The sequence below is a fragment of the Homarus americanus genome, unplaced genomic scaffold, assembly GCF_018991925.1.
Source record: "Homarus americanus isolate GMGI-L3 unplaced genomic scaffold, GMGI_Hamer_2.0 scaffold48713, whole genome shotgun sequence".
In the NCBI taxonomy this organism is placed as follows: domain Eukaryota; kingdom Metazoa; phylum Arthropoda; class Malacostraca; order Decapoda; family Nephropidae; genus Homarus; species Homarus americanus.
This window is the reverse complement of record NW_024756092.1, coordinates 17,232-154,565: the sequence shown is the minus strand read 5'-3', so window position 1 is coordinate 154,565 and position 137,334 is coordinate 17,232. Positions and strand designations below refer to the sequence as shown.

General features: G+C 43.0%; 2 protein-coding genes across 2 annotated transcripts; both read right to left on the bottom strand.

Annotated features, from left to right (window-relative positions):
• Positions 1 to 16,127: 16,127 nt before the first annotated feature.
• On the bottom strand, positions 16,128 to 78,778 carry LOC121856727 (xaa-Pro dipeptidase-like). The gene is made up of 8 exons (XM_042352414.1): positions 78,685 to 78,778; positions 30,076 to 30,137; positions 29,478 to 29,522; positions 24,598 to 24,847; positions 24,024 to 24,293; positions 19,230 to 19,424; positions 17,054 to 17,211; positions 16,128 to 16,573 (listed from the first exon to the last, which is right to left on the bottom strand). The coding sequence occupies exons 1-8, from the start codon at positions 78,736 to 78,738 to the stop codon at positions 16,483 to 16,485; spliced, it is 1,125 nt and encodes a 374-aa protein (XP_042208348.1). The 5' UTR covers positions 78,739 to 78,778; the 3' UTR covers positions 16,128 to 16,482.
• Positions 26,599 to 29,459, bottom strand: LOC121856726 (FAST kinase domain-containing protein 3, mitochondrial-like). The gene has a single exon (XM_042352413.1). It carries the CDS (start codon positions 28,890 to 28,892, stop codon positions 26,895 to 26,897), a length of 1,998 nt encoding a protein of 665 aa, XP_042208347.1. The 5' UTR covers positions 28,893 to 29,459; the 3' UTR covers positions 26,599 to 26,894.
• Positions 78,779 to 137,334: the final 58,556 nt, after the last annotated feature.

Below are 137,334 nucleotides of genomic sequence, written 5' to 3'. Positions count from 1 at the left end.
TAAGGAGTTGTCTTGTATTGTAGGGAGGTTGTGTTGTGTTGTATTGTAGGAGGAGGTTGTGTTGCATTGGTTGTAGGGAGAGTTGTATTGTATTGTAGGAGGTTGTGTTGTGTTGTATTGTAGGGAGGTTGTGTTGTGTTGTGTTATGTTGTATTGTAGGGAGGTTGTGTTGTGTTGTGTATTGTAGGGAGAGTTCTGTTGTACTGTATTGTAGGGAGAGTTGTTTTGTGTTGTTTTGTAGGGAGAGTTGTGTTTTGTATTATGTGTAGGGAGAGTTCTTTTGTACTGTATTGGGGAGAGTTATGTTGTATTTATTGTAGGAGGAGGTTGTGTTGTGTTGTATTGTAGGGAGAGTTGTGTGGTGTTATGTGTAGGGAGAGTTGTGTTGTATTGTATTGTAGGGAGAGTTGTATGGTGTTGTATTGTAGGGAGAGTTGTGTTTATGTGTATTGTATTGTAGGGAGGTTGTGTTGTGTTGTATTGTAAAGTTGTGTTGCATTGGATTGGAGGAGGATTGTATTATTGTAGGGAGGTTGTGTTGTGTTGTATTGTAGTAAGAGTTGTATTGTATTGTATCGTAGGGAGAGTTGTGTGTTGTATTGTAGGGAGGATTGTGTTGTATTGCATTGTGAGGAAGAGTTGTGTGTTGTATTGTAGGAGAGTTGTGTTGTATTGTATTGTAGGGAGAGTTGTATTTGTATTGTATGTATTGTAGGAGGGTGTGTTGTATTCTATTGTAGGAGGGTTGTGTTGTATTGTAGGGAGAGTTGTGTTGCATTGAAATGTAGGGAGAGTTTTGTTGTTTACTGTATTGTAGGGGAGACTTTTGTTGTGTTGTGTATTGTAGGGAGAGTTGTGTTGTGTTGTATTGTAGGGAGAGTTGTGTGGTGCTGTATTGTAGGTAGAGTTGTGTTGTATTTGTGTAAGGGAAGTTGTGTGGTGTTGTATTGTACGGATTGTGTTTATGTGTATTTTATTGTGGGAGAGTTGTGTTGTGTTGTATTGTAGGGAGAGTTGTGTTGTATTGTGTAGGGAGAGTTTGTTGTACTGTATTGTAGGGAGGTTATGTTGTGTTGTATTGTAGGGAGGTGTGTTGTGTTGTATTGTAGGGAGGAGTTGTGTGGTGTTGTATTGTAGGTAGAGTTGTGTTGTATTGTATTGTAGGAGTTGTGTTGTGTTGTATTGTAGGGAGGTTGTGTTGTGTTGTATTGGGAGGTTGTGTTGTGTTTTTGTAGGGAGGTTGTGTTGTGTTGTGTTATATTGTATTGTAGGAAGAGTTGCGTTTGTGTTGTATTGTAGGCAGGATTCTGTTGTACTGTATTATGAATTGTTTTGTGTTGTTTTGTAGGGAGAGTTGTGTTGTATTGTATTGTTGGGAGAGTTCTGTTTGTACTGTATTGTAGGGAGAGTTATGTTGTGTTGTATTGTGGGAGAGTTGTATGGTGTTGTTGTATTGTAGGGAGAGTTGTGTGGTGTTGTATTGTAGGAGAGTTGTGTTGTATTGTATAGTAGGGAGAGTTGTAGTGTTATGTGTAGGGAGAGTTGTCTTGTATTGGAAAGGGAGAGTTGTGTTGTATTGTATTGTATGTGGGAGAGTTGTGTTGTGTTGTGTAGGAGAGTTGTGTTGTGCTGTACTGTAGGGAGAGTTGTGTTATTGTATTGTAGGGAGAGTTGTGTTATGTATTGTATCGTAGGGAGGATTGTGTGCTATTGTAGGGAGAGTTGTGTTGTATTGCATTGTAGGAAGAGTTGTGTTGTATTGTAGGGAGAGTTGTGTGTTGTATTGTATTGTAGGGGAGTTGTGTTGTATTGTAATGTAGGGAGGTTGTGTTGTATTCTATTGTAGGGAGAGTTGTGTTTGTATTGTAGGGAGAGTTGTGTTGCATTAAATTGTAGGGAGAGTTTGTTGTTGTATTGTATGGAGTTGTGTTGTGTTTATTGTGGGGTTGTGTTGTGTTGTATTGTAGGGAGAGTTGTGTTGTGTTGTTATTGTAGGGAGAGTTGTGTGGTGTTGTATTGTAGGTAGTGTGTTGTTGTAGGGAGAGTTGTGTTGCATTAGTTGTGGGAGAGTTTTGTTGTACTGTATTGTAGGGAGTTGTGTTGTATTGTATTGTAGGGAGGTTGTGTTGTATTCTATTGTGGGAGAGTTGTGTTATTGTAGGGAGAGTTGTGTTTGCATTGAATTGTAGGGAGAGTTTGTTGTACTGTATTGTAGGGAGAGTTGTGGTGTGTGTTGTATTGTAGGGAGAGTTATGTTGTGTTGTATTGTGGGAGAGTTGTGTTGTGTTGTATTGTAGGGAGAGTTGTGTGGTGTTGTGTAGGTGAGGTTGTGTTGTATTGTATTGTGAGGAGAGTTGTGTGGTGTTGTCTTGTATGGAGAGTTGTGTTGTATTGTGTTGTATTGTAGGGAGAGTTGTGTTGTGTTGTATTGTAGGGAGAGAGCTGTGTTGTGTTGTATTGTAGGGAGAGTTGTGTTGTATTGTATTGTAGGGGTTTGTTGTACTGTATTGTAGGGAGAGTTATGTTGTGTTGTATTGTAGGGAGAGTTGTGTTGTGTTGTATTGTAGGGAGAGTTGTGTGGTGTTGTATTGTAGGTAGAGTCGTGTTGTATTGTATTATGGGAGAGTTGTATGGTGTTGTATTGTAGGGAGAGTTGTGTTGTATTGTATTGTATGGAGAGTTGTGTTGTGTTGTGTGTAGGGAGAGTTGTGTTTGTGTTGTACTGAAGGGAGAGTTGTGTTATGTTGTATTGTAGGGAGAGTTGTGTTGTATTGTTTCATGGAGGAGTTATGTTGTGTTGTATTGTAGGAGAGTTGTGTTGTATTGTATTGTAGGAGGTTGTGTTGTGTTATGTGTAGGTTGAGTTGTGTTGTATTGTATTGTAGGGGTGTTGTGTTGTGTTGTTTGTAGGAGGTTGTGTGTTGTATTGTAGGGAGGTTGTGTTGCTTTGTGGGAGGTAGTATTTGTGTGTTGCATTGTAGGGAGAGTTGTGTTATGTTGTATTGTAGGGAGAGTTGTGTTGTATTGTGTGTAGGGAAGATTCTGTTGTACTGTATTGTAGGGAGAGTTGTGTTGAAGTGTAGTTAGAGTTGTGTGGTGTTGTATTGTAGGAGAGTTGTGTGTTGTATTGGGAGGAGGTTGTGTTGTGTGTGTATTGTAGGAGGAGTTGTGTGTTGTATTGTAGGAGAGTGTGTTGTGTATTGTATTGTAGGGAGGATTGTGGTGTATGTAGGGAGAGTTGTCTTGGTTGTATTGTGGGGTGTGTTGTGTTGTATTGTAGGGAGAGTTGTGTTGTGTTGTGTGTAGGAGAGTTGTGTTGTATTGCAGGGAGGGTTGTGTTGTATTGTCTTGTAGGGAGATGTCTGTTGTGTTGTATTGTAGGGAGAATGAGTGTTGCACTGTATTGTAGGGGGAGTTGTATTGTATTATAGGGACAGTTGTGTTGTATTGTAGGGAGAGTTGTGTTATGTGTAGGGAGGGTTGTGTTACATTGTATTGTAGGGAGGTTGTATTGTATTGTAGGAGTGGGTTGTCTTGTGTTGTATTATTAGGGTGTGTTGTTTTGTGTTGTGTTGTAGGGAGTGTTGTATGGTGTTATGTGTAGGGAGAGTTGTGTTGTGTTGTAGGGTGAGTTATCTTGTGTTGTATTATAGGGTGTGTTGTTTGTGTTGTGTTGTAGGGAGTGTTGTATGGTGTTGTATTGTAGGGAGAGTTGTGTTGTGTTGTGTTATGTTGTATTGTAGGGAGAGTTATTTTATGTTGTATTGTAGGGAAGGTTGTGTTGTGTTGTATTGTAGGTAGAGTTTTGTGTATGTGTAGGGAGGGTTGTGTATGTTGTATTGTAGGGGGTGTTTGTGTTGTGTTGTAGGTGTTATATGTTGTTGTATTGTATGGAGAGTTGTGTTGTGTTGTGTTATGTTGTATTGTAGGGAGAGTTATGTTGTGTTATGTTGTATTGTAGGAGGTTGTGTTTATTGTATCGTAGGTAGAGTTGTGTCGTATTGTAGGAAGAGTTGTGTTGTATTGCATTGTAGGAAGAGTTGTGTTGTGTTGTGAGGAGACTTGTGTTGTATTGTATTGTAGGAGGTTAGTGTTTGTATTGTATTATAGGGAGAGTTGTGTTGTATTCTATTGTAGGGAGAGTTGTGTTGTATTGTAGGGGAGAGTTCTGTTGTACTGTATTTTAGGGAGAGTTGTGTTATGTTGTATTGTAGGGAGAGTTGTGTTGCATTGTATTGTAGGGAGAGTTGTGTTGTGTTGTATTGTAGGAAGAGTTGTATTGTATTGTATTGTAGGGAGTGTTGTGTTGTATTGCAGGGAGAGTTTTGTTGTGTTGTATTGTAGGGAGAGTTGTGTTGTGTTGTATTGTAGGAGGTTGTGTTGTGTTATGTTGTATTGTAGGGAGAGTTGTGTTGTGTTGTATTGTAGGGAGAGTTCTGTTGTACTGTATTGTAGGGAGAGTTGTTTTGTTGTTTTGTAGGGAGAGTTCTGTTGTACTGTATTGTAGGGAAGTTATGATGTGTGTTGTATTGTAGGGCGAGTTGTGTTGTGTTGTATTGTAGGGAAAGTTATGTGGTGTTGTATTGCAGGGAGTTGTGTTGTATTGTATTGTAGGTAGAGTTGTGTTGTATTGTAGGGAGAGTTGTGTTGTATTGTAGGAAGAGTTGTGTGTTGTATTGTAGGAGAGTTGTGTTGTATTGTATTGTAGGGAGAGTTGTGTTGTATTGTATTGTAGGGGAGAGTTGTGTTGTATTGTATTGGGAGAGTTGTGTGTTGTATTGTAGGGAGGAGTTGTGTTGTATTGTATTTTAGGGAGGTTGTGTTATGTGTTGTATTGTAGGGAGGGTTGTGTTTGCATTGTATTGTAGGGAGGTTGTGTTGTGTGTGTGTGTAGGGAGTTGTGTTGTGTTGTGTGGGAGTTGTGTTGTGTTTGTTGTAGGGAGGTTGTGTTGTGTTGTATGTGGGGAGGGTTGTGTTGTGTAGTGTGTAGGGAGAGTTGTGTTGTGTGTGTGTAGGGAGAGTTTGTTGTGTTGTGTTGTACTGTGATGGGGTTGTGTTGTGTTGTGTTGTGGGAGAGTTGTGTTGTGTTGTATGTGTGTGGGAGGATTGTGTTGTGTTGTGTGGGAGGTTGTGTTGTGTTGTGTGTAGGGAGAGTTGTGTTGTGTTGTATTGTAGGGAAAGTTGTGTTGTGTTGTATAGGGAGGTTGTGTTGTATTGTGTTGTAGGGAGAGTTGTGTTGAGTTGTATTGTGTGAGAGTTGTGTTGTGTGTGTGTTGTAGAGAGTTGTGTGTGGGAGAGTTGTGTTGTGTTGTGTGTGTGGAGAAGTTGTGTTGTGTTGTATTGTGGGTGTGTTGTGTTGTGTGTGGGAGTTGTGTTTAGTGTAGGAGAGTTGTGTTGTGTTGTATTGTAGGGAGTGTGTTGTGTATTGTGTGTGGGAGGGGTTGTGTTTATGTGTAGGGAGTTGTGTTGTGTTTTGTGTGGGGAGTTGTGTTGTGTGTGTGATTGTGTTGTGTTGTATTGTAGGGAGAGTTGTGTTGTGTTGTATTGTGGGAGGTGTGTGTTTGTGTGGTGTGTAGGGAAGAGTTGTGTTGTGTGGTATTTTAGGGAGAGTTTGTGTTGTGTTGTGTTGTATTGTAGGGATGATTGTGTTGTGATTGTGTGTAGTGAGTTGTGTTGTGTGTGTGTGAAATTGTGTTGTGTTGTGGGAAGAGTTGTGTTGTGTGTTTTGTGGGGAGAAGTTGTGTTGTGTTGTATTGTGGGAGGATTGTGTTGTGTTGTATGTAGGGAGAGTTGTGTTGTGTATTGTGGGAGAGTTGTGTTGTGTTGTATTGTGGGAGTTGTGTTGTGTTGTGTTGTGTGTAGGAGGTTGTGTGTGTGTAGTGGAGGATTGTGTTGTGTGTTTGTGTGGGAGTTGTGTTGTGTAGTGTGTGGGAGTTGTGTTGTGTTCTATTGTAGGGAGGTTGTGTTGTGTTGTATTGTAGGGAGGTGTGTTGTGTCAGGTATGTAGGGATTGTGTTGTGTTGTATGTAGGGAGAGTTGTGTTGTGCATTGTGTAGGATTGTGTTGTGTAGTATTGTAGGTAGAGTTTGTTGTGTTGTGTTTTGCTGTAGGAGGTGTGTTGTGTTGTATTGTAGGGAGGATTGTGTTGTGTTGTATTGTAGGGAGGTGTTGTGTTGTGTGTGGGAGGTGTGTGTGTTGTGTTGTGTTTGGGGGTGTGTTGTTGTGTGTAGGGAGGAGTTGTGTTGTGTAGTGTGTGGGGGAGTTGTGTTGTGTTGTGTTGTGGGGATTGTGTTGTGTTGTGTGTAGAGGGAGTTGTGTTGCGTGGTGTGTGGGGAGTTGTGTTGTGTTGTGTTGTAGGAGGTTGTGTTGTGTGTGTGTGAGGGTTGGTATGTAGTATTGTAGGAGAGTTGTGTTGTGTTTGTTGTAGGGAGGTTGTGTTGTGTTGTGTGTATGGAGTTGTGTGTTGTGTTGTGTTGTTAGAGTTGTGTTGTGTTGTATTGTAGGGAGTTGTGTGTGGTGTGTAGGAGGTTGTGTTGTGTTGTGTTGCAGGGAGGTTGTGTTGTGTTGTGTGTAGGGGTTGTGTTGTGTGTGTGTAGGGAGTTGTGTTGTGTTGTGTGGGAGGATTGTGTTATGTAGTGTGTAGGGAGGTTGTGTTGTGTTTGTGTTGTAGGGGAGTTGTGTTGTGTTGTATTGTAGGAGTTGTGTTGTGTTGTATTGTAGGGAGAGTTATGTTGTGTTGTATTGGGGAAGAGTTGTGTTGTGTTGTATTTTAGGGAGTTTGAGTTGTGTTGTGTTGTACTGTAGGGATAGTTGTGTTGGTGTATTGTAGTGAGTTGTGTTGTGTTGTATTGTGGGATAGTTGTGTTAAGTTGTGTAGTGAGGATTGTCTTGTGTGGTGTGTAAGTGTATGTGTAGGAAGAGTTCTGTTGTGTTGTATTGTAGGGAGGGTTGTGTGTGTTGTGTTGTAGGAGGATTGTGTTGTGTTGTGTGTAGGAGGTTGTGTTGTGTAATATTGTAGGAGAGTTTTGTTTGTGTTGTATTGTATTGTGTGGTTGTGTTGTGTTGTATGTAGGGAGAGTTGTGTGTTGTGTAGGGGGGATTGTGTTGTGTTGTGTGTGGGGAGGGTTGTGTTTTGTAGTGTGTGGGGAGGAGAGTTGTGTTGTGTGTGTGTGGGAGAGTTTGTTGTTGTGTTTGACTGTAGGAGGTTGTGTGTGTTGTGTGGAGAGTTGTGTTGTGTTGTATTGTAGGGAGGTGTGTGTGTATGTGGAGGGTTGTGTGTGTGTTGTGTTGTGTAGGGGAAGGATTGTGTTGTGTGTGTGTGTAGGGGGTGTGTGGTGTGTTGTGTTGTGTGTGGGGAGGTTGTGTTGTGATGTGTTGTGTGTGGGGAGGGTTGTGTGTGCTGTGTGGAATAGAGTTGTGTGTGTGTGTGTAGGGAGGGTTGTGTTGTGTGTTGTGGGGAGGTTGTGTTGTGTTGACTGTGAGGGATTGTGTTGTGTTGTATTGTAGGGAGTTGTGTTGTGTTTGTGTGTAGGAGAGTTGTGTTGTGTTGTATTGTAGTGAGGAGTTGTGTTGTGTTGTATTGGTGAGGAGTTGTGTTGTGTTGTGTGTAGGGAGTTGGAGGTTTGTGTTGTTTGTAGGGGAGAGTTGTGTTGTGTTTGTGTGTATGGAGGAGTTGTGTTGTGCAGTGTGTAGGGGATTGTGTTGTTGTATGTGTGTAGGTAGAGTTTGTTGTGTTGTGTTTGACTGTGGGAGGAGTTGTGTTGTGTAGGGAGGTTGTGTTGTGTTGTGTTGTAGGGAGAGTTGTGTGTGTTGTGTGTGGAGAGTTATGTTGTGTGAGTATTGTGGGATTGTGTTGTGTTGTGTTGTGTGGGGATTGTGTTGTGTGGTATTGTAGAGGTTGTGTTGATGGAGTTGTGTTTTGTTTGTGGGAGTTGTGTTGTGTGTGTTGGGGAGAGTTGTGTTGTGTGGTGGGGAGGTTGTGTTGTGTAGTGTGTAGGGAGAGTTTGTTGTGTTGTTGTATTGTAGGAGGGGTTGTGTTGTGTTGTGTTGTAGGGAGGGGTTGTGTTGTGTTGTATTGTAGGGAGTTGTGTTGTGTTGTATTGTAGGGAGGTGTGTTATGTAGTGTGTAGGAGAGTTGTGTTGTGTTGTGTTGTAGGGGGAGTTGTGTTGTGTATGTGTGGGGAGAGTTGTGTTGTGTGTGTGTGTGGGAGGAGTTTGTTGGTTGTGTTTGATATCGGGAGAGTTGTGTTGTGTGTGATGTGGGAGGGTTGTGTGTTGTAATGTGGGGAGAGTTGTGTTGTGTTGTGTGTAGGAGAAGTTGTGTGTTGTGTGGGAAGTTGTGTGTGTGTATTTTAGGAGGTTGTTGTGTTGTGTTGTACTGTAGGGATAGTTGTTGAGTTGTGTGTAGTGAGGTTGTGTTGTGTGTAGTATTGTACAGAAGGAAATTGCGTTGTATTGTAGGAGGGTGTGTTGTGTTGTGTGTAGGATTGTGTTGTGTGTTGTGTTGTAGGGAGGATTGGTGTGTGTAGGGAGGAGTGTGTTGTGTATATTGTAGGGATTGTGTTGTGTGTTGTAGGGAGGTTGTGTTGTGTTGTGTGTTGTATGTGGGAGAGGAGTTGTGTTGTATTATGAGTGAGGAGTTGTGTTGTGTTGTGTGTAGGAAGGTTGTGTTGTGTTGTGTGTGGGGAGGTTGTTGTGTTGTATGTAGTGAGTTGTGTTGTGTTTTATTGTGGGAGGATTGTGCTGTGTGTGTGTAGGGAGTTGTGTTGTGTTCTATTGTAGGAGAGTTGTGTTGTGCTGTGTGTAGGAGGTGTGTTTGTGTAGTATTGTGGGAGGAGTTATTGTAGGAGGGTTGTGTTGTGCATGTGTGTGGGGGTGTGTTGTAGTATTGTAGGAGTTTGTTGTGTTGTGTTTGACTGTGGGGAGAGTGTGTGTGTGTGTGTAGGAGAGGTGTGTTGTGTTGTGTTGTGTTGTAGAGTTGTGTTGTGTTGTGTGTGGGGAGGTTGTGTTGTGTGTGTAGGGAGTTGTGTTGTGTTGTGTTGTAGGGAGTTGTGTTGTGTTGTGTGTGGGGGTTGTGTTGTAGTGTGTAGGGAGGATTGTGTTGTGTTGTGTTGTAGGGAGGTTGTTGTGCTGATGTGGGAGAGTTGTGTGTGTAGTGTGTAGGAGGAGTTTTGTTGTGTTGTGTTTGACTGTAGGGAGGTTGTGTTGTGTGTTGTATTGTAGGGAGAGTTGTTGTGTTGTGTTGTAGGAGGTGTTGTGTTGTGTGTATGTGGGGAGAGTTGTGTTGTGTTGTAGGTTGTGTGTTGTGTTGTGTGTAGGAGGGGTGTGTTGTGTTGTGTGTAGGGAGGTTGTGTTGTGTTGTGTTGTGGGGAGGTTGTGTTGTGCTGTGTGTAGGGGTGTGTTGTGTAGTATGGGGAGAGTTGTGTTGTGTTGTGTTGTAGGGAGAGTTGTGTTGTGTTGTGTGTAGGGAGAGTTGTGTTGTGTTGTATTGTGGGAGGTGTGTTGTGTAGTGTGTGGAGTTGTGTTGTGTTGTGTTGTAGGAAGGATTGTGTGTGTGTTGTATTGTAGGGAGTTATGTTGTGTAGTATTGAAGGAGGTGTGTTGTGTTGTGTTGTAGGGAGAGTTGTGTTGTGTGTATTATAGAGAGTTGTGTTGTGTTGTATTGTGGGAGAGTTGTGTTGTGTGTTGTTTGTAGGAGTTGTGTTGTGTTTGTGTGGGGAGGTGTGTTGTGTGTATGTGTGGGAGTTGTGTTGTGTTGTGTGTGGGGGATTGTGTTGTGTGTATGTGTAGGAGGATTGTGTGTGTGTGTAGGAGTTTGTTGAGTTGTGTTTGCTATCAGGAGGGTGTGTTGTGTTGTGTAGGGAGGGATTGTGTTGTGTTGGACTGTAGGGAGGTGTTGTGTTGTGTATGTGTAGGAGGTGTGTTGTGTTGTTGTGTTGTAGAGGTTGTGTTGTGTTGTTGTGTGTAGGGAGTTGTGTGTGTGTGTATGAGGAGGAGTTGTGTTGTGTGTTGTGTTGTAGGGAGGTTGTGTTGTGTTGTATTGTAGAGAGTTGTGTTGTGTGTATTGTAGGAGAGTTGTGTTGTGTTGTGTTGTAGGGAGAGTTGTGTTGTGCAGTGTGTGGGGAGGGTTGTGTTGTGTTGTATCTGTGGGAGAGTTTTGTTGTGTTGTGTTGTGTGTTTGACTGTAGGGAGGATTGTGTTGTGTTGTATTGTGGGGGAGAGTTGTGTTGTGTTGTACTGTAGGGTGTTGTGTTGTGTGTATGTGTGTAGGGAGAGTGTGTTGTGTTGTGTTGTGTTGTAGAGGTTGTGTTGTGTTGTATTGTGGGAGGAGTGTGTTGTGTGTGTGTGTAGGGAGTTGTGTTGTGTTGTGTGTGGGAGGGTTGTGTTGTGTAGTATTGTGGGAGGAGTTGTGTTGTGTTGTGTGGGAGGTTGTGTTGTGTTGTGTGTGGGAGAGTTGTGTTGTGTGAGTGTGTAGGGAGGTTGTGTTGTGTTGTGTTGTAGGAGGTTGTGTGTGTGTGTGTGTGTAGGGAGGATTGTGTTGTGTTTGTTGTAGGGAGTTGTGTGTTGTGTGTAGGGAGAGTTGTGTTGTGTTGGTATTGTAGGGAGAGTTGTGTTGTGTGTGTAGGGAGAGTTCTTGTGTTGTGTTGTATTGTTGGGATTGTGTTGTGTTGTGTTGTAGGAGAGTTGTGTGTGTGTGTAGGGAGAGTTGTGTTGTGTGTGTGTATTGTGGGAGAGTTTTCTTGTGTTGTGTTGTGGTATGTGAGTTGTGTTGTGTTGTGTTGTGGGGAGGTTGTGTTGTGTTGTGTTGGGAGGAGTTGTGTTGTGTTGTGTGTGGGAGGATTGTGTTGTGTTGTGTTGTGGGAGGAGTTGTGTGTGTTGTGTGTAGGGAAAGTTGTGTTGTGTGAGTATTTTAGGGAATTTGTGTTGTGTTGTGTTGTACTGTAGGGATAGTTGTGTTGAGTTGTGTGTAGTGAGTTGTGTTGTGTAGTATTGTGCAGAGTTTTTTGGTGTGGGGAAGAGGTTGTGTTGTGTTGTATGTAGGGAGAGTTGTGTTTGTGTTGTTGTAGGAGGATTGTGTTGTGTTGTATTGTGGGAGAGTTGTGTTGTGTGGGGAGGATTGTGTTGTGTTGTGTTGGGGAGTTGTGTTGTGTTGTGTTGTGTGTGTAGGAGAAGGAGTTGTGTTGTGTTGTATTGTGAGTGAGTTGTGTTGTGTTGTGTAGGCAGAGTTGTGTGTGTTGTGTGTGGGAGGATGTTGTGTTGTATTGTAGTGGGGAGTTGTGTTGTGTTTATTGTAGGGAGGTTGTGTTGTGTGTGTTTAGGGAGTTGTGTTGTGTTCTATTGTGGGAGAGGTTGTGTTGTGCTGTGTGTGGGGAGTTGTGTTGTGTTGTGTGTGTGGGGAGTGTTGTGTGCTGTGGGAGGTGTGGGTAGTGTTTGTTGTGTGTGTTTGTCTTGTTCAGGGAGTTGTGTTGTGTTGTATGTGGGGAGTTGTGTTGTGTTGTACTGTGAGGAGGGTGTTGTGTTGTGTTGTGTGTGGAGGGTGTGTTGTGTGTTGTGTTTAGAGAGTTGTGTTGTGTGTGTGTAGGGAGGTTGTGATGTGTTGTGTTGTGGGGTTGTGTTGTGTGTGTGTAGGGGATTGTGTTGTGTGATGTAGGGAGGTTGTTGTGTTTGTTGTAGGAGTTGTGTGTTGTGTTGTGTGTAGGGGAGGAGTTGTGTTGTGTGGTATTGTGGGAGGTTGTGTTGTGTGTGTATTAGTGAGTTTGTTGTGTTGTGTTGTACTGTGGGATTGTGTTGTGTTGTGTGTTGTAGGGAGGATTGTGTGTGTTGTGTGTAGGAGTTGTGTGTGTTGTGTGTAGGGAGAGATGTGTTATGTGTGGGAGTTGTGTGTGTTGTGTTGTAGGGAGGTTGTGTTGTGTTATGTGTAGGGAGGAGTTGTGTTGTGTGTGTGTAGGAGTTTGTTGAGTTGTGTTTGTCTGTGGGAGGATTGTGTTGTGTTGGGAGGTTGTGTTGTGTTGTACTGTGGGGAGTTGTGTTGTGTTGTATTGTGGGGAGAGTTGTGTGTTGTATTGGGAAGGATTGTGTGTGATATTTTAGGAGAGTTTGTGTTGTGTTGTGTTGTACTGTAGGGATAGTTGTGTTGAGTTGTATTGTAGTGAGGAGTTGTGTTGTGTTGTGTTGTAGGGGGATTGTGTTGTGTGTGTGGGAGAATTTGTGTTGTATGTGTAGGGAGAATGTGTTATGTAGTATTGTGGGAGGAGTTGTGTTGTGTTGTGTTGTAGGGAGGGTTGTGTTGTGTAATATGTGGGAGTTGTGTTGTGTGAGTATTGGAGTTTTGTTGGGTGTGTTTGACTGTAGGGAGTTGTGTGTTGTATTGTAGGGAGGTGTGTTGTGTTGTACTGTAGGGAGGTTGTGTTGTGTTGTGGGAGAGAGTTGTATGTGTTGTGTGTAGGGAAAGTTGTGTTTGTATAGATATGTACATACAAGATATGTGAACACGCCTGACACAAGGACTCTTGTTACCATTCATTGTACCATTTATTCATCTCTGTATTACTACATATTATTATAGCATGTCTGATGTCCATGTATGTCTAATACTTATTTTATTTTGTATAGATATGTACATACCAAGATATGTGAACACGCCTGACACCAGGACTCTTGTTACCATTCATTGTACCATTTATTCACATGTCTGTATTACTACATATTATTATAGCATGTCTGATGTAGATTATCATAGAAACGGAAATTTGTATCATAAAAAATGGGAAATATCTACTTTCCGGGAAAGTTGGTTATTTAATTTCCCGAAAAGTAGATAAATTTTCTACTTCTCGGGAAATTAGATTAACGATTTTTCGGTGAAGTAGATTATCGAATTTTGGGGGAAATATTACCTTATTTTGCGAAGTAGAAGATCATAGAAAACGGGAAACTTGTATCATAAAAATGGGAAATATCTACGCTCCGGGAAAGTTGGTTATCTAATTTCCCGAAAAGTAGATAATTTTATTTCTTTTGCAGGAAAACACTCACTTTTAGATGAAAAACAGTGTATTTAGTTAGTTTTACTTCTTTTTTTGATAAACATACTTTTTGATGAAAATGCATTTATTCAGTTTTACTTTTGAAAACGCAATTTTCAAAACACTGTTTTGTAATCAATTATACTTCTTTTCAACGACAAGGCGTGTTTTATGTTTAAAACGTAGTTTTGAAGTTAGTTTTACTTCTTTTCTGAAAACAATTTAGATGAAAAACAGTGTATCTTAGTTAGTTTTACCCCTTTCACGGAAACTTACTTTTAATTAAAACACAGTGTATTTCTGTTAGGTTTACTACTTTGCAAAATTAGGTAATATTTCCCCCAAAATTCGAAAATCTACTTCCCGAAAGTCGATAATCTACTTTCCCGAAAAGTAGAAAATCCATCTACTTTTCGGGAAAGTAGATAACCAACTTTCCCGGAAAGTAGATATTTCCCATTTTTTATGATAAAAATTTCCCGTTTTATATGATAATCTACTTCGCAAAATTAGGTAATATTTCCCCCAAAATTCGAAAATCTACTTCCCCGAAACGTCGATAATCTACTTTCCCGAAAAGTAAAAAATCTATCTACTTTTCGGGAAAGTAGAAAACCAACTTTCCCGGAAAGTAGATATTTCCCATTTTTTATGATACAAATTTCCCGTTTTCTATGATAATCTGCTTCCCAAAATTAGGTAATATTTCCCCGTAAATACGAAAATCTACTTTCCGAAAAAGTCGATAATCTACTTTCCCGAAAATTAGAAAATCTATCTACTTTTCGGGGAAGTAGATAACCAACTTTCCCGGAAAATAGATATTTCCCATTTTTATGATACAAATTTCCGCTTATGATAATCAACTTCAAAATTAGGTAATATTTCAAAATTCGAAAAATCTACTCCCCTGAAACGTCGATAATCTACTTTCCTGAAAGTAAAATCTATCTACTTTTCGAAAGTAGAAACCAACTTTCCCGGAAATTTTTCATGATACAAATTTCCCGTTTTCTATGATAATCTACTTCGCAAAATTAGGTAATATTTCCCCTAAAATTCGAAAATCTACTCCCCCGAAAAGTCGATAATCTACTTTCCCGAAAAGTAGAAAATATATCTACTTTTCGGAAAGTAGATAACCAACTTTCCCGGAAAGTAGATATTTCCCATTTTTTATGATACAAATTTTCCGTTTTCTATGATAATCAACTTCGCAAAATTAGGTAATATTTCCCCCAAAATACGAAATTTTACTTCCCTGAAAAGTCGATAATCTACTTTCCTGAAAAGTAGAAAATCTATCTACTTTTCGGGAAAGTAGATAACCAACTTTCCCGGAAAGTAGATATTTCCCATTTTTTATGATACAAATTTCCCGTTTACTATGATAATCTACTTCGTAAATTAGGTAATATTTCCCCGAAAATTCGAAAATCTACTCCCCGAAAAGGCGAAAATCTACTTTCCCGAAAACTAGAAAATCTATCCAATTTCGGGAAAGTAGATAACCAACTTTCTCGGAAAGTAGATATTTCCCATTTTTTATGATACAAATTTTCCGTTTTCTATGATAATCAACTTCGCAAAATTAGGTAATATTTCCCCCAAAATACGAAATTTTACTTCCCTGAAAAGTCGATAATCTACTTTCCCGAAAAGTAGAAAATCTATCTACTTTTCGGGAAAGTAGATAACCAACTTTCCCGGAAAGTAGATATTTCCCAAATTGTATGATACAAATTTCCCGTTGTCTATGATAATCTACTTTGCAAAATTAGGTAATATTTCCCCCCAAATTCGAAAATCTACTCCCCCGAAAAGTCGATAATCTAATTTTCCGAAAAGTAGAAAATCTATCTACTTTTCGGGAAAGTAGATTACCAACTTTCCCGGAAAGTAGATATTTCCCATTTTTTATTATACAAATTTCCCGATTTCTATGATAATCTACTTCGCAAAATTAGGTAATATTTCCCCGAAAATTCGAAAATCTACTCCCGAAATAGTCGATAATCTACCGAAAAGTGAAAATATCTACTTTTCGGAAAGTAGATAACCAACTTTCCGGAAAGTAGATATTTCCCATTTTTATATTACAAATTTCCGTTTTCTATGATAATCTACTTCGTAAATTGAAATTAATATTTCCCGAAAATTCGAAATCTACTCCCGAAAAGGCGATAATCTACTTTCCAAAACTAGAAAATCTATCTAATTTCGGGAAAGTAGATAACCAACTTTCTCCGGAAAGTAGATATTTCCATTTTTATGATAAAATTTCCGTTTTTCTATGTTAATCTACTTCGCAAAATTAGGTAATATTTCCCCAAAATTCGAAAATCTACTTCGAAAGTCGATAATCTACTTTCCCGAAAGTAGAAATCTATCTACTTTTCGGGAAAGTAAATACAACTTTCCGGACGTAGATATTTCCAAGTTTTATGATACAAATTTCCCGTTTTCTATGATAATCTACTTCGCAAAATTAGGTAATATTTCCCCAAATTCGAAAATCTACTTCCCCGACTTTCGGAAAGTAGATATTTCCCATTTTTATGATACAAATTTCCCGTTTTCTATGATAATCTACTTCTAAAAAAAGTAGGTATATTTCCCCAAAATTCAAAATCTACTTCCCCGAAAAGTCGATAATCTACTTTCTCAGTAGAAAATCTATATACTTTTCGGGAAAGTAGATAACCAACTTTCCCGGAAAGTAGATATTTCCCATTTTTTATGATACAAATTTCCCGTTTTCTATGATAATCTACTTCGCAAAATTAGGTAATATTTCCCCCAAAATTCGAAAATCTACTTCCCCGAAAAGTCGATAATCTACTTTGCCTTAAAGTAGATAATCTACTTTTCGGGAAAGTAGATAACCAACTTTCGTGTTAAGTAGATATTTTCCCATTTTCTATGATACAAATTTCCCGTTTTCTATGATAAGTAGCCAACCAACTTTCCCAGAAAGTAGATATTTACCATTCTCTGTGATACACATTTCCCATTTTCTATATATATGTATATATATATACTGTAGTTTCATATTACCAACAAATTTGGGTCTATAATTATGGGGGTAAAGAAAGAAGGGAACAACCAGTGCAATTTATTTATTAAAGTTCCAGGGAATTTGCAAATCATATATGATCCCTTTTTTACAAAGTACAGAACCTGTATACTGTATATATAGTTGTCCAATATATATATATATATGAAAATCTTTTCAGGCACATATCTCCATTAATATAGTTAATGTCTAGTTCCAAGTTTAAACAATTAAACTTTTGGCATTCTAATAATTTGAAACATTTACTTTGTTATACAGTAATAATCTAACCTAAAGCGTGGCTGAAATAACTATACATTTTATGTAAGGATAAAAAGTCTTCTTGTGTCCATCCTATTCCTCATCTTCTTTACTCAATGGTGTAAGTTAAAGCACCATTAATTACTGACCAAGCTTCTCCTGAGCATGAAGCTGAGGGACAAACACATCCGCCTGTTGACCTTCTGCCATAAGTTCTTCAATCTCCTCCACACTGTACAGGGGAAAAATTTAAATTAGCTGCTTATATAGTATACCTCAACATCAATCCAATCTTTCCCATGACATGAAGGTGCAGGGTTGGAAGTGGAGGGTGTTGACATGTAGAGGGATGGGTGTGGAGGTGGAGGGGTGTGGATGTTGTGGGGTGTGTAGGGCAAGGAACATAGACCAAGGTGATAAAGGTGGCAGCAAACAAGATTTGCACTCCACTACTGATCAGCCTAACAACATTCCATATATGCAAACTCAATGCTGAGGGATGCCATCATCCAACATATACAGAAAGTTGCCTCCATATCTCAATATGTGATAAACAGAATATGATATAAATTATAACTCAATTACAAATTAGGACTTAGGAACCAATGAAGTAAACTATCCTGAAATGAGTGGTAAAGCCTCCACTTGCAAAGTCAATCATATATTCAATTATTATTAAATTTATAGTGCAAATGAAACAGCTGTAACTTACGTTCGTGGAATAGTACCCTGTGCAAGGTCTTCCATGCCATCGGCAGTCACAACAATATCATCCTCAATCCTGATTCCACCAAATCCACGGAAGCGGGCTATTGCCTCGGGAACCAGAAACTGTGCCTGAGCTGGATTAGCCAATGCTTGATCCAAAAGCTGTTGATTAAAAAATAAATAAAGAAAAATATCGATGAACTCTACATTGATGAGAAAATATAAGAAAATTACACTAAATGTAACCCAGTACAGTATTTTGATTAAATGTACAGCCTGGCTACTCCGTTAATCTAGCTGTTTGTAATGTTTTTCTCTAAGATTTTAATTAACAATTCCTTTCAGGTTTTCATGTCCTTGAGATCAAATACCAAACCTCAACTTTTCTGAAAATAATTGTGTAATAAGCCCTCATTATATCACTGCCATGAGAATCATGATTTGCCATTTTTCTTTCATGGTAATTATGGACCTTAACTTTATCTCATGGGAGATCTTTTACATTATCTTGCCTTGTGGTAAGACAATACAGCCTTGAATGCCCTCTTACTAAGTTCTGGATGTGGCTAACTCTGGACCTTATTTTGAATGTTAATTATACAGTATTTATAATTTGCTAATGAATTTTAAAACCGATTTTCAATTTAATAGAAATAATAGAAATTCCTGTACCAGAATAAATAATTGCTTCCTACTATAAGTGCACACCAAGCCAACTTAATATCGTAATTGATATTTATCTTTCGATGTTTTACTTACAGTGAAACAAAGTTTATTATGTGTTCCTGCCACAATTGTGTATTATTGTCCATTTTAATTTGGACTTAGGTTTGCTGGGGAAAATTTTAACATGTCCAGGGCCGATTCACTAGCAGCTTAAAGTGGCCACCGAGTGCCAGTAAGTTTTCGCAAGGTGGAAATAGCCCCCGTTGTCTCTACTATATACCCTGTCATGAAACACAGAACTGCCAGACATGCAGCACTTCAAGCATCACAAGTGAGAGTGAAGCTGTGAAGATGTAACTAACAATTACTTTTGTTCGTGACTGTGCACACCGGAGAGAAATGATGTTTAGGGTTCCTTTGGACCCTCTACAAATTGATGACCACTTACAGTTACATTGGCATATACTCTGGCTAAATACATCTGTTTTCAGTTTTTTTGCAAGTGGTAGTTTCCAGAGTGTAGCTGATGACGTTACTAGTCAAGGCAATGAACTGTGTCAAGAAATATAAAGTGCATTTGCTCCAAAATACTGCAATAGTAATATTAATTAATAATTTTATAATTATTACAGTATTATTATTATTATTATTAAAAAAAATCTCATTGGAGAAATTCAGTCTCTGACATGGGTAACTTGTGACTGGCTAATATTCTTTCAAAGTGTTTGTTCCAGGCAATAGTGATTGGTCTAGCAAGGAAACAAAAAAATACACTAACTCCATCTAGTGGTAGCTTACTGAGCTACACTTACCTGCAGTCGCCATATGAACCTTTAATGAATTGCCTATAACCAATATCATACGATCACCATAGCTTCTCAATATATGAGGAGAGATACGATCAAAGTTACGGGCAGTTTAGTGAATCTGGGCCCCAAGTTTTGTCGATACATATGACAAATAGTTACAACACATTTAGAAAGTCTACGTATATACCAATTACCTCAATGACTAGTTTGAAATATATTTTTTTTTTTACCAAGAATATAGACTGGTTCTATCATTTAAATATTTTAAGAGAATTTTTCACTCTCCAAATAAAAAGTGTGGTATGCTATAACGAATGGATTCTACTACGAATATTCCTATAACAAACGGTTTTACCTATAAAATTGAAAATGTTATAACGAACGAAATTCCTACAACGAATTTTTTTTTTTTTTTTATTACAAGTATTAATGATATTCTTTATTTCAGGGGTTTAGATGCATATTTATGCACTTTTTTACAATTTTATATTATATTTTTCAGTGTTAAGTGGTTGCATTTGGGGGCCTGGAACGGATTAATCCTATAACGAACGAATGCTATAACGAACAAGGTTCTAGAACCAATTAGATTCGTTATAGCATACCCCACAAAGGTATTCCTTGAAATACTTATTAAGGAGCTGGGTTCAGAATTTTTTAAATTTAGTGTTAATATTGAAATAATTACAAGTTCAGATTTCTTACATGATCAATAAAGTAGCATCCAGGTTCAATTGTGAGGACCATGTTCTCCTCTAACACCCTGGCTGTGCGAAGAGACCGGAAACCAGCTTCCTGAGGTCGAGGAGGGTTGTCTTCAAGATAGCCTCCAACATCATGCACATCCAATCCAAGGAGGTGACCCAAACCATGAGGCTGAAACACTGCTCCAAGATTTACCTGTATGGATGGTATAGATACATTTACAAATTAATTATGACATTTCTGATCAGAGGAAATGTATCTTCCTAATTTACAACTCTATCACTATAGCTGTCAATGAAGATTGTTTAACTCTAAATATATATTAATATTGAAGGACAAGACAGTTGTAGTAAACTGAGCAGAAAGTTGCTGTTGGCAGTAGATACAGATTGCTACAGCACGAGCATCAAGTACCGTACAAGTCACAATGAATCCTTGTATATTTATTATTTTATATGTATTTGATTTAGTGGGATTAATTAATTATGAACCAGTGAGCAAAATTTTTGAGCTTATTAAAATTTCCCACAGCTGGATACCAATTTAGTGATCCTAATTTTAACACTTACTGTAAAACTAAGATGGAAAACCTAATGGGTGACACCATCCAACAGTGACTGGTGGCTGCATGCAGGTGAAAATCTATAGTAACATACAACATTCCATGAGAAAATTGACTTAACCTTTCATGAAGCTTAAGAAAGTTTTAGAGGAAACTACAGCATAATTTTAAAGGGGTGCAATCAAATACGATGTGTTATAAATGATGCTGAAAATCAACAGCAGTTTACAAAATGTCAAAATACAGTACACTACATTTTATAAATGAAGCATATTGTAGTTCACAGCAGACCAATGAGGAAAATTTTGACACAGGACAAATGGAAGATGAAACAAAATACAATACCTGTACAGCAATTCTAAATTACACCTCACATTTATATGAGAGCATAATAGAACTTTTGGGAATGACAGGCTGCTCACTGACAATTTTTCTTGGTTCAAAAGTATAGCAATTATGAGGGACACCTCCCAAAGGAAAAACTAACAAAACAAAGGTACTTTTCCATTATCTGCGCCAATAAATATTTAAACGTTTCTAAGTACTATACCAGATTTGAGGTTATCAGACTCAATTACTGAAACAATGGTCAGTGATTGAAAAACAATTACCCTATAAAAAGTTTGCACGGTAGACCCTGACCTAATGTTTACACTGAGGCAGGTGGTTGCATCCCATGGAGACATGTCTCTTATGATTCAAAATTTTACCAAATACAGTATTTCGAAAATTGTGATGTGATGCATCTATTAGTTTCTTTAGTAATACTGCACCTGCAACACTACTGTTATCTACCCACAAAATTGAGTGTAAGTATGAATGAGCAATGTTGTATCCCTTCAACATTATGTTACATAACATTTTAAAATATGGTGTGAGAAAGCAGAAAGGTGCGGGTCATTATAGAGATGAGGTGTTACCAAGCGCTACTCAACTGCTGATCTTTAACCCTCCGCCACGCAGTCGCACACTTGTGCATCAGTTAACCACACAGAAGTTTGAGTCATACAATAACACCTACTTAATATATTATAATAAAACAAAGCACTAAACCAGCAACACATCACAACAGCAGTCGTCACCCTCACTTGAGATGCATTTTTTTGTTAATTTCCAATGTGTGCGTGTGTACCTCTGGGGCCCACTGCTACTCCGAGATCCCCTGCTGGTGCTGGCGCCTACCAACCATTGCCCTGCTGCCTGGCTGATTAACCTTGGTAGGTGTAAGGCTAGGGGCGTAAACCCCGAACGAAAAATCTGCGGTGGAGCCCCGCATCAGGCAGACATTCTTACAGAGCTCCAAGAACCCAACAGCAGTATAGGCAGAAGAGGTGACCACCATGGGAACCCAACGACTACACCGGCGGACGAAGGCAATGCATAATGGACAGGCTACTAAGGTGAAGCCCATCAACCTGTGCTATCAGCAGTCCATTGCAATTCTCCCTCTCCCCAGTCATTACAACACTTGCACCACTGGATCAGGAAAAGGGAGAGCCAATATGTGGTTGCAGCCTGCACTCTTGCCTCACCATATAAATCAATTCATGAGCAGCCAACATCCAGGTCATCACAACTCTGCACATGGTCGTTTATGTACTAGGATCTAGGTAGTAGTGCAATCCGATCCTGTCTGTGCGACTGAGCAGCCCTTTAGAGGAGCCACTCTGCTCACACCACATGGATAGGGGGCTATAAAAGGTGCCCTACACAGAGCCCACCTAAAAAAAAAACCTAACTGGACAACTGCATCCAGTAAGGTCATCTTTATGCAGTCGAAAACACAATCATAATCACAGATCCAAACACATGGAATATCAAGACCCTTCTGGATACTGGCACAAATGAGGGTCCTGAAAGAAGAACTGCTCTTGTGGCAAAAGAGCTGGCCAGGTATAACACCGACATAGAGGCCATTAGCGAGTCCCAGCTCCCAGACAAGGGTCAACTCACAGAACGGGGGTCTGGCTATACCTTCTTCTGGAAGGATAAGCCTGGTGCGAGAGAAACCGCATTTATAGTTGGCTTTGCCACTTGCCAAGTCATCCTACACAGGCTAACTGAAATGCCAATTGAGATCAACAAGCGTCTCATGATGCCTCGAGTCCCACTGAATGTCTCACGTCATGCCTTTTTCATTAGGGCATACGCCCCAACACTGGATGCAGAGGAAGACACCAAGGAGTCCTTTTACGCCAACCTCCACAGTGTTAACCTCTATCCCCAGAAAAAATAAAGTTGTGCTCCTTGGTGACTTCAAGAGTTGGCAGAGAAGCTGACATTTGGCAGGGAATCATAGGGAGAAATGGACTAGGTAAATGTAATCTCAACGGCCTTCTCCTCCTCAGCAAGTGTTGCACACAACCTCACTATCACCAATACAGTACCTTGTTTAAGCAGGCCGACAAGTTCAAGGGTTCATGGCAACACCCACGATCCAAACACTGGCATCTCAATGTCAGAAAAAGAGATCACCGAGATGTCCTCATCACCCGAGCCATCCGTAGTTCAGACCACTGCGACACTGATCATCAGCTCGTCAGAGCCAAGCTCACATTTCACGTCGACCAAAAAACGGCAAAGGTAGCAAGCTTTAACACTAGGCATCTGCAGGATCCAGCAGTAGCACATGCTTTCAGAGAGCAGCTCGAACATGGGCTGATAAACAACCCAAATCCCAGTGCCCAATGGGATATTCTCGACACTGTCAAGACAAAAACCTGCAGAGACCCTCAGCCAGATCAAAAGAAAACACCAGCACTGGCTTGATGAAAATGACCTTGCATTTAATGTACTCGTTAATGATAAAAGTGCTGCTTTAACTGACTGGCAGAACAACCCTCGGTCTCGGACCAAAGCCAATACCTTCAGCAAGGAGAAAGCGGCAGCCCAGCGAGAACTCCGCAATCCAAAGAACGACTGGTTCAGAAATAAAACATGTCTTAAGACAAACCTGAAAAAGTGCCAATCAACCCCCTCACCTGGGAGACGATTTCTCCACACTATAACGCTTAGAGGAGCACCACAACAAGAAGGTGTCAATACTTACAGTTAGCTTAACTGCATAACGAGGCAGACAAGCGCTACCGCTGGAAAGACGCTGCCGCACTAGATTTGGCCACCCACGTGTGCAACATTTGTAAATGATGCTGCCGGTCCCGTATTGGCCTCAGAACTCACCAACGTAAATGAAATCCTTGGTAACTCATACCATTGTATCATAGCTGAATGATCGTCATACTCGATTCCAAATGACAGCAAATACAGTAATATCCCCGTTAGCCGGAACAACTAGTGCAGAGCACTTCCGGGAATGAGAGACTTCCGGGTAAAGAGACAACTCTCTCAAAGCCGGAAAAAAATCCCTCATCCCCAGAAAGTTTCAGAAATTGTCCATTACAACATCTCTCGAACCCGGAATTTTCCGGGTATCGGGAAAATTTGATCTGATTTTTTTTCCCAAAGCCGGAATTTTCCAGAAAATTGCGGCTTTGGGGATGATTTTCCGAGGAAATTTTAATTCCGGCTATTGGAGAGTTCCGGGGGTCTGAGATCCGGCTAACGGAGATATTACCGTAGTACTTTATGAACTCTCACTTCTTGCAAATGTCTCCACACACACACACACACACACACAGATGCTGCTGGTATACATTGTTATTTATGGAGGTCAATCTTGGCAACAACTCTTAATTTTCAAAAAGATTACAGTGTAATTAATGCTTTTTCTTTACTTAATGTACTGTATGCATACAATGATTTGTTCTTTATTTTATTTAAGAATTAAAGCAACATTAAACTGCATGTGTGGAAGCAAAACTCGATGTAGCCTGGGATAAACACACACACACACACACACACGAGTTGCTGCACCACGTGAACACCACACCACACCACAAGGTGTTCCCATGACCATGTGAGGTCCTTCATATCAACACTCGAGGACGAGTTACTACACCACGTGAACACCACACCATCTGGTGTCTCCAAGACCAGCCCAGGCCCGGGCCATCAACTGCAAACTATAATAATTTGGATGTTCAATTCATGTCCCTTCTTCTTTCAGTAATGAAAGCTTTTGTTATACGACCCACCCACCCCATGTCTTTGTATGTAATAAGTCATTTTTGCTCAATGTATATTTTCAGCCTTTGGGCTGCAGAACTTTTTTTAATAAACCGTTAATTATTATTATTATTACACACAAAAACTGAACAATGAAATGTTCTTACCTTCATCATGTCCTCAAGATCACCTTGCACAATCCCAGCTTCCTTCAGTTTGGCCAGCATGGTTCGGTATGAGAGTCTGTGCATCTCTACCCATGATACTCCTGGCTTTACTGCTTCCATTACAGCATGTGAAGCACTCAAGACAGCATTGTAGATTGCCTTTTGATCTTCAGTAAACTTTCCATTAGCCGGGAAAGAACAGGTAATATCACTGGTGTAACAGTAGTATTCTGCTCCCATGTCAAAAAGACATATCTCTCCATCAGAAACCTAAAAAAAAAATGTAAATTGTGAAAATATCAGAATCACATGGTTTCTTATGTCTAATATTTTATAAATGACAGACAATCATATGAACCCAGCAAAGGCAATAAACTGGAGACTAACAAACTACACTGAAAAAAAAATTCCCCCAAATTATACATTGTCTTGTCCCTTAGTAAAATAATTACACCAAAATTTCCCATCCTTCCTATGGCATTCATTACTACACCATTATACAACAAATGCTCCTAATAAAGGCTTGCTACATCTGAAAAATTAATTAAATAGAAGCTTAAATTATGTGTCTCACTGTTCGAGCATTGGGTGCACCAGCATGACCATAATGCAGCACAGCAGCATTACAACCAGAACCACAGATGTTGGTATAAGCCTGGTGCCGGCATCCTCCATGATAGTAGGAATGGTGTTGAAATATGGCCTCCAGTTGGTATTCCTTCATGCCAGGTCGAATCTTGCGCATCACAGCTCGATGAGCAGCTGCCGAGACAGTGGCTGCAAACCTCAGAACTTCGAGTTCTGCCTTTGTCTTTGTTACACGACTGAAGAAACAAATTAGTTTATGCATCTTTTTCTTTATTAAATGATAACACATTTCAATATAATTTATATACTGTACTGTACACTCTTATGCTGTATGTACAGTTCATTACTAGTTTGAGCACAAGAGGCCAAAATTTAGGTTTACCCAACACTGTAGTTAAAACTGAGCACAAAGGATCTCCTTTATATACTGTACTGTACAGGTTAAGGATCCACATCTAAAACTTTTAAATTCAAATATTTAATGTCAATAATGATTCATGACATAATTGCTGTACCTGTATTATAGTTACAACAAATTTACCATTCTTAAAAGTGCAAATTACTTTATGCCTGTAAGTTTAAATCACAATTTTAAACTTGTTACCACGTGTAAAGACTGGTTTACAATTGTAATGTGTTAATTTTTAATTTTCCAGAGATAAATTTGTCAGGCCCAAAAAATGCCAGACCTTAAACCTTCAGTCTCACATCTAGCAGCCAAAATATAGATCTTATTCGGATTTATTACAAAGGTACTCCTCAATATGCTGGGTATACAAAATTTTAATTCCAATAATTAGTGTTAATGATCCTTGAAATAATTACAACTACAGAGTTTAGAATATTTATAGAGTCATTCACCATCAGACATCTACAAATACTCTGGTAAATGATGCTGATGAAACACACTAGGTTGCAGATCACAAGTCTATCTGCAATTTAAACGTCAAATCTGCTACATTAAATGGGAAAGAGATACAGTACAGTACGTATATACATCCAGATATACAATACAGTATTCCATTTTTTCTCTCCTTCTGTGACTAACCCAAATATGTCGTCCAAGGACAAAATTTCAGGATTCCAGTGTGTATGTTGATGATAATAAGGTAAGATGATTTCTATTATTAAAATATTCAGCATTCATCAGATTATTCTGGAAATACAAATACTGTACTTTGTCATCGTACATTACAGTGTACCCCCAACTGGGCCCCCACATTACTAACTCGGCCCACATTGCACACTTCAAACAAGTAGTTGGCTAGGGGTTCAGAAATGACATCTAGATCCCATCTGCTTGGAGTGTATTTAAAAGAAGTTTCCGTACAAATAATGACTGTTAAGGGCGGCATCATCGCCTTAACTTGAAAGTAAGAAAAGGACAACTTAACTACTATCTGTTAATCAAGCTACTCCATAATGAAGCAAAACTGGTGACACTCCAGGTGCGGCTCTTGTCCAACGGTAAAGTGCTACGAAAACAATGGGTCAAGTGCAGCTCTTCAAACTGTGGGACGAATTTAGTAGTGGACGAAGATCTGCTAAAAATTTGATACGAGCCGTTTCACATCATGTGACTGTTTATCAGTAATGTTTGTACTTTTGTACAGTATTTTTATCATTCATGCAAAAATAAATGTGTAAAATGTGTTGATTAACTTAGTGGTCTGAGTTGGTTATCCGAAATGATCTGAGTCGGTATTCGATGGTCCGAGTAGGACTGTATTCATACATTACAGTACATGTAATAGGTACAGTACTCTTCAACAAAATAATTTCATCAAATTACTATCTAACAGCACAACTAGAGTAAAGTACAGTACTGTATACATTATCACCGTACCTACTGTTGACCTTCCCATCCTAGATTGTTTCCAACACCCAGTTTTTCTAGCAAATATCACAACCTAGCACTTAGGGTACTAGAATCAAAATAAGTTAACAATTAAATTAATGAAAATTTTCAAAACAAGTGAAAACCCACCATATAAGTGTATGTAGATGTTTTGAATGGCCTGGCCTGGAGTCACAAGATGATTGCTGATGAATTCTCTGGACTGTTCTATGTTACTAATATCACAGACTTGAAGATGCACTTTCACTGGTTTTGGCATACCATAAATAAAACAGGACTAGACTAGACATAATTTTTCTCAAGCAAAGTTTATCACCAGTATGTCTAATATAAATTAAATGACAGCACACACTACACAGCAGATTTGATTGTCCAATTTTCACTAAGTTTCCACACAGTATTGTAATTGTACAGTGTCACTTATGTTACAGTGTAGCTTCTTTCATCTCCTTTTCTATGTAATTTTTGAGCAAATCTGGATACATGCGATTTTTAAGAAGTGTTTCATAGCGAAGACTCACAACCTTAAAACCACACAAGGCTAGATGACGTTTGCGCATAGCCTGTGGCCCAACCAGTATGTCTTCATTCAAAATATAGTGCTCTGGAGGATGAATAAGAAGTGCATACTTGTTGTTGCTCCACTTGAAAGATTGGAAAGATAATTTTCCAGCCATATCAATAATACAATCTATAATGTACAGCTCTGTACCAGGAAAATTTGGCAAAACAGCAGATGGTGTTATACGTTCTTCTGTTCCAACTATCTCGACCAACAAAGCCCGAATCATGTTCACACACCTCATAATTCTTGCATCACGCCAGAAGCTTTTGGCCGAATGATCCCTGGGAAGCATTGGTCCATTATAACTTGGTGCCTCTAAACAAAGAGCTTTGTCAAGAACCTTCAATTTTGTGCGTGTTAGCCTGACATCAGAAGACTCCAATGTGTGCACTTTGTCAAAAAAATATGGGTTAAAAACTTTTTTCACAAAATTAAGGGGATATCTCCCTAGGTATACACATGAAAGAAGTAAATCAATCATGATATCTGGTGGAAACTGCACAAATTTTGCATCAAGATGCATTTCAAAAGCAAGGAAAAATGTCGCTGCATTAGGAGGATCATAGTTCAGTAATCCATATGACCGACAAATGCTATTAATCTGTGGCACTGTTAATATCTGTGAATTCTTTATAAAGTATTCCCCAGCATTGTTCAGAATATCTTGGGATCTTATGCGCATTTTAACACAATAATCCATGATCACAGCCACAAGACTTGGATCATTGATATTGACCTTTTTTGCCTTCATAAAGCGAGAGAGTGCTTTCTGCATATCAGCATTTGAGTAATTTAAGCTCATGAATGAATAAACAATCCAGCGGAGATTACCTTCAGTAAGGGCATGGATATTTAAGTTAGTCCATCTTGAAAGCATGGGTAGCATGCGACTGTTCGTCATCTTGAGCTGTACAAGGATGTGCAAAACCCTCAGAACATCTTCACAATTAAGCTTATACCAAAGACCTCCCATCTTCCGTTCGGCAATGTTGTATAGATGTTTACGACTCTTCTTGACCAGCGGAAGAACACTCATTATGTTGCACACTTCCTTTTCCTTGATCTCTTCGGCTTTTTCCGTAATACCGATCCAGACTTGTTCCACGTACCTGGACCCGACATTACCCAGATTATAGAAAGCTTTTGCAGCATCACACACCTGGTTAACTCTCATTTTACCCTCCGTTATCATGACAATGCATTCTGTACAGAGTGTTTCCAGGTATTTGAGTTTGTCACCTTGGTAATTATCCCTGCCCATGGCTCGTAAAGCATCGATTAAATTCTGGGGATCTGAGGTACCACACACGATTTCAACCAATCTCTTTATCACGGCTCCTCGGGTAAAAGTCAACGGAGATTCGTCTGGGTATTGGTTCAGTCCTTGATTCCGATACTCTATGTTGTTTTCTAATTCAAATATTCTTTTGATTACGGCCAATGCAACCGAAGGAGTCACCTCAGCTTCAGGACATATTTCAAGTAATTTAAATATATCTCCTACTTTTACACATCTCATAAAACCAAGGATCATCTCTTGTTCTTCTTCAAAATTTATATTTTTGAAGAGATTTGGGGAAACCTGAGGAATTTCTAACCCAAGTCCCTCAAACCTTCTGCCAACCTGACTCTTTCCATTACTGAATAATTGGAATTCGCCGCTGATTATTTGAACAACGGCTGGCAACTCCTCAATGCTGGTACCATCTTGGACAAAAACTGTTGTATTTCTTATGGTTTTTTCATCATCATTCCGACATCTTGAGGACCACTGAAAATCCCTCGTTAAACAAGGATGACTGTAGATCCTCAATTGCCGTCCAAAGGAAATTGGAAAACGTCCACTGACAATAGCCATTATTCTCTATATTATGCTACCAGGACAACTCAGAACATTCACTCATTGCGTAATTAAATGGCTGCACAACTTTTTGAAGTGCCATTAATTTTCTCTTTCTCAATATATTATCAGATCTTCATTTACGTTTCTCTCTTTTCTATAATACTGTTCCGTTTATCACATATAACACTTAATGCGAAATAACTTCCACTTCACTGTTTCCTCACGTATTACAAGTGACACTAGACGGAGTAGTTCCACCCAGAGTTCGGTACATTACATAAATATTTATCAGTTGGGGGATAATTACCTTAATATTTGACCAAACGTGTATTCATATAATAGATTATATATCGGTAGTATATTATCGTAGTTAAATTATAGCTGAAGAGAGCCATGTTCAAAAAGTGTGTTATAGAAATTGTACTTGGCCTACCGGGGAAGTAATCGTGTCTAGTTCTTATCTCCGCCACCAGGTATCACGTGTTGTCAATGTTTGGTTATTTAACTGTCATTGTGCTTAATTATAATTATTTGTAACATAACAAACACAAATTCAAGTAAATATAATATTAACAAGTAATAAATATTCAGGTTACTCACCATTCTGCAATTTCATCGTGAAGAACGCTGTTGTCAATCCGGAACCTGAAAATAGTTTAAGAGTAATTACGGAAACTACTTGTTAATAATAACACCATTTCACAAATTTCATGCTTCGTTTCTGTCCGACAAGAAATAAAAGAAATTGAATAGTTGAACATGCATAACAGTACTAATGGTATAACAACACAATAATACTGTAATCGGAGTATTTCACACATAATTGATTAAAGCAATGACACCATCAGTGTCCAAAGTAGGTAGGTTAATCCTTCCTGGTGCGCCAAGGTTAAGTATTTTTGTAGTTTGATCGTGATTTAGTTATTCACTGTAGTGTTTCTGACAGCGAGAAGAGACATGTTTTCTACGTTGCATTTTTGGGAATGTTGGAATTATGGGTGTGGGCTTGACTACAGTTAACTGCATCCCCCCTCCCCTCTAACCCTGCTGACTACAGTTTATACCTTCGTCATCCAAGGGCAGCTGTCGAAGCCACCATGGCCCAATTTCGAAAATAAATACCACAGGAGAAGAGAAGAATAAAAGTCGGAGAAACAAATTATAACAATAGGAAAATATCACCCTGTAGTATACTTACTGACTGATGCCCTCGAAGGCGGCCTCCAGAGTGGTTTTGCCGCTGTCAGTGTTCACGCCTCGCTGTTAAATACACAAGAAATATGAGTTTGTCACACAATACTGTCTATACGATTTGAGTTTAACAATGATTACAGTGATATTGGTGTAGTTTAACTGGGATGAAAGAGCATTTGTCCCAGAGGAGTGTACAATATTCGGAAGTTTCCTTGTTGTATAAGAATCTCACACCCATGCATAAAGCACCATTAGTTTTCACGGCACAGAACATAAGAGCAACAGCATACTCAAATCCTTCCATCTTGATGATATTTTGCATTACTTACGGGACCTGTAATATGGGAGGCCTGTTGTACTCATTGCACCTACGTCAAACAATTCTCCGTTTTGACTTCCCATTATTGACGGTTCGTATTCTATAATCCTGTATAATAATACAGTAAACTCAACAATGTGTCGTCATGAACTCTGAGTCTTAGTCTGTCTTCAAAGTACACTGGAATTATCACTCACGATTCTACATTAAAATACTAATATTTGTCTCAATAGTTGTAACACTATGGGTACAATTATATCGACTCGATGAAAGCTGCAAATACCAGTCCAACACCCTAAAAATAATAATGTATTTCAGGTAATTCATACACGAATTTGATTAAAGGTATTTGTATAACCCAAGAGAGTTTTAAAAAGAAACAAGTGTTATAGAAAGAAATATGCACAACGTTATTGAATTTCACGAAAAATATATCTAAATTAGCATTGGATCTTTATACGCTCGTCTACCCTGAAAGATTTAAACCTAATTTCGTCACAGAAAATGGCTACTGAGGTAAGGAATACTCAATTAGGAGTGGCATTTCTTTACTCGATGGATATTATGAGAACTAAGCACTGGAATGATACACTGCTAAGTACTGTAGTTCTTGTAAAGTATAATAAGATAAATAAATTATACTAAATCTCAGAAGCAGTAAAGTATAACAGGCAAGTAAGCTAACAAATGGCGAAGGGACCAAAGACAGAAATAGTACTTGATGTACAGTATTACACAAGCATCCCCACATACCGTCCAGCAGTATGAGAGAAAACGAATACAAGATAGGGGAAACTATAATAATAATAATCGAATACTGGTTCTTAGTGAATCACAGACAAGATTACTTATATTGTGACAAGTACAACGCAATCATTTAATCTTAACAGTGTATCTAAATTCTATTAAAACATATTATCTATCAGTTCACCACTCGCCAGTTAAAACATCTCATCTATCTTATCTATATTTTCAATTTCAGCTTCGTGGTAGAGGACATTGTTGTCTTTGTCGCTTTCAGTATTAAGTTGGTTGTCATTTAGCTAAGGATGACTTTTCACTATTTCTCACTTTTTAAAACAACTGGCTCCTCTCGCCAAACTTCTTCAGCGACATCACATAAACATCAGATCAAAATAAGATTACGGACCATTCACAACCTGTCATCACTAGGGACAGATTTGGTCAGGAAGGTCAGCGTTGAGCACGTATATAATGACTGACGAGAGGAAAGTAGTTTTACATTTCGTCAAAAGGTTAGGTGATCTTAGGGAAAATTAAAATTGGTTAAATTGAGCACCGAAGATCCAAAGCAAGGCAAAAGTGGTTAGTAACAGTCAATACACCAGAAAATTTGTCACCTTCACCTTTTATTAATACTATATAAGTTTGAAACCGAAGCAGTTCTAATAAGATTATTTGGTTACTAAGCAGCACGCTAGAAGTAGGAAAGTTGACGGACTGGTTTTTTTGCCTAATAATTGAATCAACACTGACAAACTTTTTTATTATAAGGTACATACATAAATATATTCACAGTATATATTAACACTTTAGGTTCTGTATTCCTACGCGTAATATTCCGTTCGATTCATCCCGAAGTCTTTTGAATTAGTTACCTTCAAGTTTGATTTGCTATTTACAAATTTATTCTTATTTTAAGTGTTTGTAACTATTATCACACTTATTATATACTTGTTATTTATCCCGATTCAATCTTTACTTAGACGGTTTGTGCACACGTTAAAAGAAGTTAGTATTCACATTTTTTGTTACTTAATAAATGTTGGCCTTGGAACCACACCAGAGTTAGACGTATTCCTTAAGACTTGGACATTCACTCGATAAACCAAGAAAATAACAAATTATTTGAAGCTACTATTCAAATCAGCATCTCCTTTCATCCGCCCGCCAGCTGCTCCCCCGGAATTTTAGAACCAACCGTCATTAAACTTAGCAAATGTGGTAACAATGTTTTAATGTTTTCTCTGGCGTGATGATAATAATGGGATGTGTCTAAGGAGGATTAAAATACGTCATGAGCCCTTTAGTGTTGATCACCTCTGGTCTGTCTGCTGGGAGGAAAGACCACTGAAGTTAAGGAGTAGCACAGTCAACAAAGTCATTCCCCTCCCAAGCTCGATTCTTGGGACTGACAATACTATTTGCACGTTACGAAATTTATAGTGTCGTGTTTGTATGACGGGTAAAGAATACTACTACTACTACTACTACTACTACTACTACTACTACTACTACTAATAATAATAATAATAATAATATTAATAATAGCAACACTAATAATAATAATAACAATAATAATATAAAAGTAAACACACACACACACACCAACTACTGCCGCAATACAACACTGGGGTCGAGCATAAGCATGAGGAGGTGCCCTGGAGGACTTGTGACCGTGAGGTAAAACGCGTTGCCTGACACGTGAGTTCTGTTCACGTGGTGGCCTCTGTCTCCTTCATTGCAAAACACACACAGGGAGGGAGTTTATCTCAGCACAAACCCTTGTTGTCCGGCATAGATCTTTGACATTGACCAACAACCTGACAGTCTGCTGAAGTTCATGAAAATTAATCTACGTTTTTTCTTAGTCTCTCTCTCTCTCTCTCTCTCTCTCTCTCTCTCTCTCTCTCTCTCTCAACTAGGTTGTAGGTGCGCAGGGTTTAATACTGTGTAGTTTCACAAGAGGGTAGCGTGACGCACGTCTTTATAAATATAGCCGAGTTAGGATGAAGGAGAGGGAGAGTCGGTGAAAACCTCAAACATTACTGTATATATGAACCAACCAGACTCATCATTACAACATAGATACACCCAATATTTATAAACTACACTGCACTTGTCGAATAAAGAAATATATAACAGACACACAAGATATTAGTCATCACTCCTATCAATGTATCCGAGAGTTTAGAAATGCTACAGTACCAAGGTGTTTGGGAATCATTTTGGTAGCCATATAAAACAAAATCAGCCGAGGCCTCTTACCTTTATCACTAACCAGTGGCCTCCACAAGTTATACAGCTTTACCGTTGTCTTAAGATTTATTTAAGTTATATAGGGCGCCTGACCTTCCAAACTATATCCCCCCCCCCCAAAGGAAACACTTGAAGATTAACCACCTAATGCTGACATAACCTAACCTCACCCCCTCCCATCTCCTCCAGGCAGTTAGGGTGATTAATCTTCAGGTGAAATAAGGTAGTATGTCTAATCTTCAGGTGAAATAAGGTAGTGTGTCTAATCTTCAGGTGAAATAAGGTAGTGTGCCTAATCTTCAGGTGAAATAAGGTAGTATGTCTAATCTTCAGGTGAAATAAGGTAGTATGTCTAATCTTCAGGTGAAATAAGGTAGTATGTCTAATCTTCAGGTGAAATAAGGTAGTATGTCTAATCTTCAGGTGAAATAAGGTAGTATGTCTAATCTTCAGGTGAAATAAGGTAGTCTAATCTTCAGGTGAAATAAGGTAGTATGTCTAATCTTCAGGTGAAATAAGGTAGTATGTCTAATCTTCAGGTGAAATAAGGTAGTATGTCTAATCTTCAGGTGAAATAAGGTAGTATGTATAATCAGGTGAAATAAGGTAGTATGTCTAATCTTCAGGTGAAATAAGGTAGTATGTATAATCTTCAGGTGGTCCAATATTCTCAGCAATACTCCTGATGTGAGTTGTGACACATGTACCCCTCCCAGTCGACCAATCATCAATAGAATGTTAAAGTGTCCGAGAATGTCCTGTGTCTTGTGTATTTGAGTGAGGTCAGTGAGAATTTTCAGGTATCTGTAACCTTTGACCTTTCTAATTACTCTCCAAAAAATGAATCAGATCTAGAACTTCAAGGAACGAAAATAAAAGGTGGATGGAGTGACTGACAGACAAGCAAACACAAGTGACTGCAATGTTTACCCTTTACTCCGTAGTGGGGTATAATAGCTTATTTAAGTCTCCTAACCAAGAACTTTCACTACCAACAATGCGTAAAATAAACTAAACTGTCGAAACTACACAAGCAGTTTTCAGAACACCAAGTACGGTAAACTAGGGGGAATCAAGAAAAAGTTACCACCTTAACACAACCTATGGGGTAAAGTTTGGTTAGGTTAGGTTAAGTTAGGTTAGGTTAGGGTGTTTAGTCTTCAGGTTAAATAAGCTTGGGGGCTATTCATGTAAACAATTTCAGTCCCTTAAAAGCCCCTGTTCTAATGTGTAAAGTCAAGTTACATTATCACGTAAATCATTCCGCTTGTGAACTAGTCTGCCTCTATGTTTGGTGGATAATCACCGTAGACTAGAATATATGCGATTGATGTTGTGATTAAATGTTATTGGTTTTCAAACAGTTTATATAGCCAGAGAAATAATACAATGTCAAATGAATGTTGGTGTGGAAGGTAGATGGTGAAAGAGAGAAACGTCAAAACTGTCTGGTATTGATATATCATCAGACCATACAACTCACAGTAACACAATGGCGGATACTGACAGTCCACTCATTGTGATCACAGGTGTTTGTACTGGGTATATGGGGACGTGTCAATAAAGTAACAAGAATTATCAAGAAAAAAAATCTCACTCATCGATGTAACAATTGCCTGGAGATACCCTTGGAATATCTCAGTACCGAGCGAGATTTTGACATCTTTTAGTAGTCATTAAATTTACAGCATCTTCCACAATTATATTTCCAATGCGGTAAACATCATCAGTGTCGTCTGTGTCATTAACCTTTGACACAAGGAAAATTTTACCCATGCATACATCAATAGAAGCTGATTATGCATATTTACACCCCAATGAATATCACTAATATACAAAGCTCAACCGTAAGTATCGTAAGTGACGCACAAGGCTCTGACATGGTGTTCGATGTTTTATAAATAGCGAAAGACAAAAGACTAACAAATATTAAGTTACAGAAGCAATAATTATCATGGCTCCACTAACAATATAATCATCTCAACTAGGGTTAAGTATTAATTGACGACGGCTGTGGTATGTTTTGGAAGCGTCGAAGCCTCCAAACCCCAATAGAATCGTGTGAAATGTCCCAGGAGTGAAGCGACGCGTTGAAATCAGTGTTTCGTGGCCTACCTCGGTTCCCGGCAGACAGCTACTACCTCGTTACTTTTCTTCCGTGGTCAGTCTATGGACACTTAAGAAGACGTCCCGAGCCGTTTTTACCAGTTACCACAGACACCTCACAGCACCCACCCCATAAGCTCTCAACTAACCCTTGTCTTTCCTCACACAAAATTTTGGTTTTCAACTCCACCCTCTACATGTTGTTTCACTGTAGGATTACTGTATAATACCGGATTCCTCGCTAACAACCAAGTCTACAGCTAGCCCCGGCAAATCTCATCTCGTTAGTGGCTCGCGTCTAGTCAGAGTCTTCCGTGGGCAGGGTTAGAAAGTTTGTCTGCCTTATGTGTCTGTGTCCTATGAAAACACCATTACTTGTTATCAATATGCTGTACTTCTCATAGCTCAGAATAAGCATTAATTCCATCCCTACAGTTTTCTCTATCTTTCATCTTCTTCAGGTGAAACATACAGGCACTTAACATTCACACACGTACAAAAACATTCCGTATAATAAGAAAACAAACGTCTCATTTTTCTAACAATAATAATAATAATAATACAATTGAAGCGAAATATCTCATTAGTTTACTAACAAGTCGACGAGCTTGTCTATATTATCAACCATCAGAATATACACAGGCTGATGACCATTTTCTTCACTATCAATAATTAATATCTGGCTGACGGCGGCACATCATGGACAAGTCAATAGCGTTATCAGATTATATATATTCACGAGCTATCAACGAAACAGCAGTTCTAATCAACACAACCAGAACAGTGCGCTCGTTGTAATTACTGCAGTAACCAATGATTAACTGTATCTTACTTTACTGTCAAAAGATTTAGGTGTTACTTAATGCTACAAAACCAATCCACAATCATAAACAATTGAATATCATGTAGGAATATTATACGATCCCATTGCCTTTGAAAATAGTTCTAATTCTCTTTATACAACAGGATATGTAAGTCATACTACCTATGTATAGTTTACATGTTATATAAAGAATGTTTGTTCATCAGAGAGTATTTTGGCAGGTTCTATTTTGTGAAACTCCCACGGTAAGCCTTATAAGACTTGGCGGCTAAAAGTATAAGCCCTTCAACGATCTTGTGTACAGTCGCTTAATTTCTACAATGATTCTGCTGGTCTGTGTAAAAGATATGGTGTTCAGGGGGCAAGTATGTGAGCGCAGCAAGGCACCCAAACAAACCACAATGAAGGAAAAACGAGAAATATCGAGGAAAAACAACCAAGCCGGCAAGACGTCAAGTTGTAAAAACAAACCTTGACCATCCCCGATCCAGCCCGCTATGTGAGAGCTGCTGTAACGCCATACCTAAAACGATTTCTAATACCCACCATCCACCATCTCTTATTGTTTCGTTCACACATAAACATCTGACGCACTGTTACCCATTAATATCTCGGGTTACAGAGACTATTACAACGAAAATATTGGTTCTTTTATTATAATGGCAAAATTTTAGTTATCAAATCAACACACACACACACACACGAAGAGAAGCCCAGACATTGATCGAAAACCAGATGAAGATTGAGACGCGGACAAGGGTCAAGCATGTGATATCTGCTTCTATTTATACTAGTTGGCCAGGCCGGTCAGGAGGCCCTGGGACCGGTACAGCAAACCGGTACACAACACCCCAACCTCACTACGATTTATAACTTCGGATCCGCTTCATGCATATACATTCATCACGAGACAGATGGATCAGATCCTCGACATTTCTTCCGACTAAACATAATACAGTATCTAATGTTTCCATAAAAAAAAAAACATAATTCAGTGTGACATTTCTATTATTTATATAACCGAGGCTCCTAAATCTAATTCTGCCGAGTAAATCTAAATATATTTTATAAAGTATCATAAGACCGTAAATTATAGAACGAACAATAATATCTGTAAACAATCCTCCCAGCAGCCATATTTTAGGGCAGCGTTCCTGATAGTACCACACTTGGTTTTCACATTAGCTGGGACACTCACAAAATGCATTGCCTCAATATTTGGTTTAAACTGCCGCGTTTTGGGAAATGATATTCTTTGAACGAGCATGCAAATTTGAACAGGAATTGTCCATGACAGAAATGTGAACGAATACGATAAGTTAAAGGAGAAGAAATACTGTATACAAATCAGTGTGGCGTGCAATAAATGTAGTTAGAATGACTATAACAGAAAAGTTCGCCGTTAAATCTGGGTTACATTATTCTAAAGATGTTATAATGTATTGAATCTAAAGCAATCACTAATATAAAGTTAACTTTTTAAGAAAAACCTGTAAAATCCATCAGACATCTCCAATACAAGTGAAAAAATAATAATTTATCCATAAAACAAGACTATGAAAAAAGTCAGAATATATGAAAAAATGTATTCGGGACAACTATTGTATCAGTAATCTGCGAAAAAAGTAGTAATTTAAGTAATGACTGAACGGTTGAGAGATGGGGAAGGTATTAACGTGTAATAATGCCCATATAGTTATTAACATTGCTCGCGTAATTCAATAATAATCGATTTCGTATTAATAACGTGAGTGTACTTATAAATACCATGGTCAATAATGCCAGCCACATTTTTTTTCATTATAATTACACCAATATCCTTACACCTATCAAAACCAGTGAAAAAATAAATGCACATACCATTAACTTGACCGACTGCCAGCAACACAAATACCCGTTATCTAATTGCCAACACAAGTCTACTTCAGCTACCAGGAATGTACGTTTTCATCGTTGTCTCATAAACCAGTTTTTAATGACAGTGTAATTATATACATACAAAGACAGATCACGTACGCATTGGATTCTGAAGAGATGGAAGTAAGGGAGGGAGGGAGGGAGGGACGCGGCGACTGATCACTGAGCTTGGCTGGCTGGGACGGTTGTGACGATGGCGCCAAGGTGACGTCTCCTGCACCTACACGCATTCCACACAAACCTATAAATTTTAATATACTCACTAAATCCTACTTCCTTGTATGCCAACACCCTTATATACTCCCGAATCATACCAGCTTACGCATATATACTGACATACGAGATTAACTTACAGGTGGGCTTTTATACAAGGGAATTTTAATGCTATCAGAAATCAAATGTATGGCTGATCAAGGTGTGTGGTGATGGAGCAGGTAGTGGAAAAGTTCGTCATCTGTCACCCTAGCCACCAGACAGCTCGTTCACTACCGTGCCACGTAAAGCAAGGAAGAATCTCTCTCTCTCTCTCTCTCTCTCTCTCTCTCTAACAGTCCATATAACTTAAATAAAGAAATTTGTCACCTAACTAAACCAATTAATAAGCAAAGATCGTTAGGTCACGTTAGGTAAAGTGTATAGTTTTTAAGTGAAGAAAAAAGGAAAATACCGTCAACAAATGGAGCAAAAAAGTATATCGTATGTTTTGACCGTTTTAAGTACACGAGAGAAAGAGAGTTATTCCAGGACTTATGATTACTGCAGGCATCCAGGCATCACCTTATCAAAACTGACTTACTCATATCCGGTTCAAATGGCCGTGACAACAATATCATCTTTTGAGTTCCTTATTACTGTGACTTCTTGCCTTATCGGATGCAAGGAATGGTGATAATAATAACAATGTAAACAATATTCATATATATACTAAGAAGAATGGTTCATCCAACAGCAACCTTGGCGTGTGTGTTAGTCGTGTCCCATTAACACGAGAGATGTCTGTTGAGTCAAATGTCCAGTCTTCAGGAAGTGTCTGGTGACTCAGCTGGCGTGAAGGCGAGGCAGACACACTGGTAGTTCGTTCCCTTAGTAGCATTGACCGTGATCTTTGGGAGAAGCTAAACCCGGCGCCAAGGACAACAGGACAGCCTAGCCCGCCCCTCCAACACCTCACTGTGAAACCACTTTATACAATTCTTGTTTTGATAGTTACTGTTACGTTAATAGTTAGATATTTTTTGTTTTTATCATGTTAAAGTCAAGTATATAGAACATTAGATATGATCGTTCATGAAGTCGTTCTTTACGGTGTACAGTCTTACCTTATTCGTCACTCATCTGTGAAGAACTTGTGATCATTTTGGCACCTGCACGCTACCCATCTCCCCGTCCCTACACTCTCACAATTTATATAACGCGGGGTGAAATTCCGTTGAAAACTGGTTGGTGTATCGATTATATAACTTATGTTGTGAAACCAACGGGAAAACAATACAGTTTAAGGCAGTGGTTTCGTAGATAGCGACACCAGAATAAAAATATATAAATTTTAAGTACAGTTTTTATCAGATAAGCTAATCAAACCTACCGAAGCCTAACTTAGATAAGATAAGTTAGGTTAGAATAAATGTTTATCCCTTAAAATTCTGACGTTCGTCACCCACACCGCTGCAGGCTATTTGAGTCACTCGCTAACCCAGTTCAACTCACGGTTATTTTGCTAAACGTTCACTAAACCAGACTCCACACGTAGTTCAACCACCTAACTTGGCCAAACACACGACCACAATGGTTAGCCGCCTCAAACGATCGAATGGTTAACCTAACTGGAGTAAAAAAGTATCCAGACAAGTTTTCTTATGAGAGTATTTCAAAACTTAATAAAATATAAAAAGTACAAATAAAATGTAAACAGTGTAGTGAATTCCAAATCATCAATATGAACATAATAACTAAAATAATAAATAACAGAAAGGCATGGAGAGCATAAATTGGTAAAATATGAACAATATAGTGTGATGATAAACGTAACAAGTAATATTCTAACGCACAAGATCTCTCTGTGTTGTGGGCGACGACTGCTTTGAATAACGGCCGTCCTCTTAAGATCTCTTAAGATCTACGAGTACATCACCAGAAAGCGACTGCCTCCGTTCTTCCTGTATTTGTTCCATAAATAATGAAGGTATGATACAGCTATTTATCAAAATATAATGTCCGTTTAATTATTTTCTGGGATGAATGTCAGTCAGGTCTGGTAAACGAGTGGATTTTGACATAAAATTTCTTTGGTAGTGTAAAAAAAATAATCTAAAAACCATAATACGACATTTTACGGTTAGTCTCAGGCTCACACACACATCTTTCTATGAGAATAAAATTGTAAACAAATCAAAGTATTTAAGCCTTTATGAACACGTTCTTCTACCAGTGAAATGTTCCACGTAAAAACAGAATCCGGTTCCTTATACAGACAATCCCGTCGACGAGCTGATTAAGAAAATCCCGACTCATAAAACACGGTAATAAACAATAACACTTTCGTCAAGGTTAATATTCCACTTGTGAGGCTTAAATGGCTTGTGATAAGAGAGTGGTATATATTACAATTATGTTCTGCGTTAAGGGGTACGGTTATGGTAATATGTCATGAACTTTGGTGAGGCGAAAAAGTGGAAGGTGTAACGTAACGGTAGGGAAAAAAAAGAGGCTTCGATAAGACCATAAACCGTATGTGCTTATTGATTTGTTAATGTTAGCGAATAGTAGAGATTCTAAATTGAATTTCATGACAACAGATTGCGTTTCATCGTTCAGTGTTGTGAATATTTTTTATATATTTGTTTGTTCTGTATTCAGACTGTCAGTGTTGTATTGACGTCAAATAATAGAACTATTTTAGTGTAACAGGGTACAATGTTTTCGGCATTTATCTCTACGTCATACAAGGTACAAAGATAAATTATACTCTCAGAGGAATATATATTACTGATATAATATAAAATCATTGCAGGATGGAGGGGAAAGGTGGAGGGTGGGGGAAGGAGAGGAAAAAGACGGGCGTGATGAACCTATTTTACTCCCTCAAAATCACACCTAAACAAGCCATCACACTTTTACCTATCTCCTACATCCTCATTAACTGAAGCAAAGGGAGACCTAGGACACCTAATACGGTTTTTAAGGTTCTACAGTACATATTGGGAGAGTTCGGTACCTTAACTTGATGCGTCACCTTTAAGAGACACGACTACTGGTAACCGTCGACCCGCTATGTATGACTTACCGCAGAAATCGTTAAAATGTTTAACTTGTCGCCGTTAAAAGTTGTTCAGTGCATCTATAAGACATTCTGGGACCACCTATTCATCAGTGGATATTAATATTCACAAGATAGGGGCACAATTAAGTTAAATTTGTCGTCCATGTGAAATTAAATGAAAAGTGGTGAAAAATAGCCATGAAGCATCTCTCCCAGCATGGTGTCGATGTTCCCCAGCCACTCGGGGATGTGTGCGCCTAGCCTCGTTGTCAGTCTTGATTCCCCCAATCAGAACATTTCCTCACTTTTACGTAAATATGAATGACTAAAACAACTCGTAATAATTAACACATTTTCAAGTATCATTAGAGGAGTTTTCTTCATTGTACATAGGATATTCACGTAACGTTTTCCATAAAAAAATAAACAAATTCCATCGTCCGGCAGCCTGGCGCCCCCTACTGTCAAACGCAAAACCAAACATGATAACAGAAAGCAGTGGCGGTCCTGCTTACGTAACTCTGCCAAGATGTAACTGTGTGTCCTCCCTGGACCACTGTGGCCCCAACGAAAATACAAAATAACAGAATTAACATATTAACCAACGTTTCGTGTAATGAATATCAAACTTAAATAGCATTGTTTGAAATATTCTACTGCTTCCACGAAATATAATGAAAATACTCGAAAGATATCAGTTCTGGAAAACCTTAAGCTGACACTGATTGATAAAGACGGATTCAAAACACGTCAGTAGATACGCACTTACGATGAACGATGAAGCACCGTATCAACACAAACTAGACTAACAATACTGTGGCACCAAAGTTTCGTTCCCTACTTGACACTACTATGGGCGCTCTTGCAACTTCCTATACAGTATACAGTACACCTACTCTGGATACATCAGGAAAATCCTGGGTGCAAGTGTTATGATATTATACCGTGTGTGTGTGTGTGTATTCATTTGTATTTACCTACATTTTACAATTCAGATTTTTTTTCTACATGGAGGCTGCCAGGGTGTCGTTAGCACCGATTCCAACCACACAACAGATCCTCAATTGAGCTCTTGAGGTTAATTTCTTTGGTTGAGACAGTATTAAACATTATGGCAAATGTCTACGAGTACCAAAGACTAACTGAATTTCTAAGTAACTGCTCACTACTTGGTATCTAACTATAGCTTAACGTTGTCGCCTCATCTATACTCTGACGCTCATTAATGAAGTGGCGCATACTTCTCTCCCAGACAAACCTGTACCACCACAATATCTGGCCAAGGTAAACAACGTCCTTGCTTGGCGTAAACACCCGTGTTGTGAGTAACACACTTCACCACCTGACTGATTAAGTAATGGGGGGCCGGCCCATGACTGCGCAATGGTTGGTCCCCCTCCTCCTCCCCAGTTCAACAGAGAAAACAAAACTAAATAATTTGGCAGTTAACCGTTCAGCAGCTGCCGACAAGAGGCCTTGAAGGGAGGAGAGACAGACACCGAGAGGAGGAAGAGGACTGCACAAGGACTCAGCTAGTCTCCACATACTATGCGGTTTTAGATACAATGTCTATGGTGGTGTGGTAGTAGTGAACATGGGGAAGTAACCTGCTAACCAATACTCCATACAGTAAATGACAAAGAAAAAAAGTAAACTGAAAACCTTGATATAATTAACTTAGGATGAATGGCGGTCAAGGCAAAAAGCAAAACAAACGTCAACTGCCATACAAACAACAATCATATCACTAACTGTGTCGCGGACTTGAACTAGTTCATTATTGAGATGAATCACTGGTTCTGATAAGCGAGGGGAGGGAAGAAGGGGTGGAGAGTTGATTAGCGGGGAAAATGGAGAGTGGGAGGAGGAGGGGTGAAACACGCGGCTTGGGCTCACCCCCCCATCATCCCGCTAACCTTGAAGAGTCCGAGGTCTGTGAAAAGCGTGTGTGTGTGTGTGTGTGTGTGGGGGTATTAAGTCTGTCTAGCAGGGTGTGTTGTTTACATTCTTCGGACTTCAGCACACCTTGTGAGACAGCCAGGCGTGTTTGTTAAGAGTTATATCAGCACACACGATTAAACTAAAGTAGACTCCTGTATTCTCACTGATAATCGTAAGTTTATGTAAGTACTCGTTTGGTTATGTCGAGGCGTTACGTATAGGCTAGACTACTAAGTGAAGATCGCTTCCCACAACGTAAACACCTGATGTTTGCACTCTCAATAACCAACACAAACAGTCTTCAGTAAGTACAGCTGCCGGATTACACAACAGCTGACCACTGTCTCCATAAGAACCTCACTGGCAATACTTTGTTGTCTGCTGGGGGCCACTACGTGACTTGTGGAAAATAAAAATACAAATCTGCATCTTCTGGCCTCGTTCTGTCCACTGATACAATCCTCAACACAGTCCCTATGTCGTAGCCTCGTCCGAACACTTCTACACTGACAGTACTGTATTCTAGTCTCGCTGCAACGAGTGTAGGGCATTCTGCCTTTCCCACTAACAACACAGTCCTCTATGATACATATTTTGATCGGACACCTAACCTAACCCACATTTTAAAAGAACCTGACTGTAAATATCATGGATTTGATTTCCCTCAGTGAAACAACTCACTTCTGACTCCTTATTGAATTTGAATCTTGTTCTTAAGGTGTAATGTCCAAGAATATATCCAGGGGGAGAATGCCCAAAGAGGAATGTGTCCAAAGGTGGGAAGGGGGAATGGCCGTATACCCACTCCAACACCAACATAACACAGACGTCTATCTTTACCCTTCTGTAGTCTCGCCCCATCACTAACACAACACTCATAAGAAACATAAGGAGTCTGCAGTAGGCCGGTTGGCCTGTGCATGGCAGCTCCTGTCGAGAGTTACTACCACTCTCTATCATCCATGAATCTATCCAGCCTCCTTTTGAAACTTTCCAGCGTTCCAGCACTTACTACAAAGTTGCTAAGCTTGTTCCACTCGTCCACCACCCTATTTGTGAACCAGTTCCTTCCTACTCCTAAACCTAAACTTATCCAACTTAAGTCCGTTGTTCCGAGTCCTATCCTGCTCGGATATTATAAGAACTTTATCTATACCCCTTTATTGATTCCTTTCACCCACTTAAATACTTCTATCACATCTCCCGCACTCTTCGTCTTAGGGAATGCAAGTTTAGTTTCTATCCTGATATGGAAGGTTTCTAAGTCCCGGAATCATTTTCGTCATTCTTCGCTGCACCGACTCTAGTGAATTGATATCCATTCTATAATAAGGGCACCAGAACTGAACCGCATAATCGAGGTGCGGCCTGACTAGCGCAAGATATAGTTGCAATAAGACCTCTGCATTTTTACTTACACTTCTATAAAACCCAATACTCTGTCTTATTTCGAACATTAACGCACTGTTTTCTAGGCCGTAGCACCATTGCACACGTAAGACTTGGAACCCAACCTCAAGCCTTCAACAACTAACACCTCCGTCTCTACTATGTCATTATTTTGACTTTATACGAGTGAACTCAGGAGCTGCGAAATGATACCCCAAATAGTCATTGGAATATACACAATAATTAATCCTTTTTGAGGTGTAATGACATTTTTAATAATTGTCACACAGGGGAATAGAGGTAGAGTGTGTGTGTGTGTGTGTGTGTGTGTGTGTGTGTGTGTGTGTGTGTTTAGGAGGTTCAACAACTTTGGCCTTTTAATACTTGACATATTTCTTACAACATATCAACAAGAAAAAATTACCCTTCTATATGTTGGCATGATCACAAAGGCCTTATTCTTAACCTTTGTTGACTGATGAGTTAAGGGTTTGTTAAATTCTTTGTTAACCTCTACCGTTGTTTGTCATGTCTTCCTGTTCCCTCGTCCTGCTTTGATTCAATGTGAATTTATTAGACTTTGTTTTATTCAGGTGAATTTGGTTAATTTACGAGATGCTGTTACTTCTGCAACCGACATCTATATTTCTGGGTCAATTTAGAATTAACAAACTATATGGTTGTTCTTCGATGTACGTTTAGATGTGTTAGTTTACTGTCGTTCAATTCCGATATTTAACAAGGTCTGGGTAAAGTAATTTATCCCGTTTAAAGAGCTGCAAGTCTGGCCGCCGCGCACCAAGTTCTTTTTTTCAAATGTCGACTTGAGAGGGAGTGAATGTTTCCCAGAGCCGAGATAAACTCTGTTGGGGGAATGGGGGTTGGGATCCATGGTTTTAATCTCTCCTCGGGAATACTGATGTACCTTCGGGGTTGTTTGGCGCACTGCGAGACTAGGATGCTGCAGGGTTTAGTTCAAGGTTACGGGACAACAACTGGAACCTCATAGAATATGGGAAACGGCGGGCTCTCACGCGGCGGATGCCATATGCAGTTCATTGTTTATTCACACCCACTTGAGTTTCTTCACAACAGAACCATTTTTAGTATTCATTTACTTTTTGTTATCTACTGACTGGGAATGGTAAATACATATGAGAAAATTTACTGATTAAAATATGTCCAAGAAAAGTTTGAACTAATTGTAAATTGGATTAAAGTGACTTAATGGAAATAATGTGAATAATTTGGAAAATCTACACAATAAAATGGCCAAAAAACAACAGCATACATTAAAAGAGAACAATAACAGTAAACCTTAATAAATTTATCTACTGCAGCACAGGCGTAATATACAGTACAAGAAATACGAAAATATCTAGGATGTTTTTTGTAACTTCTGGAAATTTTGCAAGAATATAAAAGGGAAACGTAGTTAAACAAAGGGTGAGGAGGAGGTAGGGTGAGGGGGCAGGACGCTGTGCTGAACCAGACACGCACTAACGGCTACATTCCTTTGTGTTGCCCACGTGGAGCCAACTACTGCCCACAAGCCTTCGTTCCCGTGACCACTGTTCGCCCACACACACTCTACAGGTAATGCCTTCCTTCACCCTCCCCCACTTGTAGATTAAATATAGTTTCCTTCATAAGAAAAAGAATGAAACATCTCCACAGGATAAGGAAGTGACAATTTACGGTGTTACCAAATTAGGAGTCGAGAATAAACACACAATAAAGAATTAAGTCAACTACTTTCAGCGGATCTCAATCTTGTGTGTTTACTCCTGGATGTAAGGAGAGTGTTACATAAGAGAGCAGAGAGGCACTGTAGGAGTGGAGAAGGAGTGCGGGCAGACACCACTATTTGGCATCTCAGCCCCGCCGCCGGTTCAGGTTAAAGAACTCGCTGGCCGTGCGGCGGCCCTCACTCACTGCTTAGTCTTCATTGTTTCCCCGCCCGGCTGTGTCTGTCGTCCACAAGTTCAACGCTCACATTTTTTTATATAAGCTGAAATGCTCCCTCCAGTATCAATGGCCGACATTAACTTATAAACAACTTAAGATATTATTGATGGGATTAAAATATTTAGCTTTCCCAAATAAAAATTCCACGGTAAAATAAAGAAGAATCGGGGGTTTATCATCTTAGCCTCACCTGCTGGGCCGATAACACTCCCCAAATTTTATTAAAAGGAAAATGGTGGGGCGTTCCCACGATGGGTTGGTTTTTATTATCGTCGGACGGGAAGGTAACTGGTGTGTGGTACGCTAATGGTTAGTATTAAATTAGGCTTCAGTGTATTCAACCAGGAGAGAATGAGACCGGCCAGTCTACCCTTGTTCCGCCGCGGCAGTAATTTGTGGTTGTGGTTGGTGGAGTCCGTCTGCCACAACCCTATAGCGCGAAGGTCAGTTCAGAAACCTGCCGAAAGTATCCGCCTCCAACACAGACACAGCGAGGCGTTACTATAATGCTTTACTTTCAATACCTTGAATGGTAAATCATTAGCATACTGTCATAAACATTAGTTACGAATAAAGTGGTGAACGCTATGTTAATAAAACCACGTACAACCCACACTACGACACTATACTGAATATATGAGTCTTAAAACGCACCCCTGGTAAGCTGAACAACAAAACAAATACACTAAATCTGAATAAAAGTTAATTTACTCTCTAGGTGCGGATTTCCGTAAGCTAAATTAGCACCACTAAAGAACTCGTAACCTCTCTAGTTCCAAATCCATCTTAGTGTATTTGTAATGCTATAATCACTATCTTTGTGTCTGTGTAATACCAGTTAAATAATACATCATATCATATCCCATCATCATTTAGCATGTGATATAATCAATGTATAAATCTGTGAAAATCCAAGATCCGGCGGAGGCAGGATGTTGCAGACAGGAAAAGGCTACGTACCCCCTCTCGCTTCCCGCTTTAACACCCCCGCACAATACCCCCTTCTCTGTTGCCTGAATGAGCCACTCACTAACGTTCCTGCACCAGTTAAGGAAAAAAGCTTATGAACGGATATCTTTAAGGAGAAATTAACCCACGTCTAGACCGGGTGATGCAGACAACAGAGGCCCACAGCCACAGGTGATGTTTAACTCTCGACAGGAGCTGCTATGCACAGGCCAACCGGTCGACTGCAGACTCCTTATTTTCTTATGTTCTTATGTTTATGTTCAGAGCTGTACGCATTCATTCACTCCTTCCATGAAAAGTTGCTGGATTTGATGTTTTTCTCCTCCCACTTCCTCATTTACCTATGTAGGTTATGTAAGATAGGTAACGCTATAGGTATGTTAGGCTAGTTACGCTGTTTGGTTGGTTACGCTAAAATGGCTAGGTAGGCAATTTAGGTAGGATGTTAGGTTAATTCGCTATATTTTGTTGGTTAGGTTAAGTTGTTTGTCCGCCCTCGCTATATGAACTTAGATTTTCTCATCCGCAACATTCTCATTATAAGCGAACAGCACCGAAATGACGTACATATCCCTCTCTCTCTGACAAGATCTCAAATTATAAAGAAAATGCCTTTAAGGGAGACATAATCAAATAATCTTCAATCTATTTGTACTAATCCAACTTTCAGGAATTGTCAGAGAAACAAAGAATATACAAATTAAAAACATTGAAGATGGCTATAGTGAAGAATACTGTACGAGTGTGTGGAGTCAGTTCCTGGAGTGTAAGAGAGAAAGGAGCCCAAGTGGTAGAGAGCGCGTGGGGAATTTGTTAGCTTCGTGACCACATGGACGGAGAGGATAACACAAGCTACAAACTCTTAATGGATGATGGACAAACATTAATGGATGACGGACAAACATTAATGGATGACGACAAACATTAATGGATGACGGACAAACATTAATGGATGACGGACAAACATTAATGGATGACGGACAAACATTAATGGATGACGACAAACATTAATGGATGACGGACAAACAGACAGAATAGTTTAATCCAGCCTGCTTCTCCTCCCCCACCCCCCAAATATTCCTGGGAGAAAAACAAACAGAGGCGCCGCATGACCACTCTGAAGACCAAGATGGGAGGCGTTCAACTCTGTTCCCAACTGTAGGACATTTTAACCAACCTAATATATATGAGAATACTTTAAGCCTGAGCGGATGAAGGTTTGTCAAATTTTATCATTTTATTTAGAGATATTATTAGGCGGGAGTCATATGAGGTTTTGTGGGATTAACTAACCCAGCAATGATGTCGCATAAATTTCCGATTACTGTACAGCAGAAACAATAAATATTTACCAGAACTACTCCATACCATCAAATACTATGAGGGAGTAAGAGCTAAGAAGAGTTTTAAAGAGTAGTGAAGCATTCCACATAGACGTATTCATAAGGAACGTGTGGTGTCCAAAAGCGGCCACCACCATTATGCTGGTCAGTTCCGTCCACACACACACACCACCTCCCGCCAAACAAACTCTCTAATTCGACACAAGGAAAAAGCCCCACCAAATATATTTCCCACAGCATAAGATTCTACCGCCGATTTAATTATATAAACCATATCTATAAAATTTCACCATGTAAAGGTTCTTATGAGAGTTCTGATCCCTCGTTACGTAAGTTCGATGCGATTTTGTCCGCCAGTCTCTCCATTAACCAGTACCACTCCTATACCATCCTTGTTTACATCCTGAGGGTATGAATAATGTACAAGATGACAACCGTGGAGTCAACAACAGCTGTAAGACACTGGGGCTGCGCTTCTCTGCTCGCCGGCAACACACTGCCCACCTGTCATGGCTAAAGAAGTCTCATTGTTCACCGACTCTTCACTTCTCAAACACAAACCTAGTATACACAAAATCTCACCAGATAATCTCCAAATTGAACACGAATTTACTATAATTTGCCCTACGAGTTGCAATTTCGTGGTATATAAATGATTTTTGATGTTTTACACTAGGCGAGCTTCAGGTGGCGTCAGCGACTCGACCACAAACAACATCCTGTCTCTTACATACAAACTCACACAAGTTAACGATGCGGAAATAAACAACATGGCTAGTAAATACAATGTGTCTCGGGGGAATGTTTTAAAAAGGAGGTTAGAGGGTTACTGAAGCCGGCCAGGCCAGTGTTGGAGGCAGCCCCACTAGGTCAGGGGTAACCAACACAGTGTTTACAAGATTGGCATAATCCTATTTATGTTTTACTCAAGTATGGTCCATTACCGAAGCCCTGAATTCCTAACCTAACCCAACCCAACCCGATAATTCCTACGTCCATAAACACCGTCCTTCTCTCTGCCTTTAGTCCTTCTAATTGACCAGTAACCTCCCTTCTGAAGTAAAGAACGACTCCACGAAGCCATAAAGGATACTAATTCTGAGTTTAAAATGTTCATCCCGGTAAATGGTTTAACCTCGTAGTAAATGGCGCTTCAAAAATACGATGAAAAGCCTAGTTTTTATAGCTCAACCTTACCCCACGAGCCAGCCACCTGTCTGTCGTACGCTGCTCCCGTCACCAACAATAACAATACCGTACTTAATAACATACAGTACACTTATGTTCAATAATTCTCTACATATTCGTTTTAATAATCAATAATTAACCTATATGAGTTACGTTACATGAAGGTTTCCCATATAAGTCGCATCTGGGTGATGTGTTTTGCTTTGGGTACACAGTCTGGCCACCAGATGGCAGGCGTAGCGACGAACCAAGTCGATCGAGGCGGCAAAAACGATATGGGGGGAGGCAGAGAGAGACGGGTGGCCCCAGAACTAGAGGGGCGATGCTCAAAGGCTTTTATCAACAGTTACAGCATAAACAAGAGGAAAATGACACCATCATCATTGTCTTCCGTTGACCCAGTCTATAGGCTGCACTATTATCAGCCTAGTAGATAAGACACCCACTTGAAGCCAACAACAGACGTCACCACTATTACCAGGATGTTTTAATATCAGATAACGTTATTGCCTGAAGTGTGGCCATGGCCTCAAATGACCTGTTACTGAACTACAACATAACAATGATGGTTAAGAATTTATTATCGTATCATATCACGTGATTAGACCTCATGTTTTACCTGATAACTTAACTCCCCCTTACGTTATCTGGAGGTTAGATTAGAATAGGTTAGGTCTGGATACATTAGGTTAGGTTAGGATAGGTTTGGTTAGGTTAGGCTAGCGTTTGGGTGCTTAAACATGAAATAAACTGTGGGTGACCAATCTTCAGGTGATCCATTACATAAATTACAATACATTAACTACATACTATATACCTTTATCACGAGCGTCAAGACCATTAAGAATACGATACTGTACTGAGTGTGTGAGGGAGGAGGGTGAGGGAGTGGAGTGAGTGAGGGAGGGGAGGAGTGTGAGGGAGGAGGTGAGAGGGAGGGAGGGAGGGAGGGGAGGAGGGAGGTGAGGGAGGAGGGAGGAGGTGTGGAGGGAGGAGGAGGGAGGAGGGAGGAGGAGGTGGGGAGGGGAGTGGGGAGGTGAGGGGAGTGAGGTGGAGGGAGGGAGGAGTGGAGGAGGAGGAGGAGGGAGGAGGGAGGGAGGAGAGGGAGGAGTGTGTGAGCGAGTGAGTGTGTGAGTGAGTGAGTGAGGGAGGGAGGGAGGGAGGAGGGAGGGAGGAGGGAGGGAGGAGGTGGAGGGAGGAGTTAGGAGAATGAATACTCCTCCACGGTCATCCTCCAATAAGGATGACCGTGGAGGGTGAGGAAATAGTACAGAACAGATTGAAAGATTGATGTGTGTGTGTGTGTGTGTGTTGAGAACAATGGTAAGAGGTATTGCATTGTTGTTAAATATAACCGGGCAAAAAGTGGGCGACTGTCAAGAGGGGGGGCACTATGGTCGTCACTTTGTTAGCCTGAAGGTGGAGTGGCTGAGGAGGCCCTGGGTGGATGAGCCGCCCTGGACACACACACACACACACACACACACACACACCGTAATAATGGACACAGTGGAAAGAACATTCGCCTCTTGTCCTAAGGGTCACTAGTTGGCACCCCAAGTTATTCCCAGCGGTCCTTCCAGCTGTAAGTGGATATACCTAACCTTTCACACCCCACCCCACCCCACCACCAACCACCCACACACTCAACACACCACCCGACAGCTGTATGGTAATCACTCACAATATTACATAAATATTCTCTATCTTGACTAAATACACTGTTCATTATACAAGCCTCATACATTATGATAAGACCCGATAAGAGTAATTCAGTATTGATCTTATTAACACAGGTACAAGAGACACACCTGAGCTCCACCACTGGCCATAATTAAACACAGTTATATACAAACACGTAACATAACCTTGGAGTAGCTATAAGTTTTAAAGCCTCACCGTAAACAAGGTATTTACAGAACGATCGACGTCAACACACACACACACACACACACACACACACACACACACACACACACACACACACACACACACACACCAGATCCCGACACAAAAAGTAAACGACCTTGGAGATAATTTTCTGGCAGGTCGTCCCCTTCACCCTGCACTGTTTGTCTCCCCCTGAAAAATTGACCAGTACGTCCCTCTGTTTACCACCTTCCCTCACCTGTATCTACCTTCCCTCACCTGTATCTACCTTCCCTCACCTGTATCTACCTTCCTCACCTGTATCTACCTTCCCTCACCTGTATCTACCATCCTCACCTGTATCTACCTTTCACCTGTATCTCTCCCCCTGTATCTACCTTCTCTCACCTGTATCTACCATCCTCACCTGTCTACCTTCCTCACCTGTATCTACCTTCTCTCTTATCTCCCCTCACTCTACCTTCCCTCACCTGTATCTACCATTCCCTCACCTGTATCTACCTTCCCTCACCTGTATCTACCTCCCTCACCTGTATCTACCTTCCTCACCCGTATCTACCATCCTCACCTGTATCTACCTTCCCTCACCTGTATCTACCTTCCCTCACCTGTATCTACCATCCCTCACCTGTATCTACCTCCCTCACCTGTATCACCTTCCTCACCTGTATACCATCCCTCACCTGTATCTACCTTCCCTCACCTGTATCTACCTTCCCTCCACCTGTATCTACCATCCCTCACCTGTATCTACCTTCCCTCACCTGTATCTACCATCCCTCACCTGTATCTCCTCCTACTGTTCTCCTCCTCACCTGTATCTACCATCCTCACCTGTATCTCCTCACCGCTCCTCACCTGTATCTACCTTCCCTCACCTGTATCTACCTTCCCTCACCTGTATCTACCTTCCCTCACCTACCATGAACTTACGTAATAGCTATACCGAGAACCGTATTATTGACTTAACTTCATCAACAAGCAATAAGACACCTGAATTAGCCATTACGCTGCCAGGTATAAATAATTACAGGTAACTTAAAAGACATTGGTCGGCAGTGTACACCTTAGGATGTTTACATAATGTTTACATACGTCACTCGATGTTTGTGTTCAAGTGGTTAAGACATCGAGAATAGTGTTAGAGCTCCGCCATCACGGTCTCAAGCATAGCTATTTACTTCAGTTTGTTTTGACTCGTAGGGAGAGCCTTAGTACACAACATGGGCGGCCATCTTGTGTTTACATATCCACCTGTAACTGTTATGGTAAATATCAGAGTGGATTCGGTTAAAAGCATCCACCTATGTGTAGACTACGGTGGTGTATGAGTGTATGTAATCAATGTTCTGTATGTATGTATGTATGTATGTATGTATGTATGTATGTATGTATAACTCCTAAATTGAACCTGTAAATATCCAGTTATGTATAGACTACGGTGAACCAATCGATAGACTCAGTTAACACCCTGGATCAACTGGTGTGCCACAAAACATGAGACTACCGTAGTATAGGCTGGCGGTGATAAGCAGTGAGTCTAGTATAGGCTGGCGGTGATAAGCGTTAACACATTATCAGCAGACGGAAGGGAGACGCCGCTGGTGGGTTAAGATAAGGAATTCGTGGTCTAGTGTTGCAAGTCATAGCAGTTTGAGGTTGTGTTGTTAGTCATCTCAACACACAACATTCATGGGTATAAATACTCTAAAAACAACATTCAACATTCCTAACATTACCCATATATATATATTGTATAGCTTCTGACGTATACCAAGACAACATTCAACATACGTCTCAAATCTTAACAACATTCTTCCGGTCCAGCACAAGATGAACGCCGGGTAAAGGTGAAGAACCACTCATGCTGTACCTTGAGGCCCTCGAGGCATTTCTGAGGGTGTCTGGCCACGTGTGTCTGGTGTCACGTACCACCACACAGGACATTTACCTCCTCCCCCTGCCTCACCACCCCCATTTACCTCCCACCCCTGCCTCACCACCCCATTTACCTCCCACAATCCTCCTCCCTCTCCCTCACCACCCCATTTACCTCCTCCCTCTCCCTCACCACCCCCCATTTACCTCCTCCCTCTCCCTCACCCCCATTTACCTCACCCAAAACCTCCCTTTACTTAACACCTATTTACCTCCCTCAACCCTCCCTCCCTCCCACCCCCCATTTACCTCCCTCACCCTCCCCCATCAAACGTACTAGACATGAGAAACCTTACATAACCTACCTATTTATGCCAATTTCTCACCTACCTACCAGTGTGTGTGTGTGTGTGTGTGTGGAGACTAACCCTGAAACACTATATTCAGCCATAACTCAGTCTTTAAGTCCTATAGCTCCTGAAGGTGCCACCAGATGTGTTATGTTTTCGGGGGGAATCACCTGAAGTATAACCTAACTTATTTCACCTGAAGATTAATTAGTCACCCATATGCTACCTGGGTATGTTAGGTTAGGGTAGAGTAGGTTAGGTTGGCGTTTGAGTGGTTAATCGTCAGAAATAAGCTGGGACTATTCTTCAGATGTGTCAAGCTGAATCTAATCTTCATATCAAATAAGCTGAAGGTAATAATCTCCAGATCAAACATCTTGCTTAATCTTCACGTGATATTAACATCTTATTACGGGCTGTATATCATAGCCAGACCTAGACGTGCAATAAACTAAGGTTTTAAGTGGCATACAGGCCTGATCCGGGTGCCACGTATACCGCCCGCGTGTGGGTGGGGTGTGGGAAGGAGGGGTGGAAGGAAAAATGGGGGTAGGTGGGAGGAGCCACGTTTGTTTACCTTCCCAGAACCTGGTAGCAGCTGGTGCTGGTGACGCATTCAACCCTATATTTACCTCCACACAAGTTAACAACACATAACTTTTAGAGACCACGAGAAACTGGTACGTACACACACACACACACACACATGACTGTGTCAGATTGTCCAAGTTGACAAGTAAAAAAAATACCTACTGTTATTTTGTAATAAAAAGCATTGTATAGCTCAAGTGACAGACACACACACGTATGTAGGTCAAGCCATGTACGGGCAGATCAAAGGTGTGTGTGTGTGTGTGTGTGTGTGTCCAGCTTTTATTACCCCCTCCAGACAAGTAATCAAGGTGTTGGTTGGTTGATTAAGTTGGCACCAGGTACGAGGTATTGGGTAACTGATGATGGTGACCAGTGAGGCTCATGTTGTACTTCTTACCACGAGGTATTGGGTGTTGTTAGTGGCTCATGTTGTAGCTGTTACCCCGACCACCACGCTACTGTCCACGTGTGTTTCTCCCCGCATGGTACGACTCGTGATGCCCACCACCCCTCCCTCCCCCACTCACCATTTCCTCCCTCCCACACCACCAATCTGCACCTTTATATAACACACACACACACACACACACACACACACACACACACACACACACACACACACACACACACACACACACACACACAAACACCATCAAGAACGCAATCACAAACATACATACATATCTAAACAAACAAACACACACTCAATAAGATATAAACAATAACAGACCATCAGGCGAGGTTCATAATGATAATAGCGTAAAACAAACAAACAAACAACCGGGAAAACAAACACATTGCGTGGTAACTTTTCCTCATAACCTGATGTGTGTGTGAACGTTTACCCAACCTAACCCCCAACCTTACCTGTTAATGTTAGGGTGGTTAATCTTCAGGTGAGATAAGAGGATTTTGTTTGGTTGAGGATTTTCTTCAGGAAATAATCATTACTTGTTTTGTCCATTATAAAGAAAATCAGCACAGGTAGGTAGGTGGGTGGGTGGGTGGGTGGGCGGCTTGGAGGTGTGGGTGGTAAAGTGTAGGTAGGTAGGTATGTGTGGGTAGTATGAATGACAAAGGGTGGGCGGGCGTGAGGGTGGAGTGTGGATGAGGTGGTGGGTGGGTAGAGGTGGGTGGGTGAATTGCTTGCGTCAGCTCCTCTCACAGCTCGGCAGGAAACTCCCAAAGAGGATGCGATCAGCAGCAGGTCAGTCAGTCAGCCAGTCAGCTCCCCTAAACCTCTCGACCACCGCGTCAGCCAGTCAAGTAGTCAGCCATTTAACCTCTCGACCACCGCGTCAGCCAGTCAAGTAGTCAGCCAATCAGTAAGTCAGTTAGTCAACCAATCAGTAAGTCAGTTAGTCAACCAATCAGTAAGTTAGTCAGTCAGTCACTTTGGTATGGAGTTATTCAGTCAGTCCTTTTGGTAAACAGTCACTTAAGTCAGTTAGCTAGACAGTCAGTCAGTCAGTCCAGTCAAGTACATACTAACTTAACACACACCAATAATAACTTCCTGTGACATACTAGGAAGGTCTACTAGGCGACGCTAGGAAGGGGTACTAGGTGATACTCGGCAACACTGCGGTATGTACTAGGCGACACTAGCAGTCCTGTCAATAGCACACCTGAGGGACACTTACCTATTACCTCACCGCCCTGACCCTCACCTTAACCTAACCTAACTTTAAACACATCTGGGTGACAATAACGACCCGTTTGTGTGGATGATGGTGGTGGTGAAGGGGTGATGGTGAGGGGGTGGTTGGTAGGGGTGGTGGTTGGTAGGTGTGGTTGATTGGTGGTGGTGAAGGGGTGATGTGGTGAGGGGGTGGTTGGTAGGGGTGGTTGATGATGGTGGTGAAGGGGTGATGGTGAGGGGGTGGTTGTAGGGGTGGTTGATGGTGATGGTGAGGGTGGTTGGTAGGGTGGTTGATGGTGGTGGTGGTGAAGGGGTGATGGTGAGGGTGGTTGCAGGTGGTGGTTGGTAGGGGTGGTTGATGGTGGTGGTGAAGGGGTGGTGGTGAAGGGGTGATGGTGAGGGGGTGGTTGGTAAGGGTGGTTGACGGTGGTGGTGGTGAAGGGGTGATAAGAACATAAGAAAATAAGGAGTCTGCAATAGGCCGGTTGGCCTGTGCATGGCAGCTCCTGTCGAGAGTTACTACCACTCTCTATCATCCATGAATCTATCTAGCCTCCTTTTGAAACTTTCCAGAGTTCCACGCTACTACAAAGTTGTAGCTTGTTCCACTCGTCCACCACCCTATTTGTGAACCAGTTTCTTCCTATCTCCTCCTAAACCTAAACTTATCAACTTGAATCCGTTGCTCGAGTCTATCCTGCTCGGATATTATAAGAACTTTATCTATATCCTTTATTGATTCCTTTCACCCACTTAAATACTTCTATCATATCTCCCCGCACTCTTCGTCTTTCTAGGAATGCAAGTTAAGTTTCTTTAACCTATCCTGATATGGAAGGTTTCTAAGTCCCGGAATCATTTTTGTCATTCTTCGCTGCACCGACTCTAGTAATTTATATCCATTCTATAATAAGGGCACCAGAACTGAACCGCATAATCGAGGTGCGGCCTAACTAGCGCAAGATATAGTTGCAATAAGACCTCTGCACTCTTGTTACTTACACTTCTAGATATAAAACCCAATACTCTGTTTGCCTTATTTCGAACATTAACGCACTGTTTTCTAGGCCGTAGGTCGGGCTTACAAGTACCCTAGGTCTCTTTCACAAGTCGACTTCTCTAGGTTGATGTTGTTAAGGCTGTATACATTATAAGAATTTGTTCTTCCAATATTAAATACGCTGCACTTGCTGTTGTTGAATTTCATTTGCCATTTCAGACCACCCCTGCAGTTTATTTAGATCCTCCTGTAATGCATTTGCATCCTGCCTGTTGTTGCCGCCTATTTTGGTGTCATCCGCAAACTTGCTTATGTCACTGCTGATCCCAGTATCTAAATCGTTTATGTAGATTATGAACAAGTGGGCCTAGTACTGACCCTGGGGAACCCCACTGGTTACACGGCCCACTCCAGATTTAACACCATCTACGCTGACCCTCTGCGTTCTATCGGTGAGCCATGATTTTATCCAATTTAAAACTTTCCCCTCGATACCATGAGCCTTAATTTTTCTCAGAAGCCTCTGATGCGGTACTCTGTCAAATGCTTTGCTAAAGTCTAAGTAAATAACATCGTAATTTTCGTCATTATCTACTACCTCGAAGACTTTCCTAAAAAACGTGAGGTGAGGGGGTGGTTGGTAGGGGTGGTTGTGGGTGATTATTGTGGGGTGGTGGTGGGTGGTGTCGTCAGAGATGATGGTTGTGGTAAAATTGTTAGGTGGCGTCAGCAGCAGTTTGTGGATGAGTGAGGATGAAGCTCGCTCTCTCTCTCTCTCTCTCACACTCTTCCAACAACTTCCGCCTCCAACACTCCATTTCAAGGACAAACAGAGGGGTAACGAGCCATGCTGGAGGGGTGAGGGAAGGGGGGGGGGATAGACGAGTGGTCTTGGGGAAGGGAGTCAGCTTTCACGGCCACACAAAGAATTTACTCACCCAACAGTGAACAAAAAATAACCCGATAAATTATTATTATTTTTAACCAAGTGTTTGTTTACAGTTATGGATGCAAGTGCCACCTCGTGCAGTAAGAGTTGGCAGTGGAACTCATGGTCATACTCATGATTATCACTCATGACACACACACAGAGGGGCCATGTGAGTCACTGTCGCCAGCACCAAGTAATGTGACGCTGAAGCTGTCATCAGTACCTGTAATCTGTTTCAGGTGACGTTACGCTTCATACGCAAGTTGGTGTTAAGTTAGGATCTTTCACCATGGCCGTCAGGAAATGGTGATCACCGCTTCAACAAGGTCTGGCCACACTTCCTGGGAACTGGTTCACAAATAGGGTGGTGGACGAGTGGAACAAGCTTAGCAACTTTGTAGTAAGTGCTGGAACGCTGGAAGTTTTGAAAGGAGGCTAGATAGATTCATGGATGATAGAGAGTGGTAGTAACTCTCGACAAGGCGCCATGCACTGAGCCCGGCCTATTGCAGACTCCTTATTTTCTTATGTTCTTAATCCCCCTAATCATCTCTCTGTAGAATCTAATCCCATATAGAATCTTAACTATATGTAGAGCTCAATACTGTTTAACTCGTGTTTCTTTTTTAAAGGATTGGTGTATACTCAGGTGTAGGCCACATGGGGGCCATGGCCATCTGGCACCAGTATCACATATCACCACCAGGCACCAGTTGCAATCGGTCACTGGCCCAGGAAGTGAGGACCCCCCACACACACACACTATACAGCATCCCTTCTGCTCCCACACCAGCTTACGGCGAAGGGCAGGAAGATGAGTTTATTCCCTGATCACCGTCTCACCTGGTTCACCTCACTGCGGGCCCTGACGCTACACTCTCACCGTGACGTGGGACCCCAAGGACGTGGGGGCCCTCAAGGACGACAAAACAAGCAGTTAGATGTAAGTACGTTAGTCAAACACTCAACCTGGGACACTATGGCACCCTTAGTGTTGCTCTATAAATAACATATCAACAATGGCGCATCTGCTTTACAGGGCGAGAATTCTTGGCAAGCTGTCAGAGATCTTACCCGTGTGTGCGTGTGCTGGCAGTCAGGAGCGGCTTCAAGGTAATAAGATGTGGTATTTGCAACATCCGGCTCAAAAAAAAAATATCGATAAATACAGCCATTGCTTCCTGAGGCGAAGGAAAAAAACTGTGAAGACTTTAATCTTTTTAGGATTTACAAGAAAACAAGTAAGTAAATGTTGAGAATGCGTTGAGGCAGCCAGTTGAAGCACAGTTAGCAGAGGGAGGGTGAGAGGGAGGGGGAGGTGTGTGTGTGGGGAGGAAGGGGGGAGGTGTGTGTGTGAGAGAGGAAGGGAGGGAGGTGTGTGTGTGAGGAGGGAGGTGTGTGTGTGTGAGGGAGGAAGAGAGGGAGTGCGTGTGAGGGAGGAAGAGATGGAGGTGTGTGTGAGGAAAGAAGAGAGGGAGGTGTGTGTGAGGGAGGAAGGTGGAGGTGTGTGTGAGGGAGGGTGAGAGGAGGTGTGTGCGTGTGAGGGAGGGAGAAGAGAGGGAGGTGCGTGTGTGAGGGAGGAAGAGAGGGTTTGTGAGGAAGGAAGGGAGGGAGGTGTGTGTGTGAGGGGAGGAAGAGAGGGAGGTGTGTGTGTGTGTGAGGGAGGAAGGGAGGAGGTGTGTGTGAGGGAGGAGAAGGGAGGGAGGTGTGTGTGTGTGTGTGAGGGAGGAAGAGAGGGAGGGGTGTGTGTGTGTTTGAGGGAGGAAGGAGGTGTGTGTGTGAGGGAGGGAGGGAGGTGTGTGTGAGGGAGGGAGGGAGGTGTGTGTGTGTGTGTGTGAGGGAGGGAGGGAGGGAGGTGTGTGTGTGTGTGTGTGTGTGTGAGGGAGGGAGGGAGGGAGGTGTGTGTGAGGAAGGAGAAGGAGGTGTGTGTGAGGAAGGAAAGAGAGGAGGTGTGTGTGAGGAAGGAAGAGAGGGTGTGTGAGGAGGAAGGGAGGGAGGTGTGTGTGTGTGAGGGAAGGGAAGGGAGGGAGGTGTGTGTGTGTGTGAGGGAAGGGAGGTGTGTGTGTGTGTGAGGGAGGAAGGGGAGGGAGGTGTGTGTGTGTGTGAGGGAGGGAGGTGTGTGTGTGAGGGAGGAAGAGGGAGGTGTGTGTGTGTGTGTGAAGGGAGGTGTGTGTGTGAGGGAGGGAAGAGGGAGGTGTGTGTGAGGGAGGAGGGAGGTGTGTGTGGGAGGGAGGGAGGAGGTGTGTGTGTGTGTGGGGAGGGAGGGAGGTGTGTGTGAGGAAGAGGGAGGTGTGTGTGAGGAAGGAAGAGAGGGAGGTGTGTGTGTGAGGAAGGAAGGAGGGAGGTGTGTGTGTGAGGGAGGAAGGAGGGTGTGTGTGGGGAGGAAGGGAGGGAGGTGTGTGGTGTGTGTGTGTGTGTGTGTGTGAGGGAGGGAGGTGTGTGGGAGGAAGGAAGGAGGGAGGTGTGTGTGTGAGGGAGGGGAGGGAGGGGAGGGGAGGGAGAAGGAGGGGGTGTGAGGAGGAGGGAGGTGTGTGGGGAGGAAGAGGTGTGTGTGTGAGGAGGAAGAGAGGAGGTGTGTGAGGGAGGAAGGGAGGTGTGTGTGTGTGTGTGTGAGGGAGGAAGAGAGGGAGGTGTGTGTGAGGGAGAAGAGAGGAGGTGTGTGTGAGGGAGGTGTGTGTGTGTGTGTGTGTGGGAGGAAGGAAGGAAGGGAGGGAGGAGGCAGGAAAGTGTCTGTGTGTAAGGGAAGTAGAGAGAGAGAGAGAGAGAGGTATAACACGGTAGGTCTCACTCTCTGCTACCCAATGCCAATACCTGAGGCTGGGAGGAGCGTTGGTCACACTACAGTTTGTTTTTGTATTGTTTTGTTTTTGATTCCAGAACCAGATGTGAACCAGTGCCCAATAAGAGGATCAGTCCACACACACACACACACACACACACACACACACACACACACACACAACACACAGACAGCAGACAGCATCAACACCACCACACAAGCAGTCCATACACACGCAGGCATGTATGTATGTATTAACCACCTAACCTAACCTCCCCAATAGGGTGATTAACCAGGTGAACCCGGAGCCCTGACAGACTTTAAAGATAACCAAACACAATTAAGATCACCCAAATTACCATAAACTCCTGCCAGCGTCACTGACCCTACCCATACAGACGATAACAATTAATCAACCACTCAACACCTTCATCTGGTCACGGTGCGCCTGAGTCTCCCCGTCACTCATAACCTCACACGTCAGGAGGAGGTGTGAGGGTGTAATAACTCCCTCAATAAGCACAAAGACACAAAAGATGCCTAACTTGCTTCATGATCCTATGGTGATAAAGGTGTGTTGTTGTCATCTAGGTAATGATAAAAACAAATGACTAACGAATATGGCGGACAAGATGGCGAGGGGAGACACACACACACACAAGCCTTCACTCCCAACATGGCGGGTGGAAGGAAGAGAACATACAATAAAGGGGTGGAAGGAAGAGAACATACAATAAAGGGGTGGAAGGAAGAGAACATACAATAAAGGGGTGGAAGGAAGAGAACATACAATAAAGGGGTGGAAGGAAGAGAAACATACAATAAAGGGGTGGAAGGAAGAGAACATACAATAAAGGGGTGGAAGGAAGAGAACATACAATAAAGGGGTGGAAGGAAGAGAACATACAATAAAGGTGGAAGAAGAACATCAATAAAGGGGTGGAAGGAAGAGAACATACAATAAAGGGTGAAGGAAGAGAACATACACAAAGGGGTGGAAGGAAGAGAACATACAATAAAGGTGGAAGGAAGAACATACAATAAAGGGGTGAAGGAAGAGAACATACAATAAAGGGGTGGAAGGAAGAGAACATACAATAAAGGGGTGGAAGGAAGAACATACAATAAAGGGGTGGAAGGAAGAGAACATACAATAAAGGGGTGGAAGGAAGAGAACATACAATAAAGGGGTGAAGGAAGAGAACATACAATAAAGGTGGAAGGAAGAGAAACATACAATAAAGGGGTGGAAGGGAAGAGAACATACAATAAAGGGGTGGAAGGAAGAGAACATACAATAAAGGGGTGGAAGGAAGAGAACATACAATAAAGGGGGGTGGAAGGAAGAGAACATACAATAAAGGGTGGAAGGAAGAGAACATACAACAGGTGAAGGAAGAGAACATACAATAAAGGGTGGAAGGAAGAGAACATACAATAAAGGGGTGGAAGGAAGAGAACATACAATAAAGGTGGAAGAAAGAGAACATACAATAAAGGGGTGGAAGGAAGAGAACATACAATAAAGGGGTGGAAGAAAGAGAACATACAATAAAAGGTGGAAGGAAGAGAAACATACAATAAAGGTGGAAGGAAGAGAAATATACATAAAGGGGTGGGAAGAAGAACATACAATAAAGGGGTGGAAGGAAGAGAACATACAATAAAGGGGTGAAGGAAGAGAACATACATAAAGGGTGGAAGGAAGAGAACATACAATAAAGGGGTGGAAGAAAGAGAACATACAATAAAGGGGTAAAGGAAGAGAACATACAATAAAGGGGTGGAAGGAAGAGAACATACAAAAAGGGGTGGAAGGAAGAGAACATACAATAAAGGGGTGGAAGGAAGAGAACATACACAAAGGGGTGGAAGGAAGAGAACATACAATAAAGGGGTGGAAGGAAGAGAACATACAATAAAGGGTGGAAGGAAGAGAACATACAATAAAGGTGGAAGGAAGAGAACATACAATAAAGGGGTGGAAGGAAGAGAACATACAATAAAAGGGGTGGAAGGAAGAGAACATACAAAGGGGTGAAGGAAGAACATAAAAGTGTGGAAGGAAAACATACACAGGGAAGGAAGTATAAATATACAGTAGCAAGAGGTTGCTTGTGTACCCTTGTGTACAGCTGTGCATAAAGGTGTAGCTGGTCTTATAGGGCCCAAACTTCTAAGAGATAAGTGGGGAGGGGAGGGATGTCAGTTCATAGCCCCCCCACACGTTCATGCTTGTGTTGGGCTCAGGTCAAGTAGGGGACAAGTGTTAGTACAATATGACCCCACATGCCCTCCACATAATAAAATAATAACTTTTACCCACGTAATGTAAAATAGTTAATGGGAAACTAAAAAAATATGACTATAGAAAGACAAAAGCAACAAAACACGAGAGAGAGAGAGAGAGAGAGAGAGAGAGAGAGAGAGAGAGAGAGAGAGAGGAGAGAGAGAGAGAGAGAGAGAGAGAGAGAGAGAGAGAGAGAGAGAGAGAGAGCCACGTCCACTACGCAGAATCAATAAGGCGTAGTAGTGTCTCCCCGAGCCAGACTCAACCTCGTGTGTGCCAGTCTAGCCCAGGAGGAGGGAAAGGCCGGGGAGGGAGGACGAGAAGGAGGGAGGGAGGACGAGACGGAACAAGAGATGAGGGGAGGAGGGAGGGAGGGAACACGAGATGGAGGGAGGGAGGGCACAGGGTCTCATACTGGCACACTTGCATTCCTCCCACAACACTACCCTCCCTCCCTCCGCTATCAACATCCTTCACACACACACACGTACGTATCTATTAAGGGGAACTTCAGAGATAATTACCACGACAGGAAAGCACAGATAATGCTAACTAGTATTGCTTCAGCCACTTCAGTCAGGCAAAAAAAAATCCAAAGTCGACTCCCCGCTCACACTGTTAACACTACGTCAGGTTCTACAGCAAGTGCAGCTTATTAATTAGTTACTGTACACAGCAGGAAAAAAATCAATAAAAATCTACGAGTACATATTACAACACGACTCGTATTTATTGAGGCTCGTGACTGTGTGTGTGTGTGTATATATATATATATATATATATATATATATATATATATATATATATATATATATATATATATATATATATATATATATATATATATATATATATATATATAGCTCTTGGGTACCTAAGTGTCTTGATGACTCAGCGGAGGTAACAATTACTTACTATTTATAATTATTAAGTATTCCCTCACTCGTCAACAAACATAAGATCTGGAGACGTCTTGTAAAATCTGCCATGCGATATCCAGTCACTATGATAGGCCGGGTTCCTTTGTTTACAAACATAGTTAGTTTGGGAAACAGCCGCTAGGTGGCACTGTATTCGTCCACTTTGCAGTGTTAAATTATGGCCTTACATCTTCATTTCTTGAATTCGTAACAAAAGAGAATGTATTTCTATGAATTCTCTTAAAATATAATAACATACTATATATTATACATTAGAAAAACTAAAAGAGATATCTGTGAATCGATTTTTCTATGAATACACGACAGAATCGTGCGCCAGGCAGCGGGAAGCTGACACACTTCCTCCGAGTTGCGTCACCCAACATTCGCCCAAAACTCGGCGGGCAGAAAGGATGCTCCGAGTCTACCCCCGGAGATTTGCCTTTCTTCATTCAATCTCGAAAGTCAATTCTACCATCTATCGATATATGTCCGTACACGCTAACACCACCAATGGACCAATGTGGCTGGCAGGAATGATTATGACAAGAAATATTAGAAAAACATTTGGTACACGAGGTAGAGTAGTGTAGTGTAGCCAGAACTAACTAACTCTCTCTCTCTCTCTCTCGCGTGGTGGGGAATCATTACCAGGACCCTGCCCACACGCGCGCTCTTCCGGAACCTTGGAGAATAGTCTGGTCCAATTTTCTAGCCCACACCACTCACATTAAGGCTGCCACATCTCATAGCGGCTATATCAGGTACCGAGCGAGGCAATAGGTGACATCAAACACCTCCAGGATCCTCATGGTACAGTACATGGTTGCCCTGACACCCCCCTCCCCCACCTCTCTCACGCGCGATCTCATGTATAGTTAGCAAAGCGGCCAGACACCATAAATAGCGCACCCTTGTGGAGCTGGCGAGAACCTGCGTCTGTTTAGGTATTCACGAACTTTCTCTTGGAGTACGAACCTAACCTAACCTATCCTAGCATTTCCTAACTTAACCTAACCTAGCATCTCCTAACCTAACCTAACCTAGCATCTCCTAACCTAACCTATCCTAGCATTTTCTAGCCTAATAGCTGTATGGTACTAGTTACTCTCTCTTCCCCTCTCTCTCCCTCTCTGTAACGCTATTTACGAATCCACTAAACTACAGCAGGCAGGGAACTACAGACCAGCTAAATTATTCACCACGAGGCTGAGACGAAGCTACTGGCGCGCTGGCATGAGTTCTGTCTTGTTTTTATCATCGTAGGTAAAGTTTAGAGAAAATATCTCACTTTAGTATATTACCATGTTTAATTAACTAGGTTCCAGGGTGGGATGGGGTGTGGGTTGGGTGGGTGGGGGGGGGGTGGGGCCGGGTGGGGGGTGGGTGGGGTGGGGTGGGTGGGGTGGGGTGGGGTGGGGTGGGTGGGGTGTGGGTGGGGTGGGGTGGGTGGGGGTGGGTGGGAGGGGTGGGGTGGGGTGGGTGGGGTGGGGGGGTGTGGGTGGGGGGGGGTGGGTGGGTGGGGTGGGTGGGGTGGGTGGTGGGTGAGGTGGGGTGGGTGGGTGGGTGGGGTGGGGTAGGGTGGGGGTGGGGTGGGGTGTGGGTGGGGTGTGGGTGAGGTAGGGAACGGTGTAGTTGGGTAGGGTAGAGTAGAGGGGGATTAAGTGGAATTATTATCCTCCTATTTCATACTTGACCTAACCTGACCTGACCTAACCAGTAGTGATGTGTACTGTATGAGTGTAGGACAAAAAAATCACAAAGTCAGGGAAGAAAGTCGCTGAAAATCACGGGAAAAATTCACAGTGAATGGCTAGATAGAGAGATGGGGATTAGGTCAGGTCAGGTCTTTGTAAATCGCTCGCTATAGTAGTACCATAATAATAGTCTAGACATAGTGAATCAGGGTACACAGAGCTGCCAAGTGTCAAATTATCTCCCGGAATAATTAAAAAGAAAGAAGGAAAAAAGTAGGAGGAAAGAAGAGGAAATATTTTTAATTGTTTACTAAATGGAGGAAAAAATAGAACGTGAGGGAAATATAAATCAGGAAATGTATGTGAGAATTGATTGGCCTGTGGTGGTGTGGTGAGGTGGTGTGGTATGGGTGTGGAGAGGTGGTGTGGTATGGGTGTGGAGAGGTGGTGTGGTATGGGTGTGGAGAGGTGGTGTGGTGAGCTGGTGTGGTATGGGTGTGGAGAGGTGGTGTGGTATGGGTGTGGTAGTGGAGAGGTGGTATGGTTGTGGTAGTGGAGAGGTGGTATGGTTGTGGTAGTGGAGAGGTGGTATGGTTGTGGTAGTAGTGTGTAGATGGTTAAGTCAATTTAGGATAGGATAGGATAGGTTAGGATAGGTTAAGGATAGGTTAGGATAGATTAGGATAGGTTAAGGATAGGTTAGGTTAGGCTAAGGATAGGTTAGGGTCAGGCTAATTTTTATTCTCCAGGTAAACTAAACTAGGGTGCCTGATCTTCATGTGATCCAATTTTACAGAATAGTGGAAGATACTATATGCCAGGATGCTTCCCACACATAAACAAACATACTGGACACATACATAAACACAACACTGGAACAAACGGACACAGGCATACAAACTCTAACGTACAGATACACACGAACGGACAGACATTCACACGCACACACACACGGACCCCCCTCAGGTGGCGGAAGCAGCTTGTCCAACGAGTCAGGAAACACAACTTGTTCACTTCCTCCCCCACCCCCCCACCTCCCTCCCCTCCCCTCATGTATACAGTGTGTTTACAACCTAAGAACAGCTAATCAACAGAACAGGTAAACAAGTTAGGTTAGGATAGGATAGGATAGGTTAGGTTAAGTACTCTACGATACAAAAGAACATACAGAAAACACACAGGAATTTATTACCCAAATGGTTCGGTGATTCATTGACCCGAAGCTTCACTGGTTCATTAGAATAGAAGCTTCGAACCAGTGAACCCGTCGGTACCCACGATGGCGTTTGTGATTAAATTCTCACAGTTTTTAAGTTAACTTTCAACCATAACCTCAACTGACGTCATCTACAGTTAGGGGACCATTTTAACTTACGATTTTTTGGAGATTTAAACCCATATACGGATATTTGGAGTAAATAAAAGACAACAAAAAATAATGAAAGAATTTGAGGATGGAGACGAAAAGATAAGAAAAGGGACGAAAACAATGTAAGAATTAACTGTACAGGGATCCTAACGCTGGTACAGTTGACACGAGGATAAACAAACAAACTCACGACTCCTGGGTGTGAGACAATGACCTAACAACAACAACAACAACAGTAATAATAAGAGCAACAATAAAAAAATGATAAAAATAACTATAATAATAACAGCAACAACAACAATAATTATACAATGGAAATATAGAACAATTAATAATAATAATAATGTGTAAAAATACTAAAATACTAAAATAATAAAAAAAAAATATTCCACAACTAATAATAAAATTAACAATACCAAAAATAATAATAATATACTAAAACTAACAATAATAACCAAAACAACGATAATAATAATCCAAATAACACCTTCACTACACATATGGTTCCATCCACAGGTAAAAATAATTCCTACGTAAATACCAGATCTTCAGGCAAGTATCATGCACTAGTTGGCCTCCAGTTGGCAGCACACACACACACACACACACACGTGGGGGTAATTAACCTTATTATTGTCTTTGAACAGGTAAAGTGGTTACTCCCCAGGTGAAATAAACTGGGATGGTTATTATTCTTCAGGTGATCACAAGAAAAAAGTTCGACTGAATAAATAATTTTTTTTACAAAGGATTAATCAGAATAAATTACTTGGTCTTTACAAACTTCACTTGACATTAATAAGATACAAGTCAATCAAGTAGACAAGTCACAAAGGTAAACAATTGAAAGGAGGGAGGGAGGGAGGGAGGGAGGGAGAGGATCTACATTCTAAAAAACAAAGTCACTTAAAATATGTAAGTATGTATGTATGTATGTATGTATGTACAGTGTGTGTATGACAAGACTCGACTAAGAATACTTGAAGAATGACATCAATTTCCTGTCTTCGTGGATATACAATTTTTTTTTCTTTACAAAACGGTAAACACTGTCCAGCACCACAGCACCTGACTCCCTATGGCTATTTTGGGGTCTTATGATGTAAACAGATGTGTCCCCTTCCTGCCGTGAGCCTTTACATGGTGTTATACTGTAAAGAAACACACACAAAACTATATATCCTCCCGCTAATACTTACAAAAGGTGTTATACCGTAAAACAAAAACATTCTCCTATCATTAACTTACAAAAGCTTTATTCTGAACACCGGGGGGGGACGTTCTACAGTCACCAATCACGAGCAAGACACAACCTAAATTACGAACTTCTCAGGAGTATCCAGGGGAGGGGGGCTGGAGGTGAGTAAGTGCCGAGGATGTTGGTACACCTCCTCCTCACATCAGTAAACAGACTATAAGCCGGCCAGACTGGAGCCAGGAAAACACGTCACCGGATTTGACTCGAAGTTATTATGTTGATTACTCGAACTAACTGGGCTAGGGAGGGCCAAGTAACGAACGGCGTGGGAAAGAAAGAAAGAAAGAAAGAAAGAAAGAAAGAAAGAAAGAAAGAAAGAAAGAGAGAGAGAGAGAGAGAGAGAGTGTGTGTGTGTGTGGGTTGGGCAGGTGGGGGCTATGTAGTTTACCTGGTTTGAAACCCTCCCCAAGATCTCAATTAAATCCCGTTAACCTATCACCTGTCTACCTACCTACCTACCTGTCTGGTCTACAACAACAAAAACACAAGGTACACATTTCTCTACCGCCGCTTCATTACATGCCTCTGATTCTACAACAACCTGAGCTCTCTATCATCAATTTCTCCACCGAATTATTTACTCAGCTAAGTGACTTTTAAACAGATGGACAGATCATTTCTTAGTTGTTTGTAGAGAGAAATTAGGAATTATTTATCATTTGGTCTACATAATTATTATTTTTTGTTTATACTTTCAATTATATATTTTGTCTTCAAGGTTTGTAGTCGCTGTACTGTAACTTGTAATTCCGATACAGTTAGCAATTCTACAGTGACAGTCTAGGAGAAGTTGCTACAAAATGATGTATTATGAAACTACAGGAATGAATATAAGGTCTACAAGTTGGATAAGTTAAGGTGGGTTGGGTTAGGTCAGGTTAGGTAAGATTGGGTGGGGTCAGGTTAGGTCACGTCCCACTGCCTGACCTAGATTTTCTGGTCAAGGGAAATTTTAGAAGTGCTTGTGGCGTGAACTGAGACACAGACGAACACAACTCCCTGGTACAACATTTGGCATCAACAAATGTGTCATATCCGCGAAAAAAACCTTACACTGCTGAACCAAATATTTCATAAGATATATAATGGAAAAAAAAAAACACACACACAACTAACTGAAGTAGCTGTTAAAATCCTACTTAACCTAACCTGACCTACAACTTCTACAAGACACCATAACAAACTACAGTAGTCAATAAGTGTCCAGGTAATTCTGTTCAAAACTGAGAGAGAGAGAGAGAGAGAGAGAGAGAGTCAAAATTAAGCTTCCTTCACACAAGTATATTTAGGTATTATACATATACCATACAATGCCTCCCTATGTAATGACGACACAGAACCAAGGTTACAGGAGGTGCTGTAACCTCATTATACACGAGTCTGTAACTCCTTGAACGCATTACAGGAGAATACAGGAGTTACTTGAAGAGCCAGTGTTATTGTGTTGACTAGTAGAGGGGTGACGTAACGCTAGCGCGCGCGCGCGCGCGCACACACACACACACACACACACACCGTAATATCCGCTCACACTTAGAATAAACATCTCAACAGGAGGCGTCTAACTTCTTGAAGGTCAACAACTTGGAACTGCTTTTATGAGTAATGGTTGTTATTATAGTTACGGTAATAATGATGACAAAACTACTACTAACCTAACTGACCTGGCCTGACCCTAAGCTAACCCAAGCCAAAACGTCTGTTTCTTTCTCGTTTACACACAAATAATAAAAACACTCACTCACACACACAGGAAACACCACACCCATAAACACACATATACACACATTCGAATATACAAACGCAAGAACAACGAGCTCAGCAGGGTGTGTGTGTGTGGGTGTGTGTGTGTGTGTGTCACGGGAGAGTGGGCATACACACACACACACACACACACGCATGTAAACACTGGGATGGGAGGAAAGAACATTGAGTTGTTATGATTCACGTCTCTTACCGCAGCCACACACCACCACACTCTACCTGCCACCACCACCACACTCTACCTGCCACCACCACCACACTCTACCTGTCACCACCACCACACTCTACCTGCCACCACCACCACACTCTACCTGCCACTACCACCACCACCCTCTACCTGCCACCACCACACACCTGCCTCACACCACCACCACACTCTACCTGCCACCACCACCACACTCTACCTGTCACCACCACCACACTCTACCTGCCACCACCACCACACTCTACCTGCCACTACCACCACCACCACCACCAGTCTACCTGCCACCACCCAGGACAGGTGTGGGAGGTACAGGGAGGTAATGTTTGTGTAGAGGTCAAGCTTAATGAAAGGTGAGGTCAAGGCTTGTGTGTACAGGGCATGGCGTGAGGGAAGGGTAAGGGAGGCGTGGGGGGGTGAGGGAGGCGTGAGGGAGGAGGGGTGAGGGGAGGTGAGGAGTGAGGGGCGTGAGGGGGGGGAGGGAGGCGTGAGAGTGTGTGGGGTGAGAGAGGAACTTGGCAGCTCAATCAACCAACCATCAATAACACAGTAGACGTAATGTGCACACCTCCCTCCTCTTCCTAGACCTCCCTTCCTCACCATCAACAACATAGTGCGTCAGCATTCGCGATGTGGCGTCGGTGAACGTCATCCACCATACCACCCACCTCTCGAACACGTCATCCACTACACCCACTTCTCAACACGTCATCCACTACACCCACTTCGCAACACGTCATCCACCACACCAAACTTCTCAATACGTCATCCACTACACCCAATTCTCACAACACGTCATCCACCACATCCAGTTGAACCCCTAGTCGACAAATAAGGTCTTGATTGCCTCGATAAAGTGACAAACAAACAAACAAACAATTCTTCCTAAATAACAAACATCAACAAACCAATTAAATAAAAACAATAAAAACTACAAAATAATAAAAAACAAAAAAAAATATGAAAACTACAAAATATAAAAACTACAAAAAAAAAATATATAAAAACTACTAAATAATAAAAAACAAAAAATATAAAAACCACAAAATATAAATAATGTGTGTCAGACAAGGGAGTGTATAGCAGGAGGCAGGGGAGCCAGCCAGGCAGCCTTGAGTCAGGTACTTTCTCGGGGAGGTGAGTCAGGCAGTAATGAACGAAGGACTCGACACCCCCCCCCCTCTTTGGTACGCCGTCTGCAAGGTACACACACACACACACACACACACACAGTTGATGAAGCATAATTCCAGATTTGATTATAGATTGGGTGACTGGGGGGTGGGTGATGAGACTGGGTGAGGGGGAGATTGGATGAGGGGGAGATTGGATGAGAGGGGACTGGGTGAGGGTAAACTGATGGGGGCGATTGGGTGGGTGGGTGGGGGGTGGGGGGGGGGGTAGGATAAGCGAGGCAGAGGTGATAGGTAGTGGTAAACGTACGTGTGTGTGTGTGTTGGACCACAGTACACAGCTCACAACATAACCTTCGCCTTTAACACCGCGCCTTACATACTGCATCCTGGTGACCTTTACAGACACACGAGAAAGCGCCCATAGACGGACTAAGAAACCTAACCTAACCTAACCTAACCTAACCTAACCTAACCTAACCTAACCTAACTATACCTAATCTTACGTAACTTAAGGCCACTCACCAAGCGTCAGTCACCATGACCAAACAAACACACACATACCATCACATAAACTGGTTCTCCATTAATTTTTTTATGCGGGAGGAGGGAGGGGGGGAGGAGGGGGAGGAGAGAAGACAACAACAACCCCACAATTCAGGTTTCGAAATCTCAAAAATTCGTTCGATTATATTTACCCTAAATTGTGATCATTAACAAACTAACTAACTAAACAATATAGAATGTAGTCAAGGTAGAGTCTCGGTATAGTTAGGTCGCCATATTTTGTTTATTAAGCTGTTCCCTTTGTCTCGTATCCAACACTCTCTTCAATCCTGTTTCATGGGATCGAATTCAACGTCTGAACCTTTTGTAAGATTTCCAGATTGGTCGGTAGGATATGAAGGGCAGGTGGTGAGGGGTGAGAAGGAGGGGGTGAGGAGAGAAAGAAGATGAGGGGGAGAATGAGAGAAGGAAGGAAGGAGGAGGAGGATGAAGAGAGAAGGGGGGGGAGAGGAGAGGGCGAGAGGAGAGGCAGGAGAGAGGGAGGTGAAAGGTAATAAGCCCCTCCGAGGAGGTGTAAATAGGCCCATCCCCCCTCACGTGGCAGTGATCAGCTGACGACCACGTGCCAACTGCGGTAATGTTTATAATCATCACCTCTCGTTCTTACCACCCCCCCCCAAGCTAAGCCAGGGTCCTAAGTATAGCTGACCGGCTGGGAGTATGCTGAGTGGGGGGCGAGTATGCCGAGTGGCGACGAGTATGCCGAGTGGAGACGAGTATGCTAAGTGGGGCGAGTACAGTATCCTGAATGGGGGCGAGTATACTGAGTGGAGGCGAGTATGCTAAGTGGGGGCGAGTATACCAAGCAGACAGGTAGTATAGTGTGATATATTAATGAGACTACGGGTATGTTGAATAGCTGGGTATATCTGGAGTAGGGCATGTCTTAACCTAACCTAACCATACGTATCCTAATCTAACCTAACCTAGCCATTATCTCTTAGTTTTTCAAGACGTACGTGTGTGTGTGTGTGTGTGTGTGTGTGTGTGTGTGTGTGTGTGTGTGTGAGTGTGTGTACGTGCGACCTATACGCCACTTTCTCTGGCTGGCAATGGTAAGAGTTCTAATTTGATGAATCATGTGTAGTCGCCGTCTTTACAACACTGACCTGACCTGACCTGACCTAACCTCATCTAATCCAACTTAACCTAACCTAATTTAACCTAACACTGACCTAACCGAACCTGACCTAATTTGATGAATCATGCGTAGCTGCCGTCTTTATGATCTGATCTGACCTGACCTGACCTAACTTAACCTAACCTAACACTATACGTAACCCTACACAACGACATATGAAACAATTTTAATCTTTGTAATGTATCTTGTTTCATATACCGTAAAAAAAAGTAGATAGTTTTTTCTGGATAAATGAATTGACCCCCCAAAAAAAATCTACCTCCATTCACCTCACCTAACCCAAAGTGTGGTTCAAATTTCACCACAACAAAACAATTTAACAATAGACAAACAAACAACAGAGGAAGCAAAATGTCGGAAAAATAGCCCAAATTAATGAAAAATATAAGTAATAATGTACTTCCTGTTTGTGTTTTTACTTAGAAAGATTCATTACCTGACAGACCAACACGGTAAATTAAATCCCTCCAGGTGTTGTCTTCGTAATGAACGGTAATGACTACAGGTAGGGTACGCGGAAGGTCAGTGTGTGTGTGTACCAAGGTGGGTACACGGACGACCATACAGATATACAGACGGACATGGCCAGAGTTATATACGTCGTTTATTGTATGGGTGGTATAATAAGTTTTGGTGGGTGTGTGTGTGTGTGTGTGTGTGTGTGTGTGTGTGTGTGTGTTTATGTATGTATGTGTGTATGTATGTGTGCGTTCGTCTCATCCATACCTGCCGTGTTTACCTTCACCGTGAACACAATAGGTGGCGTAGGGGAGGGGTCAGGGGCAGGTCGCAGCAGGAGGGAGGCGCCTAGGTGACGCCCCAACCAGCCACACAGACGCCCCCCTACTATCAGTCAACCATGCCGACACTTGAGTTATCACCAAGACTCTTATCCATCTACCTAAAGACTTCACTACTTAACTACGTCCTCATAAGCTACGACACAACGATGCTACACCAACAGGTAAGGTTTAACGTAAGGTGAGAAACGAAGTATCGTAAGAATGTTCGTAACTCGGGGAACAGGTGATGGAGAGCAGGTGAGGGAGGCAGGTGAGGCTGAAGGAGAGGCACCTATCACCTGCCCCAGCGGTCCTCCCACCACCTAATAAGGAGCTGATACTTGAGGTCCTCTGGTCAGTATTAGGGTGTCAGGAGCCACTAGTAAATACATTACTCCCTCTCTCTCTCTCTCTCTCCTGATACTTTCCCTTCAATTATTCTTGTTGGCGGTAACTAATAGAAATTTATTAACAGACAAAAAAATGAGTGCTATTATTTTCACTATTATTATGAGCGACTAACATCATCATCATATTATTATTGTTGTTGAATTAATATTATTACTATTGTCAGTTAATATTACCGAACCCTACCGGACCTGTGTGTGTGTGTGTGTGTGTGTGTGTGTGTTCCTAAAAACCTCTATAACAGGTTTGCGGATTTGCACCCGACTTGTTAAGGTTTAATTAACATGTCTAAAACTCCACGTGATCAACTTTTGGTATAAATAGTATTGAAACTGACCAAGTGTTGTCGTAGTACCAAGATTTTTCGGTGGATAAAGAAAACGATAGCATGAGACAGTCTTCAGCGGTGACTATATTAATTTAGTCAACATTTAACCTGCCATGGTAGCGATTTGCGTGCATAGTTTGCATCCACTCTAATGATGTTTTATTTTAACATCGTAAAATAAAACAAAAACAAGAAAAACAAACTTAACAGTCCTCTAGCGATCTTCACAATAACATAATTACTGAAGTTATCTTCCTTTACGAGAAACCAATTCAGTGTTACAAGGGTTGAGAATGTTAGCCCAGACCGGCAAAACACAGTCTGGCCTTAACTCAAGTGTAAAAACTCTCTGTATGGAAAGCCTGGTGTTAGCCCACTCGTTTGAAGGTAAGTTGTGTGTGGGGTCAAGTCGCCAGGAAGGGAGAGAAAGGGCGAGGGATGGAAGAAGGGAGTGAGGGAGGGAGGGAGGGAGGGAAGGGGTGGGGGATGGAGGAATGGAGTGAGTGAGTGAGTGAGTGAGGAAGGAAGGAGTGTGTGAGAATGAGGGAGGTGAGAGACCCTGATAATGAGTGCCACCATCCTACAGCGGGATTACGGCACACGTTACCTGCCGCCACCCCCCCCCCCTTAAGACACCAAACAACCTTCTCCAGACACCTTCCTTGCGCCTCGTAGCCCCAAACCGTCAACAATGAAACGCCTAAATTTCACTTCTACCTCACACAGCCGACCAAGACCGACAGACAGACAGTCTCCGTTTCCTCTTCGCTTGGGGAACCTTTCGATACCAGTTTTGTTTTGTTTTTATGGGGAGGGGGAGGGGGGGTGTACCAGGTGAAAAGACCTCGTCATTCAAGGTTAATAACACGGCTGACGCAACGTTAAGAGCAGCGGGCTACACCAATAGATGACAAGGGCCACCAGACGCTGCACTTTCTAAATTGAGACAGAGTGTGTGTGTGTATGTGTGTGTTATTGCCGGAAGGCCTTGTAGAGTTGCAGGGGAGGGGGATGTGGGGGTTTGACAGAGCTGCCCTCTGTGTTTGGGGTCACCACTACTACCACAATCACCACCATTATCGTCAGCATCATCACCACCATCACCAGCGCGACCCTGCACTACGGAAACCACCATCACCACCAAGGCTACCACCATCATCACCAAGGCTACCACCATCACCAACAAGGCTACCACCATCACCACCACCAAGGCTACCACCATCACCAACAAGGCTACCACCATCACCAACAAGGCTACCACCATCACCAACAAGGCTACTCACACCATCACCACCACCAAGGCTACCACCATCACCAACAAGGCTACCACCACTCACCACCACCAAGGCTACCACCATCACCACCACCATCACCACCACCAAGGCCAACACATCACCTCACCTCACTCAAGGCTACCATCATCGCCACCACCAAGGCTACACATCACCACCAAGGCTACCACCATCACCAACAAGGCTACCACCATCATCAAGGCTACCACCATCACCACAAGGCTACCAATTATCACCACAAGGCTACCACCATCATCACCAAAGCTACCACCATCACCACCAAAGCTACCACCATCACCACCAGTTACCACCATCACCACCAAAGCTACCACACTCATCACCACCAAAGCTACCATCACCACCAAAGCTACCACCATCACCACCAAAGCTACCACCATCAGGATGTACGTCGCTATGATCATCCTACCACCTCCACCAGTATCACAGCAACTACCACCATCACCGTGTCCAGCACCAATCAACACCTGAGACTGCATTACCACCATTAGCATTAACATCAACACTTATTACCACCACTACTACTACAACTATTATTACAACTACTACTAATACTACTACCACCACCACCACCACCACTACTACCACTACTACTACCACCACCACCACTACTACCATCACGACTACCACCACCACCACCACTCATCACCCACCACCACCACTATCACCACCACCCACCACCACCACCACCACCACCATCACCACCACTACTACTACTACCACCACCACCACCACCACCACCACCACCACCACCACCACCACTACTACCATCACGACTACCACCACCACCACCACCATCACCACCACCACCATCACCACCACCACCACCACCACCACCACACCACCACCAATTACTACTAATACCACTACCACCACCACCACCACCACCACCACCTCACCACCACACCACCACCACCACCACTACTACCATCACCACCACCACCACCTTCCACCACCACCTCACCACCACCACCAATTCACTACTACCCACATCACGACTACCACCACCACCACCACCTCACCATCACGACTGCCACCACCACCACCACCACCACCACCACCACCACCACCACCACCACCACTAATACTAATTATTACCACCACCACCACCACCACCACCACTACCATCACGACTACCACCACCACCACCACCACCACTATCACTACTACCACCACCACCACTACTACCACCACTTTCTCTCGTCACAGACACGTACACCACCATTCATTCTGGACGCCTGACATTCACCTCCCACCTGAGCCCTAAGCAGCTGACATTATACTAACACATTATTAAGTATTTTAGAACATATTGTGGACCATGTGTGTGTGTGTGTGACCTACATCGTGTGAGTCACCGCTTAGTATTCCAACCATGAGACAGACAGATAGACAGACAGACAGACAGACAGACACAGAAACAACTTGTAACCTTTCATAGTCATTAACAATCCAAAATAACGTTGAGCGTGTGTTATTAAGGCGATATACACTAATGACCGTCACAGGTAAGGTGAAAGGTCACAATTAAGGCCAGGTAGAGTTATTCCCGGTCACCCTTTAGTATGACAGGTGGAGGTTGTGAATTATTCTGTGTTGAGAGATATGACCCACCTACACAACACATGCCTTCACCCTAGAGTCCATTATATAGAGAAAATCCGTTATATAGAGAAAATCCGTTATATGGAGAAAATCCGTTATATAGAGAAAATCCGTTATATGGAGAAAATCCGTTACATGAAGAGAAAAATCCGATATATGGAGATACAAATCCGGTATATGGAGGAGAAAAATCCACTATATGGAGGGTTTCACTGTCTGGCTTAAAATATTATCAAAATAGCACTGTCTCTTTCTCTCAAGACAGTATTACCATTTTAATTCATGACCCTTACCTCTATAGCCACCTACCTGTGCCTAGATACTGTCCAGGTATATTGTTTCCACCTGCAGTGGTGTAATGGAAATATTGCCAATACCATCATCCGGAAATAAACGACGGAAATAATAAAGAATTGGGATAAATGATGGGATGAGAAGGTGGATAAAGATAGAAAGGTAGATATGGTAATTAGAAAATGCCAAGGTGTTCAATAGGCTAGTGAACAAGACACAGGTGTTCATCGGGTGAGTGAACAAAAAAAAAGCGACTTACCAGGGTCAGGACGCTGCCAGTGGCACCTGTCATCTGATGCAGGACATCACTCATCTGCAACACAAACAATGACTGATGAGTATACACGTGTTGTATGATGAGTATACACGTGTTGCATGATGTATGACTGCAGGTTTATATACAGAACAGTCTATCCATACACGTGTGAATACTTACTGACTGCTGACTGACTATGACGCTCACCTGTGTTTAAGCTGAGTAAACACCATTAACCTGTACTAAAAATAACATGAAATATACCTGTAATTACCAAGAAAATATTAATCTCAGGTAAGGCTTATCTTTCGAGCTTATAGTTTGTGTTGACAGACGAGCTAAAAGCTTATATTTTGTCCAAGCTTGTTACTAGTTCTTGGACTAGTGCCTGAGGGGGGAGGAAGTTTGGAGGTAGGGGTCAGAGAAATGTTGGAGTCAGGGGGTGTGTGAAGGATACAAGTATAGGTTGAACAATTGAACATGGTGTGTGTGTAAACAAAGGCAGCATCACCCAGCCAAAGGACCTACGCCGTACTGCACAGAGAGAGAGAGAGAGAGAGAGAGGACCTACGCTGTACTGCCTGAGAGAGAGAGAGAGAGAGAGAGAACATCGTCAGAACAGCAACATGAGGAGAAGAGAAGGAATAGGAGAGGAAGAGAAGAAGAGGAGGATGAGGAAGATGGGGAAAAGAGGAAGAGGAGAATATCAACAGTAAATAAACGGATGAAAGAGGAAAAGGAGGAGGAGAAGAGAAAGAGAAGGAGATTAACAGAGAGAAGAGGAACAGAAACAACTAAAAAGGAAGAAAAAGATGCAGTAAAGAGGTAACGAAAGAGGAAAAATAACAAGAGCGTAGGAAAAAACAGCGAGGGAAACAGGAGGAGGAGGAAGAAGAGGAAATGGTGGCAAGATGGATCAATACGAGGCGGCGAGGAACGGAGGAGGAGGAGGAGGAAGAAGAGAGGTAGGAGGAGTAAGAAGAGAGGTAGGAGGACAAGGGTAAATCAAAGAGGAAAACAGAGATGAGGAGGGGGAGAAGGACCCACTATTGTACCTCGGGGTGGTGGTGGTGGTGAGTGAGAATGCTCCTCCTTCACCTTCCTCTTTGTGATGTAGGGAACACTATACGGACCCTCGCTTCCTCTCTCCCCCCCACCTCCCCCATTGAGTCCATTGACGCAACTCAAATCAGTCTCACTACACACACACACACACACACACACACACACACACACACACACACACACTTGCCGCCTCTATCTCATCATAAGCTTCCTGATAAACTTGTGTCAATTAAGAGTTATAACCAAGGCTAAGCAAAGAGGATGTCCGCGTGTGTGTGTGTGTGTGTGTGTGTGTGTGAGACATCCCACTTAACCAATCCGCATTTAACTTGTTCTAACCAATCATAACTCAAGCAAACTGCATTTAACCTAACCTAACCTTGGCATATTCACTGCATTTTAAAGGACATTTTCTCGAGGTAAATTGTGGCGTGGGATTATGTCCATGAACCACAGGGCTAACGTACGTGTGTGTGTGTGTGTGTGTGTGTGTGGCCTTGACTCATATACGCAGGGCATCATGGCTTACCGTCGTGTTCTTTTAAGTCAACAACGCATTATATACCCAGCCCGGCCCTTCAGGTGACGACCACAACACCCACCATGGTATTATGACGCCGTGTCTGGGGGTGGAGGGGTGTTGGGACCATGAATACGACCTTGGTTACCAGGTGTGTGCGCCAGGTGTGTGCGCCAGGTGTGTGTGTGTGTGTGTGTTTGGTTGATACACCCACCCGCCCACCCACTTAGTTATCCACCCACCTATATTACCCACCCCCACCCTTGTCTACGAGGTGTGAGTCCGGTTGGTAGATACACCCTCCAACGCCACCACCCACAAACCAACCAACCCACCCGCCTCCACCACAATTACCACCCTCCCTCAACCCCACCTACCATGTCACCACCCACAAGGTACGGTACAAGGCCAAGGTACGGTACAAGGCCAAGGTACGGTACAAGGCCAAGGTACGGTACAAGGCCAAGGTACGGTACAAGGCCAAGGTACGGTACAAGGCCAAGGTACGGTACAAGGCCAAGTACAGTACAAGGCCAAGAGTACAGTTCAAGAGCCAAGAGTACAGTACAAGGCCAAGTACGAGCCACAAGGCAATGTAAGAAAAATAGTAACACATTTTTCTAACACTTGAAGGCCAGGCTGAGTTGTCATCAATCTGTGTTCAAGTCCAAGCATGAAGACGTCAAGGGTAACATGACCGGTGTGTGTGTGTGTGTGTGTGTGTGTGTGTGTGTGTGTGTGTGTGTGTGTTTCACATATTTGGTTTAGTCATTTTGTTGAAACCTGTCAAGTCAGATGAATGTTGACCAAGGTTAACATCACAGGTAGAGGTCAAAGGTTAATCACAGGTAGAGGTCAAAGGTTAACATCACAGGTAGAGGTCAAAGGTTAACATCACAGGTAGAGGTCAAATGTTAATATCACAAATATTAGTCAACGGTTAATCACAGGTAGAGGTCAAACAGGACGAGAGACAGACGGTACAGATTTTGACAGAACAAGGTAGACGGGATGAATGTTGGCAACCACACTCAACCGCGTCAATAAAACACGAATCCCGCGAAATGTTGATATAAATCGCTAAGGAATGTAAGACTGACTGCCATCAAAGTCACGGCGCTGGGTAATATACTGAGCTGCTTGGGACAGAGGTGAGTGGTGGTGGTAGTGATGATGAACGGTGTCTCAGTGTCTGTCTCCCATATATGGATGTAAATATGTAGTGACGTTATTATCTTACACGAGGACACTCCAGCGCCAGGGGGAAACTAAGTAGCGTGTTACCTGGAGTGTTTACCTGGCTTTTACTTGGCTTCAAATACCCCCTCCCTCACCCTCCACTCCACCGCCCTCCCCCAGCTTAGTGTGTGATCAAGGCCTCCGTCAGGCAGGTCTTGAAAGATGTTGTCAGGTTCTCGTTCTAAGAAGTTTAGTGAGGGGTGGTGGTGAGGGTGGTGGTGGTGAGGGTGGTGGTGGTGAGGGTGGTGGTGGTGAGGGTGGTGGTGGTGAGTGGTGGTGGGTGGTGAGGGTGGTGGTGGTGAGGGTGGTGGTGGTGGTGGTGAGGGTGGTGGTGAGGGTGGTGGTGGTGGGGAGGGTGGTGGTGGTGGTGGTGGTGAGGGTGGTGGTGGTGGGGGTGGTGGTGGTGAGGGGTGGTGGTGGTGAGGTGAGGGGTGGTGGTGAGGTGGTGGTGAGGGTGGTGGTGGTGAGGGTGGTGGTGAGTGGTGGTGGGTGGGGGTGGTGGGGGTGGTGGTGGTGAGGGTGGTGTGGTGGTGAGGGTGGGTGGTGAGGGGTGGTGGGGTGGTGGTGGATGAGGGTGGTGGTGGGGGGTTGGTGGGAGGGTGGTGGTGAGGGGTGGTGGTGGTGAGGGTGGTGGTGGTGAGGGGTGGTGGTGGTGAGGGTGTTGGTGGTGGGGTGGTGGTGATAGAGTTGGTGGTGGTGAGGGTGGTGGGGAGGGTGGTGAGGGTGGTGGTGGTGAGGTGTTGGTGAGGGTGGTGGTGGGGAGGGTGGTGGTGAGGGTGGTGGTGGTGGTGGTGAGGGTGGTGGTGTGGTGAGGGTGGTGGTGGTGAGGTGGTGGTGGTGAGGGTGGTGGTGGTGAGGGTGGGTGGTGGGGGAGGGTGGTGGTGAGGGTGGTGGGTGAGGGTGGTGGTGGTGAGGTGGTGGTGGGTGAGGGTGGTGGGAGGTGGTGGGGTGGTGGTGAGGGTGGTGGTGGTGAGGGTGGTGGTGGTGAGGTGGGGAGGGTGGTGGGGAGGGTGGTGGTGGTGGTGAGGGTGGTGTGGTGTGGTGGTGAGGGTGGTGGTGGTGGTGAGGTGGTGGTAGCGAGGGTGGTGGTGGTAATGAGGGTGGTGGTGGTATGAGGGTGGGTGGTGGTGGGGGTGGTGGTGAGGGTGGTGGTGGTGGTGGTAATGAGGGGTGGTGGTGAGGGGTGGTGGTGGTGGTGGTAATGAGGGGGTGGGTGAGGGTGGTGGTGGTGGTAATGAGGGTGGTGATGGTGGTGGTGGGAGGGTGGTGGGGAGGGTGTGGTGGTGGTGGGGGAGGGTGTGGGAGGGTGGTGGTGGTGAGGGTGGTGGTGGTGGGAGGGTGGTGGTGGTGGTGAGGTGGTGGTGGTGGTGGTGGTGTGGTGGTGAGGGTGGTGGTGGTGGTGGGGAGGGTGGTGGTGGTGGGGAGGGTGGTGGTGGTGTTGGAGGTGAAGGATGGTGGAGGGGAGGGTGGAGGAAGAGTGATGGCATAATAGAGGCTTTATGATTGATTACAGGAGGAGGAGAATGACAAGTGATAACGGAGGAAGATGGAGGAGGTAGTAAAGGGGAATGAAGAGGAGAGGGAGGAGAGAGTGAGATAAAGAAGGAAGATGCTAGAAGAAGAAGAAGAAGAAGAAGGAGGAGGAGGAGGAGGAGGAGGAGGAGGAGGAGGAGGAGGAGGAGGAGGAGAGGAGGAAGGGAGGAGGAGAGAGAGAGAGAGAGATGCATCTCATCTCCCTTGCATCACATAAGGCAACAAGACCCAGGCTGCAGGAGGAGGTATAGACTATAGCCGCAGGAACAGCAGGAGTCACTTGAGTATATTGATCACTCGACACCTCCTCCTGCACCCTCATCCCCTCCTTCACCCTCAACACCTAACGACACGATCCCCTTGTTGTGTGTCAAGCTGTGTACGGCATAAAGTTAATTTACTAAGGGTGTGTCCCTACAGGATCTATACCTCTACTGACGAAGGTAAGGACGTGAGATGCCATACTGACGGTGTCCCTACAGGATCTAAACCTCTCTACTGACGAAGGTGAGGGCGTGACATACCCTATACAGATGGATAACCCTGGTGGTAGTGTGGGAGTAACATGAGACAGCTTCGTCAGGATTACACACCCACCTGGCGTCGTCGCGGGGTGTGTCGTAGTTAGAGCAGCTTACCTGTCCAGCCACTCCGTCAGGTAATATCAGTATTTTTAGCCCTTCGTCGGTGTTATTTCACTAGTGTCGTCTATCAGGGTGTTCCTCCTCCTGACGGCGCCCTGAACACAAGGACCTCCTCCCCTTCTCCTACCTACGTCACATTCCCTCCCTCCTACCTACACCTCTCACTTATTTCACTATGACACATCTCCCACGGCACATCTCATTCTTCCCTCCCACCACTCTACACCTACGTCTCTCCCAACCCCACCCCACAGCACACCCTACTCTCCCCCATCCTTCCCACCACGTGACTTAGTGTTTACAAACAACCCACCACGTGACAATGTTTACAAACAACCCACCACGTGACTTAGTGTTTTGCGGAGTCCTCGTCAGATTTAATTACACGTCCTATTTTAGTGTCATCAGCAAATTTACTTAAGTTGCTCTCTATCCCGATATCTATGTCGTTTGTGTATATAATAAATAATAATGGTCCAAGTACTGAGCCTTGGGGAACTCCACTTGTGAAGTTGCTCCAATGGGACTTAGTGCCGTAAATGCTCACTCGCTGTTTCCTGTCCTGTAAACACGCCCTAATCCATTTAAGGATGTTACCTTTGATGCCATGTGCTTCTCCCTTTCTAATTAGTCTTTCGTGTGGGGGACTCTGTCGAAGGCTTTGCTAAAGTCGAGATATACCACATCATAATTGTGCCCCTCGTCCACCGATTCGAAAACTGATGAAAAGAATGTTAATAGATTAGTTAGACATGAACGCCCGCTTGTGAAGCCATGCTGGGAATCATTGATCAATCGGTGCTTCTCCAGGTGATTTCGTATAGTCTGAAATGATTGCTTCCAGTAATTTGCCTACTATTGATATTAAGACTGATTAGGCGGTAGTTAGAGGATAGTGATCTATCCCCCCCTTCTTGAAAATCGGTATTACATTCGTTATCCTCCAGGATTCTGGTACTACACCTGTTTTTAAGGTGGAACTTAGGGTGGAAATTAAGGAGGAACTTGGGGTGAAACTTTGGTGGAACTTAGGAAGGAACTTCAGGGGAAAGTTTTAAACTTCTCGTATTTAAAAGTTTTGAAAAAAGCCGTGGGAGGAGGTGGGAGGGAGGCAGGGGAGGTAGGAGGTGGAAAGGGTGGGGGTAGGGGTAGGTGGGAGGGGTAGGGAGGGGTAGGGAGGTGGTGGGAGGGTAGGGAGGTGGGGGAGGGCATTGTTTACATCTCATCCTTGTTCTAAAAACTATCACAATTAACGAAGGAGACTCGAATAAAGAGGAACCAAAGACGAATACGGGAAGAGGCAAACAAGATGATGACGGGATGATTGTGAACGATTGGAGAAGATTCAAGAATGATGAGGGGGGAAGAAAGATTGGAGCAGTGACTAGCGGTGATTGGTAGAGGGGGAGTGGAAAGAGGATCTATGTGGATGAGATTAACAGTGTCTGAGGAGAGAGAGTGGAGGAGAGGTGGAACTGAGTGTGGATAGGTGGATGGATACACAAACACACACACATGGTTAGAGCAGACACGTGTACACATACCCAATTATTACATCCCCCTCTCTCTCTCTCTCTCTACCACAGACTTACCTGGTCTGCTCGTACACCTGTCTGTCTCTAATTATAGCACAGGGTCGACAACCTCCCTCCTCGTCACCCTCCTTAACACACACACACACAAAAATAAACACACTACATACATACATACACACATAGACATACATACATACACACATGTACATACACACATAGACATACATACATACATACACACACATGTAAACAAAATCATGGCAACGTGTTTAATATTTGATTAATATTCAAGACATTTTTTAGCTGCTTCTCCTGACCTGACTGGTGGATATTTCTCTCGAGGGCGGGATTTTATTTTGGTTTTTCTATGTTTTTTAATTGTAAACATAATCTTTGTTTATTTTTATGACGGAGAGATTTAAGGTTTCTTGTTTGTCTTCTTTTGTATATAGATTCCGGTTCTCTTTCTCCTCCCCTCTCTCTTTTCTTTCATTCTTTCTCACTTCTCTCTCTCTCTCAAGGACTATGAACACAGTGAGAGGAGGAGGAGGAGGAGGGAGGAGGAGGAGGGAGGAGGGAGAAGTCTGGCCACTCACCGCCCGCTAGCCAGAGGAAATACCACCGCCGCCCACAAGCCTCCTCCTCACATGATCACCGCCCACACACCCTCCACCTCATACCACTGCCGCCCACACATGCCGCCTCCGCCCACAAGCCTCCTCCTCACATGATCACCGCCCACATACCTTCACCTCATACCACCGCCGCCCACACATCACAACCTCATTACTCCAACACAACACCTCATACCGATACACACACACACACACACACACACACACACACACACACACACACACACACACACACACACACACACACACACACTTCCGTTTTAATGTATTACGAAAAATTTATCTCCTAAGACTTCAAGTATAATGGTTTTCTCTGTTGTGTTCAAGGAATGACAATGATAATGAATTTCCGGTGTGTGTGTGTGTGTGTGTGTGTAAACAGGGACATGTGTGTTTTCCCAGAACCAATTACACACTCGTTTCACCTTATGCTCACTCCACTACACACACACACACACACACAAACACACACTATACACACACACACGCGAGTGACTACCTCCTCAACCAACAACAACAACAATCGTGCCAGCAATAATAATAACAAACACAATGATTTTGCAAACTAAGGAGTCACATTCATCAACACACCACAACCCACTACAACACCTACAACCCACTACAACATCTATAACCCACTACAACATCTATAACCACAACACAACAAAAACCCACAAACAACACAACCAACACCTAAACCCCAACACACCTATAACCCACTACAACATCTATAACCCACTACAACACCTACAACCCACTACAACACCTATAACCCACTACAACACCACAACCCACTACAACATCTATAACCCACTACAACACATCTATAACCCACTACAACACATCTATAACCCACTACAACATCTATAACCCACAACACCTATAACCCACAACACCACCTATAACCCACTACAACATCTATAACCCACAACACCACCTACCCTACAACATCTATAACCCACTACAACACATCTAACCCACTACAACATCTATAACCCACTACAACACATCTATAACCCACAACAACACCTATAACCCACAACACCACCTATAACCCACTACAACATCTATAACCCACTACAACACATCTATAACCCACTAACACATCTATAACCCACTACAACACCTATAACCCACTACAGCACATCTATAACCCACTACAACACCTATAACCCACAACACCTATAACCCACTACACCACCTATAACCCACTACAACATCTATAACCCACTACAGCACATCTATAACCCACTACAACACCTATAACCCACTACAACATCCAATACGCAAATCTACCTTAATTAATTTTTATCTCACAGTGAAGCAACAGGTAAGAAATAAGACCTTGTATTACCTGTTCTGAGACCTGTGTTACCTGCTGGTGAGGGGGACAGGTAGGGGAGAGTTAATTAGTTAGTGGGTCTTAACAGGTGTACTAGTTATCCAGTCAGTCAATCAGTCAGTCGGTCACTCACTTATCCTCTTTGTCACCCACTCACTCACTCGCAATGTTACTAACTCACAAATTCACACACACACACACACACATTCCATCAACAAATGTTACACCACCAACAAAAACAATAACAACTATACCAACAACAACTTTAACAACAGAGGCAACACAAAAACACAACTGACAACAACAATTCAACCATTTTCAAGCCCTATAACAATACACACACATACAGTTGTATCAAAGGCCATTACAACAATACACAAATTTCATACACACAAAAAATACACACCGAACAATTATACACACCCGGTCCTGTTACAAAAGATACAGTCCGGATAAGAACGGCATTTACGACAAGGAAACGGTATATATAGTCAACAATGATTGGCTACTGACAATGACGTGTAAATGACGTCAGAGCGCCCCTCCCCCATACATTAAATAAAGTGTATAAATATCTTCCAACACGAGCAGGAGGTAAAGACAAACATCCATAAAATACTTATTTATATATTGACCTAACATCTAACCTCACCACACACGGTATAGAAACATTCTGAGTACTTTATAATAATTACACTAACTGGCAACAAAGAGTGACGTGTTGATGACGTAAGACTACCTTCCAGTTAAGCCCCTCCCCTTCCTCCTCCCAGCGGGTGTAAAGTAAACATATACCCTGGCATGACACGATCATCCTCACACACGCTGTAAACAAGGTCACATACACACCTGTGCTGCAGGCTTAATATCCTTCACCTCTGGGTACTGAGTATTATGCTATTGTTATAACCATCTACGACATCAAGGTTAGAAACCGTCCATATCAGGATAGGTTAAAGAAACTAAACTTGCCATCCCTAGAAAGACGAAGAGTGCGGGGAGATGTGATAGAAGTATTCAAGTGGGTGAAAGAAATCAATAAAGGGGATATAGATAAAGTTCTTATAATATCCGAGCAGGATAGGACTCGGAACAACGGATTTAAGTTGGATAAGTTTAGGTTTAGGAGGGAGATAGGAAGAAACTGGTTCACAAATAGGGTGGTGGACGATGGAACAAACAACAACTGTAGTAGAATTAGCAGAACTGGAAAGTTTCAAGGAGGCTAGATAGATTCATGGCTGATAGAGAGTATGGTAGTAACTCTCGACAGGAGCTGCCATGCACAGACCAACCAACTTATTACAGACTCCTTATTTTCTTATGTTCTTATGTTGTTAGTCGTAGGGGAGTCGTAGAGGTCGTGTGGACAGGGGAAAAAAACATTCCTCAGCCTCCCCCAACACACACGGGATAACAAGTCAACACACAATAGCATAAACAAAAGAGTGAGTGTGTGTATGTGTGTGTGTGTGTGTGTGTGTGTGTGTGTGTGTGTGTGTTTTGTGTACGTCTCTACCTAACTCGTATTCAACACGATTAATACTCGTCTGAACAATACCTCTGCAATAAGCAATAAACAACGAATAGACAAACAATAAATAAGGAATAAACAAACAATAAACAAGGAATAAATAAACAATAAACGAGGAATAAACAAAACAATAAACAAACAATAAACAAAAAATAAACAAGAAAAGGAAGAAACAAACAAATAATAAGGAAAAAATAAATAAGGAATAAACAACAAACAAGTAAACAAAAACATATAAATAAACAAACAATAAACAAGGAGTAAACAAACAACAAAAGGAAGAAACAAACAATAAATAAGGAATAAACAAACAAACAAGAAACGGAAACACGAGAAGAAAATACAATAAAGAAGAATAAGAATAAAAAGATGTCATTTTTAAAAGCAATATTGTACAAGATGGTTCCAAACAGGTTATCCTTGGGGCGCCAGGTGAGGGTGTGGGGGGTGGGGGGTGGATAGTGAATACGGTGGGGGAGGGGGTGAATAGTGGTAATGGATGGTGGTCGATAGTGTTATGATGTGTGTGTGTGTGTCATATACCGTGTGGTGGCAATAGGCGGCAACACACCATACAACACTCCACCATACACAACATACTTATTACACTCTCTCTCTCTCTCTCTCTCTCTCTCTCTAGGGGAAGGTGAGGAAATGGGTAAATTTTTTCATAACGGGTAAGAATCATGTACAGGTAATGGGATAGTGAACGGCACACGCGCGCACGCACACACACACACACACACACACACACACACACACACACACACACACATACCTCCCAGATTCCGTGTTTTATTTTCGTATTTTAAACGTTAGGTAAGGTAAGGTAAGGTTGATGCTAGTGGGATACGTCCTTAGTATAATTCACGTCACGTCATCGTCACAAGACACGTGTAGCTTCCAGTACAGTACGTGTTGCATCATTTAAAGAGCAGCATATCCCGGTGTAACGCTGACCTATGACTGTGTGTGTGTGTGAGTTGTGAGAGAGTGTGTGTTTTTGTGTGTGTATGTGTGAGAGAACGAGGGTGTTTGCCTGTTTCTGTGTGTGTGTGTGTGTGTGTGTGTGAATGTGCATGTAGACTCAATTATGCTGGGAGGTATTCCAGGTAAAGGGTCGACAGGTAAACTCAGGTGTGTTAGGAAAATTCCACTCTGGGTTCCTATATCTAGCGGAGGTGGGCGAGGCATCAAGACCTTACAAATGAAGTTATAAATAGACAATATGTATATATGACCAGTCCACCCTCTCCCCCACCCCACCCCACCCCGCAACATGACCCTGTGTTGGTTACGCCCCTCTCGCTTCACCCAACACGGACAACAACAACAACAACAAAGCCATTTCCGGAACCTGACATCAAGAGTTGGTAAATAAACTGTCTTATTATTCTTATTTCTCATTATTATTCTTATTTCTTCTTCGTCTTCTTCAGTAGATATAAATGTTAGATGTTTGGGTCAGGGCGATTAAGATCTGACCTGACCTGACCACTTTGTTTCCCAGTAGTAGTAAACAGAAGGTGACTTGTAGTGAGCATTACCAGAGGACAGAGTCACCAGGTTTGACTTACTAATTAACTCAGGTAATGTAATACTAAATACCTCCATTAGTTAGTAGAATACAGTATATTGTATAACTCCAAACTCACAATTCCAAGTGTGTGTGTGTGTGTGAGCAGCAGTAACTATATACGGTATTAAGAGTCCCAGAAATACCTCCCGCTTCTCCTCCCTCCCTCTGGTGCGGGAAGCCATAGGAGCGGGGCCACAAGTGTCTTAACATCAATATGGTGAAGGTGCGGGAGGAGTAGCACGCCCTTATATGGTCCCCGCCAGGCAGTGGACAGCGGCCTTCAGCGGATACTTGACGCAACGTGAGGAAAAACACACACACACACACACACACACACACAGTCAACACTATACAAGGAGAACCAGTTTTAACATCCTATGTCAGTAACTTGCCCACTAAAACAGTTAATTCACCACCGTCTTACGTACATACGGTGTTTGTTTTTGCTTGCCACACACACACACACACACACACACACACACACACACACACACACACACACACGAGAGGTACCTGAATTGGGGAGTCACTCAACACTATGGTTTGCTGTTGTGTTGGTGTTTTTGAGAGATGAAGTGTGTGTGTGTGTGTGTGTGTGTGTGTGTGTGTGTGTGTGTGTGTGTGTGTGTGTGTGTGTGTGTGTGTGTGTGTGTGTGTGTGTGTGTGTGTGTGTGTGTGTGTGTGTGTGTGTGTGTGTGTGTGTGTGTGTGTGTGTGTGTTTCAGGCCTAATAAATTTCAGGTACATAATCCTGTAGTTCGGTTAAGGTACTACTATTATGGATGGTACTGTACCTGTATTTTATATCAACACCTGTAATAATGGTACTGTCGGATGAAAGGTTTTTACTGTACCTGTACTGTATGTCTAGGTAGGTAGGAAGGAATGGGAGGAGATGGGAAGGGAGGGTACATGATAGGAGAAGGGGCAGGGATAGGAGGAAAGGTAAAAGGATAGAATGTGAAGAAGGGGCAGGGGAGGGTAGGGGCAGGTGATGGAAGGGACGGGGTAGGGGCAGGGGATGGAAGGGAGGGGGTAGGGGCAGGGGATGGAAATGAGGGGGTAGGGGATGGGAAGGACGATGAAAAGGGGACGAGGGAGAAGGGGCGTTGAGAGAAGGAGGAGGTAGGGCCGTCTCGCTGGCACCGACCGTGATAAGTGCCAACCTTGTGCCTTGGGTCATCTCAGAGTGTACCAACCTAACTTAACCCAACCAGAACTTACACTAAATGAACGCAACTCTGCCACAGTCTCAGGGTAATAACGACTCCATTTTGTCACTACGTGATTCTACAATATATCTCAGGGTGGCAGGTACTGTAGTGTTCTACCATCTACAGTTAGTGAACTTAGGGGGATTCTACAGTGTACGATTTAAAGGGAAAAATCTCATTATTTCTGTTGCAGTTGTGAGGGAGGCGTTCTTATATCTACAGTTTAGAGTGTAAATGCATTCCTGTATTTACAGTTCGGGGATTCTACAGTCAACAGTTTAAAGAAAAAAGTTAGGGGGGAGGGACGCGTTTCTATATCTACAGTTAGGGGTAAAATATATTCCTACAGTTAATTAAAGGAGAGAAAACACCATCTCCCATCTACAGTCATACAGGACAAATACAGCCACACCTACACTCATACAGAACAAATACAGCCACACCTACACTCATACAGAACAAATACAGCCACACCTACACTCATACAGAACAAATACAGCCACATCTACAGTTACAAGGACAAAACAAAAACACATCAATTAACATGTAAACAACACGAACGAAATACTATACCAAGATTACAACAAGAACCCCCCCCCCCCTTCAAAGGATGTGTGTGTGTGTGTGTGTGTGTGTGTGTGTGTGTGAACAAAGGGCACAGTATTGCACCATCCTAGACAGAGAGGCGACAAGGATTACCACGGCCATATGCCTCCTTGATGACTCCCTCCTGCTGGGGTGATACACGTACACGTAAGGATGTAGGTCTTGTAGTGTTTAGATGTGACTTAAGGTAGGGTGGCCAGGTAAGTCAGGTATACATAAGGTGTAGTCAGGTCAGATATATTTAAGGTGTAGTGCCCAAGTAAGTCAGGTATACTTAAGGTAGTGTGATCAGGTATACTTAATGTAGTGGCCAGGTAAGTCAGGTATACTTAAGGTATTATGGCCAGGTAAATCAAGCAATAAACACAAACTGATAAACAATACAAAACAACATAAACAACAATCAACAAGAGGTTTAGTGTTTACAGCAACACTATCACTCGTTGGCCATAATGTATCAAATTCAACGCCAGAAAAAAACATTAGCTGGCAACTCAGTATGCGACGTAACAAGGGCTAACAGCTGCACCACCACCACCATCTACGACTCTACACCGTGGCCCACTTAACTACAAGACACTCTACACGTACAGAATTAGGTAGAGAACTAGTGTAGAAATCTGTTTTTATTGTCTACAGATTATAAAATACAAGTCCAGATTTAGGTAGATAGGTAGAGTATTATAGTCAACAGATTTAAGTGACACACCCGATTTAGGTAGAGATTACAGGTACAGTAATCCGTATTTGGTGTAGATTCATAAATTCCTCTGATACTGGAATAAATACAGATTCAGGTACAGGAAATACTTAAAAAATACTGTTTATCACAATTCAAACATAAACAAACATGTGTGTGTGTGTGTGTGTGTGTTAAAAATCTGTCCACTCAAAAACCTTAATAAGATCTGAAGTTGAATTAAAATCTGACCACATAAACCAGATTTTCAACGGTGCTAAAATCTGACTTTCACTCAACTTTATTTTAAATTTTCACTCTCTACTTTCACGATGACGGACAAATATACAGACACGCGTGGTTAGGTTAGGTTAGTTTTTATAGTTTAAATGTTTGTTTTGATCTGGAGACACAGACAGACAGACACACACACACACACACACACACACACACACACACACACACACACACAGACAGACAGACACACACACACACACACACACACACACACACAGATACAAATACATCGAGACAGACACAGATACGTTACATAAATACATACATACAGAGACATATACACATGCATACAGACAGGTACACATTTATCTGTAAAGACTAATATATTCACACTACACACACACACACACACACACACACACACACACACACGAGCCGGGATCTTCTTCAGTGTTCAGAAACAAGTTGTACAGTTAACCAGTCACCACCCCCCCTGTCTACACGCACACCTGTTTATCTGTCTACACGTACACACCTGTTTATCTGTCTACACGTACACACCTGTTTACCTGTCTAATTAACAGTAAACACAGATTCCACCCACACCTGTCAGGACCAAGACGATTTGTATATCAGCGCGGGAGGGGTGGAGGGGAGGTCGTACTGGTGGTGGAGGGAGGAGGGAGAGGTCACTGGTGGTGGAGGGAGGAGGGAGAGGTCGTACTGGTGGTGGAGGGAGGAGGGAGGTCGTACTGGTGGTGGAGGGAGGAGGGAGAGGTCGTACTGGTGGTGGAGGAGGTCGTACTGGTGGTGGGAGAGGTCGTACTGGTGGTGGAGGGAGAGGTCGTACTGGTGGTGGAGGGAGAGGTCGTACTGGTGGTGGAGGAAGAAGGAGAGGTCGTACTGGTGGTGGAGGGAGGAGGGAGAGGTCGTACTGGTGGTGGAGGGAGGAGGAGAGGTCGTACTGGGGTGGAGGGAGAAGGAAGGTGTACTGTGGAGGGGAGGAGGAGAGGTCGTACTGGTGGTGGGGGGAGGAGGAGAGGTCGTACTGGTGGTGGAGGGAGGAGGGAGGTCGTTCTTGTGGTGGAGAAGGTGGCCCACCCCCTCCAGCACAAACAATACACAATTCTGTCTCCAAAGTCTCTCACTACGCTTGTACCTCACCTCGTTTGTCCCTCACTGAGATAAACCACCTCCTCCTCCTCCTCCTCCTCACCTCACCTGGGTACGCACCATCGTGGAGGTGGTCGCTATCACACACTAATTAAGGTATTGTATCATAAAGTATAAATAGAAATGATAGAGAAAATATTGAACTGAGAGATTTTTGGTCAAGTGTTCAGGAATAAACATGAAGTCATCAGCCATTACTCTCGCATGATGTACAGAATATGTGGCCACCGTCAGTGTGTACCCGTGGCCACACCTTCGTCAGCAGTGTGTACCCGTGGCCACACCTTCGTCAGCAGTGTGTACCCGTACCACACCTTCATCAGCAGCGTGTACCGTGGCCCACGTCAGCAGTGTGTACCCATAACCACACCTTCGTCAGCAGCGTGCACCCGTGCACCTTCGTCAGTAGTACCCGTGTCCACCCCCCCAGCAGTATATAACGCAATACACGGGCCGGAACAAAACTTGCCTTCATGGGACCTACCCAGGTACGGTGAAATGAATCATGGTGACGTCATACACTAACACCAGGAGGAGGTGGGGGGGGAGAAAGAAGAGAGGAGGTGGAAGTGGGATTAGGTAGGGGGTAGCTGAATGATGATGCAAGGTGTGTGTGTGTGTGTGTGTGTGTGTGTACTTCTATCAGCACCACCACTACCCTCCTCCTCCGTTCCTACCAACATTCATCTCTCTCTCTCTCTCTCTCTCTCTCTCTCTCTCTCTCTCTCTCTCTCTCTCTCCCTCATAATTTATCACCACTATCTCTATATCTATCTTCGTTTCTCTTTCACTCCTTCTCTTATATTTCACTACATCAACGTTTGTGACAGTCAACCTCCTGTCTGAATCACATCATCATCATCATCATCATCATCATCACTACGAATGATAATGATGATAAGGGGAGGCTAATTGGCCAGGTGTAGACAGGTGTTAACAAGGCAGTGGGCTAGATGAGTGATTGAACAACGTGGACAGACAGACAGACAGACAGACACCTCTAATCTCAACACAGTAAAAATCTTGGGATAAAATTTAACCCAAGATTTTCATTTCTGATTGGCCCACCCCAAACAGTGAGTCTCTATACACCTGCTTATCGTCCTGGGTAAAAAAATACATAAATAAATGAATAATAATAATAATAATAATAATAATAATAATAATAATAATAATAATAAAATAATGTCAGTCAGCTTTTACCACCACCATCTTCTGCTTCTCCCTCTTCTTGTTCTTCCTCTTCTTCTTCCTACAGCCTCGCTAGAGATCCATTCCACCATGTTTTATCACAAGAACCAGTCTCTCTCTCTCTCTCTCCGCCCAGGATGATATCACACCCACCAAGGAACAAAGGTGGAGAGAGAAATAAAAGACCAGAATAAGAGAAAGTAACTTAGAGGACACACACACCCACACACACACACACACACACACACACACACACACACACCACCACAGTCCCAGTCCCAACCATTGTAAAAATTATCAATAACGTAATAAATCAGTGTATTCACTCCCATAACACTGCTCCTTACACTGTCACTATGTTGAAGTGAACTGTAGTTTGAGCTATTCCACATCTAGTTATTATATGTCTTATTTGTGTCACTCATGTTACTTGTATATTATTTGTAATTCGTAACCCATTCCCCAAATATGTAACTGTATATTGTCAGCCTTTGGCGCCCAAGCTCTTTCAATAAACCGTATTATTATTATTATTATTATTATTATTATTTTACACACAGGTCCTAGCGCTTACGTCTCATATATCAGTATCCAAAATAAATAAATAATAACCGGATTTCCATGTTTTTTCTATTTTGTTTCGCTAGACTTAAGTCGGTGTTTGTTGTGAGAATACTGGGACTCTATTAACACACACACACAAAGGCACTAAGATAGGCACATAACACAAGGACTTTTAGTCTACGTATAAGAGAGAGAGTCCTACCTTTTACCTCCTTTGTTTACTATAACCAAGGTGTGCGTTCAACCCAGCCACCAAATTTTCCTCATCTGACACCGGATTTAACAGACCAAGTACAACCACAGTCTAACGCCAGACTAGGAACTCCTCCCACCCCCCACCAGTGTGACGGAGACGTGAAGTAAACAGGAAAGAGTGAAAAGAGGAGGAGGAGGAAAGGTGTATTTATTGTTAACTTGTGATTATGGAGAGAGAGAGAGAGAGACCTCCAAAATTAGTAAACACTGACACACCCTCAACTTCGCCACCAGGCACTAAGGCTGGTGAACAACTCGTGGTCTTTCCGCAGCCTTCAAACACGTGTCAGGTGGCGGCGAGGTGAGAGAACGCCAGGCGGTGATGAATGCTCGTGCTGGCGCTGTTAGTCGTCAGTGTTCCGTCGCGGGGGGACAGGGGGCCATGGGGGGACGGGGGGTGGCATGGGCGTGACGGGGCCATGGGCAAAGGTGGGATTTTCTCTTTTCTCACGACTGTTTCACCTGCGCACCCTCTCTCTCTCTCTCTCTCTCTCTCTCTCCTCTCTCTCTCTCTCTCACAAACATACGTAATTTCGTCACCATTGGGTTCGTCATTCTTGTGTCTTAAAAAGCGAGGTCAGATTCGTTCTCATATCGGTAAGCAGTGGAGGTGGATGGGGAAGGGGTGGAGAGGAGAGAGTGGAGGGATGGGGGAGGAAGGAACGAAGAAGGATGAAAAGGAAGAAAAAGATAGGAGGAGGGAGAAGAAGTTAGGAGGAAGAGATGATAAAGAACGAGAAGGGAGATGAGAAGAGGAGAAAGGAGAAGGAAATTTTAGTGTTCTGATAAGTAATAATTCGTACAATAGGTGGGTGGCAAGGCCCCCACCAATCACAGTGGATCATCTTTCATCCACACCTAAGTCTGTGACCTCCAGTATTTCTCACCAGAACACACACACACACACACACACACACACACACACGAGCACCAACCCCCGGTCACAACAATAACACTACACACAGTAAACAGGTGACGTCAGAACCAAGGTCTCTCTCTCTCTCTCAAGTGTCGGATACTTGCTACAGTAACCTAACCTGCCAAAAGCTATAATAACCTAACCTAACCCAAATTAACCTAACCTAACCCAACAAGTTACTCTCAAGTCTTTTATACAACTAAATCCATCTTGGGGGTGTTTGTGTTTTTAGTGAATCAAAAGTAAGCTGGTGGGGATTTTTTTTTTAATTCTGTGGGATTTTTGTCCAATAATATAATAAGGTGGGATATTGTCCGTCGGAGATCTTTTGTGGAACTTTCTCCTGAAGGTGGCGGGGAGGAGGAGGGACGGGGGTGGCGAAGGGGTGGGGGAGGGAGGTTTTGGGTGGAGGAAAGAGGATGAGGGGTGGCGAGAGGGGGTGGAGGTGAGGGGGGGCGTTGTGACCTCCTCCTCCCGTGACTAGCGTGAAGATGGTGAAGCACCGTCGGGAGTAAACAAGATTGTAAGGAGGTCAGTGCCATGCGGGTCCTCCCTCTACTTCACCTTCGTCACACACACACATATATAACACGCACGCCTGCACACGCACACACTTCCTCCTTCACATTTTCACCTACTCTCCCACCGTCCCTCTCTCACACACACACACACACACACACACACACACACACACACACTAACTCCACATTATACACAGTCTTAAAAAACATTCATCTTCATCGACAACATGCAGACGTCAACACAACATTCACCACGGACTGTACCACCAGCCTTGACCACAATACCCAACACCAAACATTAATCAAGCATATTTACCTCACCTTTACATAATGAGGAGGGCTTACAGGTGTGTTACAGATGTGCATTACAGGTGTATTTCAGGTGGCTCAAGTGTGTCTTATAGTGTTATATTACAGGTCTCTCAAGAGGTGTGTCAGGTGTGGCTTACAGGTGTGGTACAAGTGTGTCTTACAGGTGTCTCTCAGGAGTGTCTTATAGGTGTGGTACAGGTGTGTCTTGGGTGTCTCAGGAGTGTCTTACAGGTGTGGTACAAGTGCGTCTTACAGGTGTCTCTCAGTAGTATCTTATAGGTGTGGTACAGGTGTGTCTTACAGGTGTCTCTCAGGAGTGTCTTACAGGTGTGGTACAAGTGCGTCTTACAGGTGTCTCTCAGTAGTATCTTATAGGTGTGGTACAGGTGTGTCTTACAGGTGTATCTCAGTAGTATCTTATAGGTGTGGTACAGGTGTGTCTTACAGGTGTCTCTCAGGTATATTTCACCTAACTTAAATAACACTGATACGTCATTAGCCAAGAACAACACAAACTAATACAACTTAAAACTTATTCTAATCTCTAAGTTAATCTCCTGACGCTGGTGTTAGTTGGGTGAGTTAAGGGCCTAACAACCAATTATCTTCTGATACAGTTAACGAGGCTCAACGTATCAACAAATCATGACAAGAAATTAATTAATCGTTTGTGATAATGTGGGTTCCCCTCCCTGGTGAGTGTGGACGTGCAGGAGTACAAGGAGTGACACAGGGGGAGAGGGTGGGAGTAAGGGGGAAGAGGGGGAGGGAAGGGGAAGAGGCTAACTTTAATCACACATCACGAATACAACACCCTCTCTCTCTCTCTCTCTCCTTCGGGCAGCATGATACTGTCACCCTGACCGCATTCCTGCCACACTTACGGTCAACTCACCGCCACCTATCACCACCACTACCACCCCTACCACCATCAGCTTGACCATTGATCTGAGCCAACTCTCTCTTTCTCTCTCTCTCTCTCTCCTCTACTTCCTCCCCCTATTCTTGTTCCGTCTTTGATCTCTTCCTCCTCTACACCATCATCTGCCTCAGTAGTGTTTATTGTTTTGTTTGTCTCGTGTTTATCTTCTGGGGTGATGACCCGTGTTGTTGTTGTTGCTGTTTGTTGTTGTTGTTATTGTTGTAAGTGGGTTAAATCACAGGAAGACAACAATAACAACATTATTACTACAACTACGAGAAGAAGAAGAAGAATAATGAGTTGTATCAACATCACTACTGCACTCAGTATACAATGTTCAAAAGAATAAACGAACACAAGTGTACTATTGTCTGATGCAACACACACACACACACACACACACACACACACACACACACACACACACATTCTCACGTGCAGACAATCATGTACACAAATGCTTTCTTACTCAGACACAAAAAACAATCATAAAATTTTAAGAGAAAGACAGACACACAGACAGAAAGAAAGAAAGAAAGAAAGAAAGAAAAGAAAGAAAAGAAAGAAAGAAAAGAAAGGACAGAAAGAAAGAAAAAGAAAGACGCCATAATAAACCTGGGAGGCTGACCTATTAATGTCTTAAGTTGTAGGAAACATAATAAAAAGGAAAAAAAATGGCATCCGGTATAAAGCGAAGAGTTTAACCTTGTTCTGTGTGTGTGTGTGTGTGTGTGTGTAAGAGTGTGTGTGTGTGTGTGTGTGTGTAAGAGTGTGTGTGTGTGTGTGTGTGTGTGTGTACTCTTCTCTCACTCGTTTGTTTCTCGTATCGTACAAGGTCAAGATGTCCGCCCCTCCTCTCGCTATGACGTCAGGGACTTTGCCTAGCCGAGCCTGAGGTCACGTCGACAGCGCCTCTACACACCAAGTTAATGACAAAGAGTCGCAGTTTGTGTAGCGACGTCTTGGCCTCCTCCTCTCCTCTTTCTTTCTCCTCCTCCTCCTCTTTCTCTCTTCTTCTTCTTTCTCCTCTCCTCCTCCTCTTCTTTTCTCCTTCCTCCCTCTTCTTCTCTTCCTCTTTCTGCTCCTCTTGCCCCGATGACTGGGCAAGAGGACCCCGGTGCTAACACGCCTTAACCTAACCTAATATAACCTCTAATAACCAAACCTCTACAATCAGGTAAAATAACAAATTATTTTCCCAGGAAGGCTTTAGACCAGGAGCCTCCACCACCCTACCTGTTAATGAGACTCACCGTAACACTTATACACGCCATTGCTTGTGCTGCCAGGTAAATATAGTATTTTGCCCTCCTCACATACCATCCCCCACGCCTTCTCCCTCCTCCTCCTCCTCCTCCTCCTACTAATAATAATCAAATCATAATCTTAAAAATAAACAAAAACACTTAATTACAGGATCAATTTTAAATCACCTGACTTCATCCATGTATACCAGACAACAAGGATATGAATGAGGGGGGAGGGTGAGGGGGTGAGGGTGTGAGACAGATCCATTCATTAGAGAGAAAGGGGAGAGAGAGAGAGAGAGATAAGGGGGGAGGGGGAGAGAGAGAGAAGGGGGGAGTGGGAGAGAGAGAGAGGGGAGGGGAGGCGCTACGTGTGGTGTTGAGGTGCCCAGCTCATACAAGGCTTCACATGCCATCCTCTAAGGTCGACACTCCCTACTTAACCTCATCCTCCCTTCACCCTTACTGCCGGCTGTAATACTCCACATCCGTTGTCTGAGTGGCCCCAGACAGACAGACACTCATCAGTTACGTAAGTGTTTCCTCAATGCACTCATACACTCAGGATACTCACAAGAGGCTGGCTAGTCACTCAGTCACTTACCCAGGATGAAGTAATCCTAGAAATGTCTTAATATATGCATGATCCTCTGATATTGATAACAGCAATAATAACAAACACAACAACAACAACAACAACAATAATAATAATAATAATAACAATAATAACAATAATAATAATAATAAATACAGCAATAATAATATAACAGCGACAATAACAACAATAACAAAAACAACAATAACAACAACAAAACAACAAAAACAATGCTCTTTACATCACACCTTTAGTTCTCATATATACCTTAAGTATATCAAATTAACCTGAGCAGACGTATAGCCTTGAATATAGTCCAGGTGTTTTGTGGTTATCAGGGATATTTAAGACAGACAGACAAACATAACCCAATCAGTGAGTGAGGCAATGTCCTGTGTGTGTGTGTGTGTGTGGACTACGCCTCTTGGCATTGACCGGGGGATGTGGACACGCTTGCCTCCGTCACCTGATCCACCATGTACGGCTATTACCGTCTATGGAGGAGGAGGAACATCCTTTTGGTGGAGGATATTTCAGTCCCTTCTCTGCAAGACCCCAAATGACCTGCCTCCAAAAAGGTCAATGTTTACGTTTACAAGACGATGGTGGTGGTGGTGCAGGCTGTGTGGGTTATGTTTACAGGACGATGGTGGTGGTGATGCAGGCTATGTGGGTTATGTTTACAGGACGATGGTGGTGGTGATGCAGGCTGCCTCATATAAGAAGCACCTTAGGATTGTTATATTGAGCTCGCAAATTCTGGGAGTCGGAAAACTTTAACAAAATCTCTTCACTACCTTTAATCTTTTGCTACCAGCCAGTGAGCCAGCCATATCTACCTACCCTGCCAGTGTCTAAATATATCCCACACCTTTACGTAACCACGGTGGAAGTGTACACGAGGAGTGGTGATGGCTAGCAGGTGTGTGTGTGTGTGTGTGGGGCAATTGAAATACCTGCATGGGGGAACTTCTAGGGTGAGTGAAGACTGAGTACGAACATACGGTGGGAAGGGAGGAGAGGGAGGGAGGCTCTATCTATGGTTGATGTCAGACGTTTTCCTGCCTCCCAGAGTTCACACCAGACACTCCACTCTCTCTCCTAAAAGACCAAGTCTACCACGCGCACACACACACACACACACAAGCGCGCGCGGGTGTAAACAAGATCCTCACAAGGGGGTCGACGTAATTGTGAGGATGTGTGGTTTATCTTCACGTGATCCGCTTCAGGGGTCTGGCTGTCCTCATCCTAACCCACACCAGGACCACCCCCCCCCCCACACACCTCCATACAACACTCCGCCTTTTTCTCCCACACACACCACAACCCACACCTGCCATCCCACACCACAACTGAGTATACCGAGTGAGTGTGTGTGGGTGTTGTATGAGTGCGTTGAGTGTGTATCTAAGTGTGTTGAGTGTGAGTGGGTTGTATGAGTGTGTGGGAGATGAGAGGGACCTGAATCAGAGTCTTGACATAGTTTTAAACACGTCGTGTGTGTGTGTGTGTGTGTGTGTGTGTGTGTGTGTGTCCCCTCTCACGACCTGTTAAGAGATCGTCCACACCACACACAAACATCCCTAACATCCACACACGTTAAGTTGAAGTTAAGGCGAGGGCAAAAATATTGACAATTATCTAAAAACAGAAATATTACAGGTGTTCTAACGTATATACAGGTGTTCTAATGAGCAAGAAACACCTGAGTGGAGGAGGCTAGTATACAATGAGATAACAGTCCGAGTGCTAAACGAAAACTCTATCTGGTACTGCCTGTGGGTCGCCTTCCTTATGCAATGGGGAGGGGAGGGGTGGGGTGGGGTGGGGAGGGATGGGAGGGGAGGTTGAGGGGTAAGAGGGGAACGAGGAGGGGGAGGTAAGCTTAAACCTGTTTTTGTTCGGCAATGTGATATGAATACTCTGCCGTCTGGACCTGCTATTCCTGCACCTGTGGCCACCCCCTCTACCCTCCCCCACCCCCCACTACCACCTATCCACGAGCGAGAGTCAACCAACCTACTATCCGTTCCATCCATCAATTCAAGGACCAGAAAGTAACCCTACATGTATGGAAGAAGAGGAGGGCGAAGGGAGCATACATAAAGCTCCCTACCATACAGGGAGGGAGGGAGGGAGGCTACATAACGACCAGTACCATGTGGTAACCAAACAGCATATGTGTGTGTCGGCCACTTGATGTGTGACGTAATTTGTCGCTCTTAAGTAAAGTGTGTGTGTGTGTGTGTGTGTGTGTGTGTCGTGAACGTATTCTATCTGTACACATTTATGTTTATGGTATATGAATATAAATCTGTTAATGCAAACAGGTTTAAACATCTTAAAACATGCACATATGTACACCTTTATACACACACACAAGTTGGTCAATCAGGTAACTGCCACTTCTCTCTCTCACTAACCTTCACCTCACAACAGTGGATAATGCTCTACTTAGCCCCCCCCCCCCAGTCTGGTACAATAAATAAATACACACTAAGTTGACTTTATCCCGTGAGTGATATTAAGGGAAAGTCTCTGAGTCATGTACAGTCTCTGTGTAATATTGACGCCATTTTGGATGTTTTTTTTACAAGGCAGTTAAATCCATTCTTACATCTCCAATTAAGAAAGACAAATTATCACAGGTAATTGGATTCACCTGATGATTAGTCACCTTAACTTATTTTATAAGCGATTAACTTAATATTAACCTAATCCTTCTTAACCTTATTTAACCTAACCTAACCTAACCTAATCCCCAAACCAAAACAATAAAAAACAAAAAAAAGTCGCAATACTTTTTTTTTATCTTGCATTAAGTTGATGTAAACACACACACGATGTATACCTCCCAGAAGCGACACGACCCAACATAAAACAGCTTTCATGTTGTGTAAGATCAAGACCAGCCACACACACGGGGCCAGAATATTACCTAACACAGTACACAGAGTTTACCCTCGGTACTGTTCCTATCCCCCCCCCCTCATACACCCACAACAAACTCCCTCATCTAGACTCAACGACACAATACCCCAGTGGACCTTCACCGAACACCACACCTCTGAGACTCACAAGTATTTCTAATAGAAGAGAATGCAGTTGTAACCCTTCCTTCTCCTACCCCCCTCGCTCCCTCCTCCTGTACCCCTTTCTCATCTATCCCTCCTCCTTCTATCCCTCCTCATATCATAAGAACATAAGAAAATAAGGAGTCTGCAATAGGCCGGTTGGCCTGTGCATGGCAGCTCCTGTCGAGTTACTACCACTCTATCATCCATGAATCTATCTAGCCTCCTTTTGAAACTTTCCAGAGTTCCAGCACTTACTACAAAGTTGCTAAGCTTGTTCCACTCGTCCACCACCCTATTTGTGAAGACGGTTTCTTCCTATCTCCCTCCTAAACCTAAACTTATCCAACTTGAATCCGTTGCTCCGAGTCCTATCCTGCTCGGATATTATAAGAACTTTATCTATATCCCCTTTATTGATTCCTTTCACCCACTTAAATACTTCTATCATATCTCCCCCCGGACGTCGTAGCAAGGGGCAAGTGTTTTGTAGGTATATAAGGTGTTACATAATCTACACACACACACACACACACACACACACACACACGAAAGGAACCAGGTCACTCAACTATCACCAATCTCTCTCTCTCTCACACCACACCCCCACTCTCTCTCTCTCTCTCTCTCTTTCTCTCTACACCCAAATAAGATACACTTGGGGCGGTGTCACCTAACCTTTAACCCCGTGTTAGTGAGTTACTGTAAACCACGTGTGAGATCTGGTGACTTGAGGCGTCTTAATCCCAGCCCTGTGTTTGGTGATGTAACCTGGTGCGTCGTAGTCAAGAGTGGAGTTAGGTTAGGTTAGGTTGGGTGGGGTTAGGTTAGGTTAGCGAGTTCTTGCAGGACACCAACACCAAACACACACACAAAACAAACACTCACAAATACACACACACACACAACAAACACATCCACTGGGTAAATTAGTAAACACACTCAGCAGTCAGCATCACACACACCACGAGGACGCCAAAAGTAACGTAACAACAACTCTCAACCAATAAAAACGAGTAAAGTCCCACGTCTGTTTTTTATTGGTCGACTTGATACTGCACGGACCAATCACTGCATCGGAGAGCCTTGGGGGGGACATCAGTGACATAACATCAAGTCTGGACCAATAAAAACCGAGTATTGTCACATATCTCTTATTTTATTGGTTGTGACGTAACATAACACCCATCCAACTATGAATATCAATCACCTGAAGATTAGACACCCCAGTTTATTTCACCCGATGATTGAACACCCTGCCATTACCTACCTGTTGGGGTTAGGTTAATTGAGAGAGAGAGAGAGAGAGATCTACTGTATAAACTCAGACCTTACACAATGCAGTACAGTGTCTTATTAAATGGCAAATGTACACACACACACACACACACACACACCACACACACACACACACACACACACACACACACACACACACACACACACACACACACAGTTACCAAGAGACGCCCACCAACACCCGTGACTCCATATCTGTAATCTCTGAATACAGGGAGGTGTGTACCACAGACTGAGTGCACATAAAGGACACATACTCACACCCTCACCCCTTACATGACCGACCTCCCATGACACACCCCGACCCTACCCTACAAGACCTTACCCTGACGACCTACCCTACATGACCTTACCCTGACCTAACGTAACCTACTCTACATGACCTTACACTGACCGACCTACCCTACATGACCTTACCCTGACCTAACGTAACCTACTCTACATGACCTTACACTGACCGACCTACCCTACATGACCTTACCCTGACCTAACGTAACCTACTCTACATGACCTTACACTGACCGACCTACCCTACATGACCTTACCCTGACCTACGCGACCTCACTGACCTAACCTAAGCTTACCACTTCACCCTGATGATGAAAACCGAAGCAGCAACATTCTATCCTATTCACATTTCACAAGCGGCTCACCTGAAGAATTGTCACCCCAGTCCACAGTGAATATAATATGTATAATTAGGATAACATAAATATATTCCTTTGTGTTATGCTTCTTTATTGTGATGCTCGTATCGACAATACCGAAAACCCAAATAGGAGAGAGTGGGAGAAGCAAGATTCATCAATTTCTACGGTGATCCCAGGTCCGCCAAGTTTGATTGGATTTGGTTCAAAATACACAGTACAGACCTCCCTAAAAAAGCTGCAGCAATCAATCATCGTTTTCTCAGAAAGGTTCACCTGACGGCCTGCTGCTGTTTCTCCAATACGCTCACTCCAAAGATACATAACATGAACCCACTTCTGAAGTGAAATATTAGAACGGGCAAAAACCTGAAGATTAACAACCCCACCTGAAGAATTGTCACCCCAGGTGTTGCCACCCGAAGAATCGTCGCCCCAGGATATCCCACCTGAAGAATTGTCGCCCTGCCGGACTCTGGGGCGACGATTCTTCAGGTGATCCTACATAACTTCTCTACAACATTCCTCGTCCGGTTTTAAGTGTCTGGAGGTTGTGACGAGTGTCTTTATATAAGGTTGTGTGTGTGTGTGTGTGTGTGTGTAAGTTACCTGTTGGACCTCTCATCAGGGTCAGGTAGACAAACAGGTAAGTTAATTACTATATGGCCAGGTAAGTTCATTAGCATATCTAGTGGGTGCTAGATGCTACGCTGTCACCATATGGCCGTCCACAACACTCAACACACTGTCACTTCAGGTTTAGGTTCGGTTAGGTTAGGGTTAGGTTAGGTCAGCTTCAGGGAATATTACACACAGACAGCCACATTACGTATGAAAGAAGGACCAATCACAGCCCATTATGCCCTTATACGCGTGGAATTTACCAAAACCGCTATCCGACCCCGGCCAGCTAGAGGTGAGGCGTGAGAAGTGAGTGATGAGAGGGTGAGGAGTGAGAAGTGAGTGATGAGAGGTGAGTGATGAGAGGTGAGGAGTGAGAAGTGAATGATGAGAGGTGAGGAGTGAGAAGTGAATGATGAGAGGTGAGGCGTGAGAAGTGAGTGATGAGAGGTGAGAAGTGAGTGATGAGAGGTGAGGAGTGAGAAGTGAGTGATGAGAGGTGAGAAGTGAGTGATGAGAGGTGAGGCGTGAGAAGTGAGTGATGAGAGGTGAGGAGTGAGAGGTGAGAAGTGAAAGCAAGCGTAAAAAGCGACTAAATATTTGGCTATGAGAAACAGTGCACACACACACGTCGTGAGGTTCTTTCATACTACCACTACCAGACCCGGAACGACACTTCCCCCCCCCCCTCCTCAACACGACCTAACGAGGCTTACCATCACGATTTGACCTGATGAGTGCCTCCCTGAACCACTGCCAGGGATGACCTTACACGAGATACTCACTCACGCACGCACTTACTCAGTCACTCGCATACTCACTCACGCAGTCAATCACTCACTCAGTTACTTACTCACTCTCATCTACTCTCCAACCCATCCACTTACTCACTAACTCTCACATTCTCTCACTCACTCACGCACTAACTCACTCACCAAGGATCTAGGTTCGTAATATCAGATTTACATGTTAAATCCCCTTAACTCAGAGACGTGAGAACGCATGGAATCTGGTCGCTTAAGGCCAAGACGTCAAGACTAATGCTAAAGTCACGTCTCCAGATCACCTAACCTAAACTAACGTAACCTAAACTTAACCTAACCGAAATCTAACCTAACCTAAACCAAATCTAACCTAAACCTAACGTAACCTAAACCAAACCTAACGTAACCTAAACCTAGCGTAACCTAAACCAAACCTAAACCTAACGTAACCTAAACCAAACGTAACCTAAACATAGCGTAACCTAAACCAAACCTAAACCTAACGTAACCTAAACCAAACGTAACCTAAACCTAGCGTAGCCTAAACCTAACCTGATCTAAACCAAACCTATCCTAACCACACTCTTATCCCCCACCTGGTGTTAAGAGAATGGTAACTAATTAAGGTCAAGTCTTAGATTGACATTTTGATCCCATTCCACACAGTAGCTTTATTTTATACACCTTAGGTCATAATTGACTTACCTGAATATTTCTTACACCTGTAATTAAGGGGAAATTTTAACCTACAAACTTTTAAGAATCCTGAACCTGTATTCGTAGTTAAAGATTACGTGAGTCTTTTAGAATCTCCAGTGAGTACTTTTGGATTTATTTATTTAACTAATGTCACAAATTTATGCTCAGCCACGCAGCAAAACAAAACAACAGCAACAACTTGACATTAATAAGTATTCAACTCTTTCGTCACTGTAAGAGAATTTCTCATCACTGATATATTTAAAGACTCCACACACACACACACACACACACACACACACACACACACACACACACACACACACACACACACACACACACACACACACACACACACACACACACACACACACACACACACACACACACACACACACACACACACACACACACACACACACACACACACACACACACACACACACACACACACACACACACACACACACACACACACACACACACACACACACACACACACACACACACACACACACACACACACACACACACACACACACACACACACACACACACACACACACACACACACACACACACACACACACACACACACACACAATCATCATCATCATCATCATCAGGCCCTCATAACACCATCTGTGAGGGAATTACAACACCACATGATGCCCCTCATAACGCCATCTTTGAGGGAATTACTACACTACGTGTCTGCTGTTCAACACCTCAACTCACATGATCTACGTGTGTAAACATTAATCTGTATGCTCACTGTATGTTCCTTTACCTTTCTCTAATGAAGGCTTTTGTTAAACCACCAATGTATGTAATAAGTCATTTATGTCCAATGTATATTTTCAGCCTTCGGGCTGCAGAACTTTTTCAATAAACCGTTAATTATTATTATTATTATTGTTACACACACACACTCACCTGTACGTAAGTGAATTCATTAAGGCTACCTGTAAGTTGAGGGGGGATCAGGTAAATGAGACAAACCAGGTAAAAAATTATTACTGGTACAGACAGGTACAGGTACAGTGAGATACAGGAACAGACAGGTACAGGTACAGTGAGATACAGGAACAGACGGGTACAGACAGTTAAATATTACATGAGTCGACCCTCACTCCGGCTACACAACATTCAGGTGCAATAAAACCTTATAAATCTAATTCCAAGTGTGAGGTAAGTGTGAGGTGAGGGCGGTGTGAGTGTGAGGGCGGTGTGAGGGCTACTCCATCTGCAGCTGTACCTCCACGTGGATCTGTTGACTAATGTTCTTCATATTTGGTAAAATATTTGGTAAAACACACACACACACACACACACACACACACACACACACACACACACACACACACACACACACACACACACACACACACACACACACACACACACACACACACACACACACACACACACACACACACACACACACACACACACACACACACACACACACACACACACACACACACACACACACACACACACACACACACACACACACACACACACACACACACACACACACACACACACACACACACACACACACACACACACACACACACACACACACACACACACACACACACACACACACACACACACACACACACACACACACACACACACACACACACACACACACACACACACACACACACACACACACACACACACACACACACACACACACACACACACACACACACACACACACACACACACACACACACACAATCTAAGTTACTATATGTGTCTTATTTGTGTCCTTATGTCACTTGTATATTATTTGTAATTCGTAACCCATTCTAATATATAACTGTATATTTTCAATATTCTGGCTGCCAAGCTCTTTTCAATAAACCGTTAATTATTATTATTATTATTATTACACACACACACACGTGGGTGGAGGGGAGGGAGGGAGGGAGAGGGTTGGGAAGGAGGGAGGGAAAAAGGAGAGGAGGAGGGAGGGAGGGAGATCACAAAGCTAACCCCACAACCTGCACCACTAATATGGACAAACTTATTGCCAGGTTTTGGAATTTTTTTGTTTACTACTGGAGCGGCACCGAGAGGCAGCGGCACCGAGAGGCAGCGGCACCGAGAGGCAGTGGCACCGCGGCCCTCACTAGACACGTCACACCGGGACGACTGAACGACCCACCAACTGTGTCAACAAGAGAGGAAGATGGTGAAAGGTGGTGTTGTTAGACGTGGTGGTGGTGTTGATGGTGGTAGTTGGTGTTAATGATTGTATGATTAAATCTTAACGTAGCAAAGCAACAATCCACAGTAGCTCCGGACCTCCCTTGTGATGATGGTGGTAGTAGTGGTGGTGGTGGTGGTGGTGGTAGTGGCGGACAACTTACACAAAAACAGTCATCTCACAGGGCTAGTATTAATATGGACACACACACACAAAACAGTCACATCACAGCTCTTTTTTCACACAAATTTCATTTACATACTTAACGGTACAGGACTTGTGATGAATGAGAGAGGGAGAGAGAGAGAGAACGTCTTGCTACATTTTGTAAACAAAGAGTTGTTTATTGACACCCGCAGCTGGCCGGACTGGGCTGGTCGAGCTGGCCCCAATCTGGCATACTGAAGCCTTGTGTGGAGGAGGAGGAGGGGGGCACTCACTTCCCCCATTAACAATACAATGAATAGTCACATAACTGTATTTTCACGAACTGTACAAGAAACAAAGTGCTTAACACAGACAGACAGAAAGAACAGACAGGCACAGACCCTACAAGCACAACGTCATTTCGCAGCAAAACGTAAATATCACACACACACACGGGGCGGACCAAGTCTTCGTCTGCCGTAGCTGCCTTAAGTGTGTCATTGTGGGGTGAAGGGAAGAGACTCAAGGCGCTATTCTGAGAGGCGGAGTCTGGTCTAGCAGTGCCGGGCCCCATGGTACAGTACTCCTTATTGAGGTGAGGTGAGGTGAGGCGAGGTTAGGTGAGGTTAGGTTAGGGTAGGTGAGGTTAGGTGAACACTAGTCGGGCGTCCTCATCCAAAATAGACATATATAAGTACAAGGAATTATGAAGGAATTCTGAGGGAAGGAGAGGAGGAGGGAGGAGAGGAAGGAGAGGAGGAGGGAAGGAGAGGCAGGAAGGACAGGAGGAGGGAAGGAGGAGGAGGAAGGGGAGGAGGGGAAGGAGAGGAGGAGGGAAGGAGAGGAGGGGGGAGGGGAGATTTGAAGTGGTTGGTGGAAGGCAGACGGCGCGGCGCGAGGGGTGAGGAGGAGTGGTGTGGTGTGGTCACGAGACTAGTTGGCTGGTCACTTGATCATACCCACCATCCAATGTTGTTCCTCCTCCTACCTCTCTCTCTACCTTCCTATCTCCCTCCCTCCATACCTTACCACTGCAGAAAGTTTTCGCTAGTTGCTTACCTAACCTAACCTAATCCTTCCTCGTATCTTTAGGGTTGGTGACCACGGCCCCCCACTCCAATCACACACTGGCGAATCTTTTACAAATCTTTCCAACACACACACACACACACACCCAAGTTGATTGATATCTTTATACAGTAAAACACCGAGGTTGAATTATTATGAACGAGGGCGAAGTGCAAGATTCTAACCTGTTATCGGGGCAAAGACCTCAACCTACTTAGTGATAACAAGACGACATTCTTTACCAACGCTGATAACACCCCCACAAGTTTGACCACACGATTCCAATTTCCAACTAAGATAACACATGCCATTATAACTTCTTAAATAACAAGACAATGTAATTATTATCTAAGTTCTTAGCGATATTTTAATGTAACAACCATCTATAAAGTCTCAATTAATATCTATATCTATTTTATCAATGCTATCGATTTCACATGATGTCTCGACAGGGCTTTTTGTGGTAAAAATAAAAATAGGATGAGGGTGTGTTTGCCAGGAGCTGGGTTGGGGGATATAGTTGACAGAATGGACAATATCTTGTCTGGTAATGGGAACAAACCCATTATCTGCCTCAGTGCAGGAGGCAATGATATTGGCCGGTGTAGGAGTGAAGAGCTTCTTGATAAGTTCAAGACAGCTATAGATCGTATTAGGAATAAGGGAGGGATCCCTATCATAGGTGGTGTCCTTCCTAGAAGGAGAGTTAGCAATGAATGGTTGTCAAGGGCAGTTGGTGTCAACGGCCGTCTTGACGGATACTGCAAGTCAATATCAGTCCCATTCATTGACAACTGGGACAACTTCTACGGCAGAAGGGACCTTTATGCAAGGGATGGGGTACACCTGTCTCGGGAGGGGATGGCAACCCTGGCTGGGTCTCTAGAGGGGGCAGTTCAAAAGATATCGAAGTCTTTAAACTGCGAGGGGAACATATGGGCACGGGGTTGGAGGAGACTGCAGTGGGAGCGGGTAAACAAGGTGAAAGATTTACAGGGAAATAGTGTTAGGAATGATGACAAAACTAAATTAGACAGGGAGTTTAAACCTAAACGCGGTAAAGGGAGGACTCAGAACACGACTAACTTAAATGTCTACTATGCAAACAGTAGAAGTATGAGAAACAAAATGGATGATATTAGGGCCTTGGTATGTACCGAAAAAATCGACATAATAGTATTCACTGAAACATGGATCAACCTAGACTCACGTGAGTTACCGGTCGAATACCAAATTGCGGGTTACAATTTGTTCCATACCGATAGGCAGACCAGCAAAGGAGGCGGAGTAGCAATCTATGTCAGGGATAATCTGAAGTGTGAAATAAATAAGGAAATAAAAACTGAGCGGAATACAGAAACAATTTGGATAGACTTAATCGACGGTAGGGAAAAATTAATCACAGGAGTAATATATAGACCTCCCAATCTTGATAGAGTTAATGAGCGACTTATCTGGGATGAAATGCGCAGGGCTTCCATACACAACAAAGTCTGTATAGTAGGCGACTTTAACCTTGGCCAAATAGATTGGACTGACCTTACGGGTAACTCAGAATCAGAGGATTTTCTCGAAACGATCCAGGACTGTTTCCTAAGTCAACATATAACCGATCCTACCCGGGGTAATAATATACTCGATTTAGTTCTGTCAAACGGAGAAATCCTCATTAGCAATGTCGAGGTAGGGAACGAACTTGCAAACAGCGATCACAAAGAAATTAGATTCCAGCTAGATTTTCAGGGCAGACGTAAGGAAAATTCCACTAAAGTACCAGATTTCAGAAGGGCAAACTTTGACAGTTTAAAGAGGCAGCTGAGAGAAGGGGTGTCGCGCTTGTGCGTGAACCTGACAGATGACACCGACCTGATAACGAGATCTGAGATTGCCGAGTTCCACGACAATTAAAATAATGAGTTACTTAATGCACAAAGGCAGAACATACCATACAAAAAAACTCAGATCAGACAACAATGACTCTAAATGGATAAATAATTATTTAAAGAACATCATTGGCCAAAGGAAGGCTATAGGTAGAAGGATAAATCGTGGCAAAATTTACCTCCAGGATTATTATAAGGTAGTGGCGAGTAGGGTTAAAACCGAGATAAGGATAGCCAAGAGGAATAATGAGGTAAGGATAGCAAGGGAGGCGAAGACAAACCCCAAAGGATTCTACCAAATATATCAAACTAAAACACGAGAAAAGATTGGACCAATACGGTCAGATACCAGCGAGCTCACTGATAACAGAGAAATGCGCAATAATTTGAATAAATATTTTTCAACAGTTTTCACCAATGAAAATTTAAACATGATACCCGAGGCACCGACTCTATTCAGAGATAGTGAAGAAAACAAATTAAGCGAGATTGTAGTGACTAGTAACGATTTTAGTAAGCAAATAGACAAACTAAAGCCTAATAAGTCACCTGGTCCCGATGAGATATTTGCCAGAGTATTAAAGGAATGTAAGGAAGAGCTTAGTATGCCCTTAGCAAAGTTGTTTAACATGTCCTTAAAAACAAGTGTAGTACCAGAATCCTGGAGGATAGCGAATGTAATACCGATTTTCAAGAAAGGGGATAGATCACTATCCTCTAACTACTGCCCAATGAGCCTAACATCAATAGTAGGCAAACTACTAGAATCAATCATTTCAAACTCTATTCGAAACCACCTGGAGAAGCACAAGTTGATCAATGATTCCCAACATGGCTTCACAAGCGGGCGTTCATGTTTAACTAATCTATTAACATTCTTTTCATCAGTTTTCGAATCGGTGGACAAGGGGCACAATTATGATGTGGTATATCTCGACTTTAGCAAAGCCTTCGAGAGTCCCCCACGAAAGACTAATTAGAAAGGTAGAAGGACATGGCATCAAAGGTAATATCCTTAAATGGATTTGGGCGTGGTTACAGGACAAGAAACAGCGAGTGAGCATTAACGGCATTAAGTCCCATTGGAGCAACGTCACTAGTGGAGTTCCCCAAGGCTCAGTACTTAGGACCATTATTATTTATTATATACACAAACGATATAGATATCGGCATAGACAGCAACATAAGTAAATTTGCTGATGACACTAAAATAGGACGTGTTATTAAATCTGACGAGGACTCCGCAAAACTACAGGAAGATCTAAACAAATTTTTCGAATGGTCTGAAAAATGGCAGATGAAATTCAACGTGGACAAATGTAAAGTACTCAGTATAGGAGATGTAAACAGGGAAACCATATACCAGATGAACAACAATGCCATAGAGAAATCCGACTGCGAGAGAGATTTAGGAGTAATGAGAAGTAGGAACCTTAAGCCAAGTAAACCATGTGTTTTTGCTCGTAACAAGGCTAATAAAGTACTTGGGTTCATACAAAGGAGTGTTAGTTACAAAACTAGCGAGGTCATCCTGAAACTGTACAGTATATTGCGCTTGTGAGACCACACCTGGATTACGCAGTTCAGTTCTGGTCACCGTATTACAGAATGGATATAGAATCCTTGGAAAGAATTCAGAGGAGAATGACAAGACTAATCCCGGGCATTAGGAACCTTGAGTATAGAGACAGGTTAAAGCATCTTAATTTGCACACCCTCGAGAGACGCAGAGCGAGGGGCGACCTGATAGAGGTGTATAAATGGAAGTCATGGTTAAACAAAGGGGACACTGCAAAGGTACTCAACCTATCCAACCAGGAGCGAACTCGTAACAATGGTTTTAAGTTAGACAAATTTAGATTTAGGCGCGAAATAGGTAAACACTGGTTTGGAAACAGAGTAGTGGATGAATAGAACACGTTACCAAATATCATCATTAACTCGAATACGCTGAATAGCTTCAAACATAGGTTGGATGCTTATATGAGCAATAGGGGTTGAGTGTAAACGGGACCGCCCAGTATGGGCCAATAGGCCTGCTGCAGTTTCATCCATTCTTATGTTCTTATGAACCGTTTTTATATGTATTCATCCGCGTGCCTCCCTCCAACTCGAGAAGAAAAAGTAGTATCCGTAGATTATGTATTATTCCGCCTTTCAACAGCTCTCAAGTGCATTATGGTTACCCTGAGTAGCTTAAAAGACTATTATCTTAGTTTTTGTTGACAGTTTCACACAGGTGAGTCACAGGAGAAGAGACGTGAGTAATTGTTTACAAGATTAATCCACACGCACGGAAAAGGAAACGAAGATACAATAACAATGAGCCGTTCAGACAGACAGACAGACAGTTAGATAGACTGACACACTGGGTAATTACTGACTGGTTCACAGTTCATTTAATACGACAGACAGACAGACAATGTAAATAGCCTTCGTATCTTCTACTGGCTTGCTTACTCATATCAGGCAGCTAATCTTACTTACAAAAGCCACACAAACACAGAGAGAGAGAGAGAGAGAGAGAGAGAGAGAGAGAGAGAGAGAGAGAGAGAGAGAGAGAGAGAGAGAGAGAGAGAGAGAGAGAGAGAGAGAGAGAGAGAGAGAGAGAGAGAGAGAGAGAGAGAGAGAGAGAGAGAGAGAGAGAGAGAGAGAGAGAGAGAGTAATTACTAAGGGTTCGTATATCTTTCACTCCATTGATAACAAACATGGATCCCAGCAAAACCGACCAATCAGCTACTGACAAACACACACTATCACCCCTTCCACACACTCTCTCTCTCACCTCCCCACACAGACAGGCAGAGAGACAGAGACAGACAGATAATCACCCCACACACCTTATGATAGTTCACACGACGCAAATAGCTACACACAAATAGCTGCCGATAACTAGCACCATAAATAGACGAGGGTGTAATAATACTGTACTTAAAGACGACTGCTAGCTACACGACCCACGCAGCAAGGTGGGGTGGTCGTACGAGGCTTATCATCCTGGGAAGTCGTCTGATGGACCACTTGAGATGATTATGTACTGTAGTGTGTGTGTGTGTGTGTGTGTGTGTGTGTGTGTGTGTGTGTGTGTGTGTGTGTGTGTGTGTGTGTGTGTGTGTGTGTGTGTGTGTGTGTGTGTGTGTGTGTGTGTTCATGTATATGCAAACGAGTATATGAGGTAAATGTATTTATGTATGTATGTATGTATGTATGTATGCATATGTATGTATGTATGTTTGCGTGCATGTATATATGTACGTATGTATGTATGATTATGTGTATGCATGTACGTATGTCCCTGAACACCAAACACTGTACAGTATATAGAAAGTTGGGAAAAATTTCACCAGCCTAAACACGGGAGTTACAATGGTCACCTGTCACTAATTACCAGGTGATGATCTTGACCTTTAAACACACACAGGTAATTTAGGTGAGCAGGTGAGGCCCGGGGGTATGACCTCAACCACCTCACGGCCACCTTAACAAGGAAACGACATATTCCTCCCCACGTTCCCAGCTTGATGTCACAGCCGCCCCGAAATCGTTTTAAATTAAGGGAACAATGTGGGATAGCGTGTTGTTGCCCTCACAGTTAGTAGCAAGAACGGTATAGTGTAACATAACTGTGTGTGTGTGTGTGTGTGTGTGTACTGTCAGTTTGTCACATGAGGCAGGAAAAACGTTTATAAAAATAAGTTTGAAAAAAACCCACTAAACTGAGACAAAAACAAAACAAAATTTATCTCAAAAAACACCTCAATTGGTCTTTATCTTGGTACAGGTGTGTTACTCATTCCTCAGGTGATATTATTACAGAAATTACATAAAAAAATAAATTTGCTACTTGGAGGAACAAACCAACCTTGTTCCTTGCAAGTTCACATGTCACGGAACCATTGCGATTATTTTATGGATGGGCAACAACAGTGTCATCATCTTCACTACACCTGGCTTTTGTCTGTCTGCCTGCCTGCCTGTCTGTCTGTCTGCCTGCCTGTCTGCCTGCCTGTCTGCCTGTCCTCTACCACTTTACATGTCTACATTGAACAAGATTAGATCTGCTTTCCAACCGGTTTCTGAAGTGTGGTATGACTAGTTCCTTGTGTGTGCCTCAGGTCTTCCAAACACACAAACACCTCCAACCACAACACAGGTTCCTCGCTAGCGAGAAGCATATTACGTTGCCTCAAATGTATCTACGTTACACTACGGTGTTTGTACGACACTTCAAAAACCTGTGTAATATACCTGTACCACTTGCGTACACCTCCAACCTGTAGTCGTTCCAGTAATGTTTCTGTTTAAATATCTTACTCTACAGAACACATGGGAAGACACCAAGATAAATGAACATCAAGGTACAAATTCCATAAAGCTGTGACGTGTTATTACCCCAAAACAAATGAATATAGAAGTATAAATTCCATAAATTAGTGACGTGTTATGATTACCTCAAAACAAATGAACATCAGTATAACTTCCATAAACCAGTGACGTGTTATTACCCCAAAACAAATGAACATCAAAGTATAAATTCCATTAACCAGTGACGTGTTACTACCTCAAAACAAATGAACATTAAAGTATAGACTCCATAAATTTGTGATGTGTTATGATTACCCCAAAACATATGAACATAAAAGTACAAATTCCATAAACCAGTGGCGTGTTATTACCCCAACCCCAAAATAAATGAACATCAAAGTATAAATTCCATAAATCTGTCACGTGTTATGATTACCCCAAAACAAATAAATAAAAATCAGAGTATACATTCCATAAAGCAATGACGTGTTATTACCCCAAAACAAATGAACATCAAAGTATAAGTTCCATAAACCTGTTATACACTTAAATGATGGCGAAGGGTCAATACTCAGTTAATATTATATAAAAATCTGGAAAACACACAAATTATTGATACTTTTGACTTAAAACTCTTAATATATGAAGCTACTCACCATCAGCCATGACCCAACTTATCCCGGGGCAGGTGAGGAGGGTGAGGGGACAGTGTCTTACCTGCAGGAAGAACAAAAACACACCTTTAATCACCACACCTGAGGAAATGACAGTCACCTAACCTTACCTAATCACTAAACCTGAGCAACTATAAAAAAAGTCACCTAACCTAACCTAACCATTTATTTTGACAATCTAATAAAAAAATATTACAAAATAATAATAATAATAATAATAATAATAATAATAATAATAATAATAATAATAATAACAATACTAATAATAATAATAATAGGGCATGGTAAGGCTAGGATGGTTAATCTTGAGGTGGAATAAACTGGGGGTGATAATCTTCAGGTGTACCCAGTGACCTGACACCCTTGAGTGACACAAGAGAGAGATTCATTAAAGCCACGTGATAAACTACGCCATCCACATGATCACCCAGCCGTCACAGCACCTAGCAACCCACAGCACCTAGCAGCCCATAGCACCCAGCAACCCACAACACCTAGCAGCCCATAGCACCCAGCAACCCACAACACCTAGCAGCCCAGCACCCAGCAACCAACAACACCTAGCAGCCCATAGCACCCAGCAACCCCACAACACCTAGCAGCCCATAGCACCAGCAACCCACAACACCTAGCACCCAGCAACCAACAACACCTACAGCCCATAGCACGCAACCCACAACACCTAGCAGCCCATAGCACTCAGCAACCAACAACACCAACAGCCCATAGCACCCAGCAACCCACAAACACCTAGCAGCCCATAACTAGCAACCCGCAACACCTAGCACCCAGCAACCAACAACACCTAGCAGCCCATAGCACCCAGCAACCCAGAGCACCCAGCAACCACACCAGCAGACCACTGCACCCAGCAACAACACCAGCAGCCCATAGCACCCAGCAACCAACAACACCTAGCAGCCCATAGCACCCAGCAACCCACAACACCTAGCAGCCCATAGCACCCAGCAACCCACAACACCTAGCACCAGCAACCAACAACACCTAGCAGCCCACAGCACCAGCAACCCACAACACCTAGCAGCCCATAGCACTCAGCAACCAACAACACCTAACAGCCCATAGCACCCAGCAACCCAACACCTAGCAGCCCATAACTAGCAACCCGCAACACCTAGCACCCAGCAACCAACAACACCTAGCAGCCCATAGCACCCAGCAACCCACAACACCTAGCAGCCCATAACTACAACCCGCAACACCTAGCACCCAGCAACCACAACACCTAGCAGCCCATAACACCTAGCAACCAACAACACCTAACAGCCCATAGCACCCAGCAACCCACAACACTAGCAGCCCATAACACCTAGCAACCCGCAACACCTAGCACCCAGCAACCAACACCTAGCAGCCCATAGCACCCAGCAACCCAAAGCACCCAACAACCCACAACACCTAGCAGCCCACAGCACCTAGCAGCCCACAGCACCCAGCAACCCAAAACACCCAGCAGCCCACAACACCTAACAACCCAAAACACCCAGCAGCCCACAACACCTGAGCAGCCCATAGCACCCAGCAACCCCAAACACCCAGCAGCCCACAACACCTAACAACCCAAAACACCCAGCAGCCCACAACCCTAGCAGCCACAACACCTAACAACCCAAAACACCCAGCAGCCCACAACACCTAGCAGCCCATAGCACCCAGCAACCCAAAACACCCAGCAGCCCACAACACCTCAACAACCCAAACACCCAGCAGCCCACAACACCTAGCAGCCCACAGCACCCAGCAACCCAAAACACCCAGCAGCCCACAACACCTAGCAGCCCACAGCACCCAGCAACCCACAACACCTAGCAGCCCACAACACCTAACAACCCAAAACACCCAGCAGCCCACAACACCTAAAGCATAGCACCCAGCAACCCAAAACACCCAGCAGCCCACAACACCTAACAACCCAAACACCCAGCCCCACAACACCCAGCAGCCCACAACACCTAACAACCCAAAACACCCAGCAGCCCACAACACCTAGCAGCCCATAGCACCCAGCAACCCAAAACACCCAGCAGCCCACAACACCTAACAACCCAAAACACCCAGCAGCCCACAACACCTAGCAGCCCACAGCACCCAGCAACCAAAACACCCAGCAGCCCCACAACACCTAGCAGCCCACAGCACCCAGCAACCCACAGCACCCAACAACCCACAACACCTAACAACCCAAAACACCCAGCAGCCCACAACACCCAGCAGCCCACAGCACCCAGCAACCCAAACACCCAGCAGCCCACAACACCTAACAACCCAAAACACCCAGCAGCCCACAACACCTAGCACCCACAGCACCCAGCAACCCAAAAACACCCAGCAGCCCACAACACCTAGCAGCCCCACAGCACCCAGCAACCCACAGCACCCAACAAACCCACAGCACCCAACAACAACCCACAGCACCCAACAACCCACAGCACCCAGCAACCCACAGTACCTAGCAACCCACAGCATCTAGCAACTCACAGCACCTAACAACCCCACATGGTCACCCACGAGCCCACATGTCCAACAACCCACGGCACCCACCAACCCACGTGTCCAACAGCCCACGGCACCCACCAACCCACATGTCCAAAGCGTGATAGCTGGCACCGGCTCATCTACACACACACACACACACACACACACACACACACACACACACAACCATGATAATTAACCGCTTAAAATTATAAAAACAGGTCTTTTTGCCCACCGTGTAGCTGTGAGTCACCTTGTAGCTGTGAGTCACCTTAACTATGAGTCACTTCTTATAGCTGTCTCACCTTGCAGCTGTGAGTCAATTTTGTAGCTGTGAGTCATCTTGTAGCTGGAGTCACCTTCTTGTAGCTGTTAGTCACCTTGTAGCTGTGAGTCACCTTCTCGTAGCTGTGAGTCACCCTCTTGTAGCTGTGAGTCATCTTCTTGTAGCTATGAGTCATCTTGTAGCTGTGAGTCATCTTGTAGCAGGTCATTTCTTGGCTAGCTGGTCACCTTCTTGTAGCGTGGAGTCATCTTCTTGTAGCTGTGAGTCATCTAGTAGCTGTGAGTCACCTTGTAGCTGTGAGTTACCTTCTTGTAGCTGTGAGTCATCTTGTAGCCGTGAGTCATCTTGTAGCTGTGTCATCTTCTTGTAGCTGTGAGTCATCTTCTTGTAGCTGTAAGTCACCTTCTTGTAGCTGTGGTCATCTACTCGTAGCTGTGAGTCATCTTTTGCAGCTGTGAGTCATCTTCTTGTAGCTGTGAGTCACCTTGTAGCTGTGAGTCACCTTCTTGTAGCTGTGAGTCATCTTTGTAGCTGTGAGTTATCTTCTTGTAGCTGTGAGTCATCTTCTTGTAGCTGTGAGTCACCTTCTTGTAGCTGTAGTCACCTTCTTGTAGCTGTGAGTCACCCTCTTGTAGCTGTGAGGTAATCGTCTTGTAGCTGTGATTCATCTTGTAGCCGTGAGTCACTTCTTGTAGCTGTGAGTCATCTTCTTGTAGCTGTGAGTCACCTTCTTGTAGCTGTGGTCACCTTCTTGTAGCTGTAGTCACTGCTAGCTGTGAGTCATCTTCTTGTAGCTGTGAGTCACCTTCTTGCTATGTGAGTCATCATCTTGTAGCTGTGAGTCATCTTGTAGCTGTGAGTCATCTTGTAGCTGTGAGTCACCTTAGCTGTGAGTCACCTTCTTGTAGCTGTGAGTCACTTTCTTTTAAATGGACACAACAAACAGATTCCTTTCGGGCAGTTTTGTTGCTGAGGGAGGAGTTGCCGGGGAGAGGAGGGTTGGCAGAAGGAGGGGTGGCAGGAGGGAGGAAGGTGGCAGGGTGGAGGAGGGGTGGCAGGAGGGAGGAAGGATGACCAGGGAGGAGGATGGGTAGCAGGGGGAAGGAGGGGGCAGGAGGGAGGAAGGATGGCAGGGGGAGGAAGGATGGCAGGGAGGAGGATGGGTGGCAGGGGAGGAGGGGTGGCAGGAGGGAGAGGATGGCAGGGGGGAGGAAGGATGGCAGGAGGAGGATGGGTAAGGGGGGAAGGAGGGGGGTGGCAGGAGGAAGGATGGGGGAGGGAGGAGGTGTGGGGGGGGGGGTGGCAGGGGGAGGAAGGATGGCAGGGGGAGGAAGGTTGGCAGGGGGAGGAGGGTGGCAGGAGGGATGGCAGGGAGGATGGCGGGGAGGAGGATGGAGTGAGGGGGAAGGAGGGGTGGCAGGAGGGAGGAAGGATGGCAGGAGGAGGGAAAGGGTGTGGGGGGAGGAGGGGCGGCAGGGGGGGAGGAGGGCAGGAGGGGTGACAGGAGGGAGGAAGGATGAGGGGGGGAGGGTGGCAGGGAGGGGAGGAAAGGTGTGGCAGGGGGAGGGGGAGGAAGGTGGCAGGGAGGAGGAGGAGGGTGGCAGGGAGGGAGGAGGGGTCGCTCATCTCGACTCACCTGGTTTAGAGACTCATCAGTATCTACCTGTGCTAATACGTCAACAGGTGCGATAAAAAATTCAACGGGATGAATATTGGAGGATCCGTGTGTGTGTGTGTGTGTGTGTGTGTGTGTGTGTGTGTGTGTGTGTGTGTGTGTGTGTGTGTGTGTGTGTGTGTGTGTGTGTGTGTGTTTCCATTCCATACAGGTGAGGAGACCGAGCTGAGCCCCAGTTAGTATGGAAGATAGAAGGAGGAGGTGGAAGAGGAGATGGGAGAAAGCAGAAGAGAAAGAGGTGTGGCAGGCCAGGAGGACACAGGTGGTGGAGTGCCCCCCCCAGTCCAGAGAGAAGACCTCCTCCCTCCTCTCTCTCTCTCAACACCACCGACCACTGGGCAACACAACACAATAATAAACTGCAGCTCATTATTTGGTTCATGGAAGGCGAGTAGTGAGAGATGTTTACCTTGTGTGTGGTAATGGTCTACATCTATGACTACCCCTATATAATAATAATAATAATAATAATAATAATAATAATAATAATAATAATAATAATAATAATAATAAAAAAACAACTAAAATAATAAAAGTAGAGTAAAAAAAATAAAAATAAATAAAATCTAAAAATAAACAAGATAAAATTACTTACATTAGAAAACAAAGCAAAACTCGATTGGATTTACCAACGGGGAAACATTTAAAGGGAAGGAAACATTTTAACCTAAAAATCACATTAAAATCACACTAAGACTAAAATAACCTTTCAATCACCCTCAATGATACAATTTACCTCCCCCCCGCCGAAAAATCTTCCCTCTTGCACACCAGCCAGAGCAGTAACACACTATCACCCCTGGCGGTGTTATGGCATGGGGAAGTGACGAAGAGATTGGCAGGAAAGTGGCTGTGTGGTGCTCAGAACGCCAGCACCACATGCATCAGCCAGTTGGTCATGCGATGTTAGTTTACGCTCATGTAGTTTTATTGAGTTACTGAACAATATATATATATATATATATATATATATATATATATATATATATATATATATATATATATATATATATATATATATATATATATATATATATATAAAGACAAAGCAATAAATAAGAAAGGTGAGGATAATAATAAATAATGAATAAAAATAATACGAAGGCGTTGTCATTGGCACACATACATACATACATACATACATACATACATACATACATACACATACATACATACAATGAGTACCGCATCAGAGGCTTCTGAGAAAAGTCAAGGCTCATGGTATCGAGGGGAAAGTTTTAAATTGGATAAAATCATGGCTCACTGATAGAACGCAGAGGGTCGGCGTAAATGGTGTTAAATCTGAGTGGGGCCTTGTAACCAGTGGGGTTCCCCAGGGGTCAGTACTAAGCACTCTTGTTCATAATCAACATAAACGATCTAGAATATTGGGATCAGCAGTGACATAAGCAAGGATGACACCAAATTAGGGCGGCAAATTAATTCAGGGCGGATGCAAATGCATTACAGGAGGATCTAAATAAACTGCAGGGGTGGTCAGAAAAATGGCAAATAAATTCAACACCAGCAAGTGCAGCGTACTTAATAATGGAAGAACAAATACTGCCAATGTATACAGCCTTAACAACATCAACCTAGAAGTCGACTTGTGAAAGAGACTTAAGGGTACTATAGCCCGGACCTACGGCCTAGAAAACAGGGCGTTAATGTTCGAAATAAGGCAAACAGAGTATTGGGTTTTATATCTAGAAGTTATAGTAACAAGAGTGCAGAGGTCTTACTGCAACTATATCTTGCGCTAGTCAGGCCGCACCTCGATCATGCGGTTCAGTTCTGGTGCCCTTATTATAGAATGGATATCAATTCACTGGAGTCGGTGCAGTGAAGAATGACGAAAAATGATTCCGGGACTTAGAAACCTACCATATCAGGATAGGTTAAAGAAACTAAACTTGCATTCCTAGAAAGGAAGAGTGCGGGGAGATGTGATAGAAGTATTTAAGTGGGTGAAAAGGAATCAATAAAGGGATAGATAAAGTTCTTATAATATATCGAGCAGGATAGGACTAACTTAGTTAAAATTTAAGTTGGATAAGTTTAGGTTTAGGAGGAGACAGGAAGGAACTGGTTCTAAATAGGGTGGTGGAAAAAGTGGAACAAGCAACTTTGTAGTAAGTGCTAGGAACGCTGGAAAGTTTCAAGGCTAGATAGATTCATGGATGATAGAGAGTGGTAGTAACTCTCGACAAGAGCTGCCATGCAGACCAACCGGCCTATTGCAGACTCCTTATTTTCTTATGTTCTTATGTAATGAAATGATCCCCGATAAAAGTGTGAAGCGTGCATAGCGTCGACACAATCAGGTCACCATGACACACACACACTAATGTCACAAGATGATGACGATGATTGCCACTCTACGCATGAACAGCAACGTACACACACACACACACACACACACACACACACACACACACACACACACACACTTCTTCTACAATGTTCTCTGAATAAACAATTCACTGTAATTATATAAGTGTAATTTATACGTAAATTTTTTTAATTCGTAATAAGAAATCGTGCGTGTGTGTGTGTGTGTGTGTGTGTGTGTGTGTGATGGTATTACAGGTGTTCATGCCCTCAAGTAATATACACCCCCCCCTCTCTCTCTCTCTTGGCCTAGTTACGTGTGAGTCGACCGCTCATCATACCCAAATATATCGACCTTACTCGCTGTGGCTTCCGTAATGCGCTGTCATCATGCACACACGCCAAAATTGTCATTACACACACACACACACACACTTCTTACATCTACATAAAAGGTCAAAGGTCATTTTCAACATTAGAATAAGTTGTTTGTGAGAGGAGAGAGAAGTTTCGTTCAAAATACTAAATTATTTGGAGTTACTATTTTATTCACTTGTTGTGTTATACTCTTGGTGTGAGATAATAACAACAACAACAATAACAATAACAACAACAATAATAATAACGATAGCAATAATAATAATAATAATAATAATAATAACCATAATAACATGGATGACTATAAGCATAATCTTGTTAAGGGTCAGAGTGTGAGCACCATGAAAAACACACCTCAACAATAACAAAGGTCAGTGTTTCTCCTCCTCAAGCAGCAACATTCCTCCCTAACTAACAATCAGGTTCTGGAAAAGATGAAGAAAAAACAACAACAAACTACAATAATACCCGTTACCACAGCAACGGGGGTGTGACGTCAACACCCTCAGGACTGTGTGTGTGTGTCCTTCGTGTTGGAGGCTGGCCACCAAGGTGTGAATATGATTAAGGTGTAGAAGGTGTCGCCTATTCAACAACCACACCCTGAATTAACAAGCAGTGTGCCTCAGTGTCAAGGAATTAACCCAGGAAGATCGGACAACTCGCCCATTGCACTGGCTAATCATACCCAGAACACGTCCCGCTAATCGACTAAAAGAGACCTGACCTAACCTTACATAGTCAATCTCCTTAAGCTAGAGCGTTTGAAATCCACACTGAACACGCGGGGGATTCTGCTTTCAGTGATTTCCCATTCTCTCAACAGATTCTCAGCTTGCTACCTCATTTCCTGATGAGCTGAGGAGTGGCAGGTGTGTCGCAGGTGACCTCACAGACGGACAGGTGTGTGCAGGTGACTTCACAGGTGTTGCATTACAGCCCTGACACCTATACACACCCATCACAGAGGTTAGGTTAAGAAAGGTGGTCGGTCGATTTACTTGTCAAGAGCACAGTGGCTGATATCACAGGTGACGAAGATAATAAGCGAGAAATTAAGATTCTGATAAAACCGAAGACGGGAGGGTAGGTAAGATGGGAGGTAGGAGGTAGAAGGCGGAGGGAGTAACACAGTACTTATGATCAGCTGACCTCATTTCCCGTCCCAGCTGAACTGACTGAGAGCATCACGTGTGCTTGTGGGTCATGGTGTACACACGTGACGTCATCCATACACGTAACCCAAATACACACGTACACAAGCGTCACGCAATTAAAGACGACAATATATATTAATCATTTGTTTCTGGAGCTTATTTACAATTATTTATTTACTTCCAGGTATAAAAAAAATTTAGTGCATGTTTAAATGTTTATGTTTTGTCGGGATTATTTTTCTAATGTCTCGTGTGTGTTTTTTTGTTTGTTGTTGATGTTTTGTGAGGGTTGGAAAACCTGTTGCGTCACGTGAAATTTGATAGAAAAGTCATATTTTTTCGCGGCGGGATTTTATTACAGTTCATTATTATTTATGTCTTTGTCTTTGTGTGTTGTGATAATGTGGAGTGGTCATACACAGTTTCAACAAAAGGGCAATATTGAGAGGTAAACTAGGTCAGTGCACCCCCCCTCTCTCTCTCTCTCTCTCTCTCTCTCACACACACACGCACTGCTCTCTGTCTCACAATCAGAATAATCTTAGGTAAAAGGTGTCAAGTATTTCCAGGTAAGAAGGATAATCCCACATACCTATCCCTCCTCCTCCCCCCACACACCTATCCTTCCTCCCCCCACACCTATCCCTCCTCCCTCCCCGTCTCTCCTCCCCCAGCTGGTGCATTAGTAAACAGTGGGTGACCAGCTGACCCCATTCACCAGTCAACCAGTTATTATGGGTGTTTTACGTGGGCTCAAGGCCGATCTATAACCCAGCTACAGGTGAGGTGGTCTGTGTCTGTCTGTCTGTCTGTCTGTATCTCATCATCATTACCATTAACGCCCATGTGTGTGTGTGTGTGTGTGTGTGTGTTTGTGTGTGTGTGTGTGTGTGTGTGTGTTTTTACCTGGCCTTACGTGCTGTACAGATCAACTTAAAATCCCTCATAAATTACACCTTAGGCTGACAGTTCACCTTAACACACACTTCTACCATGTACTGATAAAAACTGGTACAAAACACGTCTCTTTTTACTTTATATAAAAACCAAATTGGTATAAAACAAGTTTTTTAATGCCTCACCAGAAGATTAACCCCCCCCCCTAGGTAGTGTTAGGGTGTTTAATCTTCAGGTGATCCCTTAAACCACCCTGCATGAATGTATGTATGTATGTATGTAGGTATGTATGTATGTAATGTATGTATGTATGTAATATAATGTATGTATGTATGTATGTAATGTATGTATGTATGTATATGTGTATGTATGTATGTATGTATGTATGTATGTATGTACGTATATGCAGCCTCTAATGGCACTGAGTTCAAATCAGTAACATAACTTTAAACACGAAACAAGTCTAGTTACTCCAATGACCAGACAACAGACATTCAAACAGACATAATTATCGCAGCCATGAACCGTACGTGGCAGCGGGGAATAATAAAACAACAAACACCATCACAACAACACCGACAACCACCATGATGGTGATTATCCTTGAGTGGGAGACAACTTATGGTAATGGTACGATGTGTTTGATCTAAAGAGAGAGAGAGAGAGAGAGAGAGAGAGAGAGAGAGAGAGAGAGAACACACACACACACCAACAACCACGTCTAGTTACATACATACAGACAGACACAGTGACCAGAGGATAATATAGCGATCACTCGAATGTTCACAATGTTCACTAAGCGTTTCAGAAGTTTAGATGAACATTGAACAGCTTCCACCTCACCATCACTGGATTCTAAACTCCAATATCAACCGTGAAATATTGATGAGGTAAACCCCCTAGTTATCAGGTACAGTATAATATATCATTGGACAAAACTGGACAAAATTATATCATTGGACAAAGCTGGACAAAATTCAACATTATTATGCAGACTTAAGAGTAACCTATAGATCCCTAACAAACAAACAAAGGTAAGACAATCAACAGGTAAATATTAATTATCTAAGGTATTACAGGTAGACCACATCAACCACCTACAGGTATACATTAATTACCTCTCATTAAGGTATTACAGGTAGACCACATCAACCACCTACAGGTATACATACCCTCATTGTACAGGTAGACCACATCAACCACCACAGTAACATTAATACCCTATTAAGTAGACATCAACCACCTACAGGATACATTAATTCCTCATTAAGTTATACAGGAGACCACATCAACCACCTGCATACATTAATTACCTCTCATTAAGAATACAGGTAGACCACATCAACCACCTACAGGTATACATTAATTACTCATTAAGGTATTACAGGTAGACACATCAACCACCACAGGTATACATTAATTACCCTCATTGTTATTACTGACCTCATCAACCACCGCAGAAACAATACTCTCATTAAGTTATTACAGGTAGACCACATCAACCACCTACAGGTAAACATTAATTACCTCTCATTAAAGTATTACAGGTAGACCACATCAACCACCTACAGGTATACATTAATTACCTCTCATTAAGTTATTACAGGTAGACCTCATCATCGCTACAACATTCATATTTTGGCTACCTGGGGTGTCTTTGTCACACCTGAGGGCCAAGATCAACAAACATTCAGTACTCTTGCCTGTGTGTTCTGTGCCTCTCTCTACACACTTGTGCTAATGAACCCGAGGAGTATCCATCTGAGAAATATCCACACGAGTAATATCCACCCAAGAAATATCCACCCAAACAATATCCACTGTGTGAATCTAGGCCACAAGGAGAGAGGATAGAGAGAGAGACACCATTAACCAATCTAATAGTCTATTACACAACCCGGAGTTAACAGACTGCTGGCACAGGATTACGGCTCACGCAAAGGTCAAAATGCCACCTCCTCTTCCCTTGAAAAATAATTCAATAAAACACAATGCACAACCCCACCCCCCCCATCACAAACAATAACATAATAAAAACTTGACAGGTAATTGCGATGATTTTTTTTCCTCTCTGCAGTTTAATTTATTCCTTAATTATCGTATCATTGGGGAGGAAATATTGGGATAATTAACTCATGTTGTTTACTGGAGGTGATTGTTAGTGATTAATGATTATTGACCTAATTACCTGTCGAGTGGTTTAATATTAATAATTGGTATAATGATGATGATGAGTACAGTAGGACTAAGAATTAAAGTATGAGTTAATTAAACATCATCAATAACATTGTAACTTTAACACAATAAACTTTTCCGGTTTTAATGATTTTGTTTAGTGCTTATTTTAACCATTTGGGAGGGAATGTTTACGAATATGATAATGTGTTTGTTGCATCTGGTTAGGTTAGGTTAAGTTCACACAAACTCATATAGTCCAACACTTAAGAACTTACAAACCATTTCACGTTCTGTTTAATTTATAACAGAACAGAACAGAACAGAACAGAACAGAACAGGTAGATAAATAAAACGACTCAGGTGAACAAGTTTTTTTTTTTTCGTAATATTGGTAAAAACAAAACACAAACATTAATACAGGAAGCATCAGTACAATACTGGGGACCTTTACTGAAGCCGTTGTGTATAATACTTCAGGAATTAATGAGATATTTCAGCACAAAATCACTAAAATTTCACTTTTCTATGAGGAGGCATCTTGGTAATGTACGTACGTGTGTGTGTGTGTGTGTGTGTGTGTGTGTGTGTGTGTGTGTGTGTGTGTGTGTGTGTGTGTTGGATGTTAAGAAAAGATAAACTAAGTGATAATTTAACAAGGTGTTCAATGGTCCTGTAACAAACACACCCACCCACACACTTTCCAAACACAGCATCAGGCCAAATTTGTACCCTGAAATGACCTCCCATGACCTTTCGACAGAGGGTCCTGACCTGACTGTGTACCCAAATGTCCCTCACCTCCTCCGGGTCACCCACTCAATCAATAGTCCAGGTATTACAAAACTAAGCTGGTGAAAACTGGCTTGACACGGACACCAACACTCCTTCACCTGGCTCACGTCTCAAAACATCCAAGCCAACTCAAGTCAACGTAACATAACCCTACCCCAAGCCAAGCTAACCTAACCCACCTCAAGCCAAGCCCAGCCAACTCTCCCTACTCAACCTAACCTAAGCCAAGCCAACCAATGCACTCTGACTTACACTAACAATAAAAGTTCCAATATCACCAACACATCAACCCAAATGCAAAAAATACAATTAATTAAAAGAAATACACCTGTGGAATCTGAATTAATAATGACATCACCTGAAGCAAAAAAAAGGGTTTAATTACCTTGTGTTATTATTGTTTTTATGAACAGGTAAATTCTACAACAATTAAATGTTTTTGTTTCGTTGTGTCGTATTATATTAAAGCATCAACACCTACACCTGTTTAATTAATCAATACCCACACCCACTTGAGTTCTTATTCAGCCACCTACCTACCTACCCACCCCACCTTCCTCCTGCTGTTCCACCCACCCCACACACCCACTCACCCTCCTCCTCCTCCACCACCACCCACAGCCTCCTCCACCACCACCCACAGCCTCCCCCACCCCACCCACTCACCCCACACCCTCCCACATCCACACACAATATCACCTTTAACCTCACCTGTCCCCAAAAGTTAGAACAGTAATAAAATCGAGTCAATATCCTGACATTATGAAGCGAGTGGTGGCAGCCCAGGTGTGCAGCTCATTAACCTCACAGGTAAAACAGTAATGACTCACGTGTTTAGTCTGTAATAAAGACCAGCGTTGATTTTTACGGCCCCTGATATTGGTGGTAATAATAATAATAATAATAATAATAATAATAATAATAATAATAACAACACCCAAAAATATAATAAAAACAATATTATAATGTAACAAAAGCAAAAAATAAAAAACAACAATAAAAAACAGTAAAATTGCTAAAAAAAAGAATAACTAACATTCCATTAAACATTACAACACAAACATCACCAAGAACAACACCGTGTACGTCAAAGGTAACACAATGACGTGGACCCTAAATCACCTGAAATGACGCAAAGTTGCATAAAACTGATTAATCTATATATAACATCAACAATGGCTGCCGGTGTTAGTGTGTGTGTATTGTTTCCTGGTGTGTGTGTGTGTGTGTGTGTGTGTGTGTGTGATAGTCATGACTGCGTACACGAGGGTGAGTCATTATCAAATATTTACTACCATATGAAGACCTCATCACCACACACACACACACACACACACACACACACACACATACACACACACCCCTTTACAGCAGGTTACAGGCAGCTGGTCTCTTCTACATATACAGGCCCTGAGATTACAGTATTGTACAGTAACTAGTAATCGTGTGGTTGATAAGTACAGTTCTGAGTACAAAGATACAGTCATCCGGTTGTAGGGGTGAAATGGATGTGAGGCAAGTAAGGATGGGGCGGAAATTACGGATCTTAGGGGCGCGTGCGAATGTGGGGTGAGTAGAGATGTGGGGCAGTACGAGCTGTAGGGGCGCGTGCAGATGTGAGGCGAGTAAGGATGTGAGGCGAGTAAGGATGTGGGGGCGAGTAGGGATGTGAAACTCTGGAGTGCATAGTAATTGTCATTCATTAAAAGTGACCGGAAAAAACTGGTTCTATATATTAGTATTGTTGACCAAGACCCAGCGTGGTGATGGTAGAGCAACACTGAGATAGGTCACTACAGTTTGGTTAGGAGGCCACGTCATCTGTGAGTCGACTTCCCCCCCCTCCCATTACACAGTGGGGGGGGGGAGGGGCAAAAGAGGGGAAGAAGTGGGGGAGGAAAAGGAAGAGAGGGGGGAGCACTCACCACCACACACACTGACTCACTCACTACACTGGCAAACTAAACACTCCTTACTAAGTATCTACCAGCCTCCCTAACACTCAGAGAGACATATATACGGTCTATGGTTAAACAAAAACAATAATAATAATAAAAAAAATCAAGACGGCATCAACACGTTCCTACTATTTGTTTTGGTGGGTAGTGCCGCTGATGGCCGGTAGAGGCGCTGGCGGTGTTTACCTTCACGTTGCCAATACTTTTCCCAGGGTGAACAAGGACGTCAACACGCGTAACATCGGCCGGTGAGTCACCTTCTTCCCCTCCGTCTCTCTCACGGCCAAGAGACTTGTAATGGTGGAATCAAACAGAAATTCATTCCCAGAACGAGATATAGACCATAAAACTACTCCATCTTGGTAGTTACACTCCCCCTTAACCCCCCATCCTCCTCCCCCCTATGGCTGGAGTAAGGAGTAAGCCGGACAGACAGGATTACTACCGTCTGTTCTGAGCTGTAAATAACGGAACTGTAAGCTCAATGGATAATTTCCCACAGGACTACAAAATCCTTCTTCCTACAGCAACAAACTGAACACAAAAACCCACCACCACAAAAAATCCTTCAGGTTCTATAATACACATCATGTATCCTAACATCCTTCACGTATCCTAATACCCTTCACGTATCCTAACATCCTTCACGTATCCTAACATCCTTCACGTATCCTAATACCCTTCACGTATCCTAACATCCTTCACGTATCCTAATACCCTTCACGTATCCTAACATCCTTCACGTATCCTAACATCCTTCACGTATCCTATTATTACTGCCCTTCACGTATCGCATCTTCACGTATCCTAATACCCTTCGTATCTGTCTTCCGTATCCTAACATCCTTCACGTATCCTATTACCCTTCGTATCTAACATCCTTCGTATCCTAACATCCTTCACGTATCCTAATACCCTTCACGTATCCTAACATCATACGTATCCTAACATCCTTCACGTATCCTAACATCCTTCACGTATCTAACATCCTTCACGTATCTAACATCCTTCGTATCCTAACATCCTTCACGTATCCTAACATCCTTCACGTATCCTAACATCCTTCACGTATCCTAACATCCTTCACGTATCCTAACATCCTTCACGTATCCTAACATCCTTCACGTATCCTAATACCCTTCACGTATCCTAACATCCTTCACGTATCCTAACATCCTTCACGTATCCTAATACCCTTCACGTATCCTAACATCCTTCACGTATCCTAACATCCTTCACGTATCCTAATACCCTTCACGTATCCTAACATCCTTCACGTATCCTAACCCGTATCCTAACATCCTTCACGTATCTAACATCCTTCGTATCCTAACATCCTTCACGTATCTAACATCCTTACGTATCCTAATACCCTTCACGTATCCTATAACATCCTTCACGTATCCTAACATCCTTCACGTATCCTAATGCCTTCACGTATCCTAACATCCTTCGTATCCTAACATCCTTCATATCCTAATACCCTTCACGTATCCTAACATCCTTCGTATCCTAACATCCTTCACGTATACCGCATCCTTCACGTATCCTAACATCCTTCGTATCCTAACATCCTTCACGTATCCTAATACCCTTCACGTATCCTAACATCCTTCACGTATCCTAACATCCTTCACGTATCCTAATACCCTTCACGTATCCTAACATCCTTCACGTATCCTAACATCCTTGACGTATCCTAATACCCTTCACGTATCCTAACATCCTTCACGTATCCTAACATCCTTCACGTATCCTAACATCCTTCACGTATCGACTCGGGAGGATTTTTCTTCGACTCACTTGTTTGTGTTGTTGTAAGTTACAGAATACAGATCCCACACAGCACACCTTCACTGTAACTAAGTAAGACCAGTTGACGAAGCGGTACAGAACACCCGTAAAAGGTGCACAATAAACTAGCTACTGTACCTGACAAAATCCAAACATATTTCTCGTGTGAGTTTCGGGAGAGAATGTGTTTGTGTTTGTGTGTTTGACTTTGTATAGAGAGTCTGTACACACACACACACACACACACACACACACACACACACACACACACACAAAACCTTTAACCAAGACCTATACAGCCCAGCAGATAATGCCATCCCCATCCGGAGTTATTTCCCGGTCAACTCCGTGAAAGGTTACCGGGATGGAGGGGGAGTAGGAGGGGGTGATCCGTAAACACAAGCTATACACCAGGACCACAACACCGGGATATCCAGTGGTGTATATTTCACTGAAGAATCTTGAAGTATGAATCTATACTATACAATATTAAAATACAGTCAGCCCTTGTAATCAATAGTGGTGTTGTGTGTACGTTCCTCTACACACACACACACACACAAACACAAGAACATAAGAATGGAGGAAACTGCAGTAGGCCTATAGATCGATACTGGGCAGTCCCATTTACACCCAACCCCTATTGCTCATATGAGCATCCAACCTATGTTTGAAGCGTATTCGAGTTAATCATGATATTTGGTAACTTGTTCCATTCACCCACTCTGTTTCTAAACCAGTGTTACCTATTTCGCGCCTAAATCTAAATTTGTCTAATTTAAAACCATTGTTACGAGTTCGCTCCTGGTTGGATAGTTGGAGTACCTTTGTAATGTCCCCTTTGTTTAGCCCTGACTTCCATTTATACGCCTCCATCACGTCGCCCCTCGCCCTACGTCTCTCGAGGGAATGCAAATTAAGATGCTTTAACCTGTCTCTGTGCTCAAGGTTCCTAATTCCCGGGATTAGTCTTGTCATTCTCCTCTGGATTCTTTCCAAGGATTCTATATCCATTCTGTAATATGTAACCAGAACTGAACTGCGTAATCCAGGTGAGGTCTCACAAGCGCAAGATATAATCTTAAGATGACCTCGCTAGTCTTGTAACTAACACTCCTTTGTATGAACCCAAGTACTTTATTAGCCTTGTTACGAGCAAAAACACATTGTTTACTTTACATTTGTCCACATTGAATTTCATCTGCCATTTTTCAGACCATTCGAAATTTTTTTTTTAGATCTTCCTGTAGTTTTGCGGAGTCCTCGTCAGATTTAATTACACGTCCTATTTTAGTGTCATCAGCAAATTTACTTATGTTGATGTCTATGCCGATATCTATGTCGTTTATGTATATAATAAATAATAATGGTCCAAGTACTGAGCCTTGCGGAACTCCACTAGTGACGTTGCTCCAATTGGATTTAGTGCCATTAATGCTCACTCGCTGTTTCCTGTCCTGTAACCACGCCCTAATCCATTTTAGAATATTACCTTTAATGCCATGTGCTTCTACCTTTCTTATTAGTCTTTCGTGGGGAACTCTGTCGAAGGCTTTGCTAAAGTCGAGATATACCACATCATAATTGTGCTCCTCGTCCACCGAATCGAAAACTGATGAAAAGAATGTTAATAGATTAGTTAGACATGAACGCCCACTTGTGAAGCCATTCTGGGAATCATTGATCAATTTGTGCTTCTCCAGGTGATTTCGAATGGAGTTTGAGATGATTGCTTACAATTGATGTTAGAATTGATGTTAGACTGATTGGACAGCAGTTAGAGGATAGTGATCTATCCCCTTTCTTGAAAATTGGTATTACATTCGCTATCCTCCAGGATTCTGGTACTACACCTGTTTTTAAGGACATGTTAAACAACTTTGCTAAGGGCATACTAAGCTCTTCCTTACATTCCTTTAATACTCTGGCAAATATCTCATCGGGACCAGGTGACTTATTAGGCTTTAGTTTGTCTATTTGCTCACTAACATCGTTACTAGTCACTACTATCTCGCTTAATTTGTTTTCTTCACTAATTATGAATAGAGTCGGTGCCTCGTATATCATGTTTAAATTTTCGGTGGTGAAAACTGTTGAAAAACATTTATTCAGATTATTGCTCATTTCTCCGTTGTTATCAGTTAGCTCGTCGGTATCTGACTGTATTGGTCCAATCTTTTCTCGTGTTTTAGTTTGATACATTTGATAGAATCCCTTGGGGTTTGTCTTTGCCTCCCTTGCTATCCTCAGCTCATTATTCCTCTTTGCTTTCCTTATCTCGGTCTTAACCATACCGGCCCATACCTTATAATAATCCCGGAGGTAAATTTCGCCACGATTTATCCTCCTACCTATAGCCTTCCTTTGACCAATAATGTTATTTAAATAATTATTTATCCATTTAGGGTCATTGTTGTTTGATCTGAGTTTTTTGTATGGTATGTTCTGCCTTTGTGCATTAAGTAACTCATTATTTAAATGTCGTGGAACTCGGCAACTTCAGATATCGTTATCAGGTCGGTTTCAACCGTCAGGTCCAAGTAGTTCACCCCCAAGCGTGATACCCCTTCTCTCAACTGCCTCTTCAAACTATCAAAGTTTGCCCTTCTGAAATCTGGGACTTTTGTGGAATTTTTCTTACGGCTGCCCTGAAAATCTAACTGGAATCTAATTTCTTTGTGATTGCTGTTTGCAAGTTCGTTCCCTACCTCGACATTACCTATGAGGTTTTCTCTGTTCGACAGAACTAAATCGAGTATATAATTACCCCGAGTGGGTTCGGTTATATGATGACTTAGGAAACAGTCCTGGAGCGTTTCAAGAAAATCCTGATACTGAGTTACCCCCGTAAGGTCAATCCAATCTATTTGGACACACACACACACACACACACACACACACATACACACACACACACACACACACCGGTAAAACGTTCTGGATCCACGGCCAGGTAGGACGCACCAAGGTTAATTTCACTTTCGATCTAATTAAATCGGTTCTTTTCCTAACTTCTCCCCCCCTCTCTACCCCTCCTCCTCCCCCTCCTCCCTTCTCCTCCACCGTGTACCTAAGGGAGACAACACCACCACCCCTACCCCACAGGACCCACCGGCCCAGAACAGGTAAGTTAGACGCTAGCAGCTGGTGAAAGGAAGTGAGGTGGTGGGGGGAGGTGAGGACTGGGGGGGGGTGAGGGCCAGAGGTGAGGGACTGGGGGGAGGGAGGTGAGGACTGGG

What these genes read in the sequence shown, in the direction of transcription:
- LOC121856726 (XM_042352413.1), bottom strand. Translation starts at nt 28,892, where the DNA reads ATGGCTATTGTCAGTGGACGTTTTCCAATTTCCTTTGGACGGCAATTG.
- LOC121856727 (XM_042352414.1), bottom strand. Translation starts at nt 78,738, where the DNA reads ATGAGTGATGTCCTGCATCAGATGACAGGTGCCACTGGCAGCGTCCTG. An exon ending in CACGATGAAATTGCAGAATG is followed by an intron (nt 24,848 to 29,477) that starts GTGAGTAACCTG and finishes TTGTTTCTTCAG; the next exon opens with TCGTGTAACAAAGACAAAGG. An exon ending in GTGCACCCAATGCTCGAACA is followed by an intron (nt 24,294 to 24,597) that starts GTGAGACACATA and finishes TTTTTTTTTTAG; the next exon opens with GTTTCTGATGGAGAGATATG.